The 144,179-nt window shown below is 32.8% G+C and overlaps 9 protein-coding genes across 12 annotated transcripts; 7 read left to right on the top strand and 2 right to left on the bottom strand.

The window, feature by feature from the left end:
- Positions 1–13,466: 13,466 nt before the first annotated feature.
- LOC134719456 (GTPase IMAP family member 4-like) lies at positions 13,467–43,082 on the bottom strand. Of its 3 annotated transcripts, none has more exons than XR_010107589.1 (3): positions 42,939–43,082; positions 38,296–38,340; positions 13,467–13,501 (listed from the first exon to the last, which is right to left on the bottom strand). XR_010107589.1 is itself a non-coding variant. In XM_063582447.1 (3 exons), exons 2-3 carry the CDS (start codon positions 38,302–38,304, stop codon positions 21,158–21,160), a joined length of 714 nt encoding a protein of 237 aa, XP_063438517.1. In that variant the 5' UTR covers positions 38,305–38,340; positions 42,939–43,082; the 3' UTR covers positions 21,108–21,157. The 3 variants fall into 3 exon arrangements, 2 of the variants coding, with proteins under 2 accessions (XP_063438517.1, XP_063438519.1); XM_063582447.1 differs by lacking the exon at positions 13,467–13,501 and adding an exon at positions 21,108–21,862; XM_063582449.1 differs by lacking the exons at positions 13,467–13,501; positions 42,939–43,082 and adding exons at positions 21,108–21,862; positions 38,547–38,669.
- Positions 43,083–76,756: 33,674 nt separating this feature from the next.
- On the top strand, positions 76,757–79,229 carry LOC134718599 (uncharacterized). Its single transcript, XM_063581227.1, has 3 exons — positions 76,757–76,914; positions 77,749–77,919; positions 78,504–79,229. Exons 1-3 carry the CDS (start codon positions 76,842–76,844, stop codon positions 79,004–79,006), a joined length of 747 nt encoding a protein of 248 aa, XP_063437297.1. The 5' UTR covers positions 76,757–76,841; the 3' UTR covers positions 79,007–79,229.
- A 9,987-nt stretch (positions 79,230–89,216) lies between these two features.
- Positions 89,217–91,581, top strand: LOC134718598 (glycine, alanine and asparagine-rich protein-like). The gene is made up of 2 exons (XM_063581226.1): positions 89,217–89,374; positions 91,197–91,581. The coding sequence occupies exons 1-2, from the start codon at positions 89,311–89,313 to the stop codon at positions 91,463–91,465; spliced, it is 333 nt and encodes a 110-aa protein (XP_063437296.1). The 5' UTR covers positions 89,217–89,310; the 3' UTR covers positions 91,466–91,581.
- Positions 91,582–95,419: 3,838 nt separating this feature from the next.
- On the top strand, positions 95,420–98,556 carry LOC134718597 (uncharacterized PE-PGRS family protein PE_PGRS20-like). Its single transcript, XM_063581225.1, has 2 exons — positions 95,420–95,578; positions 97,550–98,556. Exons 1-2 carry the CDS (start codon positions 95,515–95,517, stop codon positions 98,461–98,463), a joined length of 978 nt encoding a protein of 325 aa, XP_063437295.1. The 5' UTR covers positions 95,420–95,514; the 3' UTR covers positions 98,464–98,556.
- Positions 98,557–105,986: 7,430 nt separating this feature from the next.
- LOC134718596 (glycine, alanine and asparagine-rich protein-like) lies at positions 105,987–107,890 on the top strand. The gene is made up of 2 exons (XM_063581224.1): positions 105,987–106,212; positions 107,506–107,890. The coding sequence occupies exons 1-2, from the start codon at positions 106,149–106,151 to the stop codon at positions 107,772–107,774; spliced, it is 333 nt and encodes a 110-aa protein (XP_063437294.1). The 5' UTR covers positions 105,987–106,148; the 3' UTR covers positions 107,775–107,890.
- A 2,856-nt stretch (positions 107,891–110,746) lies between these two features.
- On the top strand, positions 110,747–113,135 carry LOC134718595 (N66 matrix protein-like). The gene is made up of 2 exons (XM_063581223.1): positions 110,747–110,850; positions 112,338–113,135. The coding sequence occupies exons 1-2, from the start codon at positions 110,787–110,789 to the stop codon at positions 113,042–113,044; spliced, it is 771 nt and encodes a 256-aa protein (XP_063437293.1). The 5' UTR covers positions 110,747–110,786; the 3' UTR covers positions 113,045–113,135.
- Positions 113,136–115,317: 2,182 nt separating this feature from the next.
- LOC134718592 (protein PML-like) lies at positions 115,318–120,688 on the top strand. 2 transcript variants are annotated; one of them, XM_063581218.1, is made up of 6 exons: positions 115,318–115,521; positions 115,967–116,138; positions 116,668–116,752; positions 117,427–117,558; positions 118,387–118,546; positions 119,436–120,688. In XM_063581218.1, the coding sequence occupies exons 3-6, from the start codon at positions 116,717–116,719 to the stop codon at positions 120,182–120,184; spliced, it is 1,077 nt and encodes a 358-aa protein (XP_063437288.1). In that variant the 5' UTR covers positions 115,318–115,521; positions 115,967–116,138; positions 116,668–116,716; the 3' UTR covers positions 120,185–120,688. The 2 variants fall into 2 exon arrangements, with proteins under 2 accessions (XP_063437288.1, XP_063437289.1); XM_063581219.1 differs by having other exon boundaries at positions 115,318–116,138.
- Positions 120,689–124,253: 3,565 nt separating this feature from the next.
- LOC134718594 (glycine, alanine and asparagine-rich protein-like) lies at positions 124,254–126,645 on the top strand. Its single transcript, XM_063581221.1, has 2 exons — positions 124,254–124,407; positions 126,265–126,645. Exons 1-2 carry the CDS (start codon positions 124,344–124,346, stop codon positions 126,522–126,524), a joined length of 324 nt encoding a protein of 107 aa, XP_063437291.1. The 5' UTR covers positions 124,254–124,343; the 3' UTR covers positions 126,525–126,645.
- Positions 126,646–128,608: 1,963 nt separating this feature from the next.
- LOC134718593 (apolipoprotein D-like) lies at positions 128,609–136,903 on the bottom strand. Its single transcript, XM_063581220.1, has 5 exons — positions 136,666–136,903; positions 135,678–135,808; positions 134,363–134,445; positions 133,274–133,366; positions 128,609–128,919 (listed from the first exon to the last, which is right to left on the bottom strand). The coding sequence occupies exons 1-5, from the start codon at positions 136,786–136,788 to the stop codon at positions 128,771–128,773; spliced, it is 579 nt and encodes a 192-aa protein (XP_063437290.1). The 5' UTR covers positions 136,789–136,903; the 3' UTR covers positions 128,609–128,770.
- Between the last annotated feature and the right edge of the window lie 7,276 nt (positions 136,904–144,179).

Raw genomic sequence — 144,179 nt, 5'->3', positions numbered from 1 at the left:
TTGGTGATTAGTTGGCACAGTTGGTAAACAGTTGGCGTTGGCAGGACAACACGAGACCATCGTTGGCCTAACAACACTCAGCCAACAGTTATTTTGACACTGTTGGCCCCTCGTTGTCCCAACAACACTCAGCCAACAGTTATTTTGACACTGTTGGCCCAACAACTTGGCACCAACTGTCATTTTTGTATGGTTGGCCAAATGTTGGCCCAACATTTTCTTACCAACTGTTATTTAAGTAGTTGGTCCAATGATATTCGACTTATGTCGTCCATTGGTTCAGTGTAAGATCTTCTGACTGAACCCACTGAACCAATTTTAAACAAACTTTATTTGAATGCTCATTCTTAGGATATATTTCATGACAATATTGAAATATAAGCCAACATTGTGCCAACAATATGCCAACGTATTAAGTACTTATCTCCCCGTTTTATACCACAGACATTTATTTATTTTTTAAATATTATTCCAAAGTGCAAACAACAAGATGTGCTCATCATTCTCTTTATCTAATATTTTCAAATCTGTGTAGTCATCTAAATGTATGTATCTTATTGTTTGAATATGTTTTTGCGCAAACAAAACTAGACTACGTTGGTAGACTGTTGGCAAACAGTTAACATTGTTGGGAGATTGTTGGCAAATAGTTAACTTTGTTGGCATACTGATGTTGGCCCAACAAAGACCCAACATGTTGGGCCAACGAAGGGCCGATGAGCAAAATGACGGTGGCCCAACATAGTTTTCCAACGTTGGCCCAACAATGTTGCCAACAGAATGCCAACGTGGGCCCAACACATGTTTGCTATCTGGGTATAACCGTCCGCAGTTAAATGTTAATGCAAAACATATGGGAGAAAAACTTAACTGGGACGAATTACTACCTGACTCAACGATCACAGAATGGGTGAATATCAGAAAGGATATACAGGAAGCCACAACGACAGTTGTGTCCCGACATTACTTTGATGTAAGTTCAGACACAATCAACGACAACGTTATACATGTATTCACGGACTCTAGTATGAAAGCCTACGGCGCATGCGCGTACATTGTCGCAAACGGAAAAAGTTCTTTAATAATGGGAAAGAACAGAGAAGCACCTCTGAAACAACTGACAATACCCAGATTAGAATTGATGGCAGCCGTAATTGGAAGCAGACTTTTAACACACATTAGGAACACTTTGCAGATAACCCGTGCAGTTTTATGGAGTGATAGCCAGATAGTTTTGATCTGGTTAAGTTCAAAGAAAACAATAAAACCATTTAAAAAAGCTAAAATGGTTGCCATGGAGAAGATAAAGAAATGGTCGAAGTGAATTATATAAGACGTTAAATGTGTTAATAGCGAGATTCAATTTAGTTTTTCATGGACATTAATTCATTTGAGAAATGCTTGAAGTTTTCAGTTATTTTATTTTATTATTGGCTAAATTCAATGTAATTTAGTAATTTTTTGCTAATTTCACTTTTGTGCGGCCCTCAGTATTTCGTAAATACCACACACTGGACGTTTACTATGTACCGCGCTTTATGTATGTTCACGTCACCTTGACGTGTAACTATGCTAATACATCTATCAAATAGTCAAGACGTCTTTTATTTCTATCACCCACTTTATGATAACACTGAAAAAAAAAGAAATGTATAGCATTGTCACTTATGGATGAGGCATATGATTCCTGCAAAACTGCCAGTGCAGAAGAAAAAGCTATTTCCCCAAGTGATGAATTGGAATGCAGTTTTGACGCTGGTTGACAAACAAGAGGCTCTGGTTGGCAATATAACAGTAACAACGACCTGTTGGTGACCTTCTGCTGTTGTTTTTTCTATGGTCGGTTTGTTTTCTCTTTGACACATTCCCCATTTCCATTCTCATTTTTTATCAAATCAACATCAGCAATATTATACATGTAGAAATATCAGTTGAGGAGTTTATTGATGTGTAAATGCTACCGAGTTGCTTATGAACTGAATCAAATCAGAGGGACATTATGTAAAACATGTGTGTTATTTAATTCTGTCACGTTTACACATCAATAAACTTGTCCAAAATAACTATGTAGGTTTCAACTATGAAAATAACAGGTACATATAGGATCACCCCTGTCCCTCTGTATATTTGTCCTTTCCTCCCGATCTTGGTTAATTTTTTATGTTTAGGTCCATATCCAACCTACTTTACGTTGTAGACCAATATACTTGGTCAAAAGATTTACCATAGGAATAACTAGTAGAACTGTACATTGGGGTTCACCAAAACATAGGCCATTCTATCCTACAGTAATGTGTTAAGTATAAAAAAGAAGATGTGGTATGATTTCCAATGCGACAACTCTCGACAAGAAACAAATCACAAAAAAATTAACAACTATAGGTCACTGTACAGCCTTCAACAATGAGCAAATTCCATACCGCTATGAAAGGCCCTAACACATTGATTATAACATTTCAGTACCATCCACCAAAACAAACATAGCAATACAAAATAGAAGTCCTTCATTTTTGGAGGAAGATGATTGCTGTTTGTCTGTTAAATGAAAATTGACTATTTAAGATTTTTTTATCTGAAAACTGACTTAGCAGAGTTATATTTATTGAAACTATGATCTTTAGCATATTCTTAAAAAAAAACAATTCTTCATTTTGATATCACATAAACAAAAAATAACCAACAGTGCAAACGGTTAAATATAAACTAAATTTTCACTTCATTAAATTCAATTTTGATATGAGGGGGCAGGGGATGGCAGGTGGCAATCTCCAAAACCTTAAAAGATATAATTTAAAAATTCAAAAACTAATTTGAGATCTTATGAAACAAAAGTATACAATTATAAAATATTTGAAGAGTTATTCCCCCTGAAACAGTTTTATAACAATTATCATACCCCCCCCCCCCCCCCCCTTTCCGCTTTGAAAAAGGGGGTATACTGTTTTACCTCTGACTGTCCATCAGTCCGTCCGTCAGTCCGTCTGTCCCATGAATATTTTTCGTCACATTTGTCTTAGGAACTAAAATACAAGGATTTCTGAAATTTTATTTCAGGGTCTATATAAGTCTGCTTTACTGTTTGATGCATTTTCAGATTAATCACTCAACAACTTCCTGTTTACTGTACACTTGTATTATTTTACACATGATAGCCAAGTTGAAAATGTTCGTCACATTTTTATAAGTCTGCTATACTGTGTGATGCGTTTTCAGATTCATCACTCAAAATTTCCTGTTTACCGAACACGTGCATATTTGTACTCTATTAAAATTATCAACTGGCCGGGAGGGTATCATCAGTGAGCAGTAGCTCGCAGTTTCACTTGTTTTAGCTAACAGCTGCTTAACAATATTAACTGTGAAATGACTGCAATTTGTGAAATTTCTTTTTGTAGATCATATGGTGGAACCATAAAAGCAAGATTTTCAGCTGCACTTCTTCAGAAGAATGAAGGTTATACCTTCGTTAACAAGGTATTGTGTTACAGCTTATATATTATAAATACTGTGTATTTCCTATATCATTTTACCCCATGTAACATAAACATAGTAAAATGTTTGTGACCTCTCAATTTAGGTTTCTTATAAATAGTTTGATAACTATAAATAAAACTGATACAATGATTTTGCCAAATTTGATACAAAGGTGAATGACCTTACAAAGATGATCAAGTTCAAATTGGACTTAATTGTATTTTTTTAATCAACTTTTTCTTAGCAATGCTTGTCCACACCATAAATGATGTTAATTTGGTTTTTGATTATTCAAATATAAAGCAGTGTGTGTGTGACCTTTATGTGACCCGATCTAAAAGTCAATTATAGAATTTAAAGGGAGAGTAATGTTTTTGTCATCTAAAACATTTCTCACTTGTTTACCTTGGTTCAGGTTATAAACAAGAAAGCATTGCTGTCACCAGCCACAATCTCTGTTAGAGTTGGACAGAGGATTGACAGAAAGAGATTCTGGCAAAAGAAGAATAGCTCCTCAGTTTATTTCAAACGTGACAGATTTAAAAGAAAGGCAAAACGTCATGGCATATAAGTATTCAATTTATTGACAGCCATATAAATAAAAAAAAACAAAGGATATGGGGTATCCAGTAAATGAACAACAAAAAACACTAAAAAAGCAAAGGAACAGCTCTTTTATTGCGATTCTTCATCTCAAAGTCACATCAAAGCATCAACAAGGACAACATATAAGTCTCACCTCACTGTAATTTATTGATATTTTTTTTATAATACATAAATATATGATTGAATTCTAAACATGGAGACATATTTAGCCTGCTTTTCAGATATGAAGTTTTTAACCTCATTAGGTTATCAAAATTTTTATTAATCAGTACTCTCTGCTGTATAAATAAACTCATCAAAGATACCAGGACTAATTTTTTGTATAAACGCCAGACGCAGGTTTCGTCTACTAAAGACTCATCAGTGACGCTCGAATCCAAAAAAGTTAAAAAGGCGAAATAAAGTACGAAGTCGAAGAGCATTTAGGACCAAAATTCCTAAAAGTTTTGCCAAAAATAGCTAAGGTAATCTATACAGGTATATTGATGTGGCTTCCACGAAATGTTTTGAAGTGATAATTTCAATGTGGATAGGAAAGAGGGTCAAGAATAGGTGGTCTGCGTCTTATTCAAAATTTAATAATTACATTAGATGTTTGTTTCATTATAATACGTTATTCTGATTGGCTAATTGCACATCACATGTTATTCCGTAAGCAGTTGCATGAGACAATAACATTTCATTCATCATGACACGAGGTCCCACAATAAAGTACACAGGTGAATTTAAAAATTTAACTTCATGAAAATCGTGTTTATATAATCCTAGCTAAAAAATGTAATTATAAGTATTGAATGCTTCTTTTTGTAACTTTATAGGGTTGTAAAAGCGTTGACCGTGCGTACATTTTTAGAATGAAGCGCTTCCGCGCTTCATACAAAATGTACTTCGGTCAACGCTTTTACACCCCAATAAATTTACAAAAAGAAGCATTCAATTCTTAAGTAAATCAACTGTCCTACAATTGAAAGCACGATGTGACATATATAACAGAAGTTATCTCGATAATAATTACACCATAACTTTAAAAATATAAGCACAGTGACATGGTGAAAATTACATGAATTTTGTTTAATTTTAAAAATGGGTAAACAGTAATATAAATTGCCAAAGACAATTTAGATTACATTTTGGCCAAATAAAGAGAAAACAAGATGATGAAATTTCAAAAGATATGGTTAATATTAAGATTTATATTTCATTTATTTTACAAAGTACACGTGGCGGATTTATAACGTTTTTTAAGGTTGGGAGCAATGACTGCCATAATAGGGGACTCGCTACAAGTCATGCACTAATGATTTCCTATATAATCAAAAAATATTTCCCACAAATTAGGGGGGGCATGGGAGTACCAAATACACACTTTTGGATCCAACTAGGAACATACACTCATTTATTTAGTATAAACTTTTTTAAGTTTCTGTAAATGGTCCTCAATGCTCTTCAACTTTGTAGGCAATATAGGAAAGGTGTACTGACATAAGTAGTCTCTTAACACATTAACTCCAAATTGAGCTTTCGTTAGTAGAAGCCATATTAACTATGTGTATCAGTGAGAAAAATGTAAAAGCATAAAAGAATCATCTGCCTCTGATGAAGGTCCTTTTTGGATCGAAACCAGCCAGGCTATGAAACATCACCAGGCGCTGTTAATTATGTGTATTGGTATATATACTATATTTTTATGCTTTTCAACTTTGTACTTTATTTGGCCTTTCAATTATTTTGAATCGAGCGTCACTGATGAGTCTTTTATAGACGAATCGAGCGTCTGATGTAAAGTGAATTTGAGACACAATTCGAAATGTTCAGAATATCTCAAGCCATACTGAGAAAAAATATGAATGAACCTCTAACTTGTATGACATTCGCATATAACTCCATTATATTGACAACGATAACCGAACATAATAAACAAAGGAAATAGTAAAAATTGTTGAATTCCCGGTGGTATCACCAGCAAATAGTTTACAAAAATGTGGTGACATGAATTATCATTAATATTGTCATATTTATTAACTAACTGTTTACAAAACTTTTGAATTTATGAAATGCTAAGGCTTTTCTACCGCAAGAATAGATTATCTTAGCTTGGAAAACTTTTAGGAATTTTGGTCATCAATGCTCTTCAACTACATCCGTTATTTGGCCCTTTTAACTGTTTTGAATTCGAGCGTCACTAATGAGTCTTTATAGACGAAATGCGCGTCTGGCCTAAAAACAAAGTTTAATCCTGGTATATATGATGAGTTTATTTACAACCACTGGGTAGATGCCACTGTTGGGAGAGTTTATATACATAAGTCAACATTGTGATGTAATCAATGATAATCTAAATCACTCTGAAAATAAACAAATATGTCACAAAGAAGCACAAAAAGGCATATCGACAAAGCACATTCGTAAAAATGACAAGTATACAAAAATTTAAACTAGCACAATTACATGATGACGGGATGTATATGTTTCAAAATATCAAAAAAAGCCATATGAACACAATTATTAAACATTAGCAAAACATGAAAGACAAGAATACATAAAAAAATCATTAAAACAATCAACTAATGACGGGATGCACAGGAGCAGAGCCAAGTCAAGCTTAAAAGAAACACAAAAATGCATATAGACAAAGCACATAAACTAAAATTAAAGACAAGAATATAAGGATCATCATAGAACTATATATAACACAATTACGGGATGGATAAGTACAGAATGGAGTGTGATGGAAATCACCAAAGAAACATAATAAACAATTAGTTTTAATTTTAACGTAATATTTATACAGACAAATAAAAGAATAATAATACACGTTATTAAGACGATAAACAACGTCTGTACCACAATCTAAACTAAAAGACGTCTGTGTAGAATTTGTATTTGTATCTATCTCATGATTTTTATAGTTCGTTCTTATGTTGTGCTGTTACACCATTTTCCCAGGTTAGGGGAGGGTTGATTCTGCTTACATGTTTAATCCCGCCTCATTAGGTATGTATGTGTCTGTTCCAAGTTAGGAGCCTGTAATTCAGTAGTTGTCGTTTGTGTATGTGTTACATATTTGGTTTTTGTTATTTTTTTTGGTACATAAATTAGGCCGTTAGTTTTCTCGTTTAAATAGTTTCACATTGTCATTTCAGAGCTTTTTATTGCCGACTATGCGTCATGGGCTTTGCTCATTGCTGTAGGCCGTACGATGACATATAGTTGTTAATTGCTGTGTCATTAGGTCTGTTGTGGAGAGTTGTCTCATTGTCAATTATACCACATCTTTTTTATGCATAGTGTATTATTTGTGAAGTTAACACGGAATATTTTTCAACACGATCTTGGAACGTTTCGCTGAACTTTTGTAGAAAAAGGACAAACATGCTTTTACATATCCCTGGTTCATCAACTTTCTGCTCATACACTGGTGACGTTTTACAAAGTCTGGGTGGGAGCTGAAATTTCTCGAATACCAAACAAGTTGGATAATGTATATCCCATATGCAGGTTCATACATTGCTGTTGAGATGGGGGTAAATTTAAAATTACAATCGTCTCGTTTGTCATAAATTCTGGTACTGAGATGACTGTATCTGTCAAACAGTATAAAAATGAGGCGGAGGAAAGCCGTGTCTATTTTTTTTTTAATTTCTAGTTCTGGAGGTTATATCAATGGATTGTTAATGGAAAGAATATCATCATAAAGTTTTGATACAACTAATTTCAGAAAAAAGATCGAGATTTTAAATTATCCAGAAGTTCTTTAGAGTTTTTTAGAATCCACATATGGTTAATACCATATGCAAATGTTTAGTATTTGGGATTGCATGAGCGCTCATTAAAACCAGGAAAATCAGCGTATTTATCGGTCATAGATGATAGACATTTCACAGCCTTTTTGTCTTTATAATCGGACGTTGGTCAATCATTCACACAGTTTGTCATCTTATGAATGTGACTTTGTATCAGAGACCTATTTTTTTTACTGAATATTTCTTCGAAAACCCTCTTTTTTCTCGTTTCTGCTAGAAATTATTTAAGAAAAAGGATGAATACAATACGCTATGTTCATTGTAGCATGGTCTACATCATCTGATCTGTATGTCCTACTTTGGCCCTTACTGTATCAAAGTCTACCAGTATTTGATTATTTCAAATGCTTTATTTTTGGTTGTCGAACTCCCCGACAATAGATCTATTCAAAACAGTTGCAAATGTATTGTTTATGAAACTACCTTCGAATTGTATGATATAAACTAGAAATTCAATCAAAAGAAAAAACATATGTGGTTCATTTTGTTATAATTCAATGCAACATTGAAACTAGACTTTCTATCTAGATTTTTTAAATTTATAACAACCATGTAGAGGTTAAAACAATACTACATACTTGTGCACAGCTTTACTATTCCTATACCGAGATAGATCAAAAGTCCTTTCAGATATTCTTCATCCGTTAGAATTTGATCACGAATTTTTGCTCTTAACATTACTTTTAGGGTTTTCTTATCTTTAGTCGAGTTAGCCTTTTTTTCATTCAAAAGCATTTTTTCAAGTTCTGCTTTGATAAAGGTTTCAGTATCCAATGTCATTTGATTAGTGAAATACTTCCCCTTATTTGTCTTTGTTATTCCTGTAACCACAGAAAACAAATTGTCGACCTGTTGTTTTTTCTCTTCGTTTGGTAAATCTGGTTGATTGTTGAAAGCTATGCTACGATAATTGCATTTTTTCAGGACTTTCTGAAAGAACTCTGGCATCATTTTAAGAAATTTTTCAAATGACATATTTCTGCTATCAAGTTCATCTTTTCCGGTAAAAAGAAAGACTACGTAATTGAATAATTCCAGACCAAACATAGTCTGTATTGCTAGAAAAGTGTTCATCTCTTCATCAGTCAAACGCTTTTTCAGGCTCAGAACATAAATAATCGCATGTGGTCCTGGCGCAGAAACACCTATGCATTTAACGATTTCTTTTCGTGTTGTAGGTGAAACCCTGTTAGCATCAAACAAACCGGGTGTATCTACAACGATAACTTGTTTGCCCCCCCCCCCCCCTTTCAATTAGTCCTCTACGGCATATTTGCGTAACAGGTTGTGGATGATACATCGAGGGAAAATAGTCATATTTCATGATGCTATTTGCTGTTGCGCTTTTTCCATTTCCAGATCTGCCAACCAGAACAATTCTTATCTCATTAGCACACTATAAAAAAATAATATAGGTCAATTTTACATTAGTCCAAGTATATATTTACTTTTACAATTTGTGACTCTGATGGAGAGTTGGCACTCATACCATATCTTCTTTTATCCATATAATTATGATTAGCCCAAGGTGACATTCGAGCCTATGAAGAAGTTAGTATAAAAAAAATACAATTTTTTATAAATGCATGTTGTCTTATTGAAAATTAAGCGATTTGTATAGTTTACGCGTACGTTCGTTATGATAGATATTTGGTTGTATGAATGAAGTCACGTGCGTATCATTGAATACATTGACGATGATAGACAGGAGCACGTGACGTTGCTGCACTGATACCTGACATCATTACCTAATAATTTCGAGTATCAAGTCCTGTCTGTGATCTTAGAAATGTTAGGCAGTAATAATAAAGAAAAAATGTACAAATTTTCGATAGACATTTTAAAGTCATATGAAACGAGTGACTTGTGTAGAATAATGTTTATCAAATTCTTAAAGGTACCAGTCCTATATTACAACTCCAGTTACCGGTACATGTCAAATATGGAGGGAAACGAAATAGTTAAAAAAAAATTATGTTTGATTAAATTTTACGCTGAATTGAAACATATATATATATAGAGAGATTTAAAAAAATAATCTTGCATCATTTTTTAGATATCAATCCAACCAAGTGGAAGGATATCTTGTTTACAGGAAGTGGTTCGGCCTAGTAAAACAGCAAACAGAAAGTAGAAAAAATTGACTTCAGGGATATGTAACTTTTTATTCTTCGTGGCATGACCTACTTTTATTTAAAATAAAATCGCAAATATAAGCACATACATATAATATATATATTATATATATATGATTTCAAAAATCAGCTGTTTTGCATGTAAACTTATGAAGCAGTCAATTACAAGACTGTACAACAAATGCATGTATATACTGTATCATTAGCTTAGTCTTAAGTGCACGATTTTATATTTTTTTACGCATCCATATTTATATAATCGTTAAAAAAAAAGCAATACAACAACAATTTCCCCACAGAATTTTGAGATAAAATATGAGAAGATAGCTCTAATTATATGCTTTCAGATAAGAAAAAGAAAAAATGGGTCACTTGACTTGTTTTCTTACGAAATAATAAAATTGGTAAATTTCTAACACATTCTTTAGAAAAAGTAACTTTATCTTAATTATCTTCCCTTACATTTGAGTTGTCTCCCCTTATGTGGGAAAATTGCGGAAACAAATTTATCAAACAAAAGTATTCTGCTATTTGTAAAATACAGTCATAATTATTATTTAGCATGTCATTTTCTATATTAACATAAAACTTCTAACACATGAATTACCTACTTTTCTCGAAATGTGAACATATCATTTAAGATGGAGACCGATTATTTTCTGCTATTTCAAAATCAAAGGTATAGGAAGTCACCAAGCTACCTTAAGTAAATATCGGGTCTAGTTGAACAAAGGTCACAAATTTGTATGTCTGAAACTGTAAAACTGAATTTCAAACGCCGTTTAAACATACAATTGTCAATATTTTGAGTTCGAGATGGTATACTTTTCTAGAATTTTGATATTAGAGTAGTACACTACACTGTAAAAATAGTTTTGAGATAAAGCAGGTGCGATTTATTTTATTTGAATATATTGCACTACGAAATAACTGTGTTTTCGTGCATTCTAAGGCACACGTAGTTTTCTATACCAGAGAGATAGAAAACCGAAAGCCAGTTTACAGGACGAAAATGTACAGCACACATGATAATTAATCTAGATTTACAAAATAAAGTAATCATTTCAAATATTTCCTTATTTTCTGTATCAAAAATTTAAATTGATTTTTTGAGTTTTTTGCATTGATTTCAACTTTAAATCACAATACATACAAGTCGAAGAGATTTTCCCGATTTTCGGTGACAGCTAATGCACTGGACGATAATCAACACCAATCAATCAAATCATATCTTTTAAGCCCCACATTTAGGCTATTTCGTGGCGGCCAGTTTTTATTGAGAAAGGAAGCCATGTGCCTGGAGAAAACTACCGACTTTCGATAGAAAAACTAACAATCCTAGTCAATTAAGATTGGAGTCGAGTGCACCCGCAAGAGCAAGGTTCGAACTCACAACCATAGTGTTGACTGGCTAGTGATTACAGTAGTAACTACTTAGACCAATCGGCCAACGAGGCCCCTATTAATGTTAAATAAGACATGCTATGATTGCCTTTGAGATAACTATTCAATAGAAATAAAATTAAATATATTTTTAGAAACTATAGTTCAAACAATTTTCAGTGATATAAAAAAAAAAACTAGAGGCTCTAAATAGCCTGTGTCGCTCACCTTGGTATATGTGAATTAAACAAAGGAAGCAGACAGTTCATAACAAAATTGTGTTTAGGTGATTGTGATGTGTTTGTACATCTTACTTTACTGAACATTCTTGCTGCTTACAATTATCTCTATCTATAATAAACTTGTCCTTGTAGTTTCAGTGGAAAATGTTAGTAAATATTTACAAATTTTATGAAAATTGTTAAAAATTGATTATAAATGACAATAACTTCTTAGGGGGTCAATTGACCATTTTGGTCATTTTGACTTATTTTTGAGTCTTAAATTGCTGTACATTATTGCTGTTTACAGTTTATCTCTATCTATAATAATATTCAAGATAATAACCCAAAACAGCAAAATTTCCCTAAAATTACCAATTTAGGGGCAGCGCAACCTAACAACGAGTTGTCCGATTCATCTAAAAATTTCAGGGCAGATAGATCTTGACCAGATAAACAATTTTACTCCATGTCAGATCTGCTCTAAATGCTTTGGTTTTTGAGTTATAAGCCAAAAACTGCATTTTACCCCTATGTTCTATTTTTAGCCGTAGCGGCCATCTTGGTTGGTTTGCCCGGTCACAAAACACAATTTTTAAACTAGATAGCCTAACAATGATTATGGCTATGTTTGGTAAAATTTGGCCCAGTAGTTTCAGAGGAGAAGATTTTTGTAAAAGTTTACTAAGATTTACGAAAAATAGTTAAAAATTGACTATAAAGGGCAATAACTCCAAAAGGGGTCAACTGACCATTTTGGTCCTGTGGACTTATTTGTAAATCTTACTTTGCTGAACATTTGTGCTGTTACAGTTTATCTCTATCCATAATAATATTCAAGATAATATCCAAAAACAGCAACATTTTCTTAAAATTACCAATTCAGGGGCAGCAACCCAACAACGGGTTGTCCCATTCAAATTTCAGGGCAGATAGTTCTTGACCAGATAAACAATTTTATATCTTGTCAGATTTGCTCTAAATGCTTTGGTTTTTGAGTAATAACCAAAAACTGCATTTAACCTCCATGTTCTATTTTTAGCCGTGGCGGCCATCTTGGTTGGTTGGCCGGGTAAAAAAACACAAAAAAACTAGATACATCAATGATAATTGTGGCCAAGTTTGGTTTAAGTTGGCCCGGTAGTTTAAGAGGAGAAGATTTTTTGTAAAAGATCATGGAGATTTACGAAAAATGGTTAAAAATTAACTATAAAGGGCAATAACTCCTGAAGGGGTCAGGTGACCATTTTGGTCATGTTGATTATTTGTAAATCTTACTTTGCTGAACACTATTGCTGTTTACAGTTTATCTCCATCTATAATAATATTCAAGATAATAACCAAAAACAGTAAAATTTCCTTAAAATTACCAATTTAGGGGCAGCAACCCAACAATGGGTTGTCTGATTCATCTGAAAATTTCAGGGCAGATAGATTTTGACCTGATAAACAATTTTACCCCTGTCAGATTTGCTCTAAATGCTTTGGTTTTTGAGTTATAAGCCAAAAACTGCATTTTACCCCTATGTTCTATTTTTATCCATGGCGGCCATCTTGGTTGGTTGGCCGGGTCAAAAAACGAAAATTTTGAACTAGATACACAAATGATGATTGTGGCCAAGTTTGGTTTAATTTGGCCCAGTAGTTTCAGAGGAGAAGATTTTTGTAAAAGTTAACGACGACGGACGACAGACGACGGACGACGACGGACAACGGACGACGGACGCCAAGTGATGGGAAAAGCTCACTTGGCCTTTTAGGCCAGGTGAGCTAAAAAAGGTTTCCATCTCTAATATTCAAGATTTCAAAAGTTAAGTAGAATGTGTTACAACTCAGTGACTCACCTCTTCTGTTGTTTGGTAGACAATTGGGTCTGTATCTGAAAATAGGATTGATCTTGATTTTAAATATATAGATATGCCAAATCTTCAATGTTACTTGACAATAATTTCTTCGTCCTATATATTAATGAATATGTTGATCTCTTATTTAGATACATTTTGTTTTTATTGTTTATCTTTTAATTGGATCCAAGAATTTCAGGACATGAATGGTGTAGTTGATGGTCTGAAAGTGACGGAACAAGTGCATAACATATAAATCTTATCTTGGTTTGATTTGGCTTATGTATAAATATATATATAAAAAAAAATGAGGTATGATTGCCAATGAGACAACTCTCCACAAGAGACCACAATGACACAACAATTAACAACTATAGGTCACCGTACGGCCTTCAACAATGAGCAAAGCCCATACCACATAGTCAGCTATAAAGGGCTCCAAAATGACAATGGAAACAATTCAAAACAGAAACTAACGGCCTTATTTATGTACAAAAATGAACGAAAAAGATAATTAACACATACATGACATAAACAAACGACAACCTGATTTGTGAAAGGCACGTGCATATACAGAATTTGACGGTGTTAAACATGTTAGCGGGATCCCAACTCTCCCCTAACCTGGGACAGTGGTATAACAGTAAAACATAAGAACGAACTATAAAAATCAGTTGAAAAAGGCTTACCTCATCAGATGAATAAAAATACAAGTGGACGGGTACTTGTATTTCACAACAACACATAGACACTAGGTACAGATCTGAGAGTACTCGCAGTTAACTGAAAGCTTTTTCAAAGCCTCTAACAACTAATAAAAAATCATGCATCTAAGACTAAATTATCAATCCGTACCCATCCAATATTCAATGGAGTTCGTGTAAAGACGTCATAAGCAGTCAGAGATAAACATAACTTTGTGCAAAGCCAAGATACAAGTATCGACATATTTTAGATCCATGAATGTTTATATGTATATAACATACAAGTTATATTTAGTTCATATACCAATAAAACCAATATTCAATGATCTTATCACAGTGTTCAATTGGTAACCTTTTATAATTAGTTTATTTAAAGGATCGACAAGTTTGCCAGGATCGTTTCTAAATTTCCGGGCACGGTTTACAACATTTCCTAAAAAATGAGGATGTGCTATCCCGTTAAAAATACGTTTTCTTCAGATACAACTAAACTTCAAAGCATAATCTGTATATCTATGGAAAAAAATAGTTGAGGTTGTAGTAATTTATGGTAACCAAATCCCGTCTGGCTTAATTATTTACCAGTAATACAAAGATTACTATCGTTAAAATCAAAATTTAAAGACCCCTCTGATTCAAACAGTCTTTTAAAAAAGTTTCCGTTATTATAATTTCAAATATTTGATTGTAAGTGTTCCTAATAAAGATAAACATAAAACTTCACTCAAAATAAGATCAATAAAAGGGTATTTTTCTATTTTCATGTCACAAAACTAGTTTAAAAAGCATATCACATATATCAAATAATCATATCAATGAAAAACTCTCATATGGATTCTGCGGACCGCTGAGATTGTGACAAAGAGATAAAATTGTCAACTGAGGCGAATCGAAGGTGGACAATGTCTTTTTCGTGTTGTTTGAAACTTCTTTAGCACCCTCTAAGATAGGTATTTTTAATTTATTATACTGAATGTGTTATTCCTATCTATCAAGTTTCAAATTAAATGAAAAACACTATGACGTCGTGTGAAAAAACAATCATCCATACTCAAAGAGCACTTTTGACCAAGCCTCCTCGTTAAGGTAAATATCATCAACAAAAGCCAAAAATTATAAAACAAAATAGCCTAGCACAATAACACAATGAAATGAAGTAAAAGTACCGAGACATGCCAAATGGATATAACCAAAATTAGACCAAACACAAAAAGTAATAGTTGACAAAAACAAAACAAAATAATACTATAACACAATCAAAATCTTCAACATGGAAATAAGGGAGAGGTGTGCAAGAAACTAGAGCACTGTTTATGTCTGCTTCTGCTTTCTGGAAATATATCATGGTTTGGTTCCTTCCGTGCAACACATTATTTGTTCTGAAAAAAGAAATGTTTATACTTAAACTTCACGGGTAGTAAGGTCGTCATATCGAGGAGCGTTTAGTACAGTGATTTTGTCATAGTTTGGATAATTAGTTATCACCAGGATTATAATTTTATACGCCAGACGCGCGTTTCGTCTACATAAGACTCATCAATGACGCTCAGATCGAAATAGTTAAAAAGCTAAATAAATACAAAGTTGAAGAGCATTGAGGATCCAAAATTCCAAAAACTTGTGCCAAATACGGCTAAGGTAATCTACTCCTGGGGTAAGAAAATCCTTAGTTTTTCTAAAAATTCAAAGTTTTGTAAACAGAAAATTGATAAAAATGACCATATAATTGATATTCATGTCAACACCGAAGTGCTGACTACTGGGCTGGTGATACCCTCGGGGACGAAACGTCCACCAGCAGTGGCATCGACCCAGTGGTGTAAATAGTTATCAAAAGTACCAGGATTATAATTTTATACGCCAGACGCGCGTTTCGTCATGGTTATAAGTTTGACATGGTTAATTTATTTTACTTTCCTAAACTATTGCCTCAGTTCTATTCACACGTGCAGATTAAAAGCTAATAAGATGTTTGAATCTGTATTGGAGGTCAAACGATCTACATTGGAATTGTTGTTTCACGAAATTAATGCAGAATAAGCATTGTAAGATATCGGAATTGCTATGGTTTGGTTAAGCGATTGCCATTGTTCGGTTATAAGAGTATAGAAATTCGTTATGGTTTTGGTCAAGTTTGTCATGGTTTAGATCGAAATAAATATATGTGTTTCACTTTAATACTGAACATGTTATTGAACGAAGTTACACTATTTATTAACTCTCTAAGATGAAAATAAGCCTGTTTAACCAAATTTAGTGGTTGTAATTGTCTAAGAGTAAATTAAACATGTCATGTTACTTGTCGTAAGTTTTCTGCAATATAATTTTAAAAGTCACTGCTCTTATAAACTAGCTTTCGATAAAATTATACAAATCAGTACAAAGCGTTGCTTCTGTTTCACATATAATCTTTTCTCCATATATCCATGCTTGACTCTGCCAAGGATATCGTGAACGGCATCACTAGTCAAAATGCTAAAGACTTCTAGTTAAAAGTTGCAAAAAAGTGGCAGCTAGTCAAAAAGTAATTTTATTTTACCTTTTCCCTAAAAAAAACTATACATTTGGTTTTTTTCTTTATTTCAAATTTTGAACCGGTTTATGATGAATAAAAGGAGATGTGGGGTTATAGGTCCATGATACAGAAACCCAGCTACAAAACTAACCAAAAGATATTAAGAGGACATCATAAGTCTTCAACCATTTATGAAACCGAATCGCTACGTAACATGGACAACAGTTTTAAAACTTATTGGTTTTAAAACTATAATTATGTGAAATTACAATAAAAAAATACTTTCAAAGTATGAATTTAAAATATGAAAGATCACAATTTCGATTTGAATTTAAGCCTACATAACGTTCAAGTTTATCAATTATTATTACGACTTTTGTAATCAGTGTATGTAATGTGCGAATTCTGAAATGCTATTTTCACTGTATCCGTGATGATTTTTTTTTTTTATGTAGAATGATAAATAAACAGACGACAAATTGACGATTTTTGAATAAAATAAGAAATAATATACAATATGTACTGTTTTTATAAGTTCATGATAAATGTATTTGATGCGTACCCAACAGCAATCCAGGTGTAAAATTAATACCCAAATAGATAAATATTAAGATTTATTCTAGTTAACGAACAGAGCGTTAAAGAGTTTTAAAAATAGCAGCCAAGTTTCATTGGTAGAAAAATGTACCTTTAACATGATTAATAATGTAGTATAACTTAAAGCAGGGTTTGTTGTTCAGCTTGTTGATATGGAGTCAAATTCCACTTTGTTGTTTTTGTGATGCGACTCATGTTTACTGTTGAATAATGATATGAAAATTGAATTTATTTTTAAAAATTGAGCCAAAGTAACTTGTATTTTTTTTCCATGAAAAATAACCTGTTTTTTTCAGGGAAAGTAACTTGTAATTTTTACCAGGGCCAATCCAGAACAATTATTTTTTTTTACGTAATGATCCGAACCTGAGGGTTTGGGTCCTTCCCCCGCCCCTAGGAAAATTTTGAAAATTAGACTATACTCATTTTCTTCAATAACACATTAATATAGTTCTTTTTCCAAAAAGAAATCTGATGTTATATAAACTAATGTGCAATTACAAGTAACTTACCCCCCCCTCCCCTTCCGAAAATCAAATGATTGCTACCGGAAAAGCAATTTATGATTTCGGTCATAATATAAGGCACATACTTAAGACTTGCTTGCTTGGTTTGTATTCATGTTTGCCTAGGCATTGTATTTGAGATAGAGCACACATTTATACTAAAAAAGCAAACAAGCCATCCAAACCGTTTAACCACATAGCATTATGAAAATAACTCTAATGGATGCATATATGAAAATCAAAGAGAAGTCACATAAAGATCTTCATTTCACGATTAATGAGTGGTAACGTTTTCGTCTCGCACAAACAATTGCTTTACATTTGACGTCTGGATGGCTGCATAATTAATTTTTGTAATGCCATTTTATATACATCAGATACAGTAAAGAAAGTTCGAGCAACAATCGTGTCACCTTGATATATGTTTGAATTTCTCTATGTTCTCGATGTTTTGCCTACGAACGGTACAGAACTATTACGAAAAAACCATAAAACTAAGTACAGAAAAAATATCAATATTTGAACAGTACACAATGTCCGAAATCAACCATATGTTTGTTATACCCGTGTATATCCAAGTGAGCATCTACGGACAGCCTACTTTTTAAATATCATCAGTATTAAAGTCATTTTTTAAGACTATTTTTAGTTGTTGCATGTCGAATTATCATACAAAATAATAATGAAAATTCATCGCACCTGCAAAACTTCCACATCAGAAATTATTGCACTTTCAGTGATAATTAATCGCAACTATAGTTAAAATGAATAGCATCCAGTCAACGATATTATGGATTCAGCTGCTTTAATTACACTTTTTTTACTTTAAATCTTGTGACATTAGAGAGTTATATTCTTATTTAATTGTGTTAAAACATACATTTAAATCAATCAGTTCGTACTTTCAAAAAGTAAACAAACGCAGTTTTTCCCGTCATCCTTTATTCTACAATAGACACACTCGCATATAACAGTGAAAAAGGAACAAACTGGATTCGCTCTTTATATACAATGGCAGTAATATTGTATAAATGCATCGGGTATAGTTTCACTTAATTCTTTCACATATTTTACTTTTTATGTAATGATTTAGTATGGTGTGTCCTAGATTAATAGACAAATATGTCTAAATTGTACAGCTCACAATATTGGCAGCAGAATTCCATCCTGAAATTTAAAAGGAAGCTATCGTGGAATCATGATTTATTATAATTTGTTATTGGTTTGAAACTAGGTCCAACTAAATCAACTTGATTTTTTTTGGTTTAAAACCGATCTGGTAAATCTTACATGTCTGCCATGGTTAAGGCGAAGAAGAGATTTAGCAACTTTTAAATTTTGACATACGCAAGCTTTGTTCTGTGTTAAATCATTAACTATATGATACAACTTGTGATGTACTAACATATTTACTTACCAGCTTGAATTGTTGATCAGGAGTTCTTTTTACAAAATATCCGAATGTTTACATTTTTGCATTGATTGTTATCAAAAACACCGTCATGTCAAACTTATCCAAACTATGACACAATCACTGTACTAAACGCTCCTCGATATGACGACCTTACTTCCCGTGATCGTTTTTCTCCACTTGAAAACTGCTACGTCGTGTCAAACATCAAAATCCCTTATCAAAAGGCAAAATTAAAAGCTCAAACACATCAATTAAGATAAAGCGAAACCCAACATCCACGGCTTCCCTCTTCATCTTCACACAATTACTATCATTGTTTTCATAGAACATTGCAAGGTTCATGTTCGGAACCATATCGAAATATATTGGTTTCACTAATGTCCTGCAATTATCATAGCACATAATCTATAATTATGTTTATAAAGAGATAGATTCCTTCTGATAAGAAATTATCAAGTTTGTATCATATCAGCTATTTATAAATTTTATATGTTTGCATCAATCCTACACTAATATAGTGTTTCGGCGATATTTTTTATGATAAATAAAATATTGTTATATAGGTCCGCCATCATCAGGGATTGTCCTATATATTTAAAAAAATATGGTTTCTTCACCTTGGTCGATGTCAGAATATCTGATAAATTTCTGTGCCTTTTATAAGCAATTATCGGTGTTTTTGTGAATACTTCATTGCAAACCACATTATCTCTTAAGAGATGCCAATGTTTTAAAAGGTGGTTCTGTAATTTGCTTATGCAAGGATTATATTTAGTAGCCATTACAAGATGAATTTCCTCTTTACGTTTCCCTTCCTTAGTTGAAAACAATTTTTTATTCTCTTTGGTTAAGGCTTCATTGAAGCAAGACATGATTTCAGTGTCAGTGTAACCCCTATTTATCAAACTCTGTTTGAACTTTAAGAGAATTTCTCTAAGGTCATTATCATTGTTTGTTGATCTTCTGTAACGAATTGTTTCTCCCCGGATAAATGCTTTAAACACGTGCTCCTTATGAGAGCTATTTCCGTGCCAAAAGGCAAAATTAAAAGCTCAAACACATCAACAGAATTATAGCAACTATGTGCAGAGGATATATTTGTTTTACACATGGGTTTTATTGCATTCATTTGTTATGTCTTCCCGCCATGTAATGTTGTAATTTTAGCGCGTTATATGTAACATTGCCATAAAGTGCAAGGTTTGACTAGCCACAAAACCAGGTTCAACCTACCATTTTTTTTCTTAACATGTCTTGTACCAAGTCAAGAATATATCAGTAGTTATCTAATAGTTCGTTTCTATTTATATGGCATTGTCATTTGTGTTTGTTGTACTTAAAGTGTTCTGATGTTTCGTGGTTTTCCTCTAATTGTGGTTTTAGTTTGTAACTCCGATATGTGTTTGCTAAACTTTTTTCGGCATGCTGACGACCAAAGGAGAAATTGTGTTTGCTATTTGACAAATATAGCATCCACCACTGCTACAAGTGTTTAATGATATTTCTCCATTCAATGCAGTCAAACATTTATATGTTTGAAGCGCGAGGTTTTGCATTTTTTTATAACTAAAATTCATTCATCGATTGGGAGTGGAAAAATATCTTAATACACGAGTAATACTGGTGGAATTAGTTTCTCTATTGATTGTGCGTCTTTCTGTTTCACAGATGTGCAGAAAGCCGTTTTCTTTATGTGTGAAGTCATTAGGCACGATCACCTTTTTTCTGCTCAAAACGAAATCTTGTAACATCAAAATACTCCACAAGAAATATAAGTAAATCTGACTTAAAATACTATAATTAATGACACCAAACCCGATAGGTCTTTCCACAAAAAATAGAAAAGTTCTAATCATTACAATTATTTAATGTACAGATTTGTCGATGAAAATGTTTACTACTCATTCCAAGAGTTTTGTCCATAATAATCATAATACCAACGTTACGTTAGTCTTTTATAATTCGAAAGCAGTCATTGTTTCGTCTATATATTTCCAAAGTTTTTTAATTTGCGATCCAAAGTATTCAAAACCTGATTCAGGTTTCTCGATTTCGACACCAAAACACTTGCCATCATTATTCTTGATAACGGTGTTCATTAAAGAAAGGAGTTCTTCCCACTGCTGTTGACCTTCCCTCTTTGTTGCAAAATTATTGATTGCTACGATTCTTTTATTGCAGTTTATTACTTTTTTTTTGAAATTTTCGGGTAGCCTTTCAAAATATTTATTGATACTTTCTTCTTGTAAACAATCTTTCCATGTAAAGACTAAGATGGTATGATTATAAACAATATCTCCGAATGTCTTCAAAAATCTATTAAAAGAAATCAACTCTTCATCAGAATATCTCCCAATTCTTATCGTGTACAAAAATAAATGAGAATCTGGTAATGTCATATCGATACATTCTAAGATGCATTTTTGTACATTACTCTCTGAAATGCCAGTGTGAAATAGCCCCGGAGTATCAACAACACCAATATTTATTCCATTTCTTTTCCTCCAACAAACTTCAGTTCTTCCTGTAACAGAGATAGGAGAAAGACCGTGTTCGAATACGTTTTCATTTAAAATTTGATTTCCTAGTGAACTTTTCCCAGAACCTGTTCTTCCAATGATGACAATTCTTAGTTGTTCTTCTGATTCAAATTTAATCGTCTGCAAAAACGAATAAAGTATTTTTTTTCAAATTTAGTATCAACAATAATTAAATGTATGTTTTAATTCTGATAAACGCATGACAAATGCTTGAAGGATTATTGTGCAGAATCGTATTTAACTCCCAAATTTGTTCTGTTCGGTATGATTGCAAGTTTTTTTTTATTTCACTTGGAGTAGACATTGTGAATAAAAATTATGTATATAAAAAAAAACACGCAAGAACATAGCCATTAGAAATACGACGTAAAGTTCGACCAACATTTAAAAAAAACAACATTAAAATTACAAATATTGTTAAGTTCTTACTCATTACCCTTATACTATTATGCCTTTCCCTTTTTTTTAATTCCCCCCCCCCCGGGGGGGGGAATGCTGTTATTCTGTAAACATTTAATTGTCACCCCTTTTTTCTCTAATCTTCAAAAAATTAACCCCTTTTTTCTATAATCTTCAAAAAATTAGACCACGCATTTATCTAATCTTTATTTTTTTGCCCGTTATTCTCTAATCTTCATTTTTTAAGAGTATTATTCTTTAATCATTTAACCCCATCCAAACCCCCAAGTATCAGCTAATGTTTTATAATATTTACTGTCGTCTCTGTATCGGGCATATAATCTACACCCCGACCATGTATGGGTTGTTTCTTCTTTTTTTTTTTTTTTTTTTTTTTTTTTATCTTTAATGTATGTTATAATAAAAATAAATGAATAAATAAAACTCTTATTATAAACAAAGCAATTTTTAACATCAAAATTATAAATTAATTTCATACATACATGATCTATTTGTTAACGGCAGCCTTGATTAAAAGCATAACATTATACCCGTGTAAAAAATTAAAACATTATAATAGTTACTGTTTCGATTAATATCTTAAGCGCATCTTTTTTTCATCCCTAGCACATATTATTCTTCTTTATTCTAAAATTGTTGATCAATGATCTACCATATAGCGGGTTATTTTCGCGGGTGTAAAATTTTGCGATTTTCATTGAATGAGGTATACGAAAAAATGTGTAGGTTATTATTTTGGCGGATTCAACACTTTTAGTAATACCTTTGCATGTACACTTTTAAATTGGCGGAATTTGTGGTAGCGATTTTGTTCTATCCGCGAAAATAAGCAAACATTTACATCCTGCCAAAATAACCCTTTATACGGAATTTAACTGACTGCAAAACGTTTTTTATCATGCATGTTTTAGAGTGAAAGAGCTAAATACATACAATAATATAAATGCATACCTCTTTTCTCCTGATGTCCATCTCATGATCTACAAAGCATAATATCGGCACTACAAGGACGTTTTCCTTAATTCGTCTGTATATATGTAGAACTCTAAAGTGCGATGGTACTCTAAAGTGCGATGGTCACTCTAAAGTGCGATGGTCTACGCTATAGTACGATGGTGTCTCACGCTAAAATGCAATGGTTGTTTTTTTGCTAATGAACGCTGGTTTATCATGCAATGGACCATAGGTTAGGGGATTAAAGTGCATGGACTTAGAAAAAATAGTCTCTTTTTTTGGCAAAAGTTAGTATATGGAAATGTTAAAGTATAACATATGTGATAGGCTTGGTTGTAATTTACCGACAGGCTTAAGTGATTGTTTCTAAATGTAAAAGACCAACCCCGTAATAATTACTGAAACAAGTCATTTAGGTGTCACAAAATACTATGTGTCCTGTTAAATGAATTTTTCAACTATTCGGGCGCATTGATATTGTGATAATTAAAAAAATGTGTATACGTAGCTTGCCGTACACACAGTCTATCACTACTATGAACACCCCCCCCCCCCCCCCCCTTACGTCGTCACATAAGTTGTTAATAAAATATTCGTGATGTATCTTCCGGCATGTACATAGGTTTTTGGTTTGTATAAAAGACTGTTAACGTCATAATCAAACTACGCTTTTACATCTATACTTTTGCGGACCATCGGACTTTAGAGTCCTACATATATAATCAAGCGGTATATTTAACATTGCCATAAAGCGCAAGGTTTGACTAGCCACAAAACCAGGTTCATTATGCATTCCTATTCAAAATATACTAACGCGTATGGATAAAACTATTCGTGCATCGTCAATAAAGTGAAGAGTTAGTTCAACTAGGTATAGAAACCAAAAAAACGCTTATCGACCTGACTGAAAAAGCAATATCCGGGCGCTTGCAATACAAATAAAATACGAGCAGACGAGATAGTCCTGCTGTGGATGGACTTGTATAATGAATAAGATAATTGTAAGACAAACGATGATTATACACATTATGCACTATCAAGAACATAGTATGGACATATTAATACAAAATATCTTTGATAAAAATATACTAATAAATATACTGATGTGTACACAATGGAAAAGGCATAGTACATACATGTATAGGGATTGTTGATCAGAATGTTTATCATTATACAACATTGAAATTGTCAATACACTAAGTTCGTTTGATGTGTTTGAGCTTTTGATTTTGCCATTTGCTTATGGACTCTCCGTTTAGAATTTTCCGTTTTTGGAAATTACATACTTGCAGACTCTTAAGGGAGGTGCATATTTAATTAGGACTGTTTTCTACTAGCCAGCGTTAGTCTTGAACTATTAGCAACTTGGCTGATGCGTTAGTTACGACTTACAATTTTGGCTTGTTGTAATAAAAAAAATTTGGCAAAACATTTCAGACTGTTAAGCTTCCACGTCTGGTTTTTCCCTTCTCAAATTTAATTAAGTAGTCCGTTTATTTTATAAAACAAGTTTAGGTAACTAGTGTTCAGTAAGTAGGAAATTAAGGATTTTCAATATTATTTCAGAAAAGGGGAGATAAATACGCCCAATTTTCATTTTACTGTGCTTTATAGGTGAAGTGTTGATTTGAGGTATATTTATATTAAATCCTGACATGTAGATTTGTTGTTTGTAATAATTCTGGTTGTTCCTTTTTGTTTTTTTGTGGTTTGAGTCTTTCAATTTATTATTTAGGTTGATCTCCTTGAACAATCATACCGTACTAAAACAAGACATCAACATTTACAAATAAACAATTCAGAAATTACATGAAAAACAAGACAGGATAACTAGTTCCGGTTACATTTTGGTCGCAGCGGTGGAATGCTTAGGCGAAACATCTGATCTTCACATCAGGCGACAATGCTATTGATACAGTTAAATATGTTAAGTAAAATTGTCAAATTTAAATAATTGTAAAATAAATGTCATTATGCTTATTTGATGATAATTTTAATTTTAAAAGATATTGCCATGTTTATGTATGTAATAATGATGAGTAATCATTTCAGTTTAAGTTTACAGAGACTGATTATAGATTAGCACAGAGATAAAGTATGTATTGATATTTGAAGAATGTATATGCAATTAATTGCATCGATGGACAATTTCAAATGGTTTAAAGAAAGCTAAACTTAGATTGTTTAGATAGAGTGTATATTTTGATCATATTTGTTTTATTTAACACATTCAGTAATTATACATAGCTCAAGATGAATGTGTATGAATCGACAGGAACAGCATTGTAAAGTACCTCATTGGTGTATCCTTTAGACCCATGAAAAAGGGCTGTCGCTTACATCATTTTACTTTATGCTGACTTGATTGATGATTATTATGTTTATGTGGATATAAGTTTGGATGCCAGCATAATTGTTTCAGTCCGATTGACGTGTTTTCATACGCAAATGTGAGCCTCTGATTCACGTTATCGCGTTTGGCCTTAAATAGTAAATATCTCTTAAACACACACAGAATATCTGCATCTTAGACAGTTATATTATTTCCATAGCATTTGACACAATTCAATTCAATATTTAATTTCAGTCTCATCTCTCAATAATATATAATACAACATTACATTAACAGCAACAGTTCACTGGGTGACGATTCAGTTTAACTGTTTGTTTAATTTTGTTGTTAAATTTTTCAGCACTTGTTTTCAGTGATGGTGATGATATGAGATAGTATACGTGTGTTATAACTGATATTGGAGGTAACCTGGCCAGCATTTCTAGTGTTCAAATAGTGAATAAATTGGACTGTGTACCGTGTGCAATATATAGGGAAAAAAACTGTGTATATATAATGGAGATTCATACCTGCCTTGTTTTTAAACTTCATGGCTTCAGTTTTTTAAGGTGGGAGGAATGTAACGGCGACCCTATGTTTTGGAACAGTATTATGTCCCTTTAAAATGGACTGTTGTAAAATTAACATTTAATTACTATTGTTAATATGAATAATTGATAAAAATTGTTGTTTAACATTTCAATCATATTTAGTTACATTTTATTGCTATAATTCATTGAATTTATTCTCAGATTTTGTTGAATTTGCAACTTATAATATAGTTATAGAATGTTTAGATTTGAAAAGTATTTGTTAGATAATTGCTAAGATAAATAATTGTACTGGGATTGTTTTCATAAGCCACTTTGGTTGATATAACGACTAATCACCACATTAAGTTAAAAATGTCAGGCATATGAGTGAGTAGATTTTCGCCTGGACGGACGTGTTTACAATATGTCCAAAAACTCCCATAATGTCTGATGATGGTAGTGAAACACACCAACAGCAGCCCGTATTATCTGGTGATATCTTTACCATTTTTCATTTGTTAGAACACCAAACCGCCGACTGGGTTTTATCAGCTCGGAATGGACGTTACAAACTTACAGTAAAATGGACACCAGGGAAGATAGCGGAAAGAGAGAGGTCGACATTAAGACATAAAAAGAAGTCATCAAAGTCCCGTTCTGAAAGGAATAACCGCAGGCTGAGGGCATTTTTGGCCCAAAAGTCTGCGTCAACTGCAGAGATTCGAACTCCAGCTCAAATTTAAGACAATGACTCCTCAAAATCTGATGAGCTAGGCAATACCGCTCAACCAATAGAGATAGATTCGGCAACGGACGCACCGGATGATCTTATCGTTAAGAAATATGAAGCTCCTTTACTACCAACAGCCACATCATCGCCAAAAGGTCCCGCTTCCTCTGTAGGTACATCGACAACTGGTAGATAAAGAAAGGAATGCCACAAACACAAAAAGGGGGAGATAAGAATACAAAAAAATCACACTAGACCTTCCACAAAAGACTTACATACTAGAAGTGGAAGGAGAAACAACAAAACTTAAAGCAAATTGTGACACCTTAAAAGAACAAGGACTGATAGAGAAACAAGTCAATGGGGCCTTCTATAAGGATGTCAAGAGAAGCAATGACCATTGGTTAGATATCAGAGATAAGAGGAACTTTCTTTACTCAGAACAGCGAGTGAAAGATATTGAAAATCAAAATAATTTGTATTTGAAATTATTTAGATAAAGGGCGAGATAAGCCCAGGCCCTATTAAATTGTTATATATTTTTCTGTTAAGGGGGCAACAAATGCCTACCCCCGAAAAAAAAAATTGATATATCGACCTCTCATTTTAGCTTTTTTTTATTTTAGAGCTTACTGGTCTTGCACAGACCTCACTGCCTAATTGGTCTTGCACGAAAGGTTGTACCACAGACCTCAGTCAGGGTCTACACGGAAGGTCTTCCACAAACCTCAGTCACGGTCTTCACGAAAGGTCTAGCACAGACTTAGCTGACTAACTGGTCTTGAACAGACCTCGCTCAATGTGTACACGAAAGGTGTTGTCTACACGAAAGGCGTTGTCTACACGAAAAGTGTAATGCATTTCACTGCATCTAGACACAATGTCGCTATTGTGTCTAGGATTGTAATGCATCTAGGCAAAGGTTATAATGACAGATTAAGCTATGTCACTTTTATGTGAATTTTAATTTGCTTTCATATTCATGTTTCATGTTTTCATCTTTACAAATTGTTGATATTTGTTAAATTATGTAATTTGCTAATAAACTATGAAAACTTGCTAGTGTTAAGTTTTGCAAAGCCAAATATGAAGGATCAGGAACTCAGGATTCCGATACCTACTCTTTACACGGTCTGGGGTAAAATATGTTAAAGTTGACACAGAAAACACACAAGGTAAAAACCCCTCCGGTTACATTTTGGTAGCGGTGGGATTTAGTTGTGTTGGTTGTATTGACTCATTTCCACGCAGGCACAATGTCCAGGAGCATTTAAAGAACTTTCATCATTTTTCATCACGTCATGCCATCCTCATTCCGCCATCCTTACAGTCTAAAAATACCGTAAATATAAACTATTTAAATCAAGGGAAATGTTTACCGCCGCTATGGGAGGACAGTAGGAACATAGAGGTAGCTAGTGTTCAAGAAGAGGAGGGAGTATATGTAGACGCACAGGAATATGTACAACCACAAGAATACGTAGAACACGGTGAGGGCGTCCCGTGAGATATGGAATATGAGTTGGTGAAGGAAAATGGGGAAATGGTAATGAAACTGGTACTAAAGAAAGACTCTTTATTTTGAACATTTAAATTAATTCATATTGTAAAATTTATATTCATGTATTGTGTATTTCATCTTTTAATTTATATTGGTTTGTATAGACCATTTATTGGTACTTGCAATGGTCTAGATGGGGGGGGGGGGGGGGAGGGGGGGGAGTGTGGCCGCAGAGCCTTGTTTAAAAAAGTAAATTGTGCAATGTCATGGGACTTTCAACCTAGTTAATTAAAAAATATAGTATTTACACTTAGGAAATGTTCTTTGAACTTTAAACATTGAGTTTACCTTATAAATTTGTCATTAAGCAACTTTTAAATCCCAAACTGTTATATTTTCCTTGAATTTAGCCATGCTTTTTATTAGAGGAGTCCCGAAAATAATTATCTCTCTAGATTTTTCAATTGGGTGAGTTCGGAAATCTTTCTCTGTGCGTTTTCAAATCGAGGCATAACAAGTTTTTAATAGTAATTTTCATTGGTTTAACTTGTGTGTTGATATTTCTCATTGGGTTTATAAATTTAGATATAGTTTCTATAATTAGAACTTAATTAGTATATAAGGCCCACATATTCTTAATATCATTGCTTTTTATGCAATAGCCACTTGTCTGTGACAGACTCTTAAGGTAGGTGCCTATTAAATTAGGACTGTTTTCTACTAGCCAGCGTTAGTCTTCGACTATGAGCAACTTCGCTGATGCGTTAGTAACGACTTACAATTTTGGCTTGTTATAATACAAAACTTTGGCAAAACATTTCAAACTGTTAAGCTTCAACATCTGGTTTTTCCCTTTCCAAATTTAATTAAGCAGTCCGTTTATTTTATAAAACAAGTTTAGGTAACTAGTGTTCAGTAAGTAGGAAATTAAGGGTTTTCAATATTATTTCAGAAAAGGGGAGATAGCTTGGCCCAATTTTCATTATACTGTGCTTTATAGGTGAAGTGTTGATTTGAGGTATATTTATATTAAATCCTGACATGTAGATTTGTTGTTTGTAATAATTCTGGTTGTTCCTTTTTGTTTTTTTTGTGGTTTGAATCTTTCAATTTATTATTTAGGTTGATCTCCTTGGACAATCATACCGTACTAAAACAAGACATCAACATTTACAAATAAACAATTCAGAAGTTACATGAAAAACAAGACAGGATAACTAGTTCCGGTTACACTTTTATAGTGATTGTAAGATTTCCGCAAATTATTTTGATAGACGCAGGTCGATTAATAATTTACTTTTATAGATGCAAGACGAGTGAAAGTAAGTTTGAGGTAAGTTCAGTTATGAATATTTTATTCTTTTATGCATCATATCACCAAAATATTGATAACGTTTGTGAGCATTGAACTGATTTTCACTGAATTTCCAGAAACCGCGCAAACAGCATGCATGTGATATATTCACTTATATTTGAGTCTGTTGCACTTGATTCCTTTAATCATTTCGGTTAATGTTTTCTTAGACTTACCGGATCCTTTAAATACTATTACGGTTTTGTTTTGTTTATGTATTTGGAGAAAAAGGGGGGGGGGGGGGGTCCTTTACACTGGCCACATAAAAAAGATGACAAGTAACAGTACACTACGTGACATATACATAGATAATTGGAAATGATTATAATAGCAATAAAAATCTCTGAAATGGAGTTCACTCTGATAATCAGAGGGTAACTCCCTTTGAATGTGTCGGGAGCTTTACATTTAAGTATTTTCTGACTTGGCCATCGGGACACAGAGTTCAAAAGGGATTAATTAAATGCGTAGCAGGGAACGTATTTACTATTTCTACGGGAAAATATTAATGTCCTTTGAGTTGCTAGAAGGGTTTGTGCCATATCATAAGAATAATTGGTATGGCGAATGTGCCTGCAGTAAAAGTTGCTACACCCCTGGCCCCCTGTAAAACAAATAGCTGTGACTCATTACGGCCACTTATAAAAAAAGAAGATGTGGTATGATTGACATTGAGACAACTGTCCACAAGAGACCAAAATGACACAGACATTAACAACTATAGGTCATCGTACGGCCTTCAACAATGAGCAAAGCCCATACCGCATAGTCAGCTTTAAAAGGCCCCGATAAGACAATGTAAAACAATTCAAACGAGAAAACTAACGGCCTTATTTATATAAAAACTTAGTCTAGACAATAAATAATCTAAAAAAAAAATATAAGTTGACAATACAGAACTTCGTTAACTAATGATGCCATATTGGATAGGGGCAGATTTTCTGTAAAAGCGTATGAAAATATGGGAAAACCTATGCATTTTTCCAAGTGGCTGTTCTGTATTTTTCATACCATTTTCACCTACAGTATGAAAATCTGCCCCTATTCGATATGGGGTCATTAACCGTGAAGTCCTGTATTGCATGGAATAGTATTGTAGCTGTTTTTAAGTACATGTATGTACATAAATGCCAAAAATTAATTTGAAATTATATGAACAGTATTTTTATATACATGTATAATATATGACATAATGTAATGTTTCTTTATTTATTCTAGGAATGAAGAGCAAAAGGATATAGCAGTCTTTATATAAAATAGTTCAGGAATCCAGTTGAAAAGAAGAGCTTTTCAGTTAAAAGTATTTCCTAGGAATTAAAAGAAACTTCTATAAATGTTTTTTTTTCTGGAATAGTTATTCAAAAGGGCAGTGAAGTGAAGGATAACATTTAAGACAAATATTGCTAAAGTGGTAAAATCAGACCCAAGAGATGTACAACATTTCTACTATACATGTTACAGCTGACTTTAGCTACTTAATCACATTGACATGTGTGTGCTTTTATGTTGTCTTTACATAATTACTACAGTTCTATTAAAAATTATATTTTTATTCTTTGTCACAATTATTACAAAAAAAATACAGCATTTTAATTTGGTTTTTCATAGTCTCACTTGCATTGTACTCAAATAAGTTGTCTGTTGATGTTTACACTAGGTTTTCAGGCATTTCACTTCACTAAATTGAAACAGCATTTAATTTTTTTGTTAAATTATGGCCTGAAAAATACATGTAACATTTTACAGGAGTTTTCACAATCAGTGAATAGCTGTTTATCACAGTAGGACATGTACGTTTCAAGGTCTTTTCACGATGGGCACATAATTTATCACGACTTTTTCACGGTGTAAGTTTTTGTTTTTCACATGGTTTCTACAGTCTCTTTATCCAAGTTTTCAGTTGGAACCTATCTTCACGGCCTTTTCATGACAAATAAAGGCATACTGTACTACATTTAACGGTCTTTTCACAATGGGCATATAATGCATTATCACGACTTTTTCACGGTGTACATTTTTTTTTTCACAGGGTTTCTACGGTCTTTTAACCCAAGTTTTCAGGTGGCACTCTTCACGGCCTTTTCACAGCCTTTTCACGACAGTCATTCCACGGCATTGTCACGGATAAGTTTCATGGCCCACCGTAAATTAACCGTGACAAACACTGTAAAAATCATCAGCATTTTTACGGACATTTTCACGGCCAATCTACGGAACATTGTTCCAGTAGTGAACTGAGGGATCATTGTTATTCTATTTCAATTTTAACCTGTCTAAATTGTCCTTATAATTCAAGACAGCATTCTGACTGGGTGCAGTTTTTCTTTTTAAAAATAGATTTTCAATTTAACCTTACCAAACTAGACAATGGTGATCCGTGTATGATTAAAGTTAAGTGATCCCAAAATTTGTTTAGTAAACTGTGATAATGAAGTACATTTTGAATTGATTGATTGATGATTTCTTTACGTCCAGTGGCAAATATTTCATAAACTTTCAAGACAAATTGAAATGGTTGTGTCTTCAAACACATTTGATGTAGCCGTCAAAAAAAGGGAACAAGTCTGTTAATTTTGACATTTATAAAGTAAAATCAACATCCTGATAAAACATACATTGTAAATGAAGTATATACTCTGTATTATTTAAACTCTTGGGAAGTTTGCGTAGTTTACTGTACAAATCTTGCAAACTGTTTGCTAAATTTCACATAAGTAGATGAATTTCAACATTTTGTTATTCGTGCAAAATTATTTAATAACTAGAGGCTCACCTTAATTTATTGATGATATACAATAAGGTTAAAATCAGAACTTATAGTATAAGTTATAAGGTGTTATCACATACTATAATGATAGCTAAGGTAATAAGAAAAACTGCAAAATTTCCGTAAAATTACTACATTTTACCCCTATGTTGGTTGGGAGGAGGGTTATCGGACACATTTTATAAAACTAGATACCCTAGAGATGATTGTAGCCATGTTTGCTTAAATTTGTCTCAGTAGTTTCAGAGAAGAAGATTTTGGTAAAAGATCACAAAAATTTACAGAAAATTGTTCAAAATTGTTTATAAAGAGCAATTACTTCTTAAGGGGTCGACTAACAATTTTGATCAAGTTGCCTTATTTGTAGATCTTCCCTTGCTGACCATTACTACTTTTTATACGACCGCAAAAATTGAAAATTTTTTGGTCGTATATTGGCATGATTGGTATGATGTTGGCGTCGTCGTCGTCGTCGTCGTCGTCCGAAGACATTTGGGTTTCGCACTCTAACTTAAGTAAAAGTCAATAGAAATCTATGAAATTTAAACACAAGGTTAATGACTAAAAAATGACGGTTGGGATTGATTTTGGGTGTTTTGGTCCAAACAGTGTAGGAATTAAGGGTCAGAAACGGCCCAAAATAAGCATTTTTCTTGGTTTTCGCACAATAACTTTAGTATAAGTAAACAGAAATCTGTGAAATTTTAACATAAGGTCTATGACCACAAAATGAAGTTTGGGATTGATTTGGGGAGTTTAAGTCCCAACAGTTTAGGAATTATAGGCCAAAAACAGGTCCCAAAATAAGCATTTTCTTGGTTTTTGCACAATAAATTTAGTATAAGTTAATAAAAATCTATAAAATTTTAACACAAGACTTATGACCACAAAATAAAGGTTTGGATTGATTTTGGGAGTTTTAGTCCCAACGAATTAAGGGCCAAAAGGGTCCAAAATTTAACTTTGTTTGATTTCATCAGAAATTGAACTATTGGGGTTCTTTGATATACCGAATCTAACCATGTAATTAGATTCTTAATTTTTGGTCCCGTTTTCAAATTGGTATACATTAAGGTCCAAAGGGTCCAAAATTAAACTTAGTTTGATATTAACAAAAATTGAATACTTGGGGTTCTTTGATATGCTGAATCTAAACATGTACTTAGTTTTTTTTTTATTATGGGCCCAGTTTTCAAGTTGGTCCAAATAGGGGTTCATTAAACTTTGTTTGATTTCAACAAAAATTCAATATATGGGGTTCTTCAATATGCTGAATCTAACCATGTATTTAGATTTTTAATATTTAGGACCGGTTATCAATTTGGTTCACATTGAGGTCTAACGGGTTCAAAATTGAACTTTATTTGATTTCATCAAAAATTAAATTCTTGGGGTTCTTTGATATGATGAATCTAACCATGTATATTGGAATACCACAAAGGGATGGTAAGAATTGTCTTTTGGAGTTATGGCTCAAACCGTTAAGGAATAAAGTGCAAAAAAGGGGGGAAGGGTTTTCATGTTACTGGACAATTACTTAAGTACAAAACATAATTTAAAAGCAGTGCCAAAAACTTGAGTTTTATGAACTTCATTGGAAATTTGCAAATATAAAATGTTGCATTGGAGTTATCTTTCTTTGTCCAGAATACTAGTTAAATCAACTTAAATCATGACTGTATGACATTTTATATTTTATGATGTATTTAAATGAGTACATGCAGTTATTGTTGAAAACTCCATAAGAAATTTGAATTGAGATCATATTTGGAATAAGGGAGAGGGGAGGGGAAAAAAATTGGTGGAGTTCAATTTTTCTTATTTCAGATTTCAGAAATGAATAAAAAAAATTCTTCAAATATCAAAGGATTAATATTCAACAGCATACTGAATTGCTCAAAAGAAAGAAAAAAATCAACATTTTACGTTCATTAGACCACATTCATTCTGTGTCAAAAACCTATGCTGTGTCAACAGGTAATCACAATCCAAATTCAGAGCTGTATCCAGTTTGAATGATATGTCCATACTAGCCCAACCGTTCAGGGTTCGACCTCTGCGGTCGTATTAAGCTGCGCCCTGCGGAGCATCTGGTTACAGTTTATCTCTATCCATAATAATATTATTCAAGATAATAACTAAAAACTGCCAAATTTCCTAACAATCACAAATTCATGGGCAGCAACCAAACAACGGATTGTAGAAATTCGTCTGAAAATTTCATGGTGAATAGAAATTAACCTGGGGACTATTTTTGCTCTGTCAGGTTTGCTCTCAATGCTTCAGTTTCAGAGATATAAGTCAGAAACTGCATACTACCCCGTATGTTCTATTTTAAGACATGGCGCCCATCTTGGTTGGTGGGTTGGGTCATCGGACACATTTTTTAAAACTAGATACATTACCCTAGTGATGATTGTGGAAAAGATTGGCCCGGTAGTTTCAGAGGAGAATATTTTTGTAAAATTTTACAGACGATGACGACGGACGACGGACGCAAACAAGTGATGAGAAAAGCTCACATGACCTTACAGATCAGGTGAGCTAAAAATGAGTATGAGAATATATTTATGTAAGAAACCGGAATATACAGGTAGTCAAAAAAATATTAGGGCAATATATTATCAGAATGCCAAATTTAGCAACCTGTTATAAAAATAATCTAACAAGATGTGCATTTTTTATATATGTACTAACAAGTAGTAATAGTTGCAAGGTACCAAGATTATAATTTAGTACGACAGACGCACGTTTCGTCTACATAAGACTCATCAGTGACGTTCATATATATTCAGCTGTATAAATCACTTGACAGTTTAAGCTTGGAAACACAATATAGCAAGTGTACTTGTACATCACGTCCAACTCGAAATACAAAAAAGACACCCGTTCCCGAAGAACAAAGTGCACATTAATATGAATCTAAAATTAATTAAAGATCTCGTTGAAGTTTTTTCTCCCGCGCGACGTACTGTGGGGACAGAAATATCGGGCGTCCGTTCTTTCACCAGGTCTTGTTAGCGCTCTGACGTGTACAATTCTTGCGATATCTTCATACACATACTGACAAGTGTAGAACTAATTAATGTTTGATATGTTTTTAAAAAAAATAATGCTCATAAGAAATAAAAATTATATGGAAAATTGCAATTTCATGTGTACACTTTTTGTCAGATCTTTTCTTTATTTTATATGAAAGGTTTATATCAGCATTGTCTTCGATAATTTCGAAAGTCAGTGCATATCAAATATTGTTTTAAATAGTTATGCCCCTTGGAAAAATTAATTATATCGGAAATTGCATTACATTTGCTTTTAAACCTGTATTTTTCAATCAGCGACAAAAAATAATCATTGAACAAATCTTATGTTGTATTGTTCATTGACAGATGATACAATATGTACAACGTGGAGAAAAGGGGAGCAGTGCATAGTATATTTTTTTAATCAGTTTGGTTTCCGGTTCATTAAAACATGTTAATTGCAATATTTTTTTTAAGTATTTGAGTAAGAAGTGCTTTAATGGGTTTACCTACATCAAAGCTGTAAACATAATGAAAGTTCAACTAATCTTCTTTGTCAATACTGCCGAACCATATTCTGCTTGAGGTTTATGCGTTCGATGCACGGTGCATTTTTTAGCTAATATCTATCGGTATCCTTTTCCAAAACAAAATTTTTCAGTCCAAATTTTAAAATGAATAGTCTCCGTGTAGAAATTGCAAACTTTCATCGGAAGACACCGTGCATCATTAGTAATAATGCATTGCAACACAAACAATGAATAAAAAGCTTAGTCTGTTAGGCCTTAAACACATACAGATAAATTGTAAAAATGGTCACTTACAATGTAGTATTGTAAACAGAACATTTTAAAAGAAAATATTTAAATTCAAAGAATGAGAAGACAAAAGGGAGGAAGACCACGAAGCAATCAAGGCAACAATAATATCTTAATATACAGTCATATATATTTCCAAATTTGAAATAAATAAAACATTTGTCTCTCAACTATATATACTATACGAGACTGATTGTTTTTTTAATTCGTTTTAAAATATTTTTTAAAACATCATGTTTTAGGTTTCACGGATGTTTGCAACAGCAGGAACGATTACTGGTGGCGTAACATCATTCGGTACCGTATTATCTTAATACAAAAAAAAACAATTATTCCGGGAATGAAACAACGACTTCCCCTGAACAAAACCGGCTCTGACCTGAGGCAGGCACCTATATCAAATACCGGGCTTGAAAATGTTTGTGATACGATAAACCACCCCTCAAGCTTAAAAAGTGGGGTAACAGCAAACTGTAAACATCAATTCCAATGAGCAAACATTCAAGAGACAGAGAACAATAGATACAAAAGCAATTAACAAGTACGGCTCCCAGTAACTGAAAGCTAGTTTAAAACCAATTACAACTGGCGAATGGGGACAGTGTTGTATCAGCACAATATAAGAACAATCTGGCAAAATATCTGTGGATATGGTTTGACTCAGTTTCGGATTCGTTCTTATTTAATCGATTAATGATGATTGAATAACAGCATAAAGTAAAATATCAAAAATACTGCACTTCAAGGAATGTTCAAAACGGTAAGTCAATATTCAATTAACAAAATCAAAAGCTCAAACATATCAAATAAATGAATAACAACTGTCATATTCCTGAGTTGGTATAGTACAATGTATATTATTATCCAATTGGCACGAATCGTAAAACAGAGCTTTCAACTATATCATGTTACACAGATTTTAATCGGCGTTTTGCATTTGCGCCGATCTGCATTTCATTTGCGCCGATTTTTTTTTTCAATTGCGCCGATTTTTTTACAGGTAAATAACAGATAAATTACAGGTGAAATGATAAAGGAAGATGTGGTATGAGTGCCAATGAGACAACTCTCCATCCCAGTAATGTTATTTTCATTTATCGTTAGCCAGTTGTACATGTACATATGTTATGAATTGTCAATCATAACATGTATATAACTGTTGTCTCCTGCTTAAAATCAAGAAGTAAAAACCTAAGATAAAAGCACTTTGTTTATACTAAAATGACGAATTAAAGATATATGTACAGCATTCAAATCCATAAAAACAGAATACATTCAAATCATAAATCTGTTCTTGCCGAGTATGTATAGGCAACACATCTAATATAATCCTTTCTTATGATTTCGTCTCTTCTGTATTTGGCGTAATTGTCGAAAACGAAGGCCATCATTCGTAGTCTGGCATACGTACTGGTGGGAGCATTTTTAGAGTTCGCATTTTCTCACAAGGAAGCTATTAAACCAAGAGTTCCAAATGGTGAAGTTGAAATCATCCCTTCGTTAATTTTATGAACGCCATCACGAATTGGTTGACCGTTATGGAATGTGTACTTGTAAGTTGTCTAAGAATGTATAACATTTGTCATCAGAAGTAGCGGAGCGTCAGACAATGTCAAACGTGAACCAGTCGTCGATTTCATTTAGTGAAAGGAATGGTAACCCGAAACATTGGGATAGCCATTTACCAATTGCAATGTCACTTGATTTGTCTTCATACTCTGTGCTCAGCCAATGTAAAAGTATGAACTTACCTGTAACTTACCTGTAAATTCAATTAGGAAAAATATAAAATCGGCGCAAATGAAAAAATGAAATCGGCGCAAATGAAAGAATGAAAATTTTCAAAATCGGCGCAAATGTCATACGCCCATTTTAATATAAAAGCTTTTCAGATCGAAACGGCTGTTCTGGTTCAGAATTAATTTACTAGTGATAAAGAGTCCGCAAAAATTGATAGTTAAACAGAAGTTCAGTGGACAGAATGTCTGACGTCTCGTTATGTTTTTTTCTTTTGTACGTATTCTCTATGATATATTTTCGTTTGCATTTATATATTTAATTGGCTTTTAGTTTTGCCAAATTCCTTAATTTGGAAAAATAATAAGTAGTATGTTCTCTTACCAATAACATCTGCACTTGTATCCTGTTTAATTGACGAACCAATATCTGTTATAAAATAAATGTGTACATACTTGTATACTAGTAAGATTTGATACATTGTATGCACGTTAAACAAAAATTTCAACATTGTTAAGTAAGTCACATTTTTTGCATTTTGATTTCTAGATTTTTTATATTTGTCCTATATTTTATTCATATTAAGTAATGATTAAAGACATATTTATTTATAGTCTCTAATAAGAATTAATTACCTTACAAGTGACCTTCTGCTGAAGCCAAAGCTATGAACATATTTTACAAAAAAGCTGAGTAGCAAAGAATGTTAAACAATGAATCAGGTCATGATTCCGCCAAGAAAACCCGATATTACTGCCTATTGCAAGTACATTAATTTTATAGTTTATAAGCGTGTCAGATGAACAAGATGGTTGCTGTCAAATTAAATTATACCCTTGTCATTCCATGACAAATATAGGATCAAGTGTGAAGGACAACCCGAATTTGATTTAGAAGCACATTAAAGTTGACATAAATTGCTGGTCATTGATTAACATTCTAGAACAGTTTTACTTACAGTTTCTGAGTGTTTGTGTCCAGCCGACATTAATTTTCCAAAGGAGGAAACCAAGAAGTTTTCGAAACTTTTTGTTCCAAATATAATGAATTACAAGGGTATGGTCCTGCGAATTGTCTTAATTTCGTTTTTTCTACTTATTACGATTATGCCGTTCATACGATATCAAAGCTTTTAGGTTTTGGACAGATAAATCTGGACGAAACCTTTACATAAGTTGCGTCTTATTTATTAAAGCATGGTTTGTAATTTTGAATGAACATACTTTATTTATGTATTTCCAAACAAAAGAAAACAATCTTGCGGAAAAGATGGTATACCGCCAACATGAGAGGAAAAATTGGTGCAACATATCCGAATTTCGAAAATTAATGTCTTTTCAGAATTTTAGGAATCGAAACTGTATTTTGAAGGCCATATAATTTACCTCAATCTAGGATACACTCTTGTATTTTGAAAGAGTCGAAAGAGTATAAACAGATTATAGAATCCCATAGCAAATATAATACATCACGGGTGTCATTCGGTTTAACGAGAGAAATGATCGTCAAAGAATATCTAACGGCGGTCAAGTATTGAGAGACGATCGTGAAAGTTCTGGTAACGGATCGTGAAAGACATTTAATCGAGAAGACATATGAAAGGTCAATAGATATTATAATTTAATTAATCACACAGACAAATTAACGACAAAATAAAACTGTCTGTCAAAATGGTTCAACATAATGATCAGTATGTGAGAATATCCAGTTTTAAAAGTACATAGTTATTACAAAACAACAAAAGGCAGATTGCTTCTCGACATTTCAATGACATAAAAAAATGTAAACAAACATGATTTTTTCAAAAATTCGACTAGAAAAACTACTTTTATCCGAATAAGGGCATTATATTTGAATTAATCAAATGGTTCTCATAGTTATTTTGTATAAACATAATCTGAAACTTGGTAAATGAAGAACTATTTACACAAAAATCGATTTTTGGATCGTGAAAGATCACGTACCGCATTTTTGAAGATCGTGAAAAGGATCGTGAAAGATTTGATTCTACGAAGATATCAAATTATTCTTCAATTATATCATAATTAATATTTGTTATTGGTATTGAGAAAAGCTAGATAGGTCAACATCCTCAATATGTTTAAGCATTAATATTTTCAGAAAATGAAATGTAAAATAGTTGGATGATTGTAGGATGAAGCTTTTTATTGTCCTGTGAAGTACTCACTTATCACGAGTTACATGTATAGGATACCCACATTTTGTATATTGGATCCTATAAACTACATGTCCGTCAGACAGGATTTGGTCCAAGGACACAGTTATCGTCCTTTTGGTTTCGTTGTTATATAGTCCCTAGTGTAAACAGTGTATAACTTGCATGTTTTATTTGATGCACTTTCCCAATTTATTTCTTGATATTAAATGCATGAAATATTAAGTAGGGGATGTTATTACATGTTAAATGGGTGCTGAATCTTTATGTTAAGTAGTGATTTGGTCCAGTTCAAAAAGGTCAAATTTTATCACGTCTGAAGCTGTCAAACTGAATTGTATACCCCCTTAACACAGAATTGTCAATATTTTGAGTTAGAGCTGGTAGAAGTTTCTATAATGTTGATATTATTTGTATCACTGGTAGTACACTACGCTGTAAAAATCTTTTTGAAAAGAGCAGGTGCGATTATTTAAATTTGAATTTAATGTCTAAAAGAAATGCACTACGAAATAACTATGTTCTCGGGCCATTTACCTGACCCCGAATTTGCCTCATTTCATGGATGAAGATTCATTTTTGTGGTCAAGTCCGTATCGCGGATTCGTTAAGCCTTAGGATGACTGTCTGTTGTTATGATTGTAAGGTGTACATTTTCGACTTCTGCAAGGTTTCGAATAACATCGAACTCATTATCATGCATCAATCGGCGATGTTCGTTTTATGTTGTTTAGCCTTTTGGATATATACATGTATGCTATAGCGCCAAGGTATTTCGTGTATGGTGTACATGTCTATCTGCATGTTTCATATATGACCATGATGACGTCAATTGTATTTGATATATTGAATGATAGTAAGATGTCTATGTCTGGCTGTCGGTCAGAGTTCATATACTTTTGACCTTACGTTCCGAATTAATTGGTCAATCATAACTTTTACATTTGTCAGTTTCTAAGGCACTGTAAGGATCGGAACACATTTATTTGGTGTACGGGATATATGTAGAGATCTGTATGGCATGGTATTCTGACCTTGAACTCTTTTTATGAACCATTGACAAACATAAGCGCATTTGGCACTTCTAGTAAAACCCTTGATATTATAGACGTTCAACAAATATACTATCATAAGTAATGCAGACGAGACATTACATTATTTGCGCTCTGGTATTTTATAGTCTCAGTGTAGTATATGGTTAAATTAATCTACATCTGCGTTAAGTATATAAAGAACTTAAGAAAGTACTGTTGCACAAAGTGTTGATTATCGTTCAATCTCATGTTACTCATGACAGATGCATGCTGTTTTGCTGTAATTTTTTGTTTGATGGATATCATTTTGGTTTAAACGTTGAATATCCATATTATTGGCTAAAAAGTGTCGGTCTGCCTGAATTGCACTTGACCGATTCTCAGAGCTGAATCGTTCACACTTATTTTTAGTTGTTTTTTTAACTTTCGAGATAAAGTGTTGGATAGAAAAAAAATAATAGTTTTAATGTTCATCCTTATCAAAATAGTTACAGGCTTCAACCATTTGCAGGTTTATCAAATGGTAAAAGAATTATAGGTTTCATAACGAGTAACATGGTAAACATGCTTTTTGTGCTTAATAATAAAAATCCGCGAAACGTCGACCCATGCAGTCGCTTGAACATAACTGCATTGTGACGTCATATGTCCTGTTCGTCGTCAATCTTCAACATAAGACTTTTTTAAACATTTTGTACGCTTCAGAATGTAATAATATTTGAATAAGAATATATAATAAGGTGAAAAGTGTGCGTATTTTCTATATTATTGAAGAAATCGCTTATCTCCGTTGCAATGGAGGAAATGTACATCATTGTGACCTTTAACTGTCAACAATGACCTAAAGAATAGCCAATGAAAATGCCGCAATATCGTTTCAGGAGGTTTCGTTGGCCAATCAAATTAACGCATTTTTCGTATCACACTCCGGACAGTGTGATACGAGAATTATCTATTCATGCGAGAAATAGATAACAGGCCCCAACTATAAGAGAAATACTGATATCTGATTACTAGTATTAAGTCTGGTCACGCATTATCTTTCACGATCAAAATAATGCGTTGCCTGATCTTTCACGATCAAGTTTGATGGAAATTCAACAAATTTAAGGTTTTCATATACAAATTAGTGCTTTTAAGGGAAGAACATACTTTAATTTTACTGTACAATCAGATACACCAAAGATTGAATTTCAAATACATCATGATAAACTTAAATATGACCATTATAGGTACATATAGCGTGTTATTTGTAATTAATTTCATAGACATGCATTGCACCTTTAATTTTTTTTCATAAAGTACTGCATATTTTCTTTATATTATTTCACAGTTATGTTGAGGAAGTTAAACCATTTTGAAAGACATAATTTTTTGTTCTGATTTGTTGCGCGTTTTGAAAATTAAGCGATTTTTGCAAAGATTCTGAACTAGAATTTACATTAAATGTCTTTCACGATCCGTTACCAGAGCTTTCACGATCGTCTCTCAATACTTGACCGCCGTTAGATATTCTTTCACGATAATTTCTCTCTTTAAACCGAATGATACCCGTGTACATGCTCAAAGGAATAAAAGTTTAAATTAAAAACAACGGTCAAACCTATGAATCATATATCGATTTATACCGACACATAAATATCTTTGAGTTTAAATTTGATGTACTAAATTATCTTTAAACGTTAAGTTTTAATGTCTTAATTTGGCAACTATTTATCTAGGTTATATTCCTTGCAGACACAGCCATAAACAAAGTTATTTCGTCCCCTAACGTTTTTTTTTTTCAACAATTACATATTTTAATTCTTAAAGCATACCTTTATATCTAACTTCACTCGTACTATCACAACTGTAGTTGGCAGCCATTTGTGTTTCCTACCAAACAAATATTCCCTGTTACGTTCTGTATTTTTTTTTAGTTGACTCGGGAAATGTCAATTGAAAATAAATACTATAAGTAGTATAAGAGTCACAAGGTTAATATAATAATCAAACTAATTTTAAATGTTATCCAAATAGATATGCAGAATGATATCATTGTAAACTTAGCTAGTTTATCTTGGATAGTATTGATTTTAGGTAACAAACCTGTACATTGACCGAATCACGTACGACCACTAAATCAAACGATCCACAAAAATACTGCGCAAAAACAGATAATGCAATGTTAGGTCGATAATTTTATTCGTCAATAAGTTGAATAACTTAATTTTAACTGAAACACATGACTAATTGATATATAATCTTATCAGACAGACACCATTTATCAACATTGCTAGAACTTTATCCCTAACATCACTGAAGAGACATATATTGTCGAAATCTAGATCTGGTGTACTAAAGAAATATTGACACCGAATGTTTGTGGCACAACATCGTAGCCACAAGTTAACAATTTTTTTTTCTGTGACGTATTAAATTTATATTCAGTACCATTTTGTTTCATCTTGAGATCAATTTTATTTGGCAATCGTCGATGGCAGTCAGCAGGGTTAAAGAACATCAGTTGTTCGACCTGTTAGTCAAATGCGTTTTGTTTAAATATACTTTTCACTTTTTTGGTCTTTTGGAAAATGTTGTTTGTGCTGTTTGTAGACCCTTCTACAACGAAATTTGTTTGATATGCACACGTATAAAAATTGCGGTTTTTATCCAACGCAATCATAGGTTTGAACGTAGTTTTCAATTTAGACTCGTTTATATTTTTTGTTTGGGCATGTATCATATTTTCCCTCCGGTTTATATGATCCGTTCATCCTATATTGTCTCTTAAAATTCAAGAGTCAATCTTAAATTGAGAGTAAATTTTATGGCCTTCCAACTACCGTTTCGATCCCTAACATCACTGAAGAGACATATATTGTCGAAATCTAGATCTGGTGTACTAAAGAAATATTGACACCGAATGTTTGTGGCACAACATCGTAGCCACAAGTTAACAATTTTTTTTTTCTGTGACGTATTAAATTTATATTCAGATCCATTTTGTTACATCTTGTGATCAATTTTATTTGGCAATCGTCGATGGCAGTCAGCAGGGTTGAAGAACATCAGTTGTTCGACCTGTTAGTCAAATGCGTTTTGTTTAAATATACTTTTCACTTTTTTGGTCTTTTGGAAAATGTTGTTTGTGCTGTTTTTAGACCCTTCTACAACGAAATTTGTTTGACATGCACACGTATAAAAATTGCGATTTTTATCCAACGCAATCATAGGTTTGAACGTAGTTTTCAATTAAGACTCGTTTATATTTTTTGTTTGGACATGTATCATATTTTCCCTCCGGTTTATATGATCCGTTCATCCTATATTGTCTCTTAAAATTCAAGAGTCAATCTTAAATTGAGAGTAAAGTTTATGGCCTTCCAACTACCGTTTCGATCCCTAACATCACTGAAGAGACATATATTGTCGAAATCTAGATCTGGTGTACTAAAGAAATATTGACACCGAATGTTTGTGGCACAACATCGTAGCCACAAGTTAACAAATTTTTTTTTCTGTGACGTATTAAATTTATATTCAGATCCATTTTGTTTCATCTTGAGATCAATTTTATTTGGCAATCGTCGATGGCAGTCAGCAGGGTTAAAGAACATCAGTTGTTCGACCTGTTAGTCAAATGCGTTTTGTTTAAATATACTTTTCACTTTTTTGGTCTTTTGGAAAATGTTGTTTGTGCTGTTTGTAGACCCTTCTACAACGAAATTTGTTTGACATGCACACGTATAAAAATTGCGGTTTTTATCCAACGCAATCATAGGTTTGAACGTAGTTTTCAATTTAGACTCGTTTATATTTTTTGTTTGGGCATGTATCATATTTTCCCTCCGGTTTATATGATCCGTTCATCCTATATTGTCTCTTAAAATTCAAGAGTCAATCTTAAATTGAGAGTAAATTTTATGGCCTTCCAACTACCGTTTCGATCCCTAACATCACTGAAGAGACATATATTGTCGAAATCTAGATCTGGTGTACTAAAGAAATATTGACACCGAATGTTTGTGGCACAACATCGTAGCCACAAGTTAACATTTTTTTTTCTTTCTGTGACGTATTAAATTTATATTCAGATCCATTTTGTTACATCTTGTGATCAATTTTATTTGGCAATCGTCGATGGCAGTCAGCAGGGTTAAAGAACATCAGTTGTTCGACCTGTTAGTCAAATGCGTTTTGTTTAAATATACTTTTCACTTTTTTGGTCTTTTGGAAAATGTTGTTTGTGCTGTTTGTAGACCCTTCTACAACGAAATTTGTTTGATATGCACACGTATAAAAATTGCGGTTTTTATCCAACGCAATCATAGGTTTGAACGTAGTTTTCAATTTAGACTCGTTTATATTTTTTGTTTGGGCATGTATCATATTTTCCCTCCGGTTTATATGATCCGTTCATCCTATATTGTCTCTTAAAATTCAAGAGTCAATCTTAAATTGAGAGTAAATTTTATGGCCTTCCAACTACCGTTTCGATCCCTAACATCACTGAAGAGACATATATTGTCGAAATCTAGATCTGGTGTACTAAAGAAATATTGACACCGAATGTTTGTGGCACAACATCGTAGCCACAAGTTAACAATTTTTTTTTTCTGTGACGTATTAAATTTATATTCAGATCCATTTTGTTACATCTTGTGATCAATTTTATTTGGCAATCGTCGATGGCAGTCAGCAGGGTTGAAGAACATCAGTTGTTCGACCTGTTAGTCAAATGCGTTTTGTTTAAATATACTTTTCACTTTTTTGGTCTTTTGGAAAATGTTGTTTGTGCTGTTTTTAGACCCTTCTACAACGAAATTTGTTTGACATGCACACGTATAAAAATTGCGATTTTTATCCAACGCAATCATAGGTTTGAACGTAGTTTTCAATTAAGACTCGTTTATATTTTTTGTTTGGACATGTATCATATTTTCCCTCCGGTTTATATGATCCGTTCATCCTATATTGTCTCTTAAAATTCAAGAGTCAATCTTAAATTGAGAGTAAAGTTTATGGCCTTCCAACTACCGTTTCGATCCCTAACATCACTGAAGAGACATATATTGTCGAAATCTAGATCTGGTGTACTAAAGAAATATTGACACCGAATGTTTGTGGCACAACATCGTAGCCACAAGTTAACAAATTTTTTTTTCTGTGACGTATTAAATTTATATTCAGATCCATTTTGTTTCATCTTGAGATCAATTTTATTTGGCAATCGTCGATGGCAGTCAGCAGGGTTAAAGAACATCAGTTGTTCGACCTGTTAGTCAAATGCGTTTTGTTTAAATATACTTTTCACTTTTTTGGTCTTTTGGAAAATGTTGTTTGTGCTGTTTGTAGACCCTTCTACAACGAAATTTGTTTGACATGCACACGTATAAAAATTGCGGTTTTTATCCAACGCAATCATAGGTTTGAACGTAGTTTTCAATTTAGACTCGTTTATATTTTTTGTTTGGGCATGTATCATATTTTCCCTCCGGTTTATATGATCCGTTCATCCTATATTGTCTCTTAAAATTCAAGAGTCAATCTTAAATTGAGAGTAAATTTTATGGCCTTCCAACTACCGTTTCGATCCCTAACATCACTGAAGAGACATATATTGTCGAAATCTAGATCTGGTGTACTAAAGAAATATTGACACCGAATGTTTGTGGCACAACATCGTAGCCACAAGTTAACATTTTTTTTTCTTTCTGTGACGTATTAAATTTATATTCAGATCCATTTTGTTACATCTTGTGATCAATTTTATTTGGCAATCGTCGATGGCAGTCAGCAGGGTTAAAGAACATCAGTTGTTCGACCTGTTAGTCAAATGCGTTTTGTTTAAATATACTTTTCACTTTTTTGGTCTTTTGGAAAATGTTGTTTGTGCTTTTTTTAGACCCTTCTACAACGAAATTTGTTTGACATGCACACGTATAAAAATTGCGGTGTTTATCCAACGCAATCATAGGTTTGAACGTAGTTTTCAATTTAGACTCGTTTATATTTTTTGTTTGGGCATGTATCATATTTTCCCTCCGGTTTATATGATCCGTTCATCCTATATTGTCTCTTAAAATTCAAGAGTCAATCTTAAATTGAGAGTAAATGTTATGGCCTTCCAACTACCGTTTCGATCCCTAACATCACTGAAGAGACATATATTGTCGAAATCTAGATCTGGTTTACTAAAGAAATATTGACACCGAATGTTTGTGGCACAACATCGTAGCCACAAGTTAACAATTTTTTTTTTCTGTGACGTATTAAATTTATATTCAGATCCATTTTGTTACATCTTGTGATCAATTTTATTTGGCAATCGTCGATGGCAGTCAGCAGGGATAAAGAACATCAGTTGTTCGACCTGTAAGTCAAATGCGTTTTGTTTAAATATACTTTTCACCTTTTTGGTCTTTTGGAAAATGTTGTTTGTGCTTTTTTTAGACCCTTCTACAACGAAATTTGTTTGACATGCACACGTATAAAAATTGCGGTTTTTATCCAACGCAATCATAGGTTTGGACGTAGTTTTCAATTTAGACTCGTTTATATTTTTTGCTTGGGCATGTATCATATTTTACCTCCGGTTTACATGATCCGTTCATCCTATATTGTCTCTTAAAATTCAAGAGTCAATCTTAAATTGAGAGTAAATTTTATGGCCTTCCAACTACCGTTTCGATACCTAACATCACTAAAGAGACATATATTGTCGAAATCAAGATCTGGTGTACTAAAGAAATATTGACACCGAATGTTTGTGGCACAACATCGTAGCCACAAGTTAACAATTTTTTTTTTCTGTGACGTATTAAATTTATATTCAGATCCATTTTGTTACATCTTGTGATCAATTTTATTTGGCAATCGTCGATGGCAGTCAGCAGGGTCAAAGAACATCAGTTGTTCGACCTGTTAGTCAAATGCGTTTTGTTTAAATATACTTTTCACCTTTTTGGTCTTTTGGAAAATGTTGTTTGTGCTGTTTTTAGACCCTTCTTCAACGAAATTTGTTTGACATGCACACGTATAAAAATTGCGGTTTTTATCCAACGCAATCATAGGTTTGAACGTAGTTTTCAATTTAGACCCGTTTATATATATATATATATATATATATATATATTGTTGGGTTGATGTTTAGACGAGTTATATATATATATATATTTTTAGACCCTTCTACAACGAAATTTGTTTGACATGCACACGTATAAAAATTGCGGTTTTTATCCAACGCAGTCATAGGTTTGAACGTAGTTTTCAATTTAGACTCGTTTATATTTTTTGTTTGGGCATGTATCATATTTTCCCTCCGGTTTATATGATCCGTTCATCCTATATATTGTCTCTTAAAATTCAAGAGTTAATCTAAAAATGAGGGTACTTTCTCTAAAAATGAGGGTGCTTTTTATATGGCCTTCCAAATACCGTTTCGATCCCTAACATCACTGAAGAGACATTTATTGTCGAAATCCGGATATGGTGTACTAAAGAAATATTGACACCGAATGTTTGTGGCACAACATCCTGTCCACAAGTTAACAATTTTTTTTTCTGTGACGTATTAAATTTATAATAAAATCCATTTTGTTACAACCTGTGATCAATTTTATTTGGCAATCGCCAATGGCAGTCAGCAGGGTTAAAGAACATCAGTTGTTCGACCTGTTAGTCAAATGCGTTTTGTTTAAATATACTTTTTCACTCTTTTGGTCTTTTGGAAAATGTTGTTTGTGCTGTTTTTAGACCCTTCTACAACGAAATTTGTTTGACATGCACACGTATAAAAATTGCGGTTTTTATCCAACGCAGTCATAGGTTTGAACGTAGTTTTCAATTTAGACTCGTTTATATTTTTTGTTTGGGCATGTATCATATTTTCCCTCCGGTTTATATGATCCGTTCATCCTATATATTGTCTCTTAAAATTCAAGAGTTAATCTAAAAATGAGGGTACTTTCTCTAAAAATGAGGGTGCTTTTTATATGGCCTTCCAAATACCGTTTCGATCCCTAACATCACTGAAGAGACATTTATTGTCGAAATCCGGATATGGTGTACTAAAGAAATATTGACACCGAATGTTTGTGGCACAACATCCTGTCCACAAGTTAACAATTTTTTTTTCTGTGACGTATTAAATTTATAATAAAATCCATTTTGTTACAACCTGTGATCAATTTTATTTGGCAATCGCCAATGGCAGTCAGCAGGGTTAAAGAACATCAGTTGTTCGACCTGTTAGTCAAATGCGTTTTGTTTAAATATACTTTTTCACTCTTTTGGTCTTTTGGAAAATGTTGTTTGTGCTGTTTTTAGACCCTTCTACAACGAAATTTGTTTGACATGCACACGTATAAAAATTGCGGTTTTTATCCAACGCAGTCATAGGTTTGAACGTAGTTTTCAATTTAGACTCGTTTATATTTTTTGTTTGGGCATGTATCATATTTTCCCTCCGGTTTATATGATCCGTTCATCCTATATATTGTCTCTTAAAATTCAAGAGTTAATCTAAAAATGAGGGTACTTTCTCTAAAAATGAGGGTGCTTTTTATATGGCCTTCCAAATACCGTTTCGATCCCTAACATCACTGAAGAGACATTTATTGTCGAAATCCGGATATGGTGTACTAAAGAAATATTGACACCGAATGTTTGTGGCACAACATCCTGTCCACAAGTTAACAATTTTTTTTCTGTGACGTATTAAATTTATAATAAAATCCATTTTGTTACAACCTGTGATCAATTTTATTTGGCAATCGCCAATGGCAGTCAGCAGGGTTAAAGAACATCAGTTGTTCGACCTGTTAGTCAAATGCGTTTTGTTTAAATATACTTTTTCACTCTTTTGGTCTTTTGGAAAATGTTGTTTGTGCTGTTTTTAGACCCTTCTACAACGAAATTTGTTTGACATGCACACGTATAAAAATTGCGGTTTTTATCCAACGCAGTCATAGGTTTGAACGTAGTTTTCAATTTAGACTCGTTTATATTTTTTGTTTGGGCATGTATCATATTTTCCCTCCGGTTTATATGATCCGTTCATCCTATATATTGTCTCTTAAAATTCAAGAGTTAATCTAAAAATGAGGGTACTTTCTCTAAAAATGAGGGTGCTTTTTATATGGCCTTCCAAATACCGTTTCGATCCCTAACATCACTGAAGAGACATTTATTGTCGAAATCCGGATATGGTGTACTAAAGAAATATTGACACCGAATGTTTGTGGCACAACATCCTGTCCACAAGTTAACAATTTTTTTTTCTGTGACGTATTAAATTTATAATAAAATCCATTTTGTTACAACCTGTGATCAATTTTATTTGGCAATCGCCAATGGCAGTCAGCAGGGTTAAAGAACATCAGTTGTTCGACCTGTTAGTCAAATGCGTTTTGTTTAAATATACTTTTTCACTCTTTTGGTCTTTTGGAAAATGTTGTTTGTGCTGTTTTTAGACCCTTCTACAACGAAATTTGTTTGACATGCACACGTATAAAAATTGCGGTTTTTATCCAACGCAGTCATAGGTTTGAACGTAGTTTTCAATTTAGACTCGTTTATATTTTTTGTTTGGGCATGTATCATATTTTCCCTCCGGTTTATATGATCCGTTCATCCTATATATTGTCTCTTAAAATTCAAGAGTTAATCTAAAAATGAGGGTACTTTCTCTAAAAATGAGGGTGCTTTTTATATGGCCTTCCAAATACCGTTTCGATCCCTAACATCACTGAAGAGACATTTATTGTCGAAATCCGGATATGGTGTACTAAAGAAATATTGACACCGAATGTTTGTGGCACAACATCCTGTCCACAAGTTAACAATTTTTTTTTCTGTGACGTATTAAATTTATAATAAAATCCATTTTGTTACAACCTGTGATCAATTTTATTTGGCAATCGCCAATGGCAGTCAGCAGGGTTAAAGAACATCAGTTGTTCGACCTGTTAGTCAAATGCGTTTTGTTTAAATATACTTTTTCACTCTTTTGGTCTTTTGGAAAATGTTGTTTGTGCTGTTTTTAGACCCTTCTACAACGAAATTTGTTTGACATGCACACGTATAAAAATTGCGGTTTTTATCCAACGCAGTCATAGGTTTGAACGTAGTTTTCAATTTAGACTCGTTTATATTTTTTGTTTGGGCATGTATCATATTTTCCCTCCGGTTTATATGATCCGTTCATCCTATATATTGTCTCTTAAAATTCAAGAGTTAATCTAAAAATGAGGGTACTTTCTCTAAAAATGAGGGTGCTTTTTATATGGCCTTCCAAATACCGTTTCGATCCCTAACATCACTGAAGAGACATTTATTGTCGAAATCCGGATATGGTGTACTAAAGAAATATTGACACCGAATGTTTGTGGCACAACATCCTGTCCACAAGTTAACAATTTTTTTTTTCTGTGACGTATTAAATTTATAATAAAATCCATTTTGTTACAACCTGTGATCAATTTTATTTGGCAATCGCCAATGGCAGTCAGCAGGGTTAAAGAACATCAGTTGTTCGACCTGTTAGTCAAATGCGTTTTGTTTAAATATACTTTTTCACTCTTTTGGTCTTTTGGAAAATGTTGTTTGTGCTGTTTTTAGACCCTTCTACAACGAAATTTGTTTGACATGCACACGTATAAAAATTGCGGTTTTTATCCAACGCAGTCATAGGTTTGAACGTAGTTTTCAATTTAGACTCGTTTATATTTTTTGTTTGGGCATGTATCATATTTTCCCTCCGGTTTATATGATCCGTTCATCCTATATATTGTCTCTTAAAATTCAAGAGTTAATCTAAAAATGAGGGTACTTTCTCTAAAAATGAGGGTGCTTTTTATATGGCCTTCCAAATACCGTTTCGATCCCTAACATCACTGAAGAGACATTTATTGTCGAAATCCGGATATGGTGTACTAAAGAAATATTGACACCGAATGTTTGTGGCACAACATCCTGTCCACAAGTTAACAATTTTTTTTTCTGTGACGTATTAAATTTATAATAAAATCCATTTTGTTACAACCTGTGATCAATTTTATTTGGCAATCGCCAATGGCAGTCAGCAGGGTTAAAGAACATCAGTTGTTCGACCTGTTAGTCAAATGCGTTTTGTTTAAATATACTTTTTCACTCTTTTGGTCTTTTGGAAAATGTTGTTTGTGCTGTTTTTAGACCCTTCTACAACGAAATTTGTTTGACATGCACACGTATAAAAATTGCGGTTTTTATCCAACGCAGTCATAGGTTTGAACGTAGTTTTCAATTTAGACTCGTTTATATTTTTTGTTTGGGCATGTATCATATTTTCCCTCCGGTTTATATGATCCGTTCATCCTATATATTGTCTCTTAAAATTCAAGAGTTAATCTAAAAATGAGGGTACTTTCTCTAAAAATGAGGGTGCTTTTTATATGGCCTTCCAAATACCGTTTCGATCCCTAACATCACTGAAGAGACATTTATTGTCGAAATCCGGATATGGTGTACTAAAGAAATATTGACACCGAATGTTTGTGGCACAACATCCTGTCCACAAGTTAACAATTTTTTTTTCTGTGACGTATTAAATTTATAATAAAATCCATTTTGTTACAACCTGTGATCAATTTTATTTGGCAATCGCCAATGGCAGTCAGCAGGGTTAAAGAACATCAGTTGTTCGACCTGTTAGTCAAATGCGTTTTGTTTAAATATACTTTTTCACTCTTTTGGTCTTTTGGAAAATGTTGTTTGTGCTGTTTTTAGACCCTTCTACAACGAAATTTGTTTGACATGCACACGTATAAAAATTGCGGTTTTTATCCAACGCAGTCATAGGTTTGAACGTAGTTTTCAATTTAGACTCGTTTATATTTTTTGTTTGGGCATGTATCATATTTTCCCTCCGGTTTATATGATCCGTTCATCCTATATATTGTCTCTTAAAATTCAAGAGTTAATCTAAAAATGAGGGTACTTTCTCTAAAAATGAGGGTGCTTTTTATATGGCCTTCCAAATACCGTTTCGATCCCTAACATCACTGAAGAGACATTTATTGTCGAAATCCGGATATGGTGTACTAAAGAAATATTGACACCGAATGTTTGTGGCACAACATCCTGTCCACAAGTTAACAATTTTTTTTTCTGTGACGTATTAAATTTATAATAAAATCCATTTTGTTACAACCTGTGATCAATTTTATTTGGCAATCGCCAATGGCAGTCAGCAGGGTTAAAGAACATCAGTTGTTCGACCTGTTAGTCAAATGCGTTTTGTTTAAATATACTTTTTCACTCTTTTGGTCTTTTGGAAAATGTTGTTTGTGCTGTTTTTAGACCCTTCTACAACGAAATTTGTTTGACATGCACACGTATAAAAATTGCGGTTTTTATCCAACGCAGTCATAGGTTTGAACGTAGTTTTCAATTTAGACTCGTTTATATTTTTTGTTTGGGCATGTATCATATTTTCCCTCCGGTTTATATGATCCGTTCATCCTATATATTGTCTCTTAAAATTCAAGAGTTAATCTAAAAATGAGGGTACTTTCTCTAAAAATGAGGGTGCTTTTTATATGGCCTTCCAAATACCGTTTCGATCCCTAACATCACTGAAGAGACATTTATTGTCGAAATCCGGATATGGTGTACTAAAGAAATATTGACACCGAATGTTTGTGGCACAACATCCTGTCCACAAGTTAACAATTTTTTTTTCTGTGACGTATTAAATTTATAATAAAATCCATTTTGTTACAACCTGTGATCAATTTTATTTGGCAATCGCCAATGGCAGTCAGCAGGGTTAAAGAACATCAGTTGTTCGACCTGTTAGTCAAATGCGTTTTGTTTAAATATACTTTTTCACTCTTTTGGTCTTTTGGAAAATGTTGTTTGTGCTGTTTTTAGACCCTTCTACAACGAAATTTGTTTGACATGCACACGTATAAAAATTGCGGTTTTTATCCAACGCAGTCATAGGTTTGAACGTAGTTTTCAATTTAGACTCGTTTATATTTTTTGTTTGGGCATGTATCATATTTTCCCTCCGGTTTATATGATCCGTTCATCCTATATATTGTCTCTTAAAATTCAAGAGTTAATCTAAAAATGAGGGTACTTTCTCTAAAAATGAGGGTGCTTTTTATATGGCCTTCCAAATACCGTTTCGATCCCTAACATCACTGAAGAGACATTTATTGTCGAAATCCGGATATGGTGTACTAAAGAAATATTGACACCGAATGTTTGTGGCACAACATCCTGTCCACAAGTTAACAATTTTTTTTTCTGTGACGTATTAAATTTATAATAAAATCCATTTTGTTACAACCTGTGATCAATTTTATTTGGCAATCGCCAATGGCAGTCAGCAGGGTTAAAGAACATCAGTTGTTCGACCTGTTAGTCAAATGCGTTTTGTTTAAATATACTTTTTCACTCTTTTGGTCTTTTGGAAAATGTTGTTTGTGCTGTTTTTAGACCCTTCTACAACGAAATTTGTTTGACATGCACACGTATAAAAATTGCGGTTTTTATCCAACGCAGTCATAGGTTTGAACGTAGTTTTCAATTTAGACTCGTTTATATTTTTTGTTTGGGCATGTATCATATTTTCCCTCCGGTTTATATGATCCGTTCATCCTATATATTGTCTCTTAAAATTCAAGAGTTAATCTAAAAATGAGGGTACTTTCTCTAAAAATGAGGGTGCTTTTTATATGGCCTTCCAAATACCGTTTCGATCCCTAACATCACTGAAGAGACATTTATTGTCGAAATCCGGATATGGTGTACTAAAGAAATATTGACACCGAATGTTTGTGGCACAACATCCTGTCCACAAGTTAACAATTTTTTTTTCTGTGACGTATTAAATTTATAATAAAATCCATTTTGTTACAACCTGTGATCAATTTTATTTGGCAATCGCCAATGGCAGTCAGCAGGGTTAAAGAACATCAGTTGTTCGACCTGTTAGTCAAATGCGTTTTGTTTAAATATACTTTTTCACTCTTTTGGTCTTTTGGAAAATGTTGTTTGTGCTGTTTTTAGACCCTTCTACAACGAAATTTGTTTGACATGCACACGTATAAAAATTGCGGTTTTTATCCAACGCAGTCATAGGTTTGAACGTAGTTTTCAATTTAGACTCGTATATATATATATATATATATATAACTCGTCTAAACATCAACCCAACAATGTTAGATCTGTAAATTTGCTTTCGCAAATTTTTGGTTCTTCCCTCGCCGGGATTCGAACCCATGCTACTGTGATATCGTGACACCAAATCGCCTGCACTGCAGCCGTCCCGCTAGACCACATGAACACCTGGGCTCTCAAAAAAAGAGCTTTTGGTGGCCATATGTTACCTTTCCACGTCAGTTTTAATCTAGCGGCGTACTACAGTACATGATATATAAGGCATGAAGATGTTATTGTTACAGATCAGCTAAATTATCTATAGTAAAGGATCCTACAAATGAATGTAAGATACAGTCACAGAAAATAATTATATTCATAAGTACGTCTGAGTCAGTGACAACCCTACAACAGATGTATATATATATATATATATAGATTGCCTAACAATGTAATTTTAACACACTATTAAGTATGTAAATATAAGAATGTTTAAAATATTTACAAGATGATGAGAATAAACGCAATATTTCGCTAGACCAACTAGCTTTATCAAGCGTGCATCTATCCAGGTGAAATCGGATGTAGATGATAAGAAATTTTTGCAGCTCAATGTCTATTTTGCACTTAGCTGCCTTGAAAAGAAGAAAATTTTGCAGCTCAATGTCTATAGTGAACTTGGATTTAGCTGCCTTAAAAAATAAGAACATTTTGCAGCTCCATGTATATGTTGATCTTGGGTTTAGCTGCCTTGAAAATACATAATTGGTAGTTGAAGTTAGCAACGTCCATTGGCCAATATTACGGGATAAAAAGGACGATGCTTAGTTTTAAATTATTCTTTCTCTTTCCTGTATCTTTTCTCGTCTTTTTCGTTAAGACCATCATGTTCTAAAGTGTGGAGTTGGTGGATCCAAAAGTTTTCTCTTCTCCTTCTCGCCGTGGTGTTCCACTGTCATCATCTTGTAAATATTTTAAACATTCTTATATTTACATACTTAATAGTGTGTTAAATTACATTGTTAGGCAATCTATAATTCATTTGTGTAATTGAATTAATCTCTGTACTGATTAATCCACACTCCCATAGATTTGTATGTCATGTGCTGCTATTTATAGGCACTTATATATATTCTTTGTATGTCATGTGCTGCTATTTATAGGCACTTATTTATATTATTTATATTTAATGAAAACGTCATTGAAAACAGATTAACAAAAGAATTTATCCTTGCATCTTTGAAACTTATACTAGAAAGAAATATTTTTTAATTTAACGGAACATACTACCATCAGAAAAAAAGGAACAGCTATGGGTACTAAAATGGCGCCTTCATATGCCACTTTGGTACTTGGATATTTGGAACAATTATTATACGAAAAAATGAGTCACAAGTGGAAACGATTTCTTGACGACTGTTTTATAATTTGGAATTCGGATATATCTGTCTCAGATTTTCATTCTGATTTAAATTCTTTAAATCCATATATTCATTTCACTATTAACAGAAATGTCAGGGAAATGCCGTTTTTTGGATATTTTGGTTATTATAACGGAAGACAATGAAATTGTCACAGATAACTTCTCTAAAAACACTGATACACATATGTATTTAAATTTTTACTCAAACCATCCAAAACATGTTAAATTAAATATACCTTTTAATCTAGCGTCAAGAATAATCACTATTACAAGTACAGACATATTACGCAATAAAAGACTGGACGATTTAAAAGCGTATTTAAAGAAGCAACACTACCCGGAACAAGTAATAAATTACGGAATTCAAAAGGCACTGACAAAAGGACCAATTGTTAAAGAATCAATGCGATCCGAAACTACCGAGGAATCATCGAACAATTTAAACAAAATTATTCCGTTTGTCACAACTTATAATCCGCGAGATTATGACATTTTTAGTTTCATGCGACAAATTGAAACAAATTTACACAAAAGTGAAAGAATGGACAAGGTCTTACAGAAAAAGAAGATTATCAACAGCAAAAGACAGTCGAAAAGTCTGAAACGATATTTAACATCTTCAAAATTTGACTTTAATGAAACTGTGCCAATTGTAAAAAAATGTACCGATAAACGATGTATGACTTGTCCAAATTTAATAGAAAAAAAGTTCAATTTATTTCAAAAATGGAAAGCATTTTACTGTGAGGCAAAATATGTCTTGTAAAAGTTCAAACGTCATCTATTCTCTCATATGTTCAAATTGTGAGGAATTCTATGTTGGAGAGACAACAAATGAACTGCGGACTAGAATGACTTTACATAGACAGCAAACCAACCATAAAGATTTAACACTCATCAGGGCAAACGACCATTTCCATCGTTGTTCTAATGGACGATTTAAAATATTTCCATTGTATATGGTCAATCGTCAAAATGATTTTCTCGGGAGGAAGAAAGAAGAATTATTCATAAACATTCTCAACCCGGGATTAAATGATAAATAATATTCTAATTTTAACGTAACATTTTAAAGTCTTAAAATGACATTAGTAGTCTCCCTTGTATTTGTTAACGTCATACTATTGTTAACGTCAATCAATTGTTTTATTTATATACAAGTCACATTACCTGAAGATCTGCGGAAGCAGTGAAAGTACTAGTAAAAAAGTGATGCATTGAAACCGTTATTATCTTTTAATAATTTTCTTATATGTTACCAGCATACGGACTTTACTTAACTTTTTCTTATATATATATATATATATATGCGGGATATGCGGGACGGCTGCAGTGCAGGCGATTTGGTGTCACGATATCACAGTAGCATGGGTTCGAATCCCGGCGAGGGAAGAACCAAAAATTTGCGAAAGCAAATTTACAGATCTAACATTGTTGGGTTGATGTTTAGACGAGTTGTATATACATTATGTACACAGCCATGTATCACCATCATTGATGGCGATCCGATGGAGACGTACTTATGAATATAATTATTTTCTGTGACTGTATCTTACATTAATTTGTAGGATCCTTTACTATAGATAATTTAGCTGATCTGTAACAATAACATCTTCATGCCTTATATATCATGTACTGTAGTACGCCGCTAGATTAAAACTGACGTGGAAAGGTAACATATGGCCACTGAAAGCTCTTTTTTTGAGAGCCCAGGTGGTCGTGTGGTCTAGCGGGACGGCTGCAGTGCAGGCGATTTGGTGTCACGATATCACAGTAGCATGGGTTCGAATCCCGGCGAGGGAAGAACCAAAAATTTGCGAAAGCAAATTTACAGATCTAACATTGTTGGGTTGATGTTTAGACGAGTTGTATATATATATATATATATACAACTCGTCTAAACATCTATATATAAATATTCCAGGTGGTCGTGTGGTCTAGCGGGAATGCTGCAGTGCAGGCGATTTTGTGTCACGATATCACAGTAGCATGATGGTGATACATGGCTGTGTACATAATGTATATACAACTCGTCTAAACATCAACCCAACAATGTTAGATCTGTAAATTTGCTTTCGCAAATTTATGGTTCTTCCCTCGCCGGGATTCGAACCCATACTACTGTGATATCGTGACACCAAATCGCCTGCACTGCGGCCGTCCCGCTAGACCACACGACCACCTGGGCTCTCATTAAAAGAGCTTCGGTGGGCATGTGTTACCTTTCCACGTCAGTTTTAATCTAGCGGCGTACTACAGTACATGATATATAAGGCATATATATATAAATACACCGAATGTTTGTGGCACAACATCCTGTCCACAAGTTAACAATTTTGTTTCTTTCTGTGACGTATTAAATTTATATGAGAATCCATTTTGTTACATTTTGTGATCAATTTTATTTGGCAATCGCCAATGGCAGTCAGCAGGGTTAAAGAACATCAGTTGTTCGACCTGTTAGTCCAATGCGTTTTGTTTAAATATACTTTTTCACTCTTTTGGTCTTTAGGAAAATGTTGTTTGTGCTGGTTTTAGACCCTTCTTCAACGAAATTTGTTTGACATGCACACGTATAAAAATTGCGGTTTTTATCCAACGCAGTCATAGGTTTGAACGTAGTTTTCAATTTAGACTCGTTTATATTTTTTGTTTGGGCATGTATCATATTTTCCCTCCGGTTAATATGATCCGTTCATCCTATATATTGACTCTTAAAATTCAAGAGTTAATCTAAAAATGAGGGTACTTTCTCTAAAATTGAGGGTACTTTTTATATGGCCTTCCAAAATACCGTTTCGATCCCTAACATCACTGAAGAGACATTTATTGTCGAAATCCGGATATGGTGTACTAAAGAAATATTGACACCAAATGTTTGTGGCACAACATCCTGTCCACAAGTTAACATTTTTTTTTCTTTCTGTGACGTATTAAATTTATATGAGAATCTATTTTGTTACATCTTGTGATCAATTTTAATTGGCAATCGCCAATGGCAGTCAGCAGGGTTAAAGAACATCAGTTGTTCGACCTGTTAGTCAAATGCGTTTTGTTTAAATATACTTTTTCACTCTTTTGGTCTTTAGGAAAATGTTGTTTGTGCTGTTTTTAGACCCTTCTTCAACGAAATTTGTTTGACATGCACACGTATAAAAATTGCGGTTTTTATCCAACGCAGTCATAGGTTTGAACGTAGTTTTCAATTTAGACTCGTTTATATTTTTTGTTTGGGCATGTATTATATTTTCCCTCCGGTTAATATGATCCGTTCATCCTATATATTGACTCTTAAAATTCAAGAGTTAATCTAAAAATGAGGGTACTTTCTCTAAAATTGAGGGTACTTTTTATATGGCCTTCCAAAATACCGTTTCGATCCCTTACATCACTGAAGAGACATTTATTGTCGAAATCCGGATATGGTGTACTAAAGAAATATTGACACCGAATGTTTGTGGCACAACATCCTGTCCACAAGTTAACAATTTTTTTTCTTTCTGTGACGTATTAAATTTATATGAGAATCCATTTTGTTACATCTTGTGATCAATTTTATTTGGCAATCGCCAATGGCAGTCAGCAGGGTTAAAGAACATCAGTTGTTCGACCTGTTAGTCAAATGCGTTTTGTTTAAATATACTTTTTCACTCTTTCGGTCTTTAGGAAAATGTTGTTTGTGCTGTTTTTAGACCCTTCTTCAACGAAATTTGTTTGACATGCACACGTATAAAAATTGCGGTTTTTATCCAACGCAGTCATAGGTTTGAACGTAGTTTTCAATTTAGACTCGTTTATATTTTTTGTTTGGGCATGTATCATATTTTCCATCCGGTTAATATGATCCGTTCATCCTATATATTGACTCTTAAAATTCAAGAGTTAATCTAAAAATGAGGGTACTTTCTCTAAAATTGAGGGTACTTTTTATATGGCCTTCCAAAATACCGTTTCGATCCCTAACATCACTGAAGAGACATTTATTGTCGAAATCCGGATATGGTGTACTAAAGAAATATTGACACCGAATGTTTGTGGCACAACATCCTGTCCACAAGTTAACAATTTTTTTTCTTTCTGTGACGTATTAAATTTATATGAGAATCCATTTTGTTACATCTTGTGATCAATTTTATTTGGCAATCGCCAATGGCAGTCAGCAGGGTTAAAGCACATCAGTTGTTCGACCTGTTAGTCAAATGCGTTTTGTTTAAATATACTTTTTCACTCTTTTGGTCTTTAGGAAAATGTTGTTTGTGCTGTTTTAAGACCCTTCTTCAACGAAATTTGTTTGACATGCACACGTATAAAAATTGCGGTTTTTATCCAACGCAGTCATAGGTTTGAACGTAGTTTTCAATTTAGACTCGTTTATATTTTTTGTTTGGGCATGTATCATATTTTCCATCCGGTTAATATGATCCGTTCATCCTATATATTGACTCTTAAAATTCAAGAGTTAATCTAAAAATGAGGGTACTTTCTCTAAAATTGAGGGTACTTTTTATATGGCCTTCCAAAATACCGTTTCGATCCCTAACATCACTGAAGAGACATTTATTGTCGAAATCCGGATATGGTGTACTAAAGAAATATTGACACCGAATGTTTGTGGCACAACATCCTGTCCACAAGTTAACAATTTTTTTTCTTTCTGTGACGTATTAAATTTATATGAGAATCCATTTTGTTACATCTTGTGATCAATTTTATTTGGCAATCGCCAATGGCAGTCAGCAGGGTTAAAGCACATCAGTTGTTCGACCTGTTAGTCAAATGCGTTTTGTTTAAATATACTTTTTCACTCTTTTGGTCTTTAGGAAAATGTTGTTTGTGCTGTTTTAAGACCCTTCTTCAACGAAATTTGTTTGACATGCACACGTATAAAAATTGCGGTTTTTATCCAACGCAGTCATAGGTTTGAACGTAGTTTTCAATTTAGACTCGTTTATATTTTTTGTTTGGGCATGTATCATATTTTCCATCCGGTTAATATGATCCGTTCATCCTATATATTGACTCTTAAAATTCAAGAGTTAATCTAAAAATGAGGGTACTTTCTCTAAAATTGAGGGTACTTTTTATATGGCCTTCCAAAATACCGTTTCGATCTCTAACATCACTGAAGAGACATTTATTGTCGAAATCCGGATATGGTGTACTAAAGAAATATTGACACCGAATGTTTGTGGCACAACATCCTGTCCACAAGTTAACAATTTTTTTTCTTTCTGTGACGTATTAAATTTATATGAGAATCCATTTTGTTACATCTTGTGATCAATTTTATTTGGCAATCGCCAATGGCAGTCAGCAGGGTTAAAGAACATCAGTTGTTCGACCTGTTAGTCAAATGCGTTTTGTTTAAATATACTTTTTCACTCTTTTGGTCTTTAGGAAAATGTTGTTTGTGCTGTTTTTAGACCCTTCTTCAACGAAATTTGTTTGACATGCACACGTATAAAAATTGCGGTTTTTATCCAACGCAGTCATAGGTTTGAACGTAGTTTTCAATTTAGACTCGTAAATATATATATATATGTACATGTACTATATCGGTTAAAACTTCATAAATTGTTTATCAAAATTGATTTGAGTGGAGATTGCAGCCAGAATGTAAGCAGTAAAATAAAGTCCTCGTTTATATTTCGTATGTTTTTGGCTTTTATATGTATACGGCTTTCTGTTGTGTTTGCGAATCATTATTTTTTGTTTTCACTATTTTGATTGTCGATTTACATGGCTGCTGATGTATGTAAAACAGGAAATAATACACATAGTCTAGCATTTTTGGATAAATAAAATAAAGGCAACAGTATAGCGCTGTTCGAAAGTCATAAATCGATGGAGAAAAAACAAATCCGGGTTACAAACTAAAACTGAGATAGCATCTGTCTGTATTTGCAAACCACTTTTGCTAATATTGTCCTGATAACTTTTGTTCAATACTTAATATTATTCATTTTGTGCTGCAATTCCGCAATCAGTAGCTTGGTTTCTTTACTACTGCCTCGTTTGGATGTTAACAACGTATTTATAATGTTAACTTTCTCAATCTATTGATGTTCATACATTAACCTTAAATTCATTTGATATTCTGCCTCTCGTTAAAAAGATCATTTAAGTGTTGCTGAAAAAAGCAACAGCGGTATACCGGTGTTCAATATTTTGCATAGTTTTAAATGTTGTACACCATTTATTCACACCATTCCTGAACGCACGTTACACAATTACACCATTCCCTTTACACCATACGCCATAGCACCATACACCTACTATCATTGTACCATATGCCATACACCGTTAGGCCGTACACGTTTTTTGGGGAAGTTTACACAATCCAAACCCTGTACTTCTATCAAATAACTTGCTATTTTCTTTTGTAATAAAACTAATGAAAATTAAGTATTACATTTTTGGAGTATTAAAACTTTTAGAGGTTTTAGTTAAAATGCGTATTTTTGATGGTCTAATAAATTCTTTTGACCGTTATAAATTTTCTTTTCTCTACCATTGTCTACTGTACGCTTCCTTCCAAACAATCTTATCAAGTAAAAGTTTTCATTTTTGATCAAATGTCTTTCAAAAATCTCATTACAAACTTATTTTCCATCACTCGTGTAAAGTCTCTTTCTGCAACGTTAATGGTAAGTATGATATATACTCTTACTGGACATGTAAAGGTATGATTGAAGCTTTAAATTTTCTCCTGAACAACCGTTTTTGGTATTAACGTGTATCGACATATAGTATGTATTCCTATTGGCACTTACTATGTCCCTTTTATAGAAATATATTCCTGTATTGATAAGAATCTCAGTGTATGACACAATTCAGCAAAGATACGTAATACATATATATTTGGGACACACATTCAACAATTCCTACCGTTATCTTGATGATATTTTAACGGTAAATAAACCAGAGTTCTTTAAATATACTATAAAAAAAAGTCAAATTATAAAAAAAAATGAACTCGGGGAATAATTTAAAACGGAAAGTCCCTAATTAAATGGCAAGATCAAAAACTCAACACATCAAACGAATAGCCACCAACTGTCACATTCCTCACTTGGTTAAAGTATTTTCTGACGTAGAAAATGGAGGATTAAACAAGGTTTCATATCTAGCTACACCTCTCAAACACGTAAAACTCCATTATAATGACAACGAGGTGTAAGCAAACAAACAAAAAATATAAAAGGAAAAAAGGAAAAAAGTAGAAGTGTAGCAGTCAACATTGTGTTATTAGCTTAAAAACAAACAAATAGATACAAAACATAATTCCGATGGCACAATAACACAATGTAAGGAATATAAGGAATATAAAGTACAGAGTCACCAAAAGTATATTACCAAAGAAACTCAAAAGGCATATAAACAAAGTATATTCTTATGCAATTTGGATGTAACAATTTTTTTTATTGGCTAACAGTTGCCGTCAAATCCACAGTTGACCAGGCGTAACTAAGGAGAGACCCGCCATTTTGAATTGATGAATCAACAAATGTTCGATTACTACTATATAATCAATAATAAAACAACACCTACCTCGAATTTGCCGTTTTAATGTAATTTTATCCAAATCTGAAGCGTACAGGTAACGAAATAACCTCCAGTTTGTAAGTTTTCGTTTGTATGACGTCACGTTTAGCCATGACGTCTTTGTGCCAAAATTATTCATGAAGTTTCGCAGATTTTTTTTTATTTGACAAATTTAGACATTTTTTCAAGTTTTATCGTATTTTTTTCTTTTTGTAATGCATTAGAATCGGAATAACAGTACTGTAGTTGAAGAGTTGCCACCGTCAAATCTACAATTGACTGTGGCAACTCTTCAACTACAGTACTGTTATTCCTTAAATAGCATAAGAATAAAGAGAAGAATGCAAAAATCATCATAGAAGAATACCACAATGACGGAATGTATAGTGTACAGAGTCACGTCACATGTAATAAAGAAACGCAAAAGGGCATAAAAACGACGCATATTGGTAAAAAGGACAATAATACAAATTTATCCTAAGGAACTTGTTTTAAATCAATATAACAGAAACAACAGTACTTGTGTCCATTTTCTAGAATTTAACATTTCAATTTCTGCATACTAAAGATCTCCAAAATCATGCAAAAGAAAATCGGGTTTTTTTAAACGACGAAATCCATTTATTCCATCAGACAGTGCTTATATATCCCGAGTCGTTCGTTTTACCCCTGTGTGTAGTGATGTTAATGATTTAAACGAACGTTATCATTCCTGTTTTAGTGATATGTCCGTGATTTCGGTAATATAAATTTCTTTAAATTCTTCGTATTTTTTTTCTATAAATACAAGGATTTGACTAATTATCATGAATATATAAAACATTCTAATGCAATTTGGATGTAACAATTTTTTTCATTGGCTAAAAGTTGCCGTCAAATCCACAGTTGACCAGACGTAACTAAGGAGGGACCCGCCATTTTGAATTCACGAATCAACAAATGTTCGATTACTACTATATAATCGAAAATAAAACAACACCTACCTCGAATTCGCCGTTTTAATGTAATTTTATCCGAATTTGAAGCGTAGAGGCAACGTCATAACCTCCAGTTTGTAAGTTTTCATTTGTATGACGTCACGTTTAGCCATGACGTCTTTGTGCCAAAATCATTTACGAAGTTTTGCGGATTTTTTTTATTTGACAAATTTAGACATTTTTTCAAGCTTTATCGTATTTTTTCTTTTTGTAATGCATTATAATCGGAATAACAGTACTAAAGTTGAAGAGTTGCCACCGTCAATTTTGATTTGACGGTCGCAAATCTCCGTTTTACTGTCTCCGCTACGCGTCGCCAGTAAAACAGCATTTGCGACCGTCAAATCTACAATTGACGGTGGCAACTCTTCAACTACAGTACTGTTATTCCTTAATTCTGCTGTATATATTCTTTTTTCATTATTAAAAAACGATATTTCTCATCCTATTTGTTACGGTACAATTGTACCAACAGCATGGAAATCACTATGTCACGGGTAGTAAGGTCGTCATATCGAGGAGCGTTTAGTACAGTGATTTTGTCATAATTTGGATAAGTTTGACATGACGGTGTTAAGTGTTTTTGATGACAAACAATGCAAAAAAGTAAACAATCGGATATTTTGTAAAAGAAACTTCTGATGAATAATTCAAGCTGGAAAGTACCTATGTATAAAGTAAATATGTTAGTACACCACAAGTTGTATCATATAGTTAATGATTTAGCACAGAACAAAGCTTGCGTATGTCAAAATTTAAAAGTTGCTAATTGGTTTAACGTGCATAAAAAAGTTATTATCTTTCTGTCTGTTACATCACATATTTCTTCGTGATATAATACTGCCGTCAATTATTCTGGAAAATACCTACTTTTGCACTCAATTCCTAATTACTGAAATATCTGTGTCATGGTTTGGTTCATTCGTGTCATGGTTTAGTTCATGTTGGACATGGTTCAGTTATGTAATTCTTGTCTTGTTTCATTTGAAACAGGAAAGGGCATAAGAACGCACATACAATGTAGTAATATCTTATAAGTAGATGCAATATGTTTGCCAATGAGACAACTATCCACATAAGATCAAATACGGAGAAAAGATTCGATGTGAAACAGAAGCAACGCTATGTATTGATTTGAATAATTATATCGAAAGCTAGTGACTTTTAAAATTATATTGTAGAAAACTTACGAAAAGTAACATGACAAGTTTAATTTACGCTCAGTTGACAATTACTCCCACTAAATTTTAAACAGGCTGTTTTCTTCTTAGGCAGTTAATATATAGTGTAACTTCATTCAATAACAGGCGCTATCAAACAAAATTTCAATATCAAAGTGAAACACATTATTTATTTATTACGATCTAAACCATGACAAGCTTGACCAAAACCATGACGAATTTCTAGACTCTTAGCCGAACCATGTCAATCGCATAACCAAACCATAGCAATTCCGATATCTTGCTTACTATGCATTAATTTCATGAAACAACAATTCCCATATAGATCGTTTGACCTCAAATACAGATTCAAACATCTTATTTGCCTTTCATCTGCTCGTGTGAATAGAACTGAGACAATAGTTTAGGAAAGTAACATAAATTAACCATGTCAAACTTATCCAAACTACGACAAAATCACTGTACTAAACGCTCCTCGATATGACGACCTTACTACCCGTGTATGTGATCCATATTAAATACATCTAACTTATTGGTAAAGGTTATCTTATCAATGTAATAATAATGTTTACAGTGACACACATTAACAAATTTGAATTCATTCCAATTTTATTTAGAGGGGTGATGTACAAATAAACATACATGTTAAGTTTAAGTGTTCTTGTTTAATGTCAGCATCAAACTCTTTACAAAAAAAAAATGGAATTATCTTATAATCGTTTAAGTGCTTCATCCCAAGATATTGGTTCCATACACATGACATACATTAGGTACATATACATGGACTACATATTACATTGAAGTAAATGATTTGAAACATGAACAACAGTCATACAATAGGTCCACATTGACAAATAAAGCTGAACATTATAGTATGTACTTACATAGTTCTTAAACAAAATGATCATTATCGTGATATATTGACTGCCTACAGGACAGTAGTATTAACTTAGACAATGATAATGACTTTTAATAGTAGACAAAGTCATAATCACTGTTGCAGTCAATACCACTGTCCTATTGGCAGTTCATGTATCACGATAAGAATCAGATCTTCAATAACTATTATGTTTATTCCATTCAGGAACAAAGTTTTTACAGAATCTCAAAATGAGCAAAGCAAATTCGAGTTAGTGTACGAATACGGTAGCAAACACTAAAACCAGTCGAAGTTATACATGTAACTATAGATCAATGTCATTCCGCGAAGTGTAATTTTTGAGTATATGAAAACTAAGTAAAGTTCTCTTTAATTTTATAACTTACCAAAACTTACGGTAAACAATTCAACAACTTATAATGTTGTGCTTTCATCATCATGATCATAAAAAGTCAATATGTGTATGCTATAACATCATTATGCCATGTTTGCAGTGTGGTAACAAAGAGTGATTTAGAGTTAGTAAAGTTTTATTAATTTCAATATGTGCATGACATAGATTTGCATATAGAAATTAAAAGTAGAGTATTCAACAAAATAAAAGTAAATTTTTTGATACATGTATAAAGTAGCAAACTTACAAAGCAGGCTATTATTTGAACTTAGAATTATTTTTAATTATGGAATTTGTTTGAATTTTTGTTATTGAATTTTTGTTATAAATTCCATGTTTATTCTGTACTGAAATGTTCTGTGCTGCGCACAACACTTTCTATTACAATGAAAATAGTATATTTTCAATAGAATGTACTGTGCCGCGCACAACACTATATAACCAAAATACATTGTATGGAAAGTGTTATTAACCGCTCACAAGATTATTATACCAAATAAGCATGAAACTTATTATAAATTTTATGCACAAGAAATCAAGCAAATTCCATAATTAAAAATGATTCCAAGTTCAAATAAAAGCCTGTTACATGTATTTGAATGCATGATATCTATATCACTAACGGAAAGCTGAATACTAAAATTTATGATAAAAGGGATGATTTTTCATTTCCTATCGTTTATTATCCGTTTTTAGATGGTGACGTTCCCTTGTCACCATCTTACGGTGTTTATATATCTCAACGTGTACGATTCGCTCGTGTATGTAACAATGTTTTAGATTTTAACGAGAGAAATTTATGTATTACTGAAAAATTATTACACCAGAGTTTTCGATATCACAAACTAGTCAAAACATTTACTAAATTTTATCATCGGTATAAAGACATCATTCGTAAATATAGCTCAACTTTTTCCAAGTCAGGAGCCTCTGTTAGTCTTGTATTATTTTAATTTTAGTTTCTTGTGTACAATTTGGAAATTAGTATGGCGTTCATTATCACTGAACTAGTATATATTTGTTTAGGGGCCAGCTGAAGGACGCCTCCGGGTGCGGGAATTTCTCGCTACATTGAAGACCTGTTGGTGACCTTCTGCTGTTGTTTTTTATTTGGTCGGGTGGTTGTCTCTTTGACACATTCCCCATTTCCTTTCTCAATTTTATTTATCAATGTACATAAATACTCATTATCACTGAACTAGTATATATCTGTTTAGGGGTCAGCTGAAAAACGCTTTCGGGTTGCGGGAATTTCTCGCTACATAAAAGTCCTTTTAGTGACCTTCTGCTGTTGTTTTTTCTATGGTGGGGTTGTTGTCTCTTTGACACATTCCCCATTTCCATACTATTTTTTATGTGTGTATTTATTAATTCTTGATCTAAAATTTATACATGTCATTTTCTATCTGTTGAAAGGGCTCATAGCCTGAGTTACTACTCAATTTATTAATTTTATTTATAACAAGTTAGATTTTATTAAATAAAAATGACAACACAAGATAAATGTTAACCTAAAATGTTTATATTAAATTTTTAAATTCATAAACAAATGTGCCTTCATCTGATTTTGATTATTCAATATAATTACCTGTATCTTGGCTGACAACTTGGAGTTTGATTACAGTATTCTTTGCTGGAAGTCCTAGGTGAACATATACATTGTACATAGTATTCAGCTGTTCGGTAAATACCAAACTGTGATTTAAATCAGGTATTCAGTACAAGTTTGAAAATCTTTAGATATGTTAAACCAACACTTTAGTATTTCACTTCTGCGGCACATGTTTCATAAATTCCCGATTTCCTTTCAATTTGTGTGTATAAAAAAATAATCCTGCATAACTGACTCGAATTCCACAGAATTTCACCATGTTCACCGGTTTGTAAACAGCGCCAACATCGTTTTTGAGATTATCATGTTGAGAACTTTCTATCCGGACAAAAAAGTATTCATTAGCATTCCGTTCTTCACAATGAACCCTCATACTGTTAACTTTTAGTTCCAATTGGATACTTAAGCAAAACAAAACTAGCATCAGACTCTTTCACTTTGTCAACTTTCGTTTTCGGTAAGGGAATTAACTGATAATATGAAAAGGCTAAAACACGGAATCATGTTAAATTGAAGATGCGGACTTTGATAAATAAGGACAATTACGAAATATTTACACATGGTAAGCTGTACATGTGATATTTTTAGTGAAAGAATATTGTTTTCCGCAGCAAGCAAATATTTTTGCTCGATAACGTTAACTTTGCAACGTCATAACCCAAATTACGTTTAACCGCATCTGGGCACTTTTTGTCAGACGTCGTAACATATATGAAATTAAAAACTGAAAAATGCTTTTAAAGGGACATCTCTTTAAACAAAGTAACCACGCCCTACTGGTCTTTTCCAAAGAAACCAAATGACACTATAATCAACAACTCTAGGTCATCGTATGGACTTCAAAAGTGAGCAAAGCCTCTATTACATAGTCAGCTATAAAAGGCCATGAAAATACAAATGTTAAACAATTTAAACAAGAAAATTAACTGCATAATATATGTACTTTTAAAAAAGTACTAAAAACTTTTCGACATTCGTAATGTTCTCCTAAAGATATTACCAAAATGTCAAATTATATTTTAACATCGGTAGAATTTGAATGCGGTGGCGGAACGATATAATGTATTTTTGTCGTATAAAAACCTTGCACAGCAGTACATGTAAACTGCTCTTGCCAAACTTTTCAGGTTTCTGTACCTAACCTCATATCTTCAATCCAGAAAATAGCATTTACAGAACATATTGCGTGCGAAGTTTTCTGGATCTTCCTAACCGGGAATGCTATACATAATATGTGGTGTTCGTGTTTATTTTTTAGTGCAATAAAACTCAAATAAGAGCTGCCTGTATTATTTTCAACTATTCCAATTTTCCCGTTTTCTGTAACAATTAAAGCCGACTAAGCTGCCAAACAATATCAAATTGTATTTTTACGCGAAAAAAAACCAACGAAAATTGAGAAAAGTCAAATAATCTCATCAAAGATACAGGAGTTGAAATTTTGTATTTACGCGCGTTTTGTTTAAAAAATATACTCATATGTGTTGCAAGAATAAAAAAAAAGATAAAAGGTCAAATAAAGTATGAAGTTAAAAAGCATTGCCAAAATTCCTAAATGTTTTGTCAATTACAGATAATGTAATATATTCATGAGGTAAACGTCAACCGGACATCAAGAATAACCACGAAGGTCCACATGCAATATTCAACACTGGACTATAACCGAAATAATATTTAAAGCTATAATTCACAGAATGGAAAACAGTTGTAAAAACAAAATTCTAAAAGAAACAAGAAATAAATATAAAATTAGATGTGAAAAGCCATAGTATCAAGATTTCACAATAAGCAAACGACACAACACTTTTTTTGTACACGGATGAAAACGATGTCGTAGCTGCAATGAATGAAATAGAAACTTTTGGTTCAGTTTTAGGTTTACTATTAAATAAAAATAAAACAGAGGTATTATGGATTGGGAAATTGAAATAATGTAAAGATAAAATTGTCGGGATAAAGTGGGGAGATAAACCTATTAAAGCTAAAGGGGTCTTTTTTGGACACGACAAAGAAGAATACAAAAAAATAAACTGGAATGGTAAAATAGAAAAGATGAACAAATTAACTATGATATGGAAAAAAAATCTTTCAATTTTCAGTATTTTTAGTCTATTAAGACTGTAACATTACCTTTGTTCACTTTCTTGGGAAGCGTATGTCCATATAAAAAGGGAGGTCTAAAAATGGTAGACTTTAAAAGTTAAAGGTAAATAGATTGGTGAAAGGTAAACTTGAGACTTGGAAGCTTATACCATTTAAGTCACTTAAATGTTTCAAACAAAATGTTGTCAATATTTAATTTGAATTTTAGTGAAATTAAATCTTTACGATATTTTAAAGATATTCCTGAGTTTTATTAATAAGTAATACAGTCTTGGAATTTGACTGGCGTAGGGCTATCTAACAACCAGACACATTTGTCGATATTGGAAAGCAAGTAGTATGGGGAAATAAACCTATTAAATTTGGTAATAAACCAATTATATTTGATAATAAACAATTATATTTGAGAACTGGATTCGGAGTGATCTAATTTACATAAATGATATCTTAGATGATACATGTAAAATGTCATTATCGGAAATCTAAATTCTAAACAAATTAAAGTTTTAAAAAAAACTGGATCGCCGAATTTCACAAACTAAAAAACTATACCAGCAGAATGGATTCAAATTGTTCAAAAAGAGAATTCTTTGAAAACTACAGCTAAAATTCTGAGAAAATCGGAGTGATGTGTATTTAATTATGAGGTGTCTTCGTCGAGGTCCGCGTTCAGCGGTCTGTTTGATTGTACATACAATTGAATAGGATGCTTTTGTTTTCAGATGGTGTTACCTCTGATGATTGAAGGAGAAGCAATATGACATTGCACGCTGATTAATGTTAATGAGTTCGTCAGAGTTGTGAAGAATTAAGTGGAAATACAATTGTTTCTGATTAAGAAGTAAAAAGTGTGTTTGATTCAACAACAGTAAAGAAAGAGACAAGCCAGCATAGTTCACACTTGGAGGTGAAGTACCTTTGCTTACAAGCTTTCCACATGCCGAAGATGTTATTAAATAATAACAATGTTCATGTTGATATGCGTTCATTGCCTGAACTCAACTTTTAAAAGTCTATGTTGTCAAATTCATTAGAATTTATTGAATTATGAACTATTTATAAAGAACTGTGTACATGTATCTTTAATTTTTTTTTAATTATTTTAAAGTAATTAAGGAATAATATTTGATAAAAGTGTTAAAGATATTTTTGTTTTAAGTATTGGGAATACTATTCCTTAAGGGAAAGCCTTGCTAGTGATGCAAATATGCTGTATGGACTATAGTGTTTTCTATGCCCATAACTTAACATGAACTGGATGCAAGCTTATATCAATCACTGAGGATATGTGTATAACCTCAGTGGTTGATATCTTTGGCGGAAGTACATATGATACATCCTCATTCTTTCAATATCAAAGTGGTGGTTGGTTTAAGGGCTATGTTTGGTCAGGCAATACATATTGCCTGTTTGGGTTGATGAGGTTCTTGATAAGTTCCCCCTCTCCCACCCATAAGTACCAAAATGTGTATTTGTTTTTATATTCTTATTTTAATATGGTATTACATGTATGCATTTTGGGTTGATGAGCACGAGACAACATTAGAAAAACATAAGCATTACCATGGGATCATGTTGATGGAACATACCTTCACTTTATCGATTTTCAAGGGAAAGGTGAAATAGGGCAAGTGTATTGAAATGTTTGTGTTTCCTTTTTTTATTACAATGGTAAAATAAGATTATATATCTCGGATGACAACAATGTTGATTATAATGCTTCATTTCCTGAGCTCCAGAGTTGTTATATAAATAAGAAACAACTGCGCACTTTATCCAGTGAGCTCTTGTGCATTGTATTGTGCATAGTAGTCCACATTTTGGTTTCTGAAACGTATAGATATTATCTTGTATTCAGTTCTTTCCTCTAGAGTTTTCTATGCCAATAACTTTACATGAACTGGATTCAAGCTTATATTAATCACTGAGGATATGTGTATATCATGTTAAAAAGACAAAAACAAAACAAGGAAAAGTTTAAAAAAGTTATCTTAATTACCAGAATATTAAGATATTACAATGACCTAACGAGGTTTATAAAGATGAAAATGCACACGCATGTGTTAGTGGTTTATTATTTTTTATTGACATTTCAAATCTGTTCATTTTTATGTTTCATATTCTCATATAAACTTTTATGTTAATGAAAATGACAGAAAAAGTGGTGAGATGTAAACACAAATTAGACAATACCATGAATACGGTAACAGTACAATACTCAATATTTATGTTTATGTGCTGCTTATTATTTTCAAACTGGTTATTGAATTTGTTGTTACTAGTTACAAGTATATATATGTATAATTATCATTGACAAAATAACATGTTGTTCTATGACAGCTGATCTAAAAAATAGTAGTACTTCAATTGTCGATCGATTTAGCTTCTATTTCTGTTAAGCACATACTCCAGTTGTAAACAGCTTGATCATTGATTTATATGAGGGTCGAGATGGGAGAAGGGGGAGAGGATATTCGTTTCTTTCTTTTTTGTTTCTTTTTATAACATCTCTATTTTTCTCTTTTTTCTCAATTAATTATTTATCTGCACCAAAGTCTTCTCCATTCTTTACTCATGCGTTGTCTACTTTTCTCTATTAAATTATTTTTCAGCAACCAATTATTCTCAATTCTTTATTGTTTTGTCAATTATTCTCCAATCCCCAACCAGACCCTCATATATAACGTCATGAACAACTTTACAGGATGTGTACACTAATTGTTTCGTGTACAATGTCAGTAAACTGTCTCTGTTCAAGTGTCTTAGTAATATATACGTTGGATCTATAATCAAAAATTAAACGTCATTGTAATCGGTTAATGTATAGTTTGTTGACCGAACTTGTTATGCCTCTTGTACTTAGTAAATTTACGTGTAGTACACTGGGCAAACAAATATGTGTTAGGCAAAAACATTCAAAACATTGTTACATGTCGCTCACACACAAAATAAAACGTCACCATGCATTGGTCAAATATACAAATAGAACATCAATTGCAATACACACGTTAAATAAATTTTTTTGGCTCAATTAAATCAAAATGGATTAGACACAAGTAAATCATACTTACGAAGTAATACAATATTAATTTATAGTAATAGTATATTAAACTGGGCATGCATTAATGCAAATACTTTATAGTGTATAATACTAGCTATCAGAGGTAAAAAGAAGAGAGAAACAAAAAGAAAAAGAACGTTTGAAAAGTCATTCAATTATGATTGTGATGAGGATGTGAGTGTTGATGATGATGATGATCTGTGACAGTAACAATGTCGTTTTATGTAGGTACAAGAAATCTGTTTAATTGACCTTATAATGAGAAAAGAGGGACGAAAGATACCGAATGGACAGTCAAACTCATAAATCTAAAATACACTGACAACGCCCTGGCTAAAAATGAAAAAGACAAACAGACAAACAATAGTACACATGACACAACATAGAAAACTAAAGAATAAACAACACGAACCCCACCAAAAACATGGGGTGATCTCAGGTGCTCCGGAAGGGTAAGCAGATCCTGCTCCACATGTGGCACCCGCCGTGTTGCTTATGTGATAACAAATCCGGTAAATAGTCTAATTCGGTAGGTCACATTCATGAAAGGGAAGGGGATTGTAAAGAACATGTTTGAACATTTAAATATTTTGTTCGTTCGAATAGTTATCAAAGCTACCAGGATTATAATTAAGTACGCCAGACGTGCGTTTCGTCTACATAAGACTCATCAGTGACGCTCATATCAAAATATTTATAAAGCCAAACAAGTATAAAGTTGAAGATCTTTAAGGATTCAAAGTTCCAAAAGTTGTGTCAAATACGGCTAAGGTAATATATATGACAGTTGTTATGCATTCGTTTGATGTGTTTGGACTTTTTTGGATTTTGCCTTTGATTTTGGACCTTTTTTTTTCCTTTTTGAATTTTCTTCGGAGTTCAGTATTTTTGTGTTTGGACTTTTTTCTATGCCTGGGATAAGAAAATCCTTAGTTTTTCGAAAAAATCAAAGCTTTGTTAAAAGGAAATTTATAAAAATGATCACATTATTGATATTCATGTAAACACCGAAGTGTTGACTATGAATGGTCCGCGAATTATTAGCTATGTATCTAAAACAAAGTTTTCGGATAGCCAGTTAAGATTATTGAATAAGGTTTTTCTACATAATATGTATTTTGGACAAACGATGAAATAATAATAGACATCCTCAATATCTATCCCCTCATTGGCAAAACGGATCATTTACAATATTAGCTCGAAAAAGATCATTGTTAAAGAATGAAGCGGAGCATCGCCATTGCGTTAAAATAGTATTCAATTTCATGTTACTTTTAAAAATAATGTAAAAAAAGACGAGGTCAATTTTGTTTAGTGGGTTTTCGTTTGCTGATTTTGGAGGTCGAAATAGAACCCTGAATAGAACTTTTTCTTCCCAATTTGTGCCACTAAAAATATATTTAAAGGAAAATGGAAAATAAAGGAATATATGTCACGGTAATAAAGTTTCTACGGAGAATTTAGGACCATTTTTCTATTTTTCATTTGTACTAGTATTCAATTTTGTTATTCTCTATTGATTTTGTATTATTTACACCCCCCCCCCCTTTTCCCCAAAATATTCATATTCTATATTCTGTCTATGTTTGCTAATTTTTCATTTATTTTGTGTTGCCATTCGTCTGTAAACACCATGCCATGTTAAGCAGAATATTGAAATGTTGTCGTATATAATGATCACTACAAAATTTGGTATTAATTGAGATGAATACCAAATTCTCTTTCATTCTGCAATTAGGCAGAATTTTTAATGCGCCCAAGTTGTTATCCTGTAACATACGATTTCATTGTTATGCCATGAGAAATGAGGCATACCCATCTGTTCTGTTTTAAACCGTACTAAAAGTGTTTTAGAATAATGCAGAATAAAATAATCAACATTTAAAAATAGTATGAATAGAGTTTATAATACGGTGCATGATGCACCACGATCATTATGTCTTACTAGTGCAAGAATACGGACGAAGAGCGCAAATAATACCGACGAACAACAAAGTATACACACCAGAAGCTGTATTGAGATATATGTCATATATGTCATAAATAGCTGCTTTTTGTCAGAGATGACAATAGGGAAAAAATATTTAATTTCAACAATTATTCAGTGTGGGATGTTAAATTTATAATAGTCCGACTATACCAGTAGACTTGAATAATATTTGTACTTTTGAATATTACTTATACTTTATACGTATCAATGAATGATTAACATTTTTTAATGATAATTTTTGTCTTATTGTATTACTAACAAAATCAATCATAAACAAAACTGAAGTATCGGAAACCTGTATATCACGTTAAGTATTCAAAATGACTTATTAAACATCCCGTCGCCTTATCAATTTCCGTAGTAATACACCTCCACTCAGACTATAAAACATCTGTACCTCTCTCTCGACTTAAACCAACAAAAGATGAAGATATCAATTACCTTAGCTGTCTGTCTGATTGTGTCTGTTTCTGGACATTGGAACTGGGGAAGAAGTCGTGCGTATATAAAATTGTGTTTCCCAATATTTTAGAATTTTAATTTTTATTTATTTATTTATAATGTAAGCTCCTTCGGAAATAGTTTGTCTTTTTGTTGTCGGTAAGTTCAATTGTTGTCGTGTTTTACATTTTAAATGAATTATTATGAACATTTTTATTTAAACAATATTTAGACCTGAGTATTTTCGTGCACGCTATATCGATCTTGTTTTGCTTTTGAAAATATCACACTTTAAAATGAATCTTTATGTTAATTATTATTAATTATTTTTTCATTTCTCATTATTTTTGTTAAAACAAAAGGCCCTTATCATAATCATTGTTCTACAGAAGCAATTTTCTGCCAGTACAAATATTAAGAAACAGCTACCAAATGCCCGATAAGTTGCAAAAACATAGATCTAGAGTTTTACAAACGGTCTTTATTGATTGACAATTGTCCGTATCATTTTTCTATAAATCCTTTGGAATCCAAGATATATGGAATGAATTAAAAAGAGACTATTAAATGTGATATAGTTATTGCACAATTAGGTCTGTATATGTCAGACACACTGCACACCATAGGTGGTCATACTTGACTCGGACGACGTCAACCATTGAAAATCAATGTATAGAATTACAGAAGATAATAATTGAGAAACGTTGAACATTATTTACGAGAAGATGTTCCAGAAACTTGTTTAAAAAGGAAGTGAAAGGAACTTTTATTTAAAGTTTTCACGTTATACGCATATTTTCGTAAAGTTCCCTTTGATATCATACTAGCTTTGAAAAAAACAACGATCATTTCGTATTCCATAATAATACAAGATAAATGTACTTTTGTAGGACCAAAACCCAAACCTGATTGTAGTTTACCAGTAGACTCAGGCAAATGTTTCTTCTGGTTGAGACGTTTCTTCTTTAATACCGAAACCGGAGCATGCGAGAGATTCCGGTACAAAGGATGCCGGGGAAACTCCAATCGATTCAAAACTTTACAACAATGCAGAGATACATGTAAGTAACAGATTTGTTTTTCGCATCTATTATATTTGTTTTCTGGAGGGCGAGTGAAATGGGGAAAACGGAGGGGGGCTGAAATTTATATATATATTTTTTTTTTTACACAAAGAAAAAGGAAGTTTTTAGATGTACACCGAATATATCAACATTGAAAAACTTAATACAAATATTTGTCATTCCAATATATGATCATATGCAAACAACTTCAATGTTAAAGTATGTAGAGACAGATTTGTATAATGTATATAGTTTGAACAAGGCGTGCATATTACACCTGGCAATAATAACCACTAACTGACTCAACACATCGCGTTTCATGTAAAGAGAAGGATCTGCCTACCCTTCCTGAGAACCTTAAATCATCTCCGTTTTTTGTGGACTCGTATTACTCGATCTTTACTTTTCTATGTCGGGTTTTTAAATTAATGAGTTTGAATTTTCCAAAGGTATCTATTGCCTATCGTTTTCCAACATTTGTAAACAGTATTGGTCGGACGTTATACATGGGTTATCTGACTATCATTTAAAAAAAACCAAGTACATATATTTAACAATTACATGTTATTTTTATTATTTAGGCGAAGGACAAATCGACATGAGTTCTAATGGAGGCATGACACCAAATATGGATGGAGGGGTTGGAACTGAAACAATGATGCCATCTGGCGGAAATGGAGGTAATGGAGGGAATGGCGGGAATGGTGGAGATAGTGGTTTTGGTGACGGAGGTAACGGAGGAGGCGGTGGTAACGGTGGAGACGGCGGTTTTGGTGATGGAGGTGATGGGGGAAACGGAGGTAATGGCGGAGATGGCGGTTTTGGTAATGGTGGTGATGGAGGAGGAGGTGGGAATGGTGGAAATGGTGGCGGCGATAATGGTGGTGGAAATGGCGGAAATGGAGGTAATGGTGGAAATGGTGGGAATGGTGGAGTAACTGAAGGTCGTGGAAATAGCGGAGACGGAGGCAATGGCGGTAATGGTGGAAATGGTGGGAATGGTGGTGGCGGAGGAGATGGCGGAAACGTTGGTGGTACTACCGATGAGATGTCTACTAAAGGCCAAAAACCATCCCCGGAGTGATTATGGCCTTGGCACTCAATATCACATTCTGGTCTTCTAGTATTTCTTAAGCATTCATGTGATGAAAAGAAATTGTGTAATTATTCATATAAACGACATGCAACATATACAATGTAATATGCATATTTAAGATGGAGAATTTGACTGCCAAACATTTTCATTACCATTATTTGTATACTTTTTGTCGAATACAAAATTTATTGAATTAAAACAATGCAACTTTTTTTGCGTTATAATTTATCCCTCTCGTTCAATCGTTTATAGCCTGTGGAACGCAGTTACTTGTCTTTTTACAATATAAGTATAAACTGGCCATCATATTGTTTTATCCAAATCCACCTTATTTTTTTTTTTCAAATATGGATAACGTGCTAAAATGCAATCACCTTAATATATATAGACGTTCTGCCTGCAATATCATTGAAAAAGCAATGTATTGACAACTCAAATGTTCGAAAGGCGCGAACGACCTCTAAAGATACCCCCAAATCTAGCTACAAATAGTAAAAGGGGAGATGCATAACTATTATCATTAGGTATAGAACATTTCTGCAAGTAGAACTGCAAGTCAGAACATAATAATGCCATATGTTTAGTAAAAAACTCGATTTTTTTAATGAAAACGCATAAAAATTAAAATATAATCATCATTACTTAGCTCTCCCTCTCACATTGCTAATTGTTGTTTTAATATGATCATCGTTTGGTACTAACACAAAACGGCAAAGGAGAAACGAGAGAAAAAGATATGAACAAGTATCCAATCGAACAAGAATTTGAAGAACAACAGACAACACAACGCATTTGACAAAAAACTAATGAAACACCTTTATTCAAGGACGTAAAATACACAACGGCACCTTCATGTTTCTATGGGGTTTCTAACAGTTAAGAATCAAGTTAATAAAAAAGGAACAATGCCATTTTGGTCTCTTGTGAATAGTTGTCTCAATGGCAACCCTACCGGATTTTCTTATTTTCATAAATACCTAACTTATCGGGTGAGTGTCGTATTGTCAACGCCTACAAAGCTATACAGTATATTACCGCCTACATGAACAAGGATCCTCATTATGCTGATCATGTGAGCTTTCATCTGAAAACAATGGGGTACAACTAGTTGAGCGGGAAAGGTTCAACCTGATACTATTTAATTTCAACAAATATCAACACATAAAATCTTTTCAGTGACGCTTGAAGGGAATTTTATAAAAAATTAACAAACCACTTTAGGCTTAAAAAAAGGCCATAATTTAAAAATGAATAGATACTCAGACGTTTATGTAACATCATGGTAAATACAATAAAACTGCACACATAATGTATGAACTCTAAAAAAATACGTTGAATGTCTCACTAAGAATAACATATCTATTGATATATAAAATCATTTTTCCACCTTTTGGTCATATTTTGCTATTAATGGAAAAGTTTTATGCGCAAGTACAATAACATGCACCATGTATGCTAGAGACAAATAAATAGGTATTCAAAATGTAAAACCACAATTTGAGAGCATACAATGTATGTTACAAGCCAAAGTTGCTTTAAAAGATAATACACAAACCAGCTAAGGCCGATTTTGCATTGTTAGGAATTTGTAACAGTCAGCTGTGTGTTATGAGATCCATACAATAAAACATGGATTGACCGACAAGAAATGAATCAGAGACGAGCAGCACGATATGTAACGAACAAACCTATTAATCACCCTACTGTTAGTACGATGCTAAATCACCTAGAATGGAGATTTGTGGAACAAAGGCGAAAAGATGCAAGACCCACCATACTCTTCAAAATTGTTAAAGAGAAAATTGCAGTGACAAGGGATGATCGTTTGACTGCCAAGAAACATGCATGACAAAAGCTTCGAAATTCCAGCATCATGAAGTGATTTCCGGAAATATCATTTCTTTCCACGAACCATCAGAGATTGGAACACTCTCCCTCCTGGGGTTGTATCAGCACCTTCAGTTGAGGCTTTCAAAGCCTCGATGACAAAGTTGCAATAAATTTAAACATTATAGGAGGGGTATACGCACCGAAGTCATGGCAAAATATTCAGTCTATTAATTGTGGTCATTATCCGGTATAAATAAAAGTAGAGGTAGACGAAATGTAATAACCTATGAACAGGAAATCTCACACAAAATCTATAAGGGCGCAGGACATTTCATAATTAAATTCTAAACTAACAATAAAACTTTCAGCACCGATATCATAGACCAATTGAGGACATGATGTATTTCATTTACATATTCCGATACACTGGTTAAAATACTAGTGATACCTCAGGAAGCGACATTTCAAATTCAGTACATAAACAATGGTAGAAAGCAGCAACGTGTAATACAGACTTCCCTTAACACGACTCATACAACCGTTCCGTGATTATCAAACCGGCTGGGATAATGATTTTGCACATTATATAAAATACAAGAATATAACGATTGATTGCCGGCATTCCCATTAAAAATTACTGTGCTCCTCATCTTGTCGAATTGTTTCTATATTCAAATGAGGATAATTTCATAAAGGATCTTTTTAAAAGGCAGAAAGAAAATAAGTTAGCATGATCCTTTAACTTGACTTTCCCTTATATAGGTGATGTTCTCTCACTAAATCCCACCAACCTTGAAATAAAGGATACAATAGATGCAAGTCTTGATCCACAAAAAAATCATTATTTTACAGGTAAAACGATGATTTACTTATTTTGTTAACCTTTCACATTAAATCAAACAGACATATTAATATCCAATTGCACGTCGTCGCTATCTATCAAAATTTTCATTTATGTTCATAACGGGTTATATGACCGTCGGCAGTCTTCTGAGGTCATCTCGGTGGTTGATTAGATGGCTTCAAGACCTATAAATACACACGAAATGCTGTTATATTATTATCGACTCTTTGTCTTGTTAATGGTTTATTTTATACTTAATGTAATTTGGATATACGTGTTAGTAGGTCATAAATCAAATATGATGATTTGAGTCAAATTGGTGAACATGAATTTGACAGCTTATGCCTCTGTAACGAACAAACGATAACATAAAGCAAATGTCGAGCTTAGAGAACTGTAATAATTAACACATCGTAGATACCAGGATAAAATTTCGTATTTACGCCAGACGCATGTTTCGTCTACAAAAGACTCATCAGTGACGCCCGAATCCAAAAAAGTTAAAATGACCAAATAAAGTACGAAGATGAAGAGCATTGAGGACCAAAATTGCTAAAAGTTTTTGCCAAATACAACCAAGGTAATCTTTTCCTGAAGTAGAAAAAGTCTAGTATATCCAAAATTCATAGTTTTGCAAACAGTAAATTTATAACTATGACCATATCAATGATAATTCATGTCAGCACAGAAGTGTACTAGTTCAGTGATAATGGACGCCATACTAAACTCCAAAACATATATAGGAACTAAATAACAATTTTGGGCCTTAAAATGTCTGGGTTGTAGCTTTTATGATGAAGGTTAATCCACAAAAGCTTTCGCAAAAAATATATAAAGTGTTATTTTATTTATTAGAAAGTTTATGTACACGTATGATTTTAAGAGGGACTACCGAAGATTTACCATGATCTACAAATACCTCAAAGGACAAACCCATGCATGTTAAAAATCCAGAGGTTCCTAAAACCTTCCTGAGTTTGAATATCGAACAGTCTAGATAATTTTTGATTGAGTTAAGTCTGCTAATTGATATTTTATCGTATGTTTTTTTATGTTGTGATGTTATGCTATTGTTTCAGAAAAAGGGAGAAGGTTTGGATCCATTAAAACGTTTAATCCCGCTGCAAATGTTTGCACCTGTCCTAAGTCAGGAATCTGATGTTCAGTAGTTGTCGTTTGTTTATGTAATATATACATGTTTCTCGTTTCTCGTTTTGTTTATATAGATAAGATCGTTGTTTTTCCCGTTTGAATGGTTTTACACTACTAATTTTGGGGCCTTATATAGCTTGTTGTTCGGTGTGAGCCAAGGCTCCGTGTTGAAGGCCGTACTTTAATCTATAATGGTTTCCTTTTTTAATTGTTATTTGGATGGAGAGTTGTCTCATTGGCACACACACCACATCTTCCTATATCTATTTACAATTTCTTTCCATATAGCCATTTCTTCACTCAAAATATTTTCAAAACACAAAAATGTCATCCTTGGCTTGTCATAGTACATTTTTGTGTCACTGTACAGTTGTCATTGTCGACGGACATCATTAACTATCACATTATTTGTACTTAACAGATACAACGTAGCTTTTTCGTACAATATTATCTGTGTTTCAGTGAATATTGTGCTTCCCATTATAAATTGTTTTTTCGTTAGTAGAGGTGGATGGGCGTATTACTCGCATTGTGCCAAATCATCAAAATTTCAGTTTTTATCCACCTTAAAATGAGATCGGGTGCACCAACAAGGTACAGACAAGGATTATTAGTAGTAGTCAACAGCAAATGCGTTGTATTTAATATTTCTTATATGATTTCATCGGATATTGGCCATTCTGTAGATAAAAATTCAACTTTAATTGTTAAACACAATTGTCTTTTGTATAAAAAAAATATTTTGTGAACCGGATTTGTGACCCTGATTGGTTTCAGTGAAATCGATTTATGACTATTGAACAGCGGTATACTACTATTGCCTTAAGTATACAACATCGTTCATAACTATATGTAAGTTTACATACTGATTAAGTTTACGTAACCGCCAAGCGGAACTTTATAGGATGCATACACTTGTTGTTTTCGTGATAACTTTTAATGTACTATTTATTGTCAAGTATCTTTGTTATCAGAAGACAAGGTATATTGTCAATCCTTCGTCAATACTCCTTGCACAAAGTTTATGTGTAATATTTTTGTTTGATTTTCATCTGTTCTATTCTGAACATTGTGTAAATTTGTTTTTAGGACTGACGGTTTTTTATTTCCCGATTGCCATTTTCTCTTTCGTTTTACGCGAGAGAAGTAATTAATAAGTAATCATATAACTATTTGCATTGAGGTGTCAATTTGAACATTACCCTCAAGTCCTTACATTGGTCTGTAGGTCGAATTTTTTTTATATACAAGACTGTAAATTCATTATTAAGTTTTACCTTTTAACAACCAGAATTAACGGTTCTTCATCTGAGGTCTTTACTGCACCAATGATTATTGCTTACTACATAAATTTGATTATAATTATTTGGTAGAGATCAATAGTTTATGCCTTAAGAAATCAGCTGTTTAGTAAAATACACCAAGTGTAGATCGTCAAATAAATCAAAATACCACTGTCATATCCAATCTCATTGACAAATATACACATTGAAACCATGATCACATACTGATCCGTTTTAGATAATTTGACACGAATTAACGTTACGGTATTAATTTTTAAATAGTTTGAATAATAATATTTGAGATACATTATTCAATATTGATGTCTGCCCTATTATATACCAGTCTTCATAGGTAATGTGTTGTCTAAAATTGTGGATATAAACACTTCACATTAAATCAAGTTTTTAGTATGAGGCATTGATATAAATAAGAGTGATAAGTAACCACTGAACCTTGTTAATTTTTATATGTTTCCCTTTTCCGTAAACGTATCAAACGATTATATAAGTATTTACCCAATCAGAAATCATTTCTGTCTCATTGTACAATAGAAACAGTCATAACCAGAGCTGAAATGTGGGAAATCTGTCCATGACGTAAGATGGATAATTCAGAACTCGCTTTACCAATATCCGTAATATTTCATATCCTCCCATACTATAAAACACATGTAACCATCTTTCAGTGTAGATGCTTATAGAAATATGAAGCTTTCTATCATCCTAGTCGTCTGTCTGATTGTATCAGTATCTGGAACTTGGAATAGGCGTAAGTATATAAATTATAAAAGATAGTTATTTTGTTCACATTTTTGTTCACAAGTTCTACTTCTATATTTATATGATTATCCTAAGACTACTAATTTACTTTAAAAGGTCCCACTCATTGATTTTGCATTTTAGGTTGGGTTTTTTTAAAGTGAAATTAGTTCGCGCGTTTACAAGGCTTGAATGTGGCTATATTGAGCTGTCTTTTAAATACACATACATTTGAACATTTACTCTATGGGTACTATATTTTATTAAGCTTATAATTAGAAAAAATATCTCATATCTTTTGTGCCTCCGGCATATAAACGGGGAATAGATTACTATAATGATAAAACCTGACCCTAATTGTACTTTACCTTCAGATTTTTTGTTTTTCAGGAACAAAACCAGACCCTGATTGTACTTTATCGTCAGATTTTTTGTTTTTCAAGGAACAAAACCTGACCCTAATTGTACTTTATTTTCAGATTTTTTGTTTTTCCAGGAACAAAACCTGACCCTGATTGTAGTTTACCTGCAGATTTTTTGTTTTTCAAGGAACAAAACCTGAACCTAATCGTACCTTACCACCATATTTTATTTTGGTTTTTTTCAGGACCAAAACCTAAACCGAGTTGTACCTTACCGCCAGATTCAGGAAAGTGTTCCTCCTGGTTAAAACGTTTCTACTATAACACGGCAACCGGAAGGTGCGAGGAATTCCACTACAAAGGTTGTAAGGGGAACGCAAACCGTTTCAAAACTTTCAGAGAATGTAGTGACCTATGTGAGTAAAAGTTTTATATCAAATTCGCCGTTTCAGAATCTAATGCATTCTGGGTAGTATTTTCAAAAGTGTACTACAAAAAGTCCTGATTGGTTAAAAATGCCATAAACAATGGAAAATGTATCCAATGACGTGACGTTGTTTTCACTTGGGGGTACGAACAATGAAATTACCCATGATGCTTTAGATTCTGACACGGCCATTCCTTACGTCTTTGGTTTTACCATCTGTTGTCACGAAATACGTGGTGACAATATAAGCTGGAAAGTTGGCACAACAATTGCATATCCTGCAATATTGTAACTTAGTGAATGCAAATATTATGGATAAGTAAATCTACAAACTTTGCCCAACAATATATTTCACATGTGATTCACAAGGTACCAGTATTGTAGAAAGAACTTGCTACCATTCAAAAGTTTATCACATAGTTGTGTTTGGAAAGATCAACTCAATCTCATATCGACCAATTTCCTTAAAAGTTAATATTGTTTATAATAAAAATGCATTTGACCTATTAGTATTAATAGATTACAGTTGAATTTGTTAAGATTTTGCAACAGTTTGGCGTGTTGAATTTTATATAATTTAAAAACGTGAACGTTCTGCTAATTGGACTTAAGGTTTGGAACCATTAAAACGTTTAATTCCGTTGCAAATGTTTGCACCTGTCCTAAGTCAGGAATCTGATGTACAGTAGTTGTCGTTTGTTTGTGTAATATATATGTGTTTCTCGTTTCTCGTTTTGTTTATATAGATTAGACCGTTGGTTTTCCCGTTTGAATAGTTTGACACTAGTAATTGTGGGGCCCTTTATAGCTTGTTGTTCGGTTTGAGCCAAGGCTCCGTGTTGAAGGTCGTACTTTAACCTATAATGGTTTACTTTTCAAATTGTTATTTGGAAGGAGAGTTGTCTCATTGGCACTCACACCACATCTTCCTATCTATTCTATTTTATCCCTCACTCTACGGATATTGTGTATATCTTGCAATTTATCATTGAGCATAAATTATAATTTATTTCCATCGCAATCTGAATGGCATCAGCATGACTTAAATGTAGGAGCCAAAATTGAACTTCGATGAAAATAGTAATTTGAAGATACCCGTGTGCGCGGATCAGAGGCAATAAACCAGACCATGAACCTGTACTATATGTGAATCTCTTCATGTTATCTGTCAACCTGTTTTTCGTATAATACATTAATAGAAAGATCGATTCGGGATAAAAATTATCATTTTTTTAAATTGGTACTTATTAATCATTTAAAGAAAAGAGGGACGAAAGATACCAAAGGGACAGTCAAACTCATAAATCTAAAACAAACTGACAGCGCCATGGCTAAAAATGAAAAAGACAAACAGAAAACCAACAGTACAAATGACACAACATAGAAAACTTAAGAAATAATTCATAGGGGCTTGAATATATCGATATTTTACCACGGGTTGGCCCTTTATGACAAATATTTTACCCTGAGCGATAGCGAGGGGTAAAATATCGGCATAAAGGGACAACCCGTGGTAAAATCTAGATATATTCAAGCCACCATGAATTATTTCGATTCTAATAGGACAAATACGGCAATTGTTTTGGATCGAAGCGCTCTAGGTGGAGGCCATTATTTGCCGTTCTCATAAATTAACGCACTTTTAGATTGGCGTAAAAGAACGGAGCAAACAGAAAAAGTGACATGCTCAAACTATTCACAAAACTTATTTAGATAGATTTGGATGAATTTTAATGATAATTAACTTATATGTCTTCTATGTATAAAAAATGGGCTTATACCACATTTTAGCATCGTTTGTTGACGTTTCCTTGTTGTGATGATTTTCGGTATCAGAAGCGTGTATTTTCCCGTAAAATGCTTAAATTATAACGTCATCATTCAATGACGTCGGGTACTTCATTCATGAAAAAACATATGACGTGGGAGTACGATCGGAACAGCAAAAGCAATATATTCATATTTTACCATGGGTGTGTACTCAAAGCGTTTGAAGGACGTCATGTTAGAATAAAGAATAAACAACATGAACTGGCTACAAGTTATTCGTTACTCCACGTTGCAATGGAAGACAGTATTGCAAGTTTCACCAGACTAGTGTATTTGTTTTATATACAAGTTTGAACTAATTACTGTTCATATAGAAATAAGATGAGGTATGAGTGCCAATGAGACAACTCTCCATCCAAGTCACAACTTATAAAAGTAAACCATTATAGTTCAAAGTAGGGTCTTCACCAACACGGAGCCTTGGCTCACACCGAACAGCAAGCTATCAAGGGCTCCAAAAAAGTACCATTCAAACTAGAAAATCAACGGCCTAATCTATTAAAAAAAAAGACACACTTATGAATCACATCAACAAACGACAACAACTGAACATTAAATTCCTGACTTTGGACAAGTCCAAACTATTTATGCGGGTTTAAACGTTTAGTGGTACCAAACCTTCACCCTTATTTGAAACAATAGTGAAACATCACAACATAGAAAGACAAACTATAAAATATCAATCAAAAGATATAGTAACACACATGAACATACACAGAATGAATATTAAGATAAATTGTTTTTTTTTATGATGAATAATATTTTTATTGCTTATATTTCTGATGACTATAAGGTATTTATTTTTTTTTATTGTTGAAAGGCCGTATGGTTGCCTTTACTTGCAAACATTCACTTCATTTGAACTTTGGATGACAGTTGGTGTTAAACATAATGAATACCATAAAATTTATAATGGAAATGGGGAATGTGTCAATGAGACAACAACTCGACCATAGAAAAAACAACAGCAGAAAGTCACCAACAGGTCTTCAATGTAGCGAGAAATTCCCGCACCCGGAGGCGTCCTTCGGCTGGCCTCAATGCAAGTACATATTAGTTCAGTGATAAGGAACGCCATACTAATTTCCAAATTGTACACAAGAAACTAAAATTAAAATAGTACAAGACTTACAAAGGCCAGAGGCTCTTGACTTGGGACAGGCGCAAAAAATGCGGCGGGGTTAAACATGTTTGTGAGATCTCAACCCTCCACCTATACCTATATATCATTAACGCAACATCCAATGTCGTGTTTACCACATTCATTTTTTTCTCCATTATTGTCCTAACTGTCGACTGTAAAATGAAGAAAAAAGCATATTGAAAGTTATCGCTAATATTTTGCTATTAATTTTTTCATTGTAGAACATGTAGAAAGTGCCTCATTTTATGATGAAATATTGTCTTCGTTGTGTAAAAAAGTGAAACAAAAGTGACTGTTTCAATATTTTAAGAAATAGTTGAGTTAATTTCCTGTATATGTTTTCAAGTATAATAACATTTTAAGACACTCCGAACCATTGCAATTGACAATTATGAATTTATTTTCTGTTTATTTTACTTTTCCCTTATACGTAAAAAAAATATAATTGAAGGTTGTACTTATTCAGCGATCATTCCGTCTATTTGTACAACCTACAAAACAATCATTGTGCTCAAGTATCGGATATCTGCCAGAGACGGACATACATGTTACTTATAAATAAAAACACATCCCGTTGCCTTACTTATATCCGTGTTTGTATGTCCTCATCAAGACTATAAAACATCTGTACTCCTTTCACAAGGTAGAACTTACGAGGAAAATGAAGCTTTCTGTCATCTTAGTAGTATGTCTAGTTGTAGCAGTTTCTGGAACTTGGTATAGGAGTAAGTACATGTATATTAATTATTATCTATGTTGTACACATGATTTCTAAAATCTTATTTTTCTATATCATTAAACTCTGGAGTCTTTATTGAAAAGCATTCCTAGAACATATCTGGTAAATGGCTATTAAATTTAATTAATACATTTCCATCAGTAATTATTTTTTCAAATGTTTTTTTTTAAAAGCAGTTTGTCTAATTTTCATTCTTATTCAGTTGCTAATAATGCATACTTTTTTTATTCCGATGAGTTTAAAGTTTTAAAATACAAAAAGTATAACATATGCCAGTTTTATTTTACGTTTTATAATGTGTGATCATCAATATAACAATATACATGTGTGTCTCAATTAGTCATAACTAAGGACATGTTTCAGGAGCCTGTAATTCAGTGGTTGTCGTTCGTTTATGTATTCCATATTTGTTTTTCGTTCATTTTTTTTACATAAATAAGGCTGTTAGTTTTCTCGTTTGAATTGTTTTACATTGTCTTATCGGGGACTTTTATAGCTGACTATGCGGTATGGGCTTTGCTCATTGTTGAAGGCCGTAGGGTTACCTATAGTTGTTAATGTTTGTGTCATTTTAGTCTTTTGTGGATAGTTGTCTCATTGGCAATAATACCACATCTTCTTTTTTTTATATTTCCATGTCTTATAGTGTTGTTGACTGTTTATGTCGTCTTGTCTTTTGAGTACCGAACATGCCCTATTCAATTATATGACTGATTTACTAAGTGTTAATTCGCATTGCTTTATTAAAGAAGTGTTTCGGTATTTGTTGATCATGCGTTCCTGTTTTTAGTTAAGAAGTTGTATTTGTAATTCTTATCGGATATTGTTTTGTCTCTTATCAGGAGACAAACAGAAAATGGGGTCCGTGTTGTTTATTCTTTAGTTTTCTATTTTGTGTCATGTGTACTATTGTTTTTCTGTTTGTCCTTTTCATTTTTAGCCATGGCGTTGTCAGTTTGTTTTATATTTATGAGTTTGACTGTCCCTTTGGTATCTTTCGTCCCTCTTTTATCCTTTGTTGTTGTTATTCTTTTTTTGGCTATAAACGATCAGTGTTGACGAAACATCTCTGAATTATGCTAACTATTTTCCAATACGACTATGAACATAATATAGTTTGTATTGTTAAACATACATGTGCGCAAGGCATCAATTGAGATGTAAATGTGTTATTCGTCACAACTTACCCGATTTCGTACCTCATAGAAGAAGAGTATCGGAGTCACCCGAGAATTGCCTATTGATAAATGTGTCACACGATTGAGACTAAGATGTTGTCTTACTATGAGATGAGAATTTAACATATTAAACTGAATTGATCAGGTTTGTCAAAGATACAGTTTGAAGTCGTTTCTCTGTGGTGATTTTTAAAAATATTTCAAGATATAAACCTATTATTAGTAGCATCCTTAGTGTCAGTAAAGATTTCATTGAAGAACTCCTTGAAATGCTGTGTTTATAACTTTACCACTACGTCTGAACTTAGATTGAATAATTCCTCACGTCTTTAAGACGGGTCAGTATGAATGCTGCTTCATATAATACTTGATACCGTTAGCATTTATATTGTAACATTCAAACATGCTTAAGAGATCAACTGTATAAAGCAAAAACCTGTGCTGAAAGACCATTTTAGATCCCTCTTGAGTTAATAAATTGAACCTGTTTTTAAAGTCCACCTGTCTTAAGAGACCACTTTTTTTCTCTCTCTTAAGTGATCTCTTAAAACAGATTTTGATAATTTTGATTTCTCAAGAAGTGATTACTTTTGACCCAATAATTTAATTTTTACGTGTTTCATTTTCCAGAACCAAAGCCTCAACCTACTTGGAAGCCCAGATTTGGAAATGGCGGAAACGGTGGTACTTGGAACGGCGGGAATGGAGGAAACGGTCAAAATGGTGGAAACGGTGGTACTTGGGATGGTGGAAATGGAGGAAACGGTCGGTATGGAGGCAGTGGTGGAGATGGTGGTCGTTGGGATGGTGGGAATGGAGGAAGCGGTCGGTATGGAGGTAGTGGAGGAAACGGTGGTCGTTGGAATGGTGGAAATGGAGGAAATGGAAGGAAACGCTAAAATATAAGTGACTGAGATTCGGACTAATGTCATATGAACATGTGACGAAATATTTGAATATTCCTTCTGAATTATTTAGCACAAAAACATATCAATAAATCTGTGTTCGCATGTGATTCTCTTGTTTAATTCTCTAACATGATTTTATTGAATATTGGAGAGTGGTAAATATACCAATAAGACAGTACCTGGCACCACAGATAAACAAGCGAACGTTTAATGGTATAATACCGTCTTCAACAATATACATTTATATACACTAAACCATACTGTAAATCATCCCGAATTTAAAACAAGTTGGCGTCCAAAAAGTTTACAGAATCTTTTCAAAATCTGCCATTATCTTACAAAAAAACAATAAAAACCGAAAGAAATGACATATTAACTTGCTTACTTTTTTCGAAAATCTCAAGTTTGTTGTTTTTCATTTGTTACAGTCTGCGTTTGTCTACTGGTCTTTTCTGTCGATGCATATACAATAGAGGTGGTATATATGTCAATGAGACGGCAACTTTACGACAACACATGTATGGTCATATGTCTGTTATAATTTTCTGTTGGTATTTTTATAATAGAATAATTAGTTATAACATATATTCAAATCTACGAAAGAGGGAACGCCATTAAACGGTAACATTTAGTTTCTTCATATCGCACGGTATATTCCATAGGTCATGTAATCTTTTCTACATGTTTCACAAGTATTCCCCTTTCTAAACTAAATGATAAAATGAGTTTGTTATGCTTTGATTCATAAAAAAACGATGGTCAACGTACATACAAGTATCTTGTCTTAAAGAGGGATGAATCCTAATTTGTACAAAAATTTCTCTGAAACTGGCCTTATGAAAATGCTTGCTTTCTTGATTGACAGCGCATTTGAACGTAAGAAGGCGTGTTTTGCAACAAACAATCGGAATTTCCATGGGCAAAACTGTGCTCCTTATTTTGCAAATTTGTTCCTTGTTCAGATTAGGCTGACTTCATACAGGCACTTCTTAAGAAGAAAGAAAACTGTTAGCGTTATCGTTTAACTTTGCTTTCCACTAAATAATTCAAAATGTGGTGACTATGTTGAAAAGATACATTTAATAAAATTGAGAATTGAAATGGGGAATGTGTCAAAGAGACAACAACCCGACCATAGAATAGACAACAGCAGAAGGTCACCAGCAGGTCTTCAATGCAGCGAGAAATTACCGCACCCGGATGAGTCCTTCATGATCAGCTGGCCTTCAAAATATATATACTAGTTCAGTGATAATGAACGCAATACTAAAGTCAAATTGGACACAAGAAACTAAAATTAAAAATAATACAAGACAAACAAAGGCCAAAGGCTCCTTACTTAGGACAAGCGCAAAAATAAGGCGGGGTTAAACATGTTTATGAAATCGCAACTTTCCCCCTATACCTCTACATATAGCTAGCTGACTCATTACTTGACTAACATCAAGAAATTGACAATGAAAGTCGGCTAAAAAACTAAACTTTACGACAAAAGAGATGAATTTAGCTTCCCTAATGTGAATTATTCTTTTCTTTGTAGCAACATTCCAGCAGCACCTGCATATAGAGTAAATATATCCCTGTTGAAACAATATTCCAGGGCTTGTATTTCCTATCATGCTTTCCTCGATTTCCTTTATAGAGTGTTGCTGCTTTCAAGGAAGATATTATTCTAAGTGATAGATTAACTTGGGTTTGAATTATTTTCACATACTCATACAACTGAAATGTTACTCGCAGCTCTACTTTGTTATTTGAAGACGATTTTGACCCAATATCGCACATTTTATATGTTTATGTAAAATTTTACATTAAGGGCCGAGCCAATATTATCCAGTTATCTATGTCTTCCTTTTAATAAAAAAAAAATAACTTCCAATGAAATTTGGCTCAAAATTAATAAATACCTCAAATCTTTGTTTGAACCTGATATTGCACACGCTGTTGCATTGTTACATAAAGTTGAGCAGTCATGTGTACAACAGAAAAAAAACATTATAAACATCGCTAAGTATCGGAAATCTGCCGATAAATACTAAAACCAATTGAAACACATCCCATTACCTTATCAATAACCGTATTAATTCATCTCCACTGGAACAACAAAATATATCTGTCTCTCTCTCACAAGTGAGACCTCACAGGAAAATGAACTTCTATTTTATCCCACACTCTACGAATATGGTGTGTATCTTGCAATTTATCATTGAACATAAAAGTATGATTTCTTTTCATCCCAATCGATCAATTTGTTTTTGAATGGCATGAATGGCATCAGTATGACTAAAACGCTGGAGCCCAAATTGAACTGTGATGTAAACAGTAATTTGACCATAACCGTGCGCGCGCAACAGAGACACAAAACCAGACTATGAATGAGTAGAATATGTGAATCGCTCCATGTTATCTGTCAACCTGTTTTTCGTATAATAGAAAGATCGAATCGGGATAAAAAAAAATTGATACTTATTAATCAATTAAAAGCTATTCGTTCATCCATGTTGCTATTGAAGACAGTATTCCAAGTTCCACAAGTATTGTGTTTTATATATAAGTTTGCACCAAAGTACATTAAGGTAGCACAATACAAAGATTTTTTTACTTCCAGTCACTAACCTTTAAAATGGTGTAACTTTCTTATGAATGCATAAAAAAAATAGAAGAGGGATATATAGATAGATAAAAGATTAATCTTTTGAATGGATGCAATATTTTTATTATGCAATTATTATGTAATCAATTATTACGTAATTAGTGGCAAAATCTCGGTCAGTTCACTTGAATGTATTTAGCTCTATCATCTCTTTAACTATACAGAAATTTTTTACAAAATCTTAAACATCACATCATGGGCGTCAACAGTGTTTCTCAAATTGTCCCTCTTGTATTCCATTCTCTCATAAATCTTTAATTTGTGTTAACATCCTTACCATATAAAAGAAGGTAATGTTCAATTAGGTGTAAAATTTGTTCTATACATTCTTGTGTAGATAATGGCCTTAGGAAAAGCATATAATAAAATCAACCCTCTAGGAATACCTATAGAGAAGCTAATTTCAATTGAAAGTGGAAATTTGGTGAAAAATATTTTAGACACAGTTAACATTATAATTGATTGCATAATAGTTTCATAATACTAACATTGCATTTATTTAAAAGACTAATCTTTTAGCTATCCATAACTACCTCTTTTGTAAATTTCCAAGCATTATTAAGAAAGTTACAGCATTTTAAAACTTGGGAGTTGGAGTTATAAAATCTTTGTATTGTGCTACCTTAAATGAAAATAATAACTGTATATATAGAAATAAGAAGATGAGGTATGAATGCCAATAAGACAACTCTCCATCCAAGTCACAACTTATAAAAGTATACCATTGTATGTCAAAGTACGGTCTTCAACTAGGAGCTTTGGCTCACACCGAACAGTGAAGGGCCCCTTCAAATTGCTAGTGTAAACCCGTTTAAACGGGAAAACCAACAGTCTAATCTATATAAAAAACGAGAAACACTTATTTCTTCTGGCACAGACTCATGTTTCACAATACTGCAAATCCTGTCGTATATGCCAGATTGTTTGTAAGCCTAACCAGAAAGTACCACCAGAACCAATTACTAATTTCCGAGTACGTATTGATTGAGTTGGACCTTAACAAAAGACCAAGACTGGCAATGGGTATTTATTGGCGATCCTGTGTACATCCACTCTCATTCCGGAGATAGATCCTTATTTTATTATGACATTTTGTATTATATGGTTGTGAGAAAAAAAGAATCGCTTATCTTATTATGACATCTTGTTTTATAAGGTTGTGAGAAAATGTTTTCAATCATATTAAGCTATGAGACACCCCGAACCCTTAGTTTCTTTTTATTGTGCAACCTACAAAAAATCATTTTGTGATAGGATCGGAAACCTCCACATGACTGACATAAACTATTCATATGAATTAAAACACATCACGTTGTCTTACGTATATCCGTGTGTGTATGTCCTCGTCAATATTATTACACATCAGTACTCCTCTATCAAAGAAGAAATGAAGCTTTATATCATCTCAGTCGTATGTCTAGTTGTATCAGTTTTTGGGACTAGGAATAGGCGTAAGTATATTTAATAAAGTTCACATCATCTTAGAAGTCATATTTCATATTTATTTTATTATACTGAGGAGCTTTTGTTTGCTAATATTTACATTATATGTATGTTTCACTATATTACGTTATTTTGATTGGCTAACTGCACATCACGTGTTATTCCTTAAGCAATTGCATTACTCAATAAAACCTTTCATTCATGATAACACGAGGTCCCACAAAAAAGTGCGCAGGTGAATAAAATAAAAATAAAGGATATAATTCGTGTTTTCATGATCCTAGCTAAACAATGTAATTATAAGTATTGAATGCTTCTTTTTGTAACTTCATAGGGATGTAAAAGCGTTAACCGTACGCACATTTTTAGAAAGAAGCGCTTCTGCGCTTCATACAAAATGAACTTCGGTCAACGCTTTTACACCCCAATGAAGTTACAAAAAGAATTCTTAAGTATCACGTGTTCATGTTTTGTATTGATAATAAAAACGTTGTTTGAATAAAACTTTTTTCACTTGTTCCGTTGATTGATTTTGTTAATACTAAGGGAGCCACCATTTGATTTTTAGGGGGGGGGGGGGGGGCTAGGATGAAAAATTTTGTCCTGCCTTTTTTTTAAATGTAATCTCTGTCCTGCCTTTTTATTTTTCACTCTGTTCGGTCCTGCCTTTTTTTTTTAGTTTATCCTGACTTTTTTTTACCTAAATTGACGTCCTGACTTTTGTTTTTTGCAAGTGTCTCATCCTGCCTTTTTTTTTACTCAAAACTCCTGTCCTGCCTATTTTTTTCAAATTTCATCCTAGCCCCTTCATAAAAATCAAATGGTGGCTCCCTTAGTATTAACAAAATCAATCAACGGAACAAGTGAAAAAAGATTAATTCAAACAACGTTTTTATTATCAATACAAAACATGAATACTTAAGAATTGAATGCTTCTTTTTGTAACTTCATTGGGGTTTAAAAGCGTTGACCTAATTGACCTTTCCTTTTTGAATTTAACGTTCGATGTTTTTGTTTAACACACTTTTGACAGAGTAAGAGATACCTCAGCATAATTTGGTTGACGAGGAGTACAAATCTATCGGTCACATGTAGCTCAGCTGCAAGTCAGCATTTAAAGCAAAAACAAACAGCATGCTACGAGATGTTTGTTTTCAACATATGGAAACAAAATCGCTATTTACACTTGCTGTGCATATAATATTAATTTTTTGTATGCTAAATATTGACCGCCACAAATTCTTCATTTTGCAATTCCCTGCCATACGGAGGGTGCATTAAGTGTTATCCTTGTCCATCTTTCAAAAGTGGTTTCCGTTCTCTAACTTTATTTTGTTTGCTTTAACCAAATGTTATGAAACTTCATAGTATTAAGTTCTTTGACAGCTTTTTTTTTATTACTATTGCATAGCATTATTGTAGAAGTCTTTTGAAATTTTCAAAACGCTTTCCCAGTTATATAATGATAATAATATAGTTCATACAGTTCGTAACATGCACATGCGCAAACTACCAAATGAGATATACAAATTGCATGCTATTGTGACCTAGATATATTACTAATAATAGATGAGAGATGAAATAGGAAAGTGTATTAGTAATGTTTCTCATAGAACCATCTTAAAGTGGTCCGTCTTCTTTAGTTTGAAATATTAAGACATGAAATGGACTTCTATTATAAGTATTATCCTTCAAATAAGTTAGTAGGTTAACTCGGAAAAGATTTGACGGAAGGACTCGTTTGCACGTAAGCTGTTGTTAAACAGGAAATCACCAAATATCTGAACATGAAATTAAAGAACTCCATCTGGTTTTTAGAAGGTTTTGTTAAGATGGCGCTCCGTAAAAATACTTGATACTCCTAGCTTAACTATTTTAATTATAAAGTATTTCCATAGAATCAATTTGACTCGTCATTATAATACATTATGATACATGTTCTTTTTCATGAAACTATTCTAAACCTGCTTGGAATATAGGAACTGGACATAGCGGAAATGTTGGTACGTGGAATGGAGGGAATAGAGGAAACGGTCGAAATAGTGGAAACGGTGGCACTTGGAATGGTTGGAATGGTGGACACGGTTCATATAATGGGAATGGTGAAAATGGTGGTACTTTCAATGGTGGTAATGGTGAAAATGGTCGACATGGTGGACATGATGATACCTTGAATGGTGTTAATGGTGATACATTGAATGGTGGCAATGGGGCAAATGGTCGGATTGGTGTGAATGGGGATAGTTTGAATGGTGGGAATGGAGAAAATGGTTCGATTGGTGAAAACGGTGGGAATGAAGGAAATGGTTCGAATGGACGGAATGGAGGAAATGGTCGGAATGGTGTGAATGGTGATACTAGGAATAATGGAAATGGAGGTCGTGGAGGAAATGGTGGTCGTTGGAATGGTGGAAATGGAGGAAGCGGTCGGCATGGAGGTCGTGGAGGAAATGGTGGTCGTTGGAATGGTGGAAATGGAAGCAGCGGTCAGCATGGAGGTCGTGGAGGAAATGGTGGTCGTTGGAATGGTGGAAATGGAGGAAGCGGTCAGCATGGAGGTCGTGGAGGTCGTGGAGGAAATGGTGGTCGTTTTAATGGTGGAAAAGGAGGAAGCAGTCAGAACGGAGGCGGTGAAGAAAATGGTGGTCGTCGGAATGGTGGAAATGGAGGAAGCGGTCAGCATGGAGGTCGTGGAGGAAATGGGGGTCGTTGGAATGGTGGAAATGGAGGAAGCGGTCAGCATGGAGGTCGTGGAGGAAATGGTGGTCGTTGGAATGGTGGAAATGGAGGAAGCGGTCAGCATGGGGGTCGTGGAGGAAATGGTGGTCGTTTGAATGGTGGACATGGAGGAAACGGTCAGCATGGAGGTCATGGAGGAAATGGTGGTAGTTGAAATGGTTAAAAATGGCGGACATGTTGGAGAACGCTAAAATATATTGACTATTTTTTTCTTTAAGTCACAAAACAATAAAATTTTTAATGTGTTTACTTGAGTTTTAATGTTTCAATGCTGTAACATGTCTTATTCTAAATTGTAGTGTATATACCAATAAGAAACTATCCTGACAGCACCAATAAACAAAAGACACTTAATGGTTAAAATAAGTCGTCTTCAACAATATAAATATGTATATATATATGCATGTATGCACTATATGAAACTGTAAATCATCCTGTATTGTAAACAAATTGTCCAAAAATTTCATAGAAACTATAAAACATCTGTCTTCAACTTATAGATTACCAGTAAAAACTGAAATAAAAAGTGAATGCCAATTTAAAGGTGCTTCGGTTTATTCCAAAGGTCAAGTAATCTTTGATGAAATTGTATACCAATGAGTAAACAAAACATACATTAAACTGAGTTTGAACTATTTTCACTTATCAATACAATCCCAATGTTGCTCGGCGCTCTGCTTTGCTATTGAAGACAGTGTTGACACAATATCGGTCATTTTATATGGTTATGTAAACATTTGCATCAAAGACAAACATTAAGCAGTAATTATTTTCTTTTTTATTTTGACTTAGCGTTTAAGTGTCCATTTAATATCTTGCGCCTCTCTTTTAAAACATAGCTTTAGTTCAAATGAAATGTAGTTCAAAAAGTACACCGAATATTTTTTAACACAGAACTGTCGCATAAATACTGAAAGCATCTGAAAATAAAGCAACGTTTGTAAATTAGCTACAGTGTGAACTGAACTGAATGGAAATTAACCAAACGTCTTCAATCATGTCTTAACGTGAACTTCTACGATACGTGTACGATCACGACAAGAAGCAAAAATCTTCTTTAGATATTAAAAGTTTGACTTCACCTGATATTGGGAAATTATTTTGGGAATGTAAATTGAATAGCTCATCACATCACGCTTATGTACACAATGACTTTATTCAGGACAATTTCAAAGCAATACATGCGCATTTCGATGATTAACGACTTTTTACTGACGCTTAGGTTTTTAACCTTTATCATGTTTATGTATGAATAGAATAGAATAGAATAGAATATTTTTATTTTCAAAATTAGGGCCCCAGGAGGGCATATGATACAGACAATATTATTATAAACAATAACATATGCAATACACACACAATAAGATATATATAACAAGTGTTATAAAAATAAAAATAATAAAATAGAATAATAGCAATGTATTATTATTCAATGAATACTATGTTGAAATTGACTCAAGTGCACCCGGTAAGTGTATCTTTACTTTAAAAAGACAAACATGAGGCATTAGTAGTTTGTGCGGAGAAATGTCAATATAAAAAAAATACAATATAAAAAGAACCCAATAAAAAACAAAGCAATTAAGCTCTCCAACATTTGACAATGAGGTATACTGCAAATAACAAAGTATATTTAATAAAGGATATTTAATATGACTTATCTGCAGAAAGCAAACAGACTCATAGTATCATGCAGAATTTGACAAGATATTCACAGGTTTTTTTATAAAATGCCAATCGGCTTTTCATGAACTCACGTTATTGTGTAATTTTTCTATAGGTTTTGTTCCTACACACACGTCCCCACATTCGGCTGTATTTTAATTCTTTTATATTGTTTGTATATGAGAACAAATAAGCTTCATTTATTTGCACATGTGAAGTATTGTTGGTTTACCAATATAGATATACTGTCAAATATATGAACGGACGATTTGATTGGCAAATTAACATAGTATTAATACATGCTTATTTTATCAGTTAATAAAAAGACAAGCAAACTGGCCTTGTATGGTGAATTAGGTCGATATCCAATTTATATTGATATTGTTTCGTCTATGTTAAAATATTGGACTAGACTTGAAAATGATAAAACAGGTGATAAACTTTTATCTCATGCACTTGCAGAGAATTTACTCATGATTGAAAATAATCAAAATTGCTGGTTAAGCTCAATAAAAAATATTCTCAAGAAATTTAATATGTTCAACTCTAATGAGTCAGAATTAACTCAATTACATGTTTCGATGAAAAATGGTGATATCCAAAGGATAATAAAATCTACTAAAAGTAAGTTTGAATCTAGATGGTTTCAACAACTTCAAACCAGTGAGAAACTGAGAACATATAGAACTTTCAAAAACATTTTCAAATTTGAAAATTATCTTGTTAATATTTGTAACGAAAATGATGAAAAATGTAAAAATGGTAGATATACAATACCAAAAACACCTGTTAATGACAGAACATGTAAGAACTGTTCCTCTTGTGAAGTAGAAGATGAAAAACACATTTTATTAGATTGCCAAAAATATTTTACTATTAGGCAAACCTATGTAGACATTTGCTATAATAAGAATAGTTCAAAACTGAACACAGATAACAAATTTATTTGGCTTATGAGTAATGAACATGCCAATGTAAGTAGAAATATATCTAGATTTCTAAGTTTGAGTATATTTTACAAAACTGATAGCAAAGCAACAGAAAAATTATCATCTTAGTGTTCTGTCATATATATATATATTTATTTGTTGTATGGATATGGTAACTTAATAGAGTATTTACATACGAACAGGGTTGTCTCCCTTGATATTTATCATATCATTTAATATAATATTTCCTTTTTATGTGTATATTAGATCTCTTTGTCAGCTATAACTCTTTCTCAATATTTATGTACATATGCATTTATATTGTTCATTTTATGCTCTTTGTGAGTTTTCTTGAATAAAATTCAATACAGGAGCCTGTAGTTAAGTGGATTAGTTAACATAGTATCAATACAGGAGCTTTTAGTTTAGTGGATGTATTAACCTAGTATCAATACAGGAGCCTGTAGTTCAGTGGATGTTGTTAGTTCAGGTCTGTTATATATATTTTTGTTGATTGTTCTATTAAAAATTATATCGTTAGTTTTCTCAATTGACTTGTTTTATAATTTCAATGTAAGGTCTGTGATTGTCAAGTACTTGTTTTACCGTATGTGGTTTTTGTCATTGTTGAAGACTAAATTATTGTCTATAATTGCTTACAGAATTTTATGAAATTATATGCATCGGTTTACGACTATGGTTATTTTGCACGTCAATTAATATTCAACCTTTTCCTTTTTCCTGTTCAAAAGAAAACTTAAGCTAGTATCCAATCAGCTACAATTTCTATCATTGTGTACAACAAACAACCATTGTAAACATCGCTCAAGTATCGGAAATCTGCACATGTCGATACATACTAAAACCAATTTAAACACATTTTATAATTTTATCAATATCCGTAAATTTTAACCCCACTCAGTCTATAAAAGATATATTTCTCTCTCTTGAGAAAAAGCCCATGGGAAAATGAACCTCTATCATGAGTCTATGTTATCTTGCACTGTACGAGTATTGTGTGTGTCCTGCAATTTAACATTGATATTAAAAGTATAGTTTGTTTTAAATCCTGATCGATGAATTTGGTTTCGAATGATACCGACATGAATTTAACGCTTATCGCAAATATGATTCAAAACTGAACTTTAATATAGACAGCAATTTGAACGTAACCGTTTACTCACACCAGAATCACCGAACTATACTCACGTGTAGTATAGTTTATATAGTCTTTGTGCTAACTGTTAACATGGTTTTCGTCAATTGCAGGATACACGTTTTAATTGGTTAATCAATTAAACATTATTCGTTGCTCCATTTTGCTATGGATGCAGTATTACCAATTTTACAGGACTAGTACAGTTTGTTTTATATTTAAGTTTGCAACAAAGTACATTAAATAAAGATAATTACTGTATATAAGGCAGTGTTAACAGCAAACGCCGTGTACTGTAAAAACATGATTTCAATTAGTTTAAAATCGGATATGTTCCCTACGTCGAAACTACAATCCCCTTCCCTTTCATGAATGTGACTTACCGATTTAGACGATTTACCTGATTTGTTATCACATGAGCAACACGACGGCTGCCACGTGTGGAGCAGGATCTGTTTACCCTTCTGGGGCACCTGAGATTACCCCTAGTTTTTGGTGGGGTTCATGTAGCTTGTTCTTTGGTTTTCTTTGTTGTGTCATGTTTGCTGTTGTTTGTCTGTTTGCGTTTTCATGGTTAGCCATGGTGTTGTCAGTTTATTTTAGATTTATGATTTGACTGTCCCTTTGGTATCTTTTGTCCCTCTTTTAATGTAATGTACACTGGTTTCAAAGTAAATTTGTTCCAATCTATACACCTAGTTTCATAATATTTATCATAGGTACTAGGATTATAATTTAATACGCAAGACGCGCGTTTCGTCTATATAAGACTCATCAGTGATGACCATTTACTAACCTGTACATCAGATTTGTTCACGCTTGTTTACAATATGTCATTTAAATGTAATTACATACAATCTACGGGGCGCCGAATGGGACTCTTGTGGTTTTGTACTCAAAATCCAATTTTGTACGGACAAAAGTGACTTTTGTTTAACAAAAATGAGTTCAGTTTAACAAAATTTGTATCATACTACAAATTTAAAATTTTGTCATACAAAATTATCTATCAGCGGACAAAAGTCACTTTTGTCATGACAAAATTCATTTTTGTTACACAGACTTGACTTTTGTTACCTAATTTGAAAATTGGGCGACAAAAGTCAATTTTGTATTCAAATTAGTTTAGTTTGGTTTCTGTGAACTAATTTGCATACAAAATCGACTTTTGTTACACAAAATCGACTTTTGTGAGACAAAATTGACAAAATTGACTTTTGTGAGACAAAATTGACCAATGTGATCAACAAAATTGACAAAATTGACTTTTGTGAGACAAAATTGACCAATGTGAGACAAAATTGAATTTTGTCTCAACAAAATTGACAAAATTGAATTTTGTCTCAACAAAATTGACAAAATTGAATTTTGTCTCAACAAAATTGACAAAATTGATTTTTGTCTCAACAAAATTGACAAAATTGACTTTTGTCTCAACAAAATTAACAAAATTGATTTTTGTCTCACAAAAGTCAATTTTGTCTCATAAAAGTCAATTTTGTTGTTACAAAATTGAATTTTGTCGTTACAAAATTGAATTTTGTCGTCACAAAAATGAATTTTGTCGTCACAAAATTGACTTTTGTCTCAACAAAATTGACAAAATTGACTTTTGTCTCAACAAAATTGACAAAATTGACTTTTGTCTCAACAAAATTAACAAAATTGACTTTTGTCTCAACAAAATTGATTTTTGTCTCAACAAAATTGACAAAATTGATTTTTGTCTCAATAAAATTGACAAAATTGACTTTTGTCTCAACAAAATTAACAAAATTGACTTTTGTCTCAACAAAATTGAATTTTGTCTCACAAAAGTCAATTTTGTCTCACAAAAGTCAATTTTGTCTCACAAAAGTTAATTTTGTCTCACAAAATTAAATCTTACCTCACACAATTGACTTTTGTGATTTAATTTCCATATCAGGTAACAAAAGTCAATTTTGTATGCAAATATGTGTATATTTGCATACCTTTTAGACAAAATTGACTTTTGTCATGACAAATATGAATTTTGTCTACAAAAATGAATTTTGTCATGACAAAAATGAATTTTGTCATGACAAAAATGAATTTTGTCTACACAAATGAATTTTGTCATCACAAAATTGAAGTTCTCACAAAACAAGTCTGTAGCACAAATTTTTGTAAGACAAAAATGATTTTGTTATGACAGAATTGAATTTTGTACAAAACCACACGAGTCCCATTCGGCGCCCCGTACAATCGAATTCAAATTTCTTGAACAACAATTGTAGAAGTTAGGAAACGACCATTTGACTCCAAAACAAAAGGGTATCGTTTTTCCCTCGAAAAATATTCTGTTCCGATATTGACCAAAAAAAAATGAATATTCTGGTCAAGCACAGGACACACTTTTTTCCCATGCCTTACCGTGTCAAATATTGATTGGAAAACTAATTAAAGCATTTGCGCGAGAAAAAATCTGACTCAGAAAAAAACCATAACACTCCCCTTGAAGATAGTTGCTCCTTTATGGAGTCATTTTAAGAAAAGCCAAAGGAGTGATAACAATTTCACAATTGTTTGCTATTTAGCGGTCGACGTGTTGCACAATTACACAATAAACTACGAGCAATGAACAAATAATCCCATGCAGATACTCCTTAACAACTACGACTTCGGCTTTAAAATAACAAATCGTTCATTGCACAATAATGCTTTCTTTTATTTTAAATTTTACTGTAACTGAAATACTAACTAAACAATACAATTTACTGCACACTCTCTTTAGTAATGTATGTATAAGTGAATTGGCGACTGGGTAACGACCAGTGGCAAATATTTCTTTGTACGTCCAGTTGTTTTGGGAAGACATTTTCTAATAAATTATGTGTTCGCCAATGATGATGATTGAGTCATGAAAAGGGAAATACTATAGCTACCGATTTTTTTTATTTTTATAATAAAGCAATATATCAAGTATAGACAAATAATTATGTAAACAACTTTATTATTTTTTTTTTTATTAAAATTATAAATATAAATATCATTCAAACAAGTTTGGTCTTTAAATATACATAGTAAAATTTATGTTCTAAATACCTTATTTTATTAACACTTAACCCACACAAGACCTACATTGACTATTGACTGCATGTAGACAAATCATAATTTTAACTCCATATTAACATAGAGTTTTATCAATGAAAACGTTATATTGTTTAGTTAACGTGTGCATTTCACTTACTCAACAATGAGTTTAGGTCAATGTGAACACGGCCTAAGTCAGATAACATATATAACGTATACTAGTATAGGTACTTCAATTAAATAGTTATTTTGATATAAACCGTCTTTGCTTATAAAGCTGATAATTATACGGTATTGATTGTTTCTCATTGTAGAAGGCCGTATAGATGCTTATAATGGCAAACATCCATTTCATTTGAACTTTGGTGGACAGTTGAAAAAAATCGATTCAAAGTTAAGAAATTTAGTTGAAATGAAGTTGTCTATCATTTTATCGGTCTGTCTGTTTTTTTTTCTAAATTTAATTTTCATATGAATTTAATCTTACCTTTAAAAATGTTTATTAAAATGACAAACCATTATATTATTTAAGTATAATAAATACTAAAAGTTATCAATTGTTTGGCAATAACTTGTTTCATTTTAGATAATGCCTTATTTGATGATGACATCTTGTATGAAATGGATTTGAGAAAAAGTGAGATTTTTTTTTACATAAGGCAATTCTAACGTTCAAAATGTTGAACCTGGTAGCTATGTTGAGTTTGTTTCCTGTATAAGTTTTCAAGTATAAGAAACTATAAGATACTCTAAACCATTGACATTTACGAATTTCCTTTCTGTTTAATTTACTTTTTCCTTATGCGTAAAAAAATATAATAGAAGGTTGTACTTATTCAGCGATCATTCCGTCTATTTGTACAACCTACAAAACAATCATTGTGCTCAAGTATCGGATATCTGCCAGTGACGGACATACATTTTACTTATCAAGTAAAATAAATCCTGTGACCTTACTTATATCCTTGTTTGTATGTCCTCATCAAGACTATAAAACATCTGTACTCCTCTCACAAAGTAAAACTTACGAGGAAAATGAAGCTTTCTATCATCTTAGTCGTATGTCTGGTTGTAGCAGTTTCTGGAACTTGGTATAGGAGTAAGTACATGTATATTAATTATCATCTATGTTGTACACATGATTTCTAAAATCTTATTTTTCTATATCATTAAACTCTGAAGTTTTTATTGAAAAGCTTTCCTGGAACAGATCTGGTAAATGGCTATTAAATTTAATTAATACATGTCCATCAGTAATTATTTTTTCAAATGTTTTATTTTAAAAGCAGTTTGTCTAACTTTTATTCTTATTCAGTTGCTAATAAAGCGTACTTTTTTTATTCCGATGAATTTAGAGTTTTAAAATCCAAAAAGTATAACATACGCCAGTTTTATTTTACGTTTTATAAAATGTGATAATCAATATAACAATATAAATGTGTGTCTCGATTAGTCCTAACTAAGGACATGTTTCAGGAGCCTGTAATTCAGTGGTTGTCGTTCGTTTATGTGTTACATATTTGTTTTTCGTTCATTTTTTTACATTAATAAGGCTGTTAGTTTTCTCGTTTGAATTGTTTTACATTGTCTTATCGGGGCCTTTTATAGCTGACTATGCGGTATGGGCTTTGCTCATTGTTGAAGGCCGTACGGTTACCTATAGTTGTTAATGTTTGTGTCATTTTGTTTTTTTGTGGATAGTTGTCTCATTGGCAATAATACCACATCTTCTTTTTTATATTTCCACGTCTTATAGTGTTGTTGACTGTTTATGTCGTTTTGTCTTTCAAGTACCGAACCTGACCTATTCAATTATATGACTGATTTACTAAGTGTTAATTCGCATGGCTATATTAAAGAAGTGTTTCGGTGAGAAGTTCACATATTAAACTGAATTGATCAGGTTTGTCAAAGATACAGTTTGAAGTCGTTTCTCTGTGGTGATTTTTAAAAATATTTCAAGATATAAACCTATTATTAGTAGCATCCTTTGTGTCAGTAAAGATTTCATTGAAGAACTCCTTAAAATGCTGTGTTTATTACTTTACCACTACGTCTGAACTTAGATTGAATAATTCCTCACGTCTTTAAGACTGCTTAGTATGAATGCTGCTTCATATAATACTTGATACCGTTAGCATTTATATTGTAACATTCAAACATGCTTAAGAGATCAACTGTATAAAGCAAAAACCTGTGTTGAAGGACCATTAACTTTAGATCCCTCTTGAGTTAATAAATTGAATCTGTTTTTAAAGTCCACCTGTCTTAAGAGACCACTTTTTTTCTCTCTCTTAAGTGGTCTCTTAAAACAGATTTTGATAATTTTGATTTCTCAAGAAGTGATTACTTTTGACCCAATAATTTAATTATGACGTGTTTCATTTTCCAGAACCAAAGCCTCAACCTACTTGGAAGCCCAGAATTGGAAATGGCGGAAACGGTGGAACTTGGAACGGCGGGAATGGAGGAAACGGTCGGAATGGTGGAAACGGTGGTACTTGGGATGGTGGAAATGGAGGAAACGGTCGGTATGGAGGCAGTGGTGGAAATGGTGGTCGTTGGGATGGTGGGAATGGAGGAAGCGGTCGGTATGGAGGTAGTGGAGGAAACGGTGGTCGTTGGAATGGTGGAAATGGAGGAAATGGAAGGAAACGCTAAAATATAAGTGACTGAGATTCGGACTAATGTCAAATGAACATGTGACTAAATATTTGAATATTCCTTCTGAATTATGTAGCACAAAAACAAATCAATAAATCTGTGTTCGCATGTGATTCTCTTGTTTAATTCTCTAACATGATTTTATTGAATATTGGAGAGTGGTAAATATACCAATAAGACAGTACCTGGCAACACAGATAAACAAGCGAACATTTAATGGTGTATATACCGTCTTCAACAATATACATTTATATACATTAAACCAAACTGTAAATCATCCAGAATTTAAAACAAGTTGACTCCAAAAATTTCACAGAAACTTTTCAAAATCTGCCATTAACTTACAATTAACCATTAAAAACTGAAAGAAATTACATATTAACTGAGTTTCTTCATATCGCATGGTCTATTCCAGAGGTCATGTAATCTTTTCTACGCGTTACACAAGTATTCCCCATTCTAAACTAAATGATAAAATGAAAGAGTTGGTAATAAAAAACGATGGTCAACGTATATACAAGTATCTTGTCTTAAAGAGGGATGAATCCTAATTTGTACAAAATTACTATGATTCAATCAAAAATTTCTCTGAAACTGCCAAAATGCTTGCTTTCTTGATTGACAGCGTATTTGAACGTTAGGAAGGCGTGTTTTGCAACAAACAATCGGAACTTCCATGGGCAAAACTGTGCTCCTTTTCTTGCCGATTTGTTCCTTGTTCAGATGAGGCCGACTTCATACAGGCACTTCTTAGGAAGAAAGAAAAACTGTTAGCGTTATCGTTTAACTTTGCTTTCTACTAAATAATTCAAAACGTGGTGACTATGTTGAATAGATACATTTAATAAAATTGAGAATGGAAATGGGGAATGTGTCTAAGAGACAACAACCCGACCATAGAACAGACAACAGCAGAAGGTCACCAACAGGTCTTCAATGCAGTGAGAAATTCCCGCACCCGGAGGCGTCCTTCAGCTGGCCCCTAAACAAATATATATACTAGTTCAGTGATAATGAACGCAATACTAAACTCAAAATTGTACACACGAAACTAAAATAAAAAATAATATAAGACAAACAAAGGCCAGAGGCTCCTGACTTGGGACAGGCGCAAAATAAGGGCGGGGTTCAACATGTTTATAAGATCTCAACTCTCCCCCTATACCTCTAGCTGACTCATTACTTGACTAATATCACGAAATTGACAATGAAAGTCGGCTAAAAAACTAAACTTTACGACAAAAGAGATGATTTTAGCGTCCCTATTGTGAATTATTCTTTTCTTTGTAGCAACATTCCAGTAGCACCTGCATACAGAGTAAATAGATCCCTGTTGAAAAAATATTCCGGGGCTTGAATTTCCTATCATGCTTTCCTCGATTTCCTTTATAGAGTGAAAGATATTATTGTAAGTGATAGTTTAACTTGGGTTTGAATTATTTTCACATACTCATACAACTGAAATGTTACTCGCAGCTCTACTTTGGTAATTGAAGACGATTTTGACCCAATATCGCACATTTTATATGTTTATGTAAAATTTTACCTTAAAGGCCGAGCCAATATTATCCAGTTATCTATGTCTTCCTTTTAATAATTTTTTTTTCAACTTTCAATGAAATTTGGCACGAAATTAATAAATACCTCAAATCATTGTTTGATCCTGATATTGCACACGCTGTTGCATTGTTACATAAAGTTGAGCAGTCATGTGTACAACACAAAAAAACATTATAAACATCGCTAAGTATCGGAAATCTGCCCATGCCGAGAAATATTAAAACCAATTGAAACACATCCCAGTACCTTATCCATATCCGTATTATTTCATCTCCACTGAAACAATAAAAGATATCTTTCTCTCTCTCACAAGTAAGACCTCGCGGGAAAATGAACTTCTATTTTATCCCACACTCTACGAATATTGTGTGTATCTTGCAGTTTATCATTGAACATAAAAGTATTATTTCTTTCCATCCCAATCGATAAATTTGTTTTTGAATGACATCAGTAGGACTGAAACGCTGGAGCCCAAATTGAACTGTGATGTAAACAGTAATTGGACCATAACCGTGCGCGCGCAACAGAGGCACGAAACCAGACTATGAATGAGTAGAATATGTGAATCGCTTCATGTTATCTGTCAACCTGATTTTCGTGTAATAGAAAGATCGAATTGAAGACAGTATTCCAGGTTCTACAAGACTAGTGTCTTTTGTTTTATATATAGATTTGCACCAAAGTACATTAAATGAAATTAATAACTGTATATATAGAAATAAGAAGATGAGGTATGAATGCCAATGAGACAACTCTCCATCCAAACCACAACTTATAAAAGTATACCATTAGGTCAAAGTACGGCTTTCAACACGGAGCTTTCGCTCACACCGAACAGCAAGGTATAAAGGGTCCCTTCAAATTGCAAGTGTAAACCCGTTCAAACGGGAAAACCAACAGTCTATTCTATATAAAAAACGAGAAACGCTTATTTCTTCTGGCACAGACTCATGTTTCACCATTCTGCAAATCCTGTCGTATATGCCAGATTGTTTGTAAGCCTAACCAGAAAGTACCACCAGAACCAATTACCGAGTACGTATTGATTGAGTTGGACCTTAACAAAAGACCAAGACTGGCAATGGGTATTTATTGGCGATCATGTGTACATCCACTCTCATTCCGGAGATAGATCCTTATTTTATTATGACATTTTGTATTATATGGTTGTGAGAAAAAAAGAATCGCTTATCTTATTATGACATCTTGTTTTATAAGGTTGTGAGAAAATGTTTTCAATCATATTAAGCTATGAGACACCCCGAACCCTTAGTTTCTTTTTATTGTGCAACCTACAAAAAATCATTTAGTGATAGGATCGGAAACCTCCACATGACTGACATAAACTATTCATATGAATTAAAACACATCACGTTGTCTTACGTATATCCGTGTGTGTATGTCCTCGTCAATATTATTACACATCAGTACTCCTCTGTCAAAGAAGAAATGAAGCTTTATATCATCTCAGTCGTATGTCTAGTTGTATCAGTTTTTGGGACTAGGAATAGGCGTAAGTATATTTAATAAAGTTCACATCATCTTAGAAGTCATATTTCATATTTATTTTATTATACTGAGGAGCTTTTGTTTACTAATATTTACATTATATGTATGTTTCACTATATTACGTTATTTTGATTGGCTAACTGCACATCACGTGTTATTCCTTAAGCAATTGCATTACTCAATAAAACTTTTCATTCATGATAACACGAGGTCCCACAAAAAAGTGCGCAGGTGAATAAAATAAAAATAAAGGATATAATTCGTGTTTTCATGATCCTAGCTAAACAATGTAATTATAGGTTTCATAACGAGTGAGAATTAGATATCGCTTGATATCAACTCGAGTTATTTAATTTCAATATAATAATAAACGAGCCTGTGGCGAGTTTGTTATTACTATTTAAATTAAATAAAGAGAGTTGATATCAAACGATATCTAATTCTCCCGAGTTGTGAAACCTATTTCTCTTATGGTAAACATGCTTTTTGTGCTTAATAAAAAAAATCCGCGAAACGTCGACCCAGTCGCTTGAACATAACTGCATTGTGACGTCATATGTCCTGTTCGTCGTCAATCTTCAACATAAGACTTTTTTAAACATTTTGTACGCTTCAGAATGTAATAATATTTGAATAAGAATATATAATAAGGTGAGAAGTGTGCGTATTTTCTATATTATTGAAGAAATCGCTTATCTCCTTTGCAATGGAGGAAATGAACATCATTGTGACCTTTACCTGTCAACAATGACCTAAAGAATAGCCAATGAAAATGCCGCAATATCGTTTCAGGAGGTTTCGTTGGCCAATCAAATTAACGCATTTTTCTCGTATCACTTTTTCGTATCACACTCCGGACAGTGTGATACGAGAATTATCTATTCATGCGAGAAATAGATAACAGGCCCCAACCATAAGAGAATTATAAGTATTGAATGCTTCTTTTTGTAACTTCATAGGGATGTAAAAGCGTTAACCGTACGCACATTTTTAGAAAGAAGCGCTTCCGCGCTTCATACAAAATGAACTTCGGTCAACGCTTTTACACCCCAATGAAGTTACAAAAAGAAGCATTCAATTCTTAAGTATCACGTGTTCATGTTTTGTATTGATAATAAAAACGTTGTTTGAATAAAACTTTTTTCACTTGTTCCGTTGATTGATTTTGTTAATACTAATATCATTATTATTATAAGTATTATCCTTCAAATAAGTTAGTAGGTTAACTAGGAAAAGATTTGACGGAAGGACTCGTTTGCACGTAAGCTGTTGTTAAACAGGAAATCACCAAATATCTGAACATGAAATTAAAGAACTCCATCTGGTTTTTGAAGGTTTTGTAAAGATGGCGCTCCGTAAAAATACTTGATACTCCTAGCTTAACTATTTTTATTATAAGTATTTCCATAGAATCAATTTGACTCGTCATTATAATACATTATGATACATGTTCTTTTTCATGAAACTATTCTAAACCTGCTTGGAATATAGGAACTGGACATAGCGGAAATGTTGGTACGTGGAATGGAGGGAATAGAGGAAACGGTCGAAATAGTGGAAACGGTGGCACTTGGAATGGTTGGAATGGTGGACATGGTTCATATAATGGAAATGGTGAAAATGGTGGTACTTTCAATGGTGGTAATGGTGAAAATGGTCGACATGGTGGACATGATGATACCTTGAATGGTGTTAATGGTGATACATTGAATGGTGGCAATGGGGCAAATGGTCGGATTGGTGTGAATGGGGATAGTTTGAATGGTGGGAATGGAGAAAATGGTTCGATTGGTGAAAACGGTGGGAATGAAGGAAATGGTTCGAATGGACGGAATGGTGTGAATGGTGATACTAGGAATAATGGAAATGGAGGTCGTGGAGGAAATGGTGGTCGTTGGAATGGTGGAAATGGAGGAAGCGGTCGGCATGGAGGTCGTGGAGGAAATGGTGGTCGTTGGAATGGTGGAAATGGAGGAAGCGGTCAGCATGGAGGTCGTGGAGGAAATGGTGGTCGTTGGAATGGTGGAAATGGAGGAAGCGGTCAGCATGGAGGTCGTGGAGGAAATGGTGGTCGTTGGAATGGTGGAAATGGAGGAAGCGGTCAGCATGGGTGTCGTGGAGGAAATGGTGGTCGTTGGAATGGTGGACATGGAGGAAACGGTCAGCATGGAGGTCATGGAGGAAATGGTGGTAGTTGAAATTGTTGAAATGGCGGACATGGTGGAGAACGCTAAAATATCTTGACTATTTTTTTCTTTAAGTCACAAAACAATAAAATTTTTAATGTGTTTACTTGAGTTTTAATGTTTCAATGCTGTAACATGTCTTATTCAAAATTGTAGTGTATATACCAATAAGAAACTATCCTGACAACACCAATAAACAAAAGACACTTAATGGTTAAAATAAGTCGTCTTCAACAATATAAATATGTTTATATATATGCATGTATGCACTATATGAAACTGTAAATCATCCTGTATTGTAAACAAATTGTCCAAAAATTTCATAGAAACTATAAAACATATGTCTTCTACTTACAGATTACCAGTAAAAACTGAAATATAAAGTGAATGCCAATTTAAAGGTGCTTCGGTTTATTCCAAAGGTCAAGTAATCTTTGATGAAATTGTATACCAATGAGTAAACAAAACATACAATAAACTGAGTTTGAACTATTTTCACTTATCAATACAATCCCAATGTTGCTCGGCGCTCTTCCTTGCTATTGAAGACAGTGTTGACACAATATCGGTCATTTTATATGGTTATGTAATTATTTGCATCAAAGACAAACATTAAGCAGTAATTATTTTCTTTTTTATTTTGACTTAGCGTTTGAGTGTCCATTTAATATCTTGCGCCTCTCTTTTAAAACATAGCTTTATTTCAAATGAAATGTAGTTCAAAAAGTACACCGAATATTTTTTATTACAGAACTGTCGCATAAATACTGAAAGCATCTGAAAATAAAGCATAAATATGTACACAATGACATTATTCAGGACAATTTGAATGCAATACATGCGCATTTCGATGATTAACGACTTTTTACTGACGCTTAGGTTTTTAACCTTTATTTATGTAAACAGACTCATAGTATCATGCAGAATTTGACAAGATATTCACAGTTGTTTTATATAAAATGCCAATCGGCTTTTCATGAACTCACGTTATTGTGTAATTTTTCTATAGGTTTTGTTCCTACACACACGATCCCACATTCGGCTGTATTTGAATTCTTTTATATTGTTTGTTTATAAAAAGGAATAAACATCATTTACTTGCACATGTGAGGTATTGTTGGTTTACCAACATAGAAACTTTCAAATATATGAACGGACGATTTGATTGGCAAATTAACATTATTAATGAGCCTGTAGTAACTTGAATTTCATTAGTTCACGTCTGTTATATATTTTTTTTTTTATTGTTTGGTTAAAAATTATATTGTTAGTTTTCTCAATTGACTTGTTTTATATTTTCAATGTAAGGTCTGTAATAGTCGACTAATTGTTTACGGTATGTGGTGTGTGTCATTGTTAAAGACTGAATTATTTGTTTATAATTGCTCACAGCATTTTATAAAATTGTATGTATCGGTTTACGACTATGGTTATTTTGCACCTCGCTTAATATTCAACCTTTTCCTTTTTCCTGTTCAAAAGAAAACTAAAGCCTGTATCCGATCAGCTACAATACTGTCATTGTGTACAACAAACAACCATTGTAAACATCGCTCAAGTATCGGAAATCTGCACATGTCGATAAATACTAAAACCGATTTAAACACATTTTATAATTTTATCAATATCCGTAAATTTTAACCCCACTCAGTCTATAAAAGATATAATTCTCTCTCTTAAGAAAGAGCCCATGGGAAAATGAACCTCTATCATGAGTCTGTGTTATCCTACACTGTACGAGTAATGTGTGTGTCCTACAATATAACATTGATATTAAACGTATAATTTTTTTTTTAAATCCCGTTCGATGAATTTGGTTTTGGTCGCAAATAGGACTCAAAATTGAACTTTAATTACAGTTCAATTTTGAGGCCTATTTGCGATCAAAACCAAATTCATCGAACGGGATTTAAAAAAAAAATATACGTTTAATATCAATGTTAAATATCTAGAGACAGTAATTTGAACATAATCGTAAACTCACACCAGGACCAGCAGACTATACACACGTATAGTATAATTTATTTGAATCTTTGTGTTAATTGTCAATTTGTTTCGTCAATTGCAGTACATACAATTTAATTTTTATTTTGTATTGCAGGATCAAGCAAAGGTATGGAGCCAGACATGGCATGTTCAATGATCCAAAGGCTTGCTGATAGATATACGGTTGGGACTTTACATGCGGATAATGATGCTACAACCCAATCAAGACTGCCTCGATCAATTATTAAAAAAGATGACAAAACACATGTGAAGAAAAATCTGTCCAAACGTCTATATGGTCTGTTAAAAAACTACAAACAGTTAAAATCAGCAAAAGTCATTCCCTACATAGTGAGGTGTTTTATGTATACTATTTCTAAACACCAAAATAGTAAACAATCAATGAAGACAGAACTCGCCACTATAGTGCCACATATTTTTGGACACCATGAACAGTGCAGTCCAACTTGGTGTACATATGTTAAAGATCCAACTAAATTTAGGTAATTTATACCATGACATTGATCCCTGGTCTGATGAAGTGATCATTTAATGTTTCAATGCTGCAATATTTTTTTAACAAGTTCTTAATTCCTAGAGTTCAGTAAAGTATATGTTAAATTAAAACAATTGTAGGGCTGTGTGAGCTATTGTCATCATTATGTATTAATCATGCATCCATCTTTGTCTTAGCCCATCTGATAACTTTCAAACCTTCTTTCTTCTAATTAAAGTACAGTGTGAATTGAAAATAAACTTTAATGATAAGGATTTAATTTTTCACATTTGATCACATGTCATATTAATATTTACTACAGTAACATGTAGATGCGTTCAGAACAAAAAAGATCATTAGACTGAATAACAATTTTACAATTCTGCTATTAGTGTAGAAAAAAACCCAGTGGCAGTGCAATCTCATTTTCTGTTTGTTTATAAATATTACAGATTCAAACATTTACCCAATGGGAAAGCCCTTTCTGGAGACAAGCTGAGGGAAGAGCTGGACAAGTTGGCACAAAGTTATATTGAAAGAGCAGATAGGCTGTTAAATCTAGGATCAACACAGTCAAACGAAAGTTTCAACAACAGTGTTGCTAGTTTTGCCCCAAAAAAACAGGTATGCCTTACACTACTTAAGGATTTCTTTTGATTATGGTCAAAATCTCTGCAACTGTTTAAAAAATGAAATAGGAGTCTTTGTTTGCACAAATTTTCCTTACCTTCAATGTTTTAATTTAAAATTTCAAAGTAAAACAATTCCAGTTTTAAACAAAACTTTTTGTGAGACACATAAAAATTATCAGTGACACACTCTCTGGTATTCCAATAATGTGTGGTAACTGTGATTTCAATGCAATCTGGAGTGTTTAATGTCTAACTTTGTCAAAAAAAATGGAAAACATGAATATTTTTTTTGTAAAATCATGTCAATGTCATTGATGTTGAAGACTGTGATGGTGATAGTTCTGAATTTAAGCTCATCTTAGTTCCTTTACCATTATATGCATATGCCCGACAGTTACGATCCACTAACTGTCATTTTCCAGGACTAGCTGCAACAGAGAGACATATTTATGTGTTTTATTTTTGTGGAGCATAAACTATTTTGTTTGTATGTGGAACATTTATTTATGGGATTTTTTCAGGTTTTATGGAGGAACTAAATCATTAAAAGCTAGGGTGTCTTCAGCTGTGATGCAAAAGAATGAAGGCTATGGTTGGTTAAGCAAGGTAAATGTATTCAGGGGCTTTATTATGTATGTTTAGTTTAAACTTATTTTATTTGCTTAATTAAAGCAAAATGGATTAGACACAAGTAAATCATACTTATGAAGTCATTTCCATAATACAATATAAAATTACAATAATAGTATAATATAATGGACATGCATATAAAGCAAACAGTTTATAGAATATAATACTAGCTTTCATAACGGTAAAAAGAGGAGAGAAAGTAAAAAGAGAAAAGGAAAGTTTAAAAAGTTGTATAATTCTGTGTATAAATGTTGTTATTTCACTCCCCTGACACCATACAACTGTAGGTTTTGTCATGACGTTGGATCAAAACAAATAATGAAAGATATCTATAGTTCCTTACATCTTGTACCTTATTTTCAGAAGAAAAAATGTCATATGCCAGTGTAATAAAAGAGTTACTAATACAAAAATTCAAATAGAGAAAAATATTTAACTCATGACCAAACAACACTGATAATTAACTCACACACTACATGTATACATTGGTGAATTGATGTGTAGTTATTCTATAATTATATTTTTTTTAGATATCTTTTTTTCTTCTGTACTTTTTTCTCTACATTCTAAATTTTATATCTTTAAAGTAAATGAATCATTCAAAATAGATCAATTTAATACATTACATGCAATGTCTTCATTCTTTTCAGGTGAATAAGAAGTCTCTACTCTCTCCTGGACATTTGACCATACTTCATGGAATTCGAAAGGATCGAAGGCGTAAACTGATTAGGAAAACACAGTCAACTACTAATTTCAAAAGAAAAAGACTCACAATAAAGGTAAGCCTTTTTTTGGTGACTGGTCTGAAGGGCCTAGTGAGCCTTTCTTTTCACTTTGCGTCATTTGTCTGTTGTTGTCGTCTGTTAACTTTTACAAAAATTTTCTCCTCTGAAACTACTGGGTCAAATTTAACCAAACTTTGCCACAATCATCATGGGGGTATCTTGTTAAAAACATGTGTCTGGTGACCCTGCCAACCAACCAAGATGGCTGCCATTACTAATAATAGAAAATAGGGGTAAAATGTAGATTTGGGGTTATATCTCTGAAACCAAAGCATCTAGAGCAAATCTAGTGTGGGTACAATTGTTTATCAGGTCAACATCTATCTGCCCTGACATTTTCAGATGACTTGGAGAACCTGTTGTTGGGTTGCTGCCACTAAATTGGTAATTTTAAGAAAATTTTGCAGTTTTTGGTTATTATTTTGAATATTATTATAGATAGAGATAAACGGTAAACATCCTAATATTCAGCAAAGTATCTACAAAAAAGTTAACATGACCAAAATGGTCAGTTGACCCCTTAAGGAGTTATTGACCTTTATAGTCATTTTTTACCAATTTTTCGTAAATTTTTGTAATTTTCTACAAAAATCTTTTCCTCTGAAACTACTGGGCCAAATTTTATCAAACTAAGCCAGAAGTCTTCATTTTAGTTGAAAACCCACAGATGGAGAATTCTCTGGCTCATAATTTTGATTGGAAGGAGACATTAAATGTTTCAACATAAAATAGCAATTGTTCTAAAGATCCCACTGTGCATTTGCATAGATCTGAATCACTTCTTCCATAATTGTTCTTAAATTTTTTTTATATTGTTTCTAGTCCAAGAAATTGAAAGATAATCAGCGAGAATCAGTAAAAGAGGGAGACACCTATGGAGGAGAAATAGAAGTGCAAGAACATATTGACACAGAAACTATTCCATCGAAGATGAAGTTTGGAGGAGAAGAATCAGTAGTAGTTTTTGATTTAGAAACAACAGGTAAGTGTAAACAAACAAATTGAATCACACATATCAGGCTAAAATAATGAAACACAAGATACATGATTTGCCTACTTGCATGACTTTATTAGTGATTCTTTAATCAAATATTTATGCCTGGAATAAAGTTACCATGACCTTTAAACTTACATTGCTATTGTTAGTAAGTGAAATAAGCTTACAATGTAATTGTAATTCAGTGAAATAGATGAAAGTGACATAATATAAAGCGAAGTAAACGTCCATTGTATTGGGAATGCTTCAATGCTTACTGTGGAATCATTTATTTTCGTGGTTTTATCAATCACTGTATACAAAACCTACATGTATTCAAAATATGCTATTCACCAGTACCCACGAATTCCACGAAAATTGGTATCCAACGAATATTAATGAATCCACAGTATCTTGGAATAAAGTGATATATTACTGATGTTTGTTGGGAGTTAAGTCCCTTACATCATGAAAAATAAAATTTACATGGATTACAGTTTAACAGCATACACTATAGGCTTTGATTTAAATTTTGCTTTATTCATGAGGAACTTGACAGATATAATTAAGTTAAATGAAAATGAAATCGCAATATAATGTTCATGTGAAAATAGGGTGAACTGCTAAAATTAGAACCTGCTGAAATTGAAACATTTTTTCTTGTAATCTAGAAATTTGACTCCAATAAATTTGGATGCACTTTTCAAGAAGCCATATGTATTTAAAGAGTCCACCATTTAAAACTTGCTGCCGCTTAAATTAAAAAAATTAATATGACAAAAACAGTATTTAAAGCAGAATTTAACCAAACTTGATATATGGAACAAGTCATCTCACATATCGGGATGGATACTCTTTTAATTATTAATGCAATATTTGTTTATTTTTGTTCCAGGATTATCCAGGAAGTCTGATATAACTCAGCTGGCAGCATTTGATGGAACCACTGTTTTTAATGAGTATGTATCACCTAGGGAAGTTATTTCACCCAAATCATCAGAAATAACAGAATTGACTTTTGATTTTTCTTGTGATCAGATGTACCATCATGGTAAACCAGTTAAAAGCAGAGACATTCAGATTGTACTCCTGGAATTTATTGAGTTTATAAGCAAAAAGAAGAAACCAATTCTTTTCGGTCACAACATTGCTTCGTTTGACATTCCCATATTGATGAACAAACTACGTCAGCACAGTCTTCTTTCAGAATTCATGTTACATATTTATGGGTGCATTGATACAATAAAATTGGCAAGAAGGAAATTCAAAACTAAAGACATTGGAAATCATAAACAACAAACATTGGTCACAAAATTACTTGGCGTAGAATATGATGCTCACAATGCATGTGCTGATGTCACAAGTCTATTTCAACTTCTTGCGCACTTTGAATATTCAGAAAAGGATGTTTTTCCATTCAATTCAGCTTTGCTAACAGATTCCTACATTCCCTTGATAAGGGCCTCACGCATCACCAAGCTTACAGCAAGAAGATTAGCACACAGTGGACTTTGTCTGAAACATCTACAGTTAGCATTTAACAGAGACAGTGAAAATGGCCTCAAATCTATTTTGTTAGAGCATGGTTTTAATGCCAAAACAGTCACATGTTTTACTAAATATTTTACATGTATTGAGGAATAACTTGTTATTGATGTAACACACATGTACCACCAAATCATAGAAAGTTACATTCAGTTGCGTAGGAAAATTTTATTGGTTAATATTCAGTGATGGTTAGTTTCTTACATGCAATGTATAATGTACAGTGTCATCTTTTTCTATAGTACTAGTGCTGGACAGGACACAACCTTACTCATGCTAAATATGGAAAAAAAAATGTGGTATTATTGCCAATGCCACAACTTTCCACAAGAGAACAAAATGACACACAAAATAACAACTATATGTCACTGTACCACTTTCAACAATGAGCAAATTCCATACCACAAGATCAGCTATAAAAAGGCCCCGAAATGTCAATGTAATACAATTCAATGGGGGAAAACTGACAGTCTAGTTTATGTACAAAAACAATTGAGAAACCAATGTGTACATGTAACACATAAACAAACGTCAACCACTGAATTACAGGCTCCCGAGTTAGAACAGGCACATTAACACACAAAATGTGTCAAAGAAAGTATATTTTATTTGAAAAAAAATAAAATTCTGTACAATTCTTTGAAAAGTGCAAATTTAACAAGGACTGTTTAGGAAAATCAATGGTGGTATTACATCTATAGGTGACCAGATTGTATTGGCACAACCATTTTATGAACAAAACATGGTATTCAGAATTGAGATTACGACTAATCGGGTTCATATGAGTGCATGTTATTTTTTTATTATTAGAACTCAGTTATTATGTATTTTGTGTTAGGAGTACCACAGATTTTCAACTGGAATTTGCTTTGTTTGTAATTATGTTTACATGTAATGCTTTATTGATATGCAAAGAAAATATTAAACTGTGGTTCTTTGTCCCAAACCTGTGTTTGTTTAGTTTATACTTCTAACTAAAAACCAGTTAACATATCTTGGGCCCCTTACTGATCTCTGATTAGTGTAAAACAGATGTTTCATTTGCACTGTATCTTTTCAGCGTTTGGTTAGGGCCCCAAAAGGGAAAGCATCTAAGTATTCGCAACATAGTCCCTATTTAGAATAAGGAGAAATATATAGGGAGGATTGATTCTGTATCTTGAAAAAAGGCAACCATTGTTGCCTTTGGAGAAATTAATTTATTTATTACATTCAATCTATAGAAGTGAGAACCAACAATCATGAGTTGTCTGTTGTAATGTTATCACTTTTTGTTCTGTCTGAAAACTACTTCCTAATTGCTGGTACTTGTAACATTTAAGGTCGAATATTTTTTTACAGAAAATACTTAAATGACTTCATTATTCTTAATTGGCCAATACAACACCCTGACAGTGATAAGTTGAATGTGTAGTTACTTTTTGGGTCTGTCCAATACCTTCATCCTGTTATCAATACTTTGAATTTTACAAGTGTGTTGTAGTCATAGCATTATCATGTGTGCAAAGTTTTTGTCACTTAAAGACCTGCAAACAAAAATTTGTCTATATGGAAATCATTTTCACCTTGAAGTCTCTGTTCAAGGTCAACAATACTATGGGCACTATGGTGCATGACATATCTTCATGAATTGATTTACATTCATACAAAATATCAAAAGCAGCAGTGAAGTCTACATCAAAAGACAAAAGTTACAGTTCTAGAAAAAGAAAATCATTAAATTGACCTTGAGGTCACAGTTCAAGGTCAAAAGTCACTTATCATGGTAGTTACACATCCTTTGGAGTTGAGATACCCTTATACCATATATCAATAGCCTACATAAAACGACAAAAATGTTACAACCAGAACCTGATCTGAACAGATTGACTTACGGACAGACTAATACCCAAATGGCATTTTTTTTTTTTGGCAGGTCCATGATGAGGTTTTGTTTATTTAGAAAGACTGACAGAACAAACTCCCTTTTCCCATACATTTTTCATCAATTTTAATTACTAATTTATGACATTTTATCTATTAAATGGTATTTTAAGTCAATTTTCCAAATTTTTCCACTTTACTTCAATTATCCGTATACAGTACAGACAATAAATGAGGTAAGAAATGTATGTTCATATTATGCTTAAACAATGCTTAGGTATAGACCTTCAAAATGCTTGTATTTAAAAAAAAATCTATTGGGTGTTTTTTTGTACAGGGTGACCTAATTTGCATAATTGGCTCCTACAGAAGTGCAAATTTTCATCAAAATGTGTTATTTTTACCCCGTTCACAGATTGTACCTGAAAGTAAAGCACACATCCAATTATTATTATATGAAACAAATGTATTTTTTATAATTTTGTAGAAAAAAAATGTTTTAACTGTAAAAAAATAAAAAAATTAACATGAAATTAGTGTTTTATTGGGAAATTGAGGAAATCATCACTAGGTGGGGTAACTCATGGTGGGTTATCTCCCTTATTTACCAAGAAAGTGGTCATAATACTTTCATATTTTGCTGAGGACACCCTAATCTTGCAAAATGATAAATATTGAAGAAATCTATTGGAGGATTATTTTTTAACAAAACATCCTTATCCACCTTAATCAATTAAAAGCTATTCGTTGCTCTATTTTGCTATGGGTGCAGTATTCCAAATTTTACAGGACTAGTATAGTGTGTTTTATATATAAGTTTGCACCAAAGTACATTAAATGAAAATAATTACTGTATATGAGGCAGTGTTCACATCAAACATCATGTACTGTAATGGAAATTGAGAATGAAAATAGGAAATCTGTCAAAGAGACAACAACCCGACAATAGAAAAAACCACAGCAGAAGGTCACCAACAGGTCTTCAATGTAGCGAGAAATTCCCGCACCCGGAGTCGTCCTTCAGCTGGCCCCTTAACAAATATGTACTAGCTCAGTGATAATGAAAGTCATACTAATTTCCAAATTGTACACAAGAAACTAAAATTAAAATAACACAAGACTAACAAAGGCCAGAGGCTCTACATGTTTTCAAATAGTTTAATGTAATGCTCGCTGGTTTCACATTAAATTTGTTCATATCTATACACCTAGTTTTATAATAGTTCTCAAAGGTACCAGGATTATATTATAATACGCAAAACACACGGTTCGTCTTCATAAGACTCATCAGTGCCGCTCAAATCAAAATAGTTATAAAGTCAAACAAGTACAAAGTTGAAGAGCATTTAATAACCTGTACATCAGATTTGTTCACACTTGTTCTTAATATGTCATTAAAATATAATTACATAAAATCGAATTAAAATTTCTTGGACAACTATTCTAGAAATAAGGAAACGACAATTTGACTCAAAATCAAAGGGGGTGGTATCGTTTTTCCATAAAAAAGATATTCTGATCCCATATTGATAGAAAAAAACATATTCTAATCAAGCAGAGGACACAAAAAAAAATCTGAATACTATGTTTTTCATGCCTTACCGTGTCAAATATTGAAAAAATATTTTGATTGGTAAGTAAAAACTTATAAAAGCGTTCGCGCAAAAAAACATTCTGAATCAGAATATTTTTGAAGATAGATGCTCATTTATGGAGTCATTTTCAGAAAAGACAAAGCAGTGGTCAACAATTTCACATTCGTTTGCTTTTAGGCAATTGACGTGTTGCATAACTACAAAATAAACTAAAAATAATGAGCATATAATACATTGCAAATACTTCTTAACAACTACTACTTCGGATTTAAGATAAAAATTCGTTCATTGCACAATAATGGTTTTTTTTTATTTATAATGTTATTTCTAAGTGCATTTTTGATGAAGACATCTTGTCTGAAATAGCTGTGAGAAAAGGTGAAAAAACAGTTGCTGGTTTTTTTTTGTTTTTTTTTACAAAAGGCAATTTTAACGTTTAAAATGTTAAGCCTGGTAGCTATATTGAGTTTGTTTCCTGTATATGTTTTCAAGGATAATAAAACTAAAAGACTCCGAACCCTGGACAATTATAAATTTCAATTTTCTGTTTATTTTAATTTTTCCATATACGTAACAAAATATAATAGATGGTTGTACCTATTCAGCGATTATTTCGTCTTGTTGTACGTTTTACAACACAATCATTGTGCTCAAGTATCGGATATCTGCCAGTGACGGACACACACTTTTCATATCAATTAAAACACATCCCGTTGCCTTACTTATATCCGTGTTTGTATGTCCTCATCAAGACTATAAAACATCTGTACTCCTCTCACAAAGTAAAACTTACGAGGAAAATGAAGATTTCTATCATCTTAGTGCTATGTCTGGTTGTAGCAGTTTCTGGAACTAGGTATAGGAGTAAGTACATGTATATTAATTATTATTTATGTTGTTCACATGATTTCAAAAATCTTATTTCTCTTTATCATTATACTGTTGAGTGTTATGATTTTAGTTTAAACCGGCTATGTGCGCAGGTTTTTTTTAGCACAGTTTGATTAGGTAGAAAGCCCGACATAGATAGTTGCACAATTACTATTACATTTCTATATTTATATTCTTGTAATTGTTATAAATTACATTGAATACCATAATTGGAAATCTCATCTGGATTGTTTATCCATTTCTATGTGTATGTGACGTTAATTTTGGTGGCGTTGGTACAGTCGTGTGACAGACACACAGAGCTGTTTATGTTTACTGTCCTTTATCAATTATATTTTTCCGTTATTATTCTGTGATTAACATGTCGAAATGTACTATTTTATTATTCATTTATGTATTTTTCCGTCTTTGGGTGTTCTTGCACTAATTTGTATCGTTTTCCCGTCATGTACATTTACATTTTAGCGGTATATTTAATATTACAATAAAGCGCGAGGTTCGGCTAGCATTCAAACCAGGTTGTACAATCCACCTTTTTTCTCAGTCAGGAACTTATAGTTTGTTTTTATGTATTTTGCATTGCCGTTTGTTGTTGTGTTGTTTTCCTTTTATAATTGATGTATTTTCTTCTCTTTTTTTTGTATTGACATTTTTGTATTTAAATTGAGGCATTCGTTACAACTCGACCGATTCCGTTCCCCATTGAAGTAGAGTAGCGGAGTCACCCGAGGATTTCCGATTGATAAATACGTCACATGATTGAGACTAAGATGAGGTCCTAAAATAAGATGAAAAGTTAAAATATTAAACTGAATTCCTCAGGTTTGTCATAAATACAATTTGAAGTCGTTTCTCCTTAAAATGCTGTTTTTTAGAACTTCACCATCATATCTCAACTTAAATTGAATAATTCCTTTAAGACGGTTTTGTAGGAATGCTGCTTCATATAAATACTTGATAAAATCAAAAGAGATGATTTCAGCTTTCCAATTGTGAACTTTCCATTTCTAAGTAGCAACATTCCAGCAGAACCTGCATACGGGGTATATATCTCCCAATTGATACAATATTCCCGTGCTTGAATTTCCTATCATGATTTTCTTGATAGAGGGTTACTGCTCACAAGGAAGCTATTAAACCAAGAGTTCCAAATGGTGAAGTTGAAATCATCCCTTCGTAAATTTTACGGACGCCATCACGAGTTGGTTGACCGTTATGGAATAACCGTTTCACAAATGATATCGGATATGTTCCTTACGTCGTAACTACAATCCCCTTCCCTTTCATGAATTTGACCTACCGAATTAGACTATTTACCGGATTTGTAATCACATAAGCAACACGACGGGCTTCACATGTGGAGCAGATCTGCTTACCCTTCTGGAGCACCTGAGATCACCCTTAGTTTTTGGTGGGGTTCCTGTTGTTTATTCTTTATTTTCTATGTTGTGTCATGTGTACTATTGTTTTTCTGTTTGTCTTTTTCATTTTTAGCCATGACATTGTCAGTTTGTTTTAGATTTACGAGTTTGACTGTCCCTTTGTTGTCTTTCGTCCCTCTTTTGATACCGTTAGCCTATTTATTGTGTAATAACAGTCAAACATACTAAAGAGACCACCTGTATAAAGCAAAACCTGTGTTGAAAGACCATTAATTTTAGATCCCTCTTGAGTACATTTCAAATGAATTCAACCTGTCCACATGTCTTAAAGACCACTTTTTTCCTCTATCTTGAGTGGTTTCTTAAAACAGGTTTTAATAATTTTGATTTCAAAAGAACTGATTACTTTTGACCCAACACTTTAATTATGACGTATTTCATTTTCAAGGACCAAAGCCCAGATTTGGAAATGGCGGAAACGGTGGTACTTGGAATGGCGGGAATGGAGGAGAAGGTTTGAATTATGGGAGAGGTGGAGATGGTGGTCGTTGGGACGGTGGTAATGGAGGAAGCGGTCGATATGGAGGTCGTGGTGGAGATGGTGGTCGTTGGGACGGTGGTAATGGAGGAAGCGGTCGATATGGAGGTCGTGGTGGAGATGGTGGTCGTTGGACTGGTGGGAATGGCGGAAATAGTGGAAAACGCTAAAATATTAGTGACTAAGTTTTGGACTAATGCCAAATTAATATATGACAAAATATTCAAATATTCTTTATAATTTATTTGTTTTTAGTCACAAAAATATAAATAAAATTGTGCTCGTATCTGATTTTATTGTTTAATTCTCTTACATGATTTTATTGAACATTGAAGTGTGGTAAATATACCAATAAGACAGTACCTGACAACACAAACAAACAAGCGAACATTGAAAGGTTCATATACCGTCTTCAACAATATACATGTATATACACTAAAACAAACTGTAAATCATCCCGAATTTAGGCCAAGAAAAACTGACAGAAATGAAATATTACTACGGTTAGCTAAGTTTAATAAAAAATCTCAAATTTGTTGTTTTTTATTTGTTACAGTCTGCGTTTGTCGACTGGGTCTTTTCTGTCGATGCATATATAAAAAAGATATGGTATCCTAGTACATGTCGATGAGAGGGCAACATTATGATAACCAATGTATGATCATATGTCTGTTAATAATTTTCTGTTTGGTGTTTCCATCTCTTGTTGTTAAAATAGGTTGACACGTCGCAAACAGGTTTTACCCTGCCACATTCTGTATGTATATGCCTGTCCCAAATCAGGAGCCTGTAATTCAGTGGTTGTTGTTTGTTAAGGAAACTGGCTTGTCCTGTTTTAGATTTTTTGTCAGATTTTCGGAATCCTCTGGTTTTATCCATTTGAATGCCTTGAAAAAATTTGCCCGGCAACCCCCATTTTTCTTTTTGTAAATCTTTTACATGTATAATGATAAGCCATCTGCAAAGGCCTTATAAAATTTTAATTACTTTTTAACAGATTTTGAGAACTTCAACTTATCAATGATAAAGCAATGAAAAGTCAAGAGAGAATATTTTCCCGCCAAAATTTCAATGGCATATATCTCGAAAACAAGCACGGTGACCTATATATATTTTTTTTCTCTTTGGATTCCTTTATTAATCCACTATAAATATAAAGAAGTGTTTTGAAAAGTTAATAACTTTGAAACTAAGAAGCGAACTTCCTTAATGTGTTACATATTTGTTTTCGCTCATTATTTGTGCCTAAATCAGGTCGTACGTTTTCTCGTTTCAATTGCTTTACATTATCATGTTGTGGCATTTTATAGCTGACTATGCAGTATGAGCTTTGCTCATTGTTGAAAACCGCACGGTGACATATACATGTAGTCGTTAATTTCTGTGTTATTTGGTCTTTTGTGGAGAGTTTTCTAATTGGCAATCATACCACATCTGTTTTTTTTTATATTCAAGTATTCGCAAGAGGAAACGTCAAGAAAACGGTATCATCGAATTTGTTCATATCGCAAGATTTATTCCAGAGGTCGTGTAATCTGTCTTACACTTTACACACGTATTATCCATTCAAAACTTAAAGACAAATTGCAAGAGTTTGGTTCTGCTTTGTTTCATAAAAAAGAAAAGTCAACGTTTATACAAGTGTATGAGAAGGATAAATCCATTTTCGCTAGCTAAGGGTTACGACCCACTCAATGTCCGTTACCCTTCGCGGAATAAGTAGGAATTTCGGATCTACTAGGTAATGATTTTCATTGGATGTAGTCGTAACTGTCTGCATGCAAACAAAAGTGGTCTTTAACATGAGTACGTGTAAATGTAGGATAACAATTACGATGTGGCGATTGTGTAACAAGTTTTTACAGCCCCCCTCCCCCCCAAAAGAAAAAAAACACTTTAAACCACCACCCCTCAAAAAAGCACACGACGATATTTAATGACAATTTATATGTTCCTAATCAACTGATAGATGTTCATCTGTATGTTTCCTGCACAAATGCTGGAATGTCTATGTACTTTTTCGTTTCCTGCTTCATCCAAATGTAAACTGGAAGGGTTCATAAATATATCCTGCTCCACATGTGGAACTCGTTTGACAAACTACAAATGAGAGTTACAGACAAATGTTCGGTAAAAAAAAGAAACGTAGAATGATATATCACCATCACAACGTTAAGAGTGACACATTCAACGTTAAATAAAACTAAAGCACATTAAAACTGTTGATGGTGCCATAATGAAAGAATAAGGAAATAAGCATTGATATTTAATTTATAACAAAATCACAATTATTTATTAAATGTTTTTGAAGTACATCCATGTCTCATGTTTAGCATATACCCAGATTAGTTGGATAAACTTATCAATATGTTACATATATGTTACATAATTTAGATAGATATATATATATATATATTTAATATCCATTGTTTTGCGTGCAACCAATTTGATCGGTTTTTCTAAACGATTTTGTATCAACGTGGTACGTTTGTAGAATATTCTTTAATCTGTTTGTTGTTGTTTCGTCTACACCCTCACGGTCACGTGTCAAAATCCAAGCAATTTCTGGAAGAAAAGCAAACAAATTGTAAAAGTAGAGATAAAATTGAGAATGAAAATAGGGAATGTGTCAAAGAGACAACAACCCGACCATAGAACAGACAATAGCAAAAGGCCAACAATGGGTCTTCAATACAGCGAGAAACTCCCGCACCCGGAGGTGTACTTCAGCTGGACCCTTAACAAAAATGTATACTAATTCAGTGATAATGGGCGACATACTAAACTTCGAAATATACGTAAGAAAGTAAAATTTAAAATTGTATCAGACTAACAAAGGCCAGGTGCTCCTGACTAGGGACAGATGTCTGAATCATTATAGACTTCGACATTATCGCAGTGTTGTAGCAATTATAGTTTTAATAGAACAAATGTAAATCAATGGTTTATGCAAAATCACTTCATGCGTCTGAAGAGCTTTTCTAGATTTATCGTTATTCGATCCGTTCAAACCCAAACTTGGTAAACCAGGAATGTAAACACTTAGAACTCAAGTTCTATGAATCGTTCATTATTAAGAGACCTGCTTATACGAATCATATTATCTATATCATGAGCTAAATTTTATAAGTATTCTAAAAATTATCGACATTTCGTTTGAAAGAAGTGAAAGTTATAGTAAAGACTTTTTTTTTAAATTCCTTTCAGCCTCTTAAACTATTTATCAATACTCTCATAAATCGTCGGTTCTTAAAGCCTAACTATAGGGTATCTATTGCCTTCCTGATTTGATTAGTTATAGATTTGCATCTGGATATAAAGCAAATAACATTACATGTATCCCGTGTAATTCATTAGGAATGTTTAATGGAGCCCAACTTCTTATGTCTTGATAGTTCTCAATGACTATAAAATACATGGTCTTTTTAAATCAGATAAAACAAACTTAAGATGGGGAAAACTAGTACACACTTTTAAAAACAAGCACTCAGAATGTGATATGCTTTCCTATAAGAAACATTCCATTCAGAATTCAAACGACATGTATGTTAGAAACTATAGGTATCAGTAGGGTCTTCAATAATGAGCAAAACTTCCGCTTTTTAAAGCCCCGACATGACAAAATGGGAAATATTCCAAAACCAAAAACCCAAATAGTCAACTAATTTTTATAGTTTGCTTTATGTCGTAATATAACACCACTGTCCAAGGTAGGCTAAGGGAGGGTTAAAAGGCAAAATAATAAGTTAACCCTGTTACATTCGATACGTACCTGACCGTTGTATGCATCCTGTAATTTAGGGGTTTTCGTATATAATGATTGCTTTATATCATATTTGTTTTCGTTAATTGTTTTGTTCCTAGATCAGGCTTAATGCTTTGTGTTGGGTTGGATTACATGACTTGTGTAATTTCGGAGCAATTTATAGCTGACTATGCGGTTTCCTTTTTGCTCGTTTTTGAACGCCGTATGGTGACCATACATTGTCTGTTGTTTACATGTAACAAAGAAGTGTATAGTACTGACGCACGTATATATGTTTCTATTGCATGATTTTATCAGTATGTTTGTTTGTGTATGTACAAATAAAGATTACTCGTTTGGATTATAGCCCTTCATCTTTTATATAAGCTTTGGATTACAAATATTTTGGCAACGAGCATCACTGAAGAGACATGTATTGTCGAAATGCGCATCTGGTGCAAGAAAATTTGTACCGTTAATTTTATTGTCTTACTTCGATATTTCAATAGATTTACTTGAATTTAAATTATGAGAATTAAATTGTAAAATCGGAATACGGATAAAAACATTATTAATTAATTATTCCTATACGCTGATATTGCCAGATAAACACCTTATGCAATGGGACAAATGTAAATAAAAACTGTTTGAAACTCAGTCTTTTGTGCTTCAAATTCAAATTACTATGGTATGGGTAAATTTACAAGTCATGTACTCTACGTTTGGTTTTTTTTTGCACGATTTTTTGTGTGCGTTTTTTTGTTTAATTTCACAGTGATTTACTAACATCCACTATATTTGACCTTCGATGGATACTTGTTTCATTGACAAATATGCCACATCTACGGGGCGCCGAATGGGACTCTTGTGGTTTTGTACTCAAAATTCAATTTTGTACGGACAAAAGTGACTTTTGTTCAACAAAAATGAGTTCAGTTTAACAAAATTTGTATCATACTACAAATTTGAAATTTTGTCATACAAAATTATCAATCAGCGGACAAAAGTCACTTTTGTCATGACAAAATTCATTTTTGTTACACAGACTTGACTTTTGTTACCTAATTTGAAAATTGAGCGACAAAAGTCAATTTTGTATTTAAATTAGTTAAGTTTGGTTTCTGTGAACTAATTTGCATACAAAATCGACTTTTGTTGCACAAAATTGACTTTTGTTACACAAAAATTACTTTTGTTACACAAAATGGACTTTTGTTACACAAAATTGACTTTTGTTACACAAAATTGACTTTTGTTACACAAAATTGACTTTTGTGAGACAAAATTGACAAAATTGACTTTTGTCTCAACAAAATTGACAAAATTGAATTTTGTCTCAACAAAATTAACAAAATTGACTTTTGTGAGACAAAATTGACAAAATTGACTTTTGTCTCAACAAAATTGACAAAATTGAATTTTGTCTCAACAAAATTAACAAAATTGACAAAATTAAATTTTGTCTCAACAAAATTAACAAAATTGACAACACAAAATTGAATTTTGTCTCAACAAAATTGACAAAATTGAATTTTGTCGCAACAAAATTAACAAAATTGAATTTTGTCTCAACAAAATTGATTTTTGTCTCACGAAAGTCAATTTTGTCTCACGAAAGTCAATTTTGTCTCACGAAAGTCAATTTTGTCATCACAAAATTGAATTTTGTCGTCACAAAATTGAATTTTGTCGTCACAAAATTGAATTTAGTCGTCACAAAATTGACTTTTGTCTCAACAAAATTGACAAAATTGACTTTTGTCTCAACAAAATTGACAAAATTGACTTTTGTCTCAACAAAAATGACAAAATTGAATTTTGTCTCAACAAAAATGACAAAATTGAATTTTGTCTCAACAAAAATGACAAAATTGAATTTTGTCTCACAATAGTCAATTTTGTCTCACAAAAGTCAATTTTGTCTCACAAAAGTCAATTTTGTCTCACAAAAGTCAATTTTGTCTCACAAAAGTTAATTTTGTTTCACAAAAGTCAATTTTGTCTCACAAAATTGAATCTTACCGTACACAATTGACTTTTGTGATTTAATTTCCATATCAGGTAACAAAAGTCAATTTTGTATGCAAATATGTTTATATTTGCATACCTTTAAGACAAAATTGACTTTTGTCATGACAAATATGAATTTTGTCTACAAAAATGAATTTTGTCATGACAAAAATGAATTTTGTCTACACAAATGAATTTTGTCATCACAAAATTGAAGTTCTCACAAAACAAGTCTGTAGCACATAGTTTTGTAAGACAAAAATGATTTTGTTATGACAGAATTGAATTTTGTACAAAACCACAAGAGTCCCATTCGGCGCCCCGTAACATCTGCTTATTTTAAAATCGCATTCTTTTATCAATGAACTTTATTATTTAACTTGTCTTTGATAAAAACAAAAAAGCAAAGAAAACATAAATAACTAGCTACATAGAAAAACAATAACATGATATTTTTGTCGGAAAATGCCTGTACTAATTAAATCAGGAATATGACAGAAAATTCCATTATGATACATGCGTATGCGCACTACACTGAATAGACATGTCTTTCTCTTTTTATGCGACTGTCATACAAGTGAAAGGTTTAGCTAGCTATAAAACCAGGTTCAATCCACAATTTTCTACATTAGAAAATGCCTGTACCAAGTCAGGAATATGACAATTGTTTTCCATTCGTTTAATGTGTTTGGACTTGAAACTTTAAATGACACTAGTGGAGAAAGAACTGTAAACCCTTACACAGTATTGTAATTAATCAGTTAATCAATATGTTTTGCGGAATATTTTGCGACACATGGCAGTAGACCCTGTCTATGAGTATTTTTTATTCAAAGATTTCACCTGTTTTGTCATGTAGACTAATATATAGCAATGACTATTTAGACAAAGATGAAAAACCACGTCAAATAGCATTAAAAACGACAAATTTCATTCATTATTAGCTTGTCGTCCATAACAACAAATTGTATTGCATATCATTAGCGGATCCAGGGGGGAGGGGGTCCGGGGTTGGAATAACCCCTTTTTTTACGATCAATGCATTAGAATGGAACATGTGGGTGGACCCCCCCCCTTTATTGTGGGTTGGGACCCCTCCCTTCCCTTTAAATGGCTGGATCCGCCACTGCATATTCTGTGCTGACGACATAGCTAGTACAGTACCTGCTCTTGCAAAATAGAAGTCGCTACAAGACCAAACCAAGGAGTAGGTGTCATAATCTGTGTCTAAAACCCAATAGGCTCCTGCGGGTTGGACTGTAAATAAATATAAATAAAACATATCAAAGGTCTAACATGAAGTACATATATCTATCAAAGTGGTAACATAATTTTTCAACTTAAATTGTACAACAATCAATTCTTGATTTTTATACCATTTTTTCAAATTTATTTTATTCTTTAATTTCTCTATCAATAATATGATAATATGTTTATCTCATTTTTTTATGCTTATTCTGCACTGTTGTCCAATATTCTCTATTCTGTTATCGTCCCAAAAATGCATGGAATAATCACTTCCGTTTCACTAAGCAACCAACATCCATCAACCTATTATGTATAGCCCATCCAACCCTTATAGTACATGTATGTCTGTATATCATTTGAAGGTACGTTTAATATTTCACATGCAAACAACTGTTTCAATGGTCATCAGGGAAATTGCATTAACTGTGCAGCATACTGTTTATCAGCAAATGGGTATACGACGCATGCTCCAACTTATTGATTGTATCACTTCGTTCAAAAAAAAATCTCCAAAAGTTTATTTAATAAATTAGTTTAATTCAATCACGTAAAGCTTTTATGAAGTTCCGCCGTTTAAAATAATTTGAAAGATTTGATTCTACAGCCAACACTTTTAAAGGTTTATAGTTACTGTATGTAAATAGTTATTCACCAAATTCGTTTCGTAAAAGAATAAAAATTGAGTGACACTGTCCTCCTTCATATGACATTTGCATTATGACCTTCAACTCTGCACTTATATCAGTTGAACATAATGTTTGAAATTATAAGATGTGGTATGATTTCCAATATAAGACATCTCTCCACAAGAGAACAAATGACAGAAATTGACAGCTTTATGTCTCCGTACGGCCTTCAACGATAAGTTTAACCAATATACCGTATAATCAACTATAAAAAGTTTCGAAATGATGATGTAAAACAATTCATACAAAAAAACTAACAGCCCATGTATTGTCTATTTACTGTATTTTTGCACATTTTAAAAAATAATATCATACTTACACCTAGAAAACTTGACAGATAATTTTGCTGGTTCCTTCTCTCCTATAGTTGCTCTACCGACAGATTCACTTGGACGACCAGTTCTACAAAGAAAATATACTACCTTAAAAACAGTTAATCCCGCTGCAAATGTTTGCACCTGTCCTAAGTCAGGAATCTGATGTACAGTAGTTGTCGTTTGTTTATGTTATTTATACGTGTTTCTCGTTTCTCGTTGTTTATATAGATAAGATCGTTGTTTTTTTCGTTTGAATGGTTTTACACTTGTAATTTTGGGGCCCTGTATAGCTTATTGTTCGGTTTGAGCCGATGCTTCGTGTGAAAGGATAGTTGTCTCATTAGCACTCATACAACATCTTCCTATATCTATTATGTGTATGAATGTTGAAACGATATTCAATTTGGCAGTTGTAATGGAAATATATTTAACGTGTATTACCAAGTTGGTAGGATAGGACTACTTTTTTGAACTGAGGGTGGAAATATCCTCCAAAATTTTTAAAGAGTCGAATGCTTCTGCGTGAGGTTTGAAATAAAAAAAATAAAAAAAGTCCCTAACTTGTTATGGAATGCATACTTGAAAAAGATATAAAACAAATGTAGATAGGTTTTAATAATGTACAAACAAAAACCGAAAAAAGAATATGTAACTCAGCAACAAATGACAACCACTGAATTACAGACTATTGACCACTATGTGATAATAACGACAACCTTAACGTTTAACTTTTCACTTTTTGAAGCGATAGGAATTTCAAAATGGTCGTCAGTAAAGGCAAAGTCTGTAGCGTAAACGAATTCTTCTTTTTTAATTAAATTTATTGACTTGCACCTCAGCCTTGCACATACTAGAACTTTATTTATAATCAAGTCAAATGAGACCCAGTTTAATAAGAGTGCAATTCAAGCTCATTGGAGTCTCTTATTATGTTTAACATGTACAGATTTGTGTAAATTATGAAGTGCTGCATTTTCTTTGCAGATTCTGAATACGATGAATTTTAAGCTTTTCCCAATAAAGACTATAATAAAGTTTGGACTCATGGTGCTCTGACCCACGGATCCCTGTACCTTCATTTGTACACACTTGAATCATGGTGTGCTACTAAGGCTTGATGCATATTATAACTGCATTGCTATTGTTGGTTCTTAAAGAGATATACATAGTAATGTCGAAATTACGACATAGAGATGTCGTTATATAACGACATTTTTGTCGAAATTACGGCATAGAGATGTCGAAATTACGATGTCGTTTTAACATAAAATACTTTTTTTGAATGACCTTTACGGCTTCCGTATAAAAGTAACTTACCTCGCGTTTATTCCCGCGTTTAGAACTTTAATACTTCCATCGTTGTTTAAGCTGTAATTAGCACTGACACATTTCAATCCAATTTCAGCAATAAAGAAAAAATTCTCATTTTCGTACCATTTTCCTAAATACTGCAAAAAAAAATAAACCTGTGTGTCTAATTATTGCGATTTATGGAAAAGCTGCATATAGATATATATATATATCTGATATCAGAAAGCGGGCTATCTTACCAATCAGACTACATCTCCTTATGTTTAATGAGCCGTCGACTTCAACACTTGATGACAAATTTCCAATTTAACTTGAATTTAAGCGACTACATTTATATATTTAACACCTTAAACCAAATTCGCTTTAAAAAAAAAAAGCGAAAAGATAAAACATCCAAGGTTTAAAAGACGATGATGGCAATTTAAAGTTATTTTGCGATTAAGGTGGTACCTAACACTACAGGGAGATAACTCTGTAAAGTCAGCTAAACGTTTTAATTACGTTGTGTTGTAAAGGAATATTAAGCTTCTCAATGATCAAAATTGGGGGTTGTCAAATTGCTATATAACCAGTGTAATTTTTCTGACAAAACGGTTGGTTTAATTTTTGTATTTTTTTTTATATTTTTGTTAAAGTGTCAAAGTAAATATTTTGACAAAATTTTATGAAAATTAAACGAGCCAAATTTATTTAAGTGAAAGTGTTGGGAACCACCTTAAACAAATTATTATTTAAAAAAAAGAAACAGATATATAAAAAGATCTCAAGTAAAAAAGTCACGTTGGATATTTTTTGTGAAATTCGTTGATCGTACAAACGAAATTGTCTTTTTGTGACATCGGATCCATTCGTGATCATTCGTTTCCTTTCCATACGTTTGATGTGTTTAAGGTTTGGACTTTGCCATTTGAATTTGAACCCTATGTTTTATATTTTCCTTGGAGTTAAATATTTTTGTTGTTCAAAATTTTCAGATAAAAAAGTTTTGTCTTACCCTATCAGCATCAAAATTCTGTTTTACTGGAATATCTGGGCACCTTCCCCATCGTGGTACCTGGCACGTGACCAAGGAAACAGAGAGAACGAACAATATTGTGGAAATCAAGTAATTCTTCATGTTAAAGTCGTCGCTTGTCCAAATCTAGTGAATATACCTTGCCTAGTTATGAGATATCTTGGTTATATATACACAAATGATGATAATTGTTTCAAACATGTAGTTGACCTATTGTTAGGGGAAATTATAGCACTACTTTTGGTGACAACGCAAAACGATATGTTAACAAACTGTTAAATGACCATTAGTCTGAACATTTATAATAATGATAATTTCATGCATAAAAAACATTTTTTTCTTGTGATATTTATATTGCAGCATTATATCAAACCTATTTTGGGCCTCTTATTTAAACCACAAATTTGTTTTATAATTTGTTATTTTGTGACTAATCAGTAAACAATGGTCATCCTGTCGATAAACAACACCTGATAATGTTATCAATGGCGTTACTATGATCTGATAGAGCTATTGTTTATTTCTATCCATATACCCAATTCTGGGATTATATGTTGAAAACCACGGCTTTAGAATAAAAAAGGGGGCATGTATTTTTCAGGACATCGGAATAAGTTGTTTTTTTAAAGCTCGGGATTTCAGGATTGATCCTTTTTGGGATCCGGGAATTTCTTTCGAATTTCGGGATGTCAGGATTTCAATTTCTATAAATTCGGGACCTCCGGATTTCATGTTTGAAGCCCTGGATTTTGTGATCAGTACCCCTCAGTCTAACCCCGTCCCCCCCCCCTGCCTAGTCCCTTTTTCCCTCCCCGTCATATAAGTGATGGCGTCGATTTTGATTCGGGGTTTGTGACTTACATCCACGTTCGGTCGGGTAAAGACGTTAAATCCGATGCTTCAGGTTGGACAAAAATCAAATTTTGAAGCCTTTTACGTTGAGAACAAAACTTGCAATAACTCTTTTGTGGCCTTTTGCAACGTAAAAGTCCTGTCCTTCTACACCTTTTACAACCAGTAACAGCTCAAAATGGTTTGTCCTTAGATGTTAAAAAAATATTTTCACTTTTGACAAGTATTTTCTGCATTGGCCTGCATTCTGTTAGACGGAATATTGATTTTCGTACAGCCTTAAGTTATCTGTTTCAAATTAAAAAAATATTTAATTTACTATAGACCCTCCCGCCCCCACCAACCTTAATTTAATCTTGCAAGAAATGATAACAATTAGGTGTTCATGACAACAATCAATCATTTCATTTTTGAACTGTCGTGATCTATCCCTTTCAAAAGCCGTTTAGTTATCTAATTATTGAGAGTTACTTCCCTTTCAAAAGCCGTTTAGTAATCTAATTATTGAGAGTTACTTCCCTTTCTAATTGACAGAACTGGTCCTCTGCCATTAGGAATCACTGCTTACAAGTCGATATATCAATTAAACATTCGGCAATAACTTCAACGTAATGTAAAAGCATACAGCTTCGTGATGTAGGTATTACCATGTTTAATGTGGTATTCGCGGATGTAAGGGTGTTTTAAGGTTTGGAATCCCTCCCTTCTTGCCATGTATTTAATTATTTGAACGTTTCCTGGTTTTCTAATGGTTGGAATTTTTCAAAATGACTGGATCTGCGCATATATTAAAGAAATAGAGTAAAGAAGAAATTATGGCTTTTGGGATCTTAACACTTTTAATTGTTCTTGATAAAGTACAATTTTGAAGCTGATAATAACAAAGAAAAAGAACCCTTGAACATGTACCATATACTGATAGTAATTAATTTATCACCTCATTTACAGATCTGTAACAACATTCTTTTAATCAGAGATTATATTTGAATGACGTTAATGTGAAATAAGCTAACCTAATAAATGTACCCCTTGTTTATTAATTGATATTATCGTGTCATAATGTAGGATATAGAAGTTCAAATATCGATAAAGCTAAAATGTACTATCATATACAGCTATTTAATTCATATATATGCCACCGTTTCTAGTTCTGTTTCTGAATCATTCAAACTATTATGGTAGAAATGTATTCCTAAACGATACTATAGTTTCTCGTTTGTTTTACATCTTTAAAATGAAAGGGAACATCGCTTAAGTAAATGAGTCACGTGTATAATAAGAAACATGAACAATACATTTCTTCTGAGATACATGTGTGGGACTTATACACGAAAATGCAGACACATTTGACTTTCTTATAAAACAATACATTACCCCTCTGTCGGTAATGCATGGTACACCGAAACTGAGATATATGCGCACATTTTATTTGCTCATATTTGATTAACATGCTTAACGTGAATCTATTACAAGCTTCGTGTCTCACCAATTAGAAACAATAAATTACAGGCGAAAAAAGCAAATAGAACGACAAACGAATAATTTAGAGCGGAGAAGCAACAAAACAAAACTAGAGGCTCTAAAAAGCCTGTGTCGCTCAACTTGGTATATGTGAATTAAACAAAGGAAGCAGACAGTTCATGACAAAATTGTGTTTAGGTGATTGTGATGTGTTTGTACATCTTACTTTACTGAACATTCTTGCTGCTTACAATTATCTCTATCTATAATGAACCTGTCCGTGTAGTTTCAGTGGAAAATGTTAGTAAAAATTTACAAATTTTATGAAAATTGTTAAAAATTGATTATATAGGACAATAACTTCTGAGGGGGTCAATTGACCATTTTGGTCATTTTGACTTATTTTTTTTATTTGCTGTACATTATTGCTGTTTACAGTTTTTAAAATCTATCTATAATAATATTCAAGATAATAACCCAAAACAGCAAAATTTCCTTAAAATTACCAATTTAGGGGCAGTAACCTAACAATGAGTTGTCCGATTTATCTCAAAATTTCAGGGCAGATAGATCTTGACCAGTTGAAAATTTTTACCCCATGTTAGATTTGCTCTAAATGCTTTGGTTTTTGAGTTATAAGCCAAAAACTGCATTTTACCCCTATGTTCTATTTTTAGCCATGGCGGCCATCTTGGTTGCTTGGCCGGGTAAAAAAACACAAATTTCAAACTAGATACATCAATGATGATTGTGGCCAAGTTTGGTTTAATTTGGCCCAGAGGAGAAGATTTTTGTAAAAGTTAACGCCGGACGACGGACGACGGACGCCAAGTAATGAGAAAATCTCACTTGGCCCTTCGGGCCAGGTGAGCTAAAAATACATGTTGTTTAACGTCAAGGATCTAAACATTAATAATTTCAATCAAATGACTTTTTTGTATATTAAAACGTCATTAAAATTCTTATTTGAATTTTCTTAATTATTCAGTAAGGATGTGAAGATCAGGGATTGGTACAGGATTTTCAAAAAAGAGCGTTATTGATAAAACATGTGAACGTAATTATTCGCCGAGCGGTGCGAGTCGTGGAAAAAATTTAATCCGATTTGCCAAAATTTCCAACCAAGGAAATACGCAGAAAGCATTTGATTTTTAAATGGCGAATTTGGTGTACTTTACATTAACTGCAGAGGATGCGGCATAGAAACACTAAAAGACGTTATTTGTTCTAAGGAAGACATGTTTTATAATAAACATCAAATAAAGACCCCCCTTAATAATATACAGTCACGAGGTTGCTCATTTCCAAAATCCTGATACTAGTAATTGTTTCTTACACCCAACTTTTTTTCATATTTTCTGCAGATCCCATTTTTTACCGTATGCATGATCATCCCACATCCCTTCTGTATAAGTCTTCTATATACCTGATTTTTACACTTATATCCAACATCCAAAAACACCTATCACATTTAGTATAATAGTTACTTAGAAACAATATTTAAACATACCTTATTCAATGATGTGTACTATAATAATAGTACTTCACAAACCCTTGCTTGCAGTGGTACATGTATTTATTCCGAAATTAGTGTTATACAATAGCCACAAGTGAAAGAGGTTGAAACAGCTGTTAATATTTAATAAATAAAACTCCTTCATCATCAACGCTTTACGTTACATCACGAATTGACATGTGTATACGACTGTTCATTAATTCATTTTAATATATTGTATGTCAATTTTACATATGAAATAATGTGTTTATAAAAATCATATTAATTTTTCCAGTTTCTTCCCAATTATTGAATTTCATTGACATAAACAAAATAAGTCCGTAGTAATAAGAGGATTTTTGTAAATCAGTTATTAAGAAATTGTAAAATGCACATTTACACTTAATCAAAAATTAGGTCATATTCGTATAATTATAAAAAAAAAGAAGATGTGGTATGATTGTCAATGAGACATCTGTCCACAAAAGACCAAAATGACACAGACATTAACAACTATAGGTCACCACACGGTCGTCAACAATGAGCAAAACCCATACCGCATAGTCAGCTATAAAAGGCCCCAACATGACAATGTAAAACAATTCAAACGAGTAAACAGACGGCCTCATTTGTATAAAAAAAATCAACTAAAATGACCTTCGATTTGTGATAACTTAAGTCCAACTAAAGGTCAATACATATATTGTAAAGGGATTTTTTTTATATTTGTTGGTGAATCAATCTTTTTGTGACGACATTTATAAATAATTACATTAGATGTAAGTTTCATTATAATACGTTATTCTGATTGGCTAACTGCATGCACATCACATGTTATTCCGTAAACAATTGCATGAGACAATAACATTTATCATGCATGATGACACGAGGTCCCACAATAAAGTGCGCAGGTGAATTGAATAAAACTGGATAAAAATCGTGTTTTCATGATCCTAGCTAAAAAATGTAATTATAAGCATTGAATACTTCTTTTTGTAATCGCTTCAAATAAAATGTACTTCGGTCAACGCTTTTACCACCCAATAAATTTACAAAAAGAAGCATTCAATTCTTAAATAACTAAATAAATAGATAAGTGGTTGGGTATACACCAATGAGACAGCAACCGTAACAAAGGCACACGATTCTTTTTTTAAAGAAACTCATCTTATGTGCTATATACATGTATATATGTTATATGTCTCAGCTGAAGAACGCCTCCGGGTGCGGGAATTTCTCGCTACATTGAAGACTAGTTGGTGACCTTCTGCTTTTTTTTTCTATGGTCGGGTTGTTATCTCTTTGACACATTCCCCATTTCCATTCTCAATTTAATTTATCATATATATGACATTTGGTTGTTTATATTGAAAACCTTTCATCAACTGAACTTATGGAACGAATCCAACAGTAATACAATGTGTCGAACAGTTTATGTAAAAAAAAATTGAAACAATTCAATTTTTGTCATAATAATGTTGTATTTCCTTATATTTATTATCATTTTACTACAGTATGTGAGAATTATCATCATTAATCTATATTTGCCCTGTGTTTGATATATGCCTGTTAATTGGGTTTTTTAATGTCTTTCTAACGGCCTGTTTACTATAGTTCCTATAATGAACCAAGAAGGAACTATAATAAACAGGCCGTTAGAAAGACATTAAAAAAACCAATTAACAGGCATATATCAAACACGGTTCATTCTCATTTATCCAACATTTAAAAATAATAGGTAGTAAAGGTAAAAAAAAAGTTGGATAGATGAGATCAAAGGTTTTCAAGAACAAAATGTTTTTCAATTACAATTTGGGTTGAATGACAGGTGAAATATAAGACTGAAAATTATACTCGGTTTAAATTTTCTGTAGTATTATTTAGCATGTATAGCATGTTATATGTGCAACTGACATTTAGTTAATGAATTGTAAATCATTTGAAAGTATTTTAAAGTTTAAAGTTGCATTTTTATTCATGGAGAGATTTGTCAATGAGATTGAGCTTTTTTTTTTGTGCTATAGACCCTCTTCATTCATTTTTTTTCTGTTCTGACTAAATGATCCAAATAAGACAAAAATATAAGTTGAATACGTTTAAGTACACAAAGACTAAACATAACAAAATTCACACAGCAAATAATACATATATATTTTTTTTTATATAAACAAACAAAAGCAATACAAGCACAATGGATAAAAAAAAAACGTAGCACAGATACATGTATATCCATAGCACACACTAAAGGAATGTTCAGTAGAATTTCATCCTAGTTTAAGGGATAATGCATCAGTGTAGTGATATACGTTAATCTGTCCTTGCTGTATAATATCCTTAAGTTGGGTCAGTCAGTTGTCTGTGTATATTTAGGAGCGTTTCCAGGATATTCGAAAGAAGGGGTGGAGAATGAAAAAGAATGGACCTTATTTTTGCCAAAAAAACATAAAATAAATATGTAATGCACTGATGTAACGGTTCCTGATTTGGAGCATGTATATTTTATCGTGAAAGTGTCAGGGTTTTACATTTTTTTAAGCAGAACTCTCTCCATTAGCTGTCTATGGTATGTTAAAATAGTTGGATGGATATTAACAGCAGAAGACCAATAACGAGAAATTCCAAAGCATACGGTATAAGGCGTAACTAAAATTTTCAATAGTCCTAGGCCAGGATTTTATGGCCCGAAAGGCGTAATTACGGTTGCCCTGGTAGAGGGTCCATGGGGAAGCTCAGAATCTCCTTGGTTTCAACAATTTAGCATCAAATTACGAAGAAGCCATACCAATAAATATATCTCTATTGGTTTCTCCGAGCAGCACATGATAGAAGACAAACAAACACTGAAGTATAAAGTTCGTTCGTTTTAAATATTGTAGGCTTTAATGTGGAATACATGATTGAATATCATCATAATGGAAAATTGACTTTATTGTACAACAGTGCTTAATTAAAGCAATCATGTCACTGTCTAGTTCCGATTGGTGATATTTGGTACATAAATAAATATGGTGCTTGAACTTGATGGCAAAATGTAGGTCCGATGATGTGACTAAGTTACTAACTAATGGATATTGAAACAATACGATACAACCAAAGGCTATCCAGATTGGGAAGTAAAAATGCTATACCAATGTTACATGTTACTATACAGTCTTCATACTAAGCCCAAGAATTTGCATCAAAATGATGTTGAATAAAAAGTGAACTTATCTCCTGCACCACTTAGAAAACACATTATTTTCAAATTAAACTGTCACATCAATTATATTATGTTAGTTCACAGATGCCACATGGTTTCCTTCTCAATTCATAGGTGACAATTACAAGAAGAGATTAAAATAAATACACAATACCAATCAAGAAATGTATCTTTTTTTTCTTATATATATATGTGATTTTGATTTTTTTACAAAATTTAATTTTTTCAATAAATTGCAAGATCAAAATATTAAAAAAAAACATATTTAAAAATAATTGGGTTTTTAAATTAATCTTAAATGTCAGGATAAACAACATCAAGAACAATTCAAACAAAAATTTAATTAAACACCAAAAATTAGGAAAAAAGGGGGAGGGTCAACCCCATAAGTGCCTGTGCATTTTCCCTAAACTTTAAAAGTTTAACAATTTTGTGTTTTAAACATCTGTTAGTTGTAATAATATCAGTCGCCTTATCAGTATGAAA

This window comes from Mytilus trossulus, chromosome 5 (assembly GCF_036588685.1).
Source record: "Mytilus trossulus isolate FHL-02 chromosome 5, PNRI_Mtr1.1.1.hap1, whole genome shotgun sequence".
In the NCBI taxonomy this organism is placed as follows: Eukaryota; Metazoa; Mollusca; class Bivalvia; order Mytilida; family Mytilidae; genus Mytilus; species Mytilus trossulus.
The sequence above is the reverse complement of the archived record's forward strand: the minus strand, read 5'-3'. Positions and strand labels throughout refer to the sequence as shown.

Coding starts and splice junctions, on each gene's coding strand:
- LOC134718599 (XM_063581227.1), top strand. CDS start 76,842: ATGAAGATATCAATTACCTTAGCTGTCTGTCTGATTGTGTCTGTTTCT. Junction 76,915..77,748: donor TTGGAACTGGGGAAGAAGTC/GTGCGTATATAA, acceptor GTACTTTTGTAG/GACCAAAACCCAAACCTGAT. Junction 77,920..78,503: donor ACAACAATGCAGAGATACAT/GTAAGTAACAGA, acceptor TTTATTATTTAG/GCGAAGGACAAATCGACATG.
- LOC134718598 (XM_063581226.1), top strand. CDS start 89,311: ATGAAGCTTTCTGTCATCTTAGTAGTATGTCTAGTTGTAGCAGTTTCT. Junction 89,375..91,196: donor TTCTGGAACTTGGTATAGGA/GTAAGTACATGT, acceptor TTCATTTTCCAG/AACCAAAGCCTCAACCTACT.
- LOC134718597 (XM_063581225.1), top strand. CDS start 95,515: ATGAAGCTTTATATCATCTCAGTCGTATGTCTAGTTGTATCAGTTTTT. Junction 95,579..97,549: donor TTTTGGGACTAGGAATAGGC/GTAAGTATATTT, acceptor CTTGGAATATAG/GAACTGGACATAGCGGAAAT.
- LOC134718596 (XM_063581224.1), top strand. CDS start 106,149: ATGAAGCTTTCTATCATCTTAGTCGTATGTCTGGTTGTAGCAGTTTCT. Junction 106,213..107,505: donor TTCTGGAACTTGGTATAGGA/GTAAGTACATGT, acceptor TTCATTTTCCAG/AACCAAAGCCTCAACCTACT.
- LOC134718595 (XM_063581223.1), top strand. CDS start 110,787: ATGAAGCTTTATATCATCTCAGTCGTATGTCTAGTTGTATCAGTTTTT. Junction 110,851..112,337: donor TTTTGGGACTAGGAATAGGC/GTAAGTATATTT, acceptor CTTGGAATATAG/GAACTGGACATAGCGGAAAT.
- LOC134718592 (XM_063581218.1), top strand. CDS start 116,717: ATGCAAAAGAATGAAGGCTATGGTTGGTTAAGCAAG. Junction 116,753..117,426: donor GCTATGGTTGGTTAAGCAAG/GTAAATGTATTC, acceptor CATTCTTTTCAG/GTGAATAAGAAGTCTCTACT. Junction 117,559..118,386: donor GAAAAAGACTCACAATAAAG/GTAAGCCTTTTT, acceptor TATTGTTTCTAG/TCCAAGAAATTGAAAGATAA.
- LOC134718594 (XM_063581221.1), top strand. CDS start 124,344: ATGAAGATTTCTATCATCTTAGTGCTATGTCTGGTTGTAGCAGTTTCT. Junction 124,408..126,264: donor TTCTGGAACTAGGTATAGGA/GTAAGTACATGT, acceptor TTCATTTTCAAG/GACCAAAGCCCAGATTTGGA.
- LOC134718593 (XM_063581220.1), bottom strand. CDS start 136,788: ATGAAGAATTACTTGATTTCCACAATATTGTTCGTTCTCTCTGTTTCC. Junction 135,809..136,665: donor AGAATTTTGATGCTGATAGG/GTAAGACAAAAC, acceptor TTTTTTTTGCAG/TATTTAGGAAAATGGTACGA. Junction 128,920..133,273: donor CTTCTATTTTGCAAGAGCAG/GTACTGTACTAG, acceptor CTTTTCTTCCAG/AAATTGCTTGGATTTTGACA.